Below are 133,151 nucleotides of genomic sequence, written 5' to 3' on the forward strand. Positions count from 1 at the left end.
AGAAGGTGACACTTTAAACAGTGAAATCTTGTACACGGTGTGGATAGTTTTTTTTGAAGGAAAAATTTCAATTTTCTTGAGTGATAGCAAATTACGGCCAATTGAGCCAATTTTGGAGTGCAATTCAGCTGCTATTGGAGCATTTATTGAAAAATTCAAAAATTTCTACATAGGATTCTCCACAAGTCAAGAGAATTATAAAATTTACAATTGGAAATTCGAAACATCTGATTTGAATAATCATTACCGTGAAGTTCACATCCCAGCCTTGGAGGATTTTTCGCAAGTTTTATTTGGAGTATTAGGGATTTTATTGATGATTGCTATATTTTTGGGTGTCATTTGCATATATGCAAGAAATAGAACTATCAATGATTTGGAAGAAGATGCTGAACCAAGTTATGGTTCAGTGGATGTGCCACCAACATCCTTCATCGAACTAATGAAGAATGAACCACCAGAGCAGGGAGAGGTAGTGACTTTGTCTGAATTTTTTGTTTTTCCTATTGTTAGCTCATATTTGTGTCAATTTGATTTTTTTAATTGGACAGGTGTTGGGACTGCCACTGCCAATGGAAGATATGTGGAGGAAGGACGTGCCACCAACATCCTACATCGAACTAATGAAGAATGTGCCACCAGAGCAGGGAGAGGTAGTGACTTTGTCTGAATTTTTTGTTTTTCCCGTTGTTAGCTCATATTTGAGTCAATTTGATGTTTTCAATTGGACAGGTGTTGGGACTGCCACTGCCAATGGAAGATATGTGGAAGAAGAAAGGGGATGATTTTAGGCACTGATTTCAGTTGCATAGTTACAAATATAATCTACTGGCAAGAGAAAGTAAACATCCAAATTCAACCACTTACAAACCACATATATACAGACCAAATAAAATAAATAAGATAATGGTGTTGGTTTTTGTGATTGAAATGAATGACTACAAGAGTCATATTTAATACATGCAAAATGTGAGAGAGAGAGAGAGAGAGAGAGAGAGAGAGAGAGAGAGAGAGAGAGAGAGAGAGATGGTTTGTGCATGTAGTTCAACGTGTGTTTGTGATTTTTGTATATGATTGAAATGCATGACTCAAAGGAGTCATGTTTAATTCATAAGAACGGGAGAAAATCAAATGTGTATGCTTTCTCAAATATTTTAAAAATAAAAAAGTAATGATATATTAATTATTTTTTTTTTAAGGATATTAATTATGTTTTCATTTTTGTTTAATTAATAAAGTTTGCATTTAACAAGATTCAATAGATTTCTAAAATATTATTCCTTGTTAATTGATTCAAGCAATTTGTGAACCATTTCACAATAACATCAAAATTTGTAATGCCTAATTTTTTTAGATGGCTTGAAGTTGTTTGTTTTTTAGGTTATTTCATATCAACAAAGAGAACAAATATAGTTATTTATTAGGATATCGGTTTTGAGAAAAATAGTTTTTTCCCAAATGGAGGGACCTACGATACAATAGTAGGACATAACATCAAACACCATATTTTCAAATGAGAAACTAGGGATCTTGCATTTCAATAAAAGGGTTTCTGGTCAGCTCTGTTTACCACCACCATTACCGGAAGGTTTGTATTTTTGGAAATAGGTTTTTGGAGTTTTAGGATTTTGGTGGGGTTGAAGATCTTAGTTGTGTAAAGGTAATGTTGAACGATGGGTAGTGGATTTTTCCGGAGTGCTTCGCTGGTTCTAGAGAGTGAAAATCATTTATACTAGTATTAGATATAAAGAGAATACAAGGTTTTGAGATGGATTTTCACTTGAAATTATACTCTTAAACAAATTTGCCTATAAGAATACTATATTGATGGTGTCATTCAACAATATAAGAATTTATATTATTTGTTATATTATTGATGTAATAGAATAAGATAGGTATACTTTGTTATAATATCATAGTGCAAAATATTTATACATATACTTCTAATCAAAATCAAAATAATTTTAATTAAAATTGAAGTTTCATTTTTTTAAAGGAAAAACAACTTTTCATAAAAACGAACGCAATAAAAAGAGCAGACTAACAACACCATGCCTGCCTGAATGCTGGTTTAGATAATCAGAGTACTGTTAAAGAGGTTTTGTTGTTGAAATGAAATAAAAGAAAAAGAGGAAAAAGGAATGTGTGAAAGAGATGCATAGAGATAAAATTTATGTGACAAAGTTCGTGAAATGTTGTAGAACTCGAGGAAAAGTGGAAAAGAGGAGAGAGTATTCTTTACTTCAGGGGTTTTGCGGAAGAAAACGATAAAGAAAGTGAAAGCATGTAGTAGATACTACAATGAGGTAGAGCTGTCAAAACGGGCTAATCTGTATAGGCTGGCCTATTAAGCATGATTATTTATAGAGCTCGAGTCTTAAATATTGAGCCCAAAGAAAAAATTCATTTTTTTCATCTTTATTCTTAAAAATATTTACTATTTTCATCTAAAAACATCAAACTTCTTCATCTCACTCATTCAACATGTGATCTTCATCTCATTCGTTCCAAAATCGAATCATACTTATCATTGGGGGTAATTTACCCTCAATTCATCAAGAGATAACATAGGCCTCATCGATAGGTTTTTTCGTACAATCAATTCCCAAATTTATATCAAGAACATCCAACTTCTTCATCTTCTTTACTCAACATGTGATCTCCATCTCATTCGTTCTATAATCAAATTCAATTTGTCGCTAGGAGTAAATAACCTCCAATTTATCAAAGGGTAACGTAGGTCTCACCCATTTTTTCTATTTTCTCACAAGTTTCACTACTAAAAAAACAAAAATTAGTGAGGGAAAACGTAAAATCCCTCTCTAATTCCGTCACTAAATTTTGCGACCAAGGAATTTATAAGAAATTTCATTATTTCCGTCACTAATTTCCCTCGCTAATTTTTCTTTTTCTAGTAGTGTTTCATCTACCGACTATGACGCCCTAAACCGACGTTTCTTTTAGTTTTGATTCAAATTTTGATTCGTCATGTTCCAAAAGCTAGGGGTGTACCTGGGCGGGTTTGGGCTGGGTTTGACTAAACCCAAGACTCGAACCATATAGGGTACTCCGGTTTGGGTGAGGTAAAATGTCCACCCATTAATTAATGGGTGGGTTTGGGCAAACCAACTAGTTTTCGGTTTGGTTTGGGTTGGGTAGTGGGTTACCCAAATTATTTTTCTGTTTTTTTTGGTAATATTAAATGACTAGAGTCCTCATATTTTTTCTTAAAAAAATTTGTGTGATCTATTTCACTATGTTTATAAAATAATAAGTTATAATATTAAATAACAAATTTCATCATAAAATACTTGCAACAAATTAAAGTTGGATGATGTAAAATTGCGTTAACATCAAAATAATTAAAAAGTGCAACATCATAATTTGTAACTCTAAGATGTTTTGATTTTCAATATAGAGGATGTGTTATGTCAATTTTAGAAATTAGACTTGATTTATAACCAAAACTTTTTTTTTTTAAAGAAAGATTATAACCAAAACCTTTGTTCTTCTCCTTCCTTCCTATGAAAATGAAAATAAAAATAAAAATAAAAATATGAATATTATTGGGTAAGTAGGTTTATTGGGTTTGAGTCTAGTTTTACCCAAAACCCGTTATTTTTTATGGGTTTTTCATTTTTTAAAACCATATCCACCCAATCACCCAACCCAACCCAACCCACTTTTCTGACCTTTTTTGGGTGGGTTTGACGGGTTTTTTGGGTTGACCCAACCCATGTACACCCCTACCAAAAGCTAGTAGTCCCTCCATCCCAAATTATAAACCGTTTTACAATATCAATGAAACATTATTGTTATTTTTTATATTATAGCCTTAACTATTTTTTTAGTTACATACCCTAACCTATTTATTACTATCTCTTTTTTCAATTATTTAATTTAACTTTCCTTTAAAAAAATTAATTGCTGTGTGAATTGACTAAAACAATTTACTATAATTTAGGACGGAGAGGGTAGCATCTTTTATTAATAGAGACCAAATGCATCTTCTTGTATTATAATAGTCTAGTAGATATATATGCATATATTGAACTTGTATGGATATTATAATAGTCTAATATATATATATATATATATATATATATATATATATGCATATTTTGAAACTGATAATACACAACAGGATTTGCCCATAAAATAATGTCAAAAACCTTTACATTTCTGTTTGTTTCTTAATGCACTTTTCAGCAAGGTAAACTTTCTTAATCATCATTTGCTGTAGAGGAAATTATCTATTACAATTTAGACCCTCAATTATGATTTCAAGATAATTTCTTTATTCACAATTTTAATTCAATATACATCCTCAATTATGATTTCATAACAGCCTTTTGAGAAATTGAACCCATCAAGAGGAGTGATTCTGTGAGAAGGTTCATACAATTTTTAGAATTACTAATGTTCACAATTTCTGCTAATTTCTGAAAAGACATTTTGTCTTTTATTTTTTGGTTTGTAAGTAGCCAAGACAAATACTTTACAACAAAATTACACATAATAGATGACAGTATACAACTCTAATTCATGGCTATGCCCATTTTCAAGCTCAAATACAGTGTCGTATTGATCCTTGAGGATAAATTCACTTTGTTTTATCAACAATTAACCATAGCACCGAATTGGGTCATTGCATCCTTTAGCAGCAGATTGCTTGAAACCGAATCGACCCCCTTTCTCAAGGTACTGTTGATGGTACTCCTCAGCCCTGTAGAACTTCTTGGCAGGAAGAATCTCAGTAGCAATCTTCCTGCCCAATTGCTTCTCTTGTTGTTCCAAAGACTCTTTAGCTATTTTCTCTTGTTCAGGAGTGTAAAAGTATATTCCAGATCTGTACTGTGTTCCCACATCATTCCCCTGTTACATACAAAGATCCAGATGTCATATTACTAAGTTCTTACCATTCATGGAAAGCAAAAATCAGCACTCAAGCATCACACAACTCACAATTTTATATTCAAAAGTTCATGCATTCATATAGATTGAATTGAACAAAAGAGAGAAGAGAATACAGAAACAAAAGCATGCATAAGAAAATGGAAGAACAAAAGAAACCACGGTCTTGAACAAAAAAGAAACAAAGGGACCAGACAAAATGTTAGGTAAGGAAAATAGATTACTCCAGATAAAAATGGTTTTTTACTTCTCTAGATACTCATGAGTTGTTCTTTCTGAGCTATCCATCACAAACTCAGTGCAACACGGTCATTTTTCCTAGGAATTTGATTTGGCCCAAATTCACTATAAGAACATGTTTGAAACATAATTTACATGATACAATTAAATATAGAAACATAAATGCAGCTACTAGATACTGCAACAGAGAGAACCAATATTGCTTCCGACAAATTAATCATGGAGTCTGGAAATTGTTAGCAAAATGATCAACTCCAGAAGCACTTCACTGTTAAAAGTGAAGTTAGAGAAACACAGTAATATAAATTGAAAACCATTAACATTGACAATCCAGAAGTCTAGACATATTATTCAGACCAGCAAAGTCCGGACATGCCACTTGAGACAAAAAAGAACTTAAAATTTACAAACAAGAGGAACTCAAAATTATTAAGTTTATAAACAAACCAACAGCTCGGTATATACCTGTCGATTTGGCGTAGTAGGATCGTGTTTCGACCAGAATGTATCAAGCAGATTTTCGAAGGTGCCTTGTTTGGGATCATATTGGACCCTTACAACCTCGTTATGGTTTGTGGTCCCTGAACACACATCCTCATAAGTAGGATTGTGCAAAAGCCCCTGGGTGTAACCAACCTCTGTCTTACTCACTCCAGGAACCCTCTGGAAGACCAATTCAACACCCCAAAAGCAGCCAGCCCCAAATTGAGCAAACTGCTGGCCTGGTGCTGGTATATCGTCATCTGGTCCCTGAGGAATGGTTGAATCCATGCTCTCTGATGACCTTCCACTGCCAAATCCAAGTTTGTTCAGAAGGTTCATGGAGGGCTTGGTTACAGTAAAATGGGGACGGGTTGGTGAAAACAAGCAAGAATGCTTGACAGAAAATCTAGAAAGTGAGGGTAGGAACTTTGTTTTGGCAGGAGTGGAGAAGGAAGAAGAACCAAACACTAGCAGGGAGCTGGACGTGGTGCTATAGGCGCTGCTGGCTGCTGCTAAGAGTTTGAGTAAGATGAGAACCCTTATCTAGAAATTATAATCATTTTCAAAACACCCTTCAAAAACATAAGAGCCATTTTCAAAATATCGTTAAAAAACGTAAGGGTTACCAAGTTGGGATGCCAAGAAAACTGAATGAAAAATATGAAACAAATAACAGACATTTTAAAAATGAATATTTAAGGATATTACTACGTACATGACACTGGTTTATTGATAATGTAAAATTTAACACTAATCAAGGATTTTATAAGAGAATGATAAAAATCAAACCATGAGCAGCAATTCTTACCTAGATGTTTAGGTGTGAAAATAACTTAAAGTTTCATTGTTTTATGTTATAAACTTCAAATCAAACCACTAATCATGCATGTTCGTTCCTCTGATCCTCATATTGGAAATTTACCCTCCTAAATATGGACTATGAGTTGCAAAATCACATACTATTATCAATAAACACTAATTTAAAGCTTGATGATGCTACAACTTTTTTTTTTTTTGATAAAAGATATTGCTGATGCCTTTTCTTCTATACTTGTATACAATCAGCCAGACAAAAAAATGAGCCTCTGTTTTTTGAACGGAGCAAATTTATATTTTAATATTAATGATATTCATGGTCATTGATATTTAAATAAATATACTGAAAATTGAAAAGAAATCACTAAAAACAAGGTTACATGATACTGAATTGTTCATAAAACATTGCAGAAACATAAAAGGGAAATACAAAGAAATTAAATATGAACACCATACCTGCTCCACAAATTCTCATCTTCAACAACCCTTCAATAAATTACATGAATCAATGTCCAGAAAACAAATTATAAATAATAAAGATAAAATTGAACTGAACTTAACATAACATAACCCACAAAACATTATTTTTTATAGATTTTTTGAAAGGAAAAGGTGAAATTGAGTTTGGAAATAAGAAAGAAAGTGTAATTGGAAAAGGGATCGAAGAAGAAGATACGTACCCAAGGGAGAGTGTGAGTGAAAGAACAAAAGAGAGAGAGAAATGGGAAAGGCTTCAATGGTTGTTATAGAAATGGGATTCGTTCACGGCAAAAAGATGACGTTTTTTCTATCTAACTTTGTTTGGTTGAAGCGTGAAAGACTGAATAGTCCAACATAAACGTATCACAACAACACTTTTAAAAGGATAGGAACGTCAATTACAAATAATTTATTTTACTAAAACTCGAATATACCATCAATCAACTATCTCTCATTCTGCTTAAAAAAATAAAAAACTATCTCATTCATGTTTTAAAAATCATAGATAAATTTGCTAGTTATTTAATGAAAAAGGTTATCCGGTATCTTTTGGAGGTTAACATGACCCTTATTTAATCAAATATTTAGGGTTGATCCAATCACTTTTTGATGTTACATTCACATTAAAAGTTTCATAAGTTTGAACGAGAATTTGATTCAACATTGGAGGTCTCACTAGTTTGATCCTCCGATACAATAATTTTTAACATTACATTCACATTTAATGAAAATGATGTTCAAGAGGTTAAACTAAAAATCGATCAATTGTTAAGTCATAATTCTTATTTGCTTTTTGATTTATTTATTATTAGTTATCCTTTTTTTTGAAGAATTTATTATTAGTTATTAGTTATCTATATCTTTTAAATGGTAAATATTATTATTGTTAGTATTTAGTTAGGACACGAGCAAATTTTTTTACCACTCTCATGTATAGTTGAATCATCAAACCAGTAGCACACTAAACTCACTCGTATTACGTTGCTAGCAAAATGGCACATCCTAAAACATATTGTTGTGACTATTAGGGTGTGTTAAGTATTGGACAGAATAGTACAAGATTGAACAGTACAACATAAAGCAGAACAATGCATGACAAATTTTTTATGGCATTGAGTAATTTTTTGTTTTATACAATTTTTGAGGGACAAAATGTTATTTTGGTATTTTAGACAACTTGTATGTGGGACAAAAAGTTGTGCTGTGATTTGGTGAGGGACAAAAATATGAGTTTTTGTCCCGTCCCTTGCCTCCAGTTTGTCTTCTACCTGAAACAGTTTTACAAATCAAACACTGAACAATTAGAGTTATTCTGTCCTGTCCTTATTTTTTAGCAAATCAAACGCACCCATAATTAATGTCGTTATCCCTACAGATATGGAAAATGTCATCATACAAAACATGTTGCATTAAAAGGGACACGTCGTCAAATTTCGTCCATACTAATATCCATAATATGGGTCTTTTATATGGGCAGGGAGGGAGTTACTTTCATGAGTATTTATTATTCAACCGTTGGATCTGAAGGTTAAGTTCCATCATTCCATCAATACAATAGAAATTCTTGCATGGTCACGGACATAACAATTGGTCCCAGCAAATAAAAACATGACACGCAATTGTGTTGATTGTTGCAGAAAAAATACTTCTATGATACACAGTTAACCTGTCATATTTGCACACACTCAATCAAAAGATTACAACGCATTTTTTCTAGAAATGGCGACCAACATATTCTCTAGGCTCTACTTAAAAAAAATAATTCTCTAGACTACAATCCTGATGAACCTAAAAAAGGTTTCTTGCTTACCTATAAGACTGAAGGTAGTATCGTGTATTGTGTTTTTTCTTTTCCGATATAAATTATGTTTTAATGTGTACTTTCAAACGCACCGAAACTAACTTCGAATATACATATTTCGACAATTCGTGAAATCAAATCACCATGTATGGATGTACACTTCCAACGTGTATTTGAACATTTAACATTACAAGTCTGGATGTGTACATCTAACATGTTACATAATTTAATCTGATGTTGTTTTTAGTTTGCATTGTGTTAAGAGATTGAGTAAGGATATGGTGTCGGTCATGGGATGCATGGTAGGCTTGCTATTGCATTTGCACACGAAGAGGTAGATAGTTTACAAGCACATTCATTTCCTCAAGAGTCTCAGCCTTGCCTGTTAGGGTGCCAATGGGAATTGCATGGGGTGCATTGTAAAGGCCAAAAGGCATCAAAGGCGCATGATTTTATTAATGAATTCAACGCCATTGAGCGTGTGAGAGAGGCAGGTAGCTCACCCACAAGATGCTCGGTCAACATCTCTCTTTCTCTCTCTTTGTTGACTGCTTTACTCATAGTTTGTGTGCTTAATGCATATGTTGGGTAGGTTTCTGTTTTGTTCACACAAAACCACCTCACCTTACTTAAGAGGTGCGAGTGGAATACTTGTACCGAGCGGGCACTGACTTTCGGAATGGAAGAAGGGGTGAGCAGACAGAACGGACAAGAACGACTCGACTTTTACATCCTCAAGCTAGAAAGAGGATAGGCTATTGGGGCTTCTTGCGAATTCTGTGGAAGGTAACAAGACTGTAGAATATTCGAGGGACCACAAAAAGGGGAAGTCAACTGTTGCCTCTAAAAGGGCCCCGACTTATTTTATTTCCAGAATTAGAGTTCGACCTGCCCCTTTTTTGTTTTGGGGGGATCAAGTTCCTTGCCAACTATCGACCCCGATCTCTTTTCATTTCTTTTGGGTATTATATTACTAGCCTAGCCTTCGTCAATCACACTAAAGCAAAGCCCGCCCCCTACCTCTCCACCTTCGCTTAACAACAAGGATCGCATGACCGTACCGTTATTAGATTGCTTTTTTTTCTGATGAGGATAGTAAAATAGATAGAATATAATAGGTAAGAGTTCAATGACAAATGCAATCCCTACTGTGATAAAGCCTTAACTTAGAGATCAAGTTTTCTTTCTTTGAAGCTTATAGTGTGAAAGCTGGCTTAGGATAGTGTCCCTATAAAGCAAGTGTAATCTGTAATAGATTCAAACTAGACCATCTCCATTATGAACAATGAATGTCTCTAGTCACTATACGCATGCATATCCTTCCGCAAAGTTATGTGTCAATGTCTAGTGCTTATCCCAAATAACATGAGCATTTGCCTTATTGATGGGTTCTTCTAACTCATGGTCTAAAGACATGGTAAAGAGTCTAAAAGTAGAAATTTTACTTTGAAAAATAAATAATATTCTAAGCATATGTTAAGAAACTCTAAATAAAAATATTCTTAAAAGTAGTGAATTCTATATAGGATTAAATCTTTAGTTGTAGTTCGTAAGTTTGCATATCAAAATGGCACCAACTAAGCCAAACAGCCTGGATATTCCCTGGACCACATTCTGAAGCCACATTTCAAATTGTAACTGGGCCAAAATATCAGCCATGCTAACATGAATGACCATTACATTTCCCACCCTATTAGTTTCTCTTGTGCCTATTTGGATTCTAAAATCCAAAATGTTTCAACGTGTTTTTGGAGGTTTTTATGAGGTGTTTATGCCGTTTAGATTCTATAATCCAAACTATGTAGGGCACGCGAGAAACTCAAGGTGGGTAAAAAAGCAGTCAACATGAATACATCATTACGTTCAGATCTAGATAATTCATCCAGTTCAGCCAGGGCCACAACCTTTGTGCATGTGGCCCTAAAACTAAAATCAAACTATCACCTCCGTAAAGATGAAGACAGAACAAAACTCTCACCATTGTACTTGTGGTTATGAATTATTAGTTTAGAGATTTCATTAAGATGCCAATTTTTGGGTTTAAAAGCATACAACGAAGTGAGCACCAAAAGTAACCCCAAAATTATAAAAAAACAAGCACATAAAAGAACAATCATGTCCTCATAGATGGACGAGTATAGAGCTTCCTTTCATGTCTTTAGGAGGTTCAGAAGCAATTGTTAAACATTTACCAAGAACTAGAAAGTGACCAAGTCTGAACAGGCTAATTTCTTGAGATCGAATGTGCATTCTACCTTACTAATTACCACCCCTCAATGCAAGCACCAAGTGAAGCACAGAACCACCCTCAATGTTGTACTCTTTAGCTGTTTTGTCATCAGCAAGCTGCTTACCAGCATAGATGAGCCTGCAGCAAGTGACAGCAGGTGTAAGATTCTACTGTTTCCATTCACAATGCTTTATTTAGTGAAGAAAGCAAAACGTATTTCTAAGACAAACTAAATTAAGCATTGTTCAATAGATCTACAAATTAATATGCAATCCAACTTGATGATACCTGTATAAGATATATCAATGACAAGTAGAAAATTATGATAGAAACTGGTTTAGATTGAGTGTACAAACATGTATTTATTCTTACTATCTCATCCAAACTAGCTAAATAAAATCTAAAAACAGACCTACATTAACCTTATCATGAAGGTGCATAGAACAAAAGTTATCAACTATTTATTTATTTATAAGTTAAAATAGTATGAAAACAACCTTTGCTGCACAGGTGGAATACCCTCTTTTTCTTCAACACGTTCCTTGATACGATCAATAGTATCAGTAGGCTCAATGTCAATTTCAATCTCTTTACCGGTCAAAGTCTTGACTTTAATCATGGTTCCTCCTCTGAGCCTGAGTACCAAGTGAAGTGTTGATTCCTTTTGTATGTTGTAATCAGCAAGAGTACGTCCATCTTCCAGTTGCTTACCCGCAAAAATCAACCTTTGCTGGTCAGGAGGGATACCTTCTTTGTCCTAAAACCACATATTCCACAACCACCACTCAGAATCACTAAATCAATTCAATTCAATTCAATTTTAAAACCCTAATTAAGTCATTTCAAAGGGGATAAACTAACCTGGATCTTGGCCTTGACGTTGTCGATTGTGTCGCTGCTCTCAACCTCGAGGGTGATAGTCTTTCCGGTCAAAGTCTTCACGAAGATCTGCATCTTCTCTTCTTCTTCTTCTCCGATAGGGTTTTTTTAATTCTGATTCTGATTCTGTGAGAGCGAGCGTGATAGTGTGTTTAGTTTGAGTAATTATAAGAAGAAAAATATATTTTTTGGTTAAAGATCTATTTAATATATTGTTCCAAAAATAATCTTATACAATATTTATCGAGCTTATGGTTTTCAAAACACTGATAATTACTTTTTAAAATTCCGAAAATGACTTTTCCAAGCATAACTTGTAATCTTTTTGAGAAACTGTTTGAAAACATAGTTAGTTTTCAAAAATCTTTTATTTTAAATTCCAAAAAATAATTAAATATTTTATATTCAAGATGCATTCCAGAAAATATATATTACTTTCACTCATGTAACCAACTAATTATAGTTTCATCTGATCATATTATAAGATTATGGCTAGTGCATTATAAAAGCAATTATATTTATACTATGCAGAATGAAAACTATCTTTTCAGCACTTTTGGGCTGAATTTTTCTTTCAAAAAATATCCTTAATTTTCAATACAAATAACACATGTAACAAATAGGTAAGAATAAATTTAAATATTAAAACAAATGTAAAAAACACGATATAAATGTATATATTTTTTTTCCTTTATCATTTAAAAAGTGTAACAAACTAGATAAATATATCTATACTTACTTTTTCATCATTTCAATTATACTCTTAAACAACTTTTTCTATAATAAAATTGTTGTTGGTGTCATTAAAAAAAGTATTTAGATTTTTTTTTGTTATATTATTGGTGTCATTAAAATAAGATAATCATAGTTAGTTTAGTTTGTTATAACTTGAAAGCAAGAAACATTTATATTTTTAGTCTTAATCAAAATTTCGTAAAAAAACACCATTCATAATTTTCAAATTTTCCCTAGTACCAATAATAACGCGCTTAAAATTTCAATTCAATGAAGATGATCTACTAATAGAGCTTGGCGTTGGCATTCTACTTGACATGGTTCAATTTCGAGGAGCCTCAGTTTATATACTTTACAAAAAAAAAAATAACAATAAAAAATCATGGACAAAATTATAAGTTAACCTTATGTTGTTTTTTGTTTGTCGTCAAGATAAGTGATGATTGCATGGACGTGTAGTGTACATTGAGCAAGGACAAGGTGTTGGCCATGGAAGGCGTGGTAGGTTTGCTATTGCATTTTCACACAAAGAGGTAGATAGTTTACAATATAAACGATGATTGCATGAGTAAGATAGGGTTAGATGTTTGAGATTGGTGACTTTTTAGGAAGTTTTTCAGAAAACGTATGAGTAAAGACAAAAACACGTTGAAAAGATTTGTGTTGATTTATGTGATCATTTTGCAAAATTTAAAACCGTTTAAGATGTTACAATTATGAATTACATTGAGCAATTAATTCATTTTGTTAATTTTTATCTAAATTTACTAACAAAGTATTTAGTATATATAATGTATGATCACCAACATATATATCTCAAATATTCTCATCACTCAATTACAAAATCATATAATTAAATGGGTAATTGTCTAAGGTACCAATCATCTATGGAGGAGGCTGGTTCATTTGTAGCACCAAGCAATGGTAATGAGAAAACAACAACCGAAGTGAAGATAAAGATCACAAAAAAACAATTAGAGGAGTTGATTGGGAAAATGGAGGTGAAGGAAATAGGGATAGAACATATTTTGTCTCATTTGGTGAAACATAGTCACCAATATCACTCTTTCCATCGTCCTTGGAGACCTGCTCTTTATAGCATAGTATAAGATACTTAGATTAATGTATCTTTCTATTGTACTAATCTGTTGCTGCTTGAGAGTTTAGCCTTAATTCCATTTGCATGCTCTTTTAGATTATGTAACTTCAAAAAGAATATAAAATGTGTACTCTTTTTGGGCGTTTATCTTAATCTTCGGTTATTTATTTACTTTTCCTTTTATAAAATGTCTACAATGTTGAAAAAAGAACGGAATTTCTAACATACTCTCATCTATTGATTGAAATTGACATGTGCCTCATCAAATTTCTATGCAATCCACATAATCTGGTAAGATTCATGAATTTCAATCCATAGAAGAAAGGACTAAAGAACGTATTCAAACGTGTGTTATACAAAGTATCTTCCTAGTGTGTGTTTGGTATGGCGGCGGGAAGAATTGATTTTGATAGAATTGAGTTTGATATAATTGATTTTGGTTAAAAGTGAGTTTGATGTAAATTGATTTATGTTTGGATACACTTTTTTAAAAGTGATTTTTATGAGTTGATTTGTTTGAATAGTTTAAATCAAAATTGATTTGGAATGTACAATGATCAAATTATCCTTTTAATTAAAACCAAATTATCAAATACTCTAACACAGCCCAAAACCCAATAGTAAAAAAAATATTTAAAAAAGTCCAATTTGTGTTACTCTTGAGATCATCACGTCTCCCTTTCTATTTCTCGAGAAGCTTCAATACTCTTCTACCCATTTCCATCTTCTTCTCCAACTCTTGTTGCCTTTCTCCTTCCTCATCTCACTATTTGTCTCTCATTCTACCATTTCTCCATCACTCACCAATTAAGAACAAATCTGAAGAAAAAAAATAGGATAGATATGCAAAAAAGAAAGAAGAAGAGTCTACTACTTCAAGTGATGTGCAGTAATAAAGAAGAAGAAATATGTTTTTTTATGGAAGAAGAAGAAAGATGTTGTTTATTCATGGGAAATTGGAGAAGAAAACATGGGTATATTGGTAACTATACTTGTCATTGAAAAGTTAAAACTGTGAATCACTTTTCACTGCCGCTGAAGCTTTGAATTCCAACTTTAGCAGAACCGACGTTTTGGATCTAAAACGTGGTTTCATAGATCTGCTTTTCCTTCATCCAGACAACACAGGAAATTGGAAAACGGCGTTTGGCAAAAGCAACCCACGTTTTGAGCTTAAAAAAGTCATGCCAAACACATACCTACTATCATTCTTTTCTCAATGAAAGGGAAGTAGTACCTAACTAGGACCATATACATTTTTAGGCCGAGGTTTCAACATCGTAGGAAACTAAATAAACTCAAGATTGGTTTTGCTGTCCTTAAATAAACTCAAACTTGATAAAAAGCCTTGAGTAGGTATGGATAATTTATATTTCTATTGAGAAAACGTTCCAAAATTACGTGGATATAACTAAACCACTCCTTAGTCTGATCTAAAATAACATCACAAATTTATGTAATGAAAAAAATGGCTATCACCTCCTTGAGGAATAGTTTAATAACATACTCATTCTATTGTTAAAATAAACACCACTCACCATTTGTATTTGTTGAAGAAACATCCCAATATGATTATGCTAGTAAATGACTAATGTATGAATTGTTGACATGATATATCAACATCTTATAATTGCTCATAATATATAATAAGGATGTTAAAAGCATGTTGTAGACTTGTAGTATTTGTCTCCTTGCATTGTAAAAAAAAAAAGTATTGTCTCATTGTAGCTGTTTACAATAATAAACAAGGAATCTATTCAAATGAATTCAATTATAATTACCAAGTGAAACTGAGAAAATCAAGAAACTTCAAAGAAAAAAAAGTGCATTGACTATATAATTACGTGCTTTGACTATATATGGCTTAAAAAAAAAAGTGCATTGACTATATAATAAAAATTTCAACACCAAGTGAAACTGAGAAAATCAAGAAACTTCAAAGAACCAACGGTATGAATATAAACCAACAAGAATATGATGATAATCCTGTAGTGAAGGAAATTTTCTAATTGTCTATTGATTGAGATTTGAGACCAAGGAAAGGAACTATGATTACAATTACAACACAATTTGCCACAACAATTCCAAGGCATGCAGATTATTCAGTTTAAATGTTTAATAAAATAAAAAAATGACACTCATACTCATTCAAATCAACTGAGATTACACATGCAAGTTATTGCCTCACAATGTATCATTTATATTCTTGAAAGTTTACATGACCAGTTGCTTGGGCGTGCTCCGCTGCCTCCTGAATATATTCACAGAAAAATTTGTTCTCAAAGTCAGAATAATAAGAATTACAGGTAAGTAGGACATATAACGAGAGAACACCAATTTAGTTACTGAAATAGGAATGTGGCCGAAGAATTTTCTGTTGTAGAGGTCATTCTCAGTTTTTCGCTAATGTCATTTTTAAGTAAATAGGCCTACACGCACAATTTCAGGACTGAATTAATGATTCACCACACATATATCACATAAAGCAAAGAATCAGAATCAGGTACTTAGGAATGACCTTCTGACCAATGACTCCAATTTGGCATACCCCACATCGTAGAGTGAAGTTGGCAGTGTCGGTGAATCTTCGTTTCCTGAGAATGAGGGTCCATAATATTAGCATTGGAGAGGGATACTGGAAGCAGAATTAATCCGGAGATGCAACTCAACAAGATGATAACCAAACTAAGTTGAGTAGAAAATTTCAAAAACACAACACCATGCAAGACAACTAAACACTTTCACTAGCACAATGGACATAATTGCACCTTCAAGCTGACAACATACTTAGAAAACTTTATGTTTTGCAAATGCTGTATTTTTCAGGTTACCAAAATCTAAATCAATAGTTCAACTGCTTAGCAGCATGTTTACAGCTTCGTTTTGATTCAAAACTGAAGAAGTAATGTACCTAAAACCTTAAATATGCACACCCGAAAAATAAGTGAAACCTTTTATATTGAAATACACAACAAAACTGCTATAAAACTAAATTCATATAAAGATTCAATAAGAATTGAGGACTACCTATGTTGGTCTTTAATAAAATTTAAAGCAAGCCCCTCAACAGGTCCAATGCTTCTGTTTTTTTGTATGACAAATATGGTCTGGTCAAAATCCTCGGGAGCTCCTTCAACAGGAGACACCTGACCCATACAAGGAGTAATCATTAGGAAACATAAAAAAGGAAAATACATATGAACCTTAATTTTGTACAAGTCAGACGTAAAAGTATTTCCCTTCTCAAGGCAGGAAAAAATGCCTGAAGTGTGAGAGAAAATCAATAGATGATTAGTAATTTCTAGTATATGAAATTACATACAGCTAAAGCATCGTAGTGGAGACCATCATAAATCAGCATCACCCTTTCAGAATAATTACCTTCCTGTCAAAAGTAATCAGCAAAAACAAGAACGGAAAGGTTCAGTTACAAGGGATTGACAAAACGACAAAACTTGAGAACAAATAGAACATCATCAAATATCTAACCTGACCGTACAAATCACATCGTGTTGTCTGGATATCATAGGCTGCGATTTCACGTCCATAATAATCTGCTAATATTGAGAGTTCAATTGCACCTTCACAACGGAATATAGCTTCATTAGAACATCAAAGTCCAAACTAATGAAAAACTATTAGTGTTTTACTGCTAAACTAATGAAAAACTATTAGTGTTTTATTGAGAGTTCAACTTACCAACAGAAGAGTATAAAACGCCCTTTGAAACTCATTTTTATGTTCATCAACCACAAAATCAGGACCAACAAAACTTATAGTACTTGATTCCAAGAACCACAACAACTGATTGTTGCAGAACTTTGTCTCTAGTTACCTCCTAGATGTTCAAATATGACTTTCTTAATTTAATCTTTATACATCTTAAAATTTCATTAAAAATAATCTAATGTACTCCTATGTACTTGGTATATATTTATGTTGGCAAAGTTTATCAAAAGCCAAAGTGTAAGGATTCTCAAAGATTCTAAATCAACCTAAAATTTAGTAAGTTTTAGCCCGTATTATGGTAGAAGACCAAAAGTAGCAGTTCTAACTTGCGAAACAAAAATTAATAACTATTACCTATAAACAATTTTATAATATAAAACAGCCATGATTCGGAAGACATAAGTCAACTAACCTCCCCACTTCTCTGGGTCAAGAATCCAGTTACAATACGCTGAATTTGGCTTCCCAAGAAATGCTTCAGAATATTTCTCAGGATCACTGGCTACTGTTGCAGCTATAACCTTTAGCATGTAAAATATAATAAAATGTTAAAGTCAAAATATGTGAATAAATGACGCTGATAACACCAAAGCGAACAGACATTAGGTCAAACAAGGGTGTTAAAGTTCCGCTTCACATTAGTGTTAAATGATAGACAATCTAATTTCAAATACCAAAAAGAAATACCCCTTCCGGATTTAAATATACGTAAAAATTTATATGTATTTGGTACTAGAACAACATGGGGATTGATTGATGATAGTTAGGAATTTATGAAAAAAAATACAATCTACCTATGTGTGACTGTGTAATACCTCAAGAACTGAAAATAATCAGAGAAGGTGATAAACATACAAGCAAATCCTAATATGATAATTCGAAGTTTAAAACCGAGTTTTTGCAAAAAAGAAAAACAATCAAATGTGTATTCAATATTTAAGGATGCTTCTTGAAATTCTACATGTACTACAATACACAACAAAAAAATTAACTACGTTCAGGGCCTGTTTAAACTGGCTTATCTATCTGTTTAGGAGAGCTTATGGAAACAACTTATGACATGTCCATAAGCTCTCCAAGATAGTTTACGAAAATGACTTGACTTTATCATTTGTTATAGAAATAACTTGTACATAAGCACTTATATGATAAGCTTTTAATTAAGTTGTTTATCCAAACTAATGATTTTTGAGTCCAGCCAAACATACATATCAATGTATTTCTGTACTGAACTTATTATTTCGGAAATTAGTTCAAATTGAAACAAGCAAAGTGACATGCAAGCCCAAGTACATTTAACCAAGTTGGATACAACATCTGAATTGTTTAGTGTAGCACATTAGCACTGTAAATAATGACCAGAATTTTAAAAATATGGAGAGACAAAACTTAACAAACCATAAATGAAGTTTACATAATGAACACCTTGCATCTAGTTTTCTACCACAAAAAAAAATAAAAAAAAATTGACAATTTGACATAACATGGATTGAAATGAAGCAATCAGATAAACTTGTATCATCCTTTCACTTTGCATATCCATAGCAAATTAAATACAAAAAACAAAGAAATATTACCTGTCTCAACTCAGCAGCTTTAGTTTGGTCACGATCCATAACATATCTGAATTGAGCAAACACAAGAAAATTGAGAAAAGAATATCATAAGTGGAATCATTTGTACCAAGCTAGGTATAAAGAAAAAGATACTTACCCAACTGCATTAAATAGACAACTATTATCAGAAGGAATGACCCTTCTCACAACAACACCTTCCATGATTTAGATTGTATATAGCTACTAGCCTGAAAATCAATCAAAAACTCAATCATTGTTCAAAATTCAATTGAGGTATTAATCTATTAAAAAATTTGAACTTTATGTAACATCTTAATCCAATAATTCGATATGAAGCAAGCCCGTGATTTTAAACTTGGTAATTAACAACAGAAAGAAGAAAAACCTAGAATTCAATAGAAAAAATAAGGTTTGAATTCTTACAGGAACCCAACTTCAAACTAAGGGTAAAATATGCAAATATATTTTTGGTTGAGCAAAAAGGATGCAGATCTATAGGAAGAGGAATTGGGTTGGAAATTGGAATAATAAGGAAGCAGAAGAAGCAAAGAGATATTCTTGACGTTGGAGAAAAGATTAAGATTAATACGAGAATTAGAATCTAATCCAAAATATTATGTAACAACATTAGAATCTTAAAAAAAATATTTCGAAAAATAAAAAGAATTTTAAAATTTTGGATTTTGAAAGGTTTTGCGTGTGACAGAACATAGTTAATGAATGAATTTTAAGGTTACTTACCCTTTTGAGATCCCACGTTGTTCCTAGGAAGACAAATCCCATGTCTTTCGGTTCTTATAATCATATTCTGGATCTATGCACTTCGTTATTTAGTTTAATAATTCCGCCGCTCAAGTAATTTTTGTTTTTACTGAAGAAAAAAAAATACTGTTTTTCTTTTCTTTTTGGTAGTATGACAAAAAAAAAACACTAGTAGCTTGTGCACCAAATCTCAACATCTAACACTATTCCATAACAACTGCTTAATTTGATTCTATATAATTATACTTCGATAAATCAAAATATTATCAAAGTATTTTCGTATAAATTTTTCAATCATTTTGTGTTGCTTAGGTTATATGATTTTACTCAAAAACATCTTAAATAAAAAGTGATAAATACCATTTTTTAATTAATTGAAAGTTAATATTATTAACGTTATACTTTTGCCACAATACTATTAAAGTTATCAATCATTACATTGTTATTAAAATATTTTAATATTATAAAACAACCAGTAAAATACTCGTGCTTTCGCAGAAAATCTGAACCAAAAACCGTCAATAAAACTTTTTAAAATTGAACCAAAAGACGATTCTAAATCTCCATTTATTTTTTGAGTTGTTCAAATGCATGCTAACATGTGCACATGTTCTATAAAAATTATGTATTGAAATTATGTCAACTTATTTTTCAAAATAACATTTTCTCAATAAAGGTTTATTATTTGTAGTAAAAGAATTTAAAGGAGTGAGCACAATATCATTGCAAGAGCATTGCTGCAGCTGGACAAAGCAAATTTGATAATTTTGATTTTCGGAAACAAACAATGGAAGAAACAAGTGGCGTGAAAAGTTGAAGACATGGACCCCAATCCTCTCATGGAATTTGTTCATGAAATCAATCCTCAAAAGAATGTAGGAAATAATGTTGTTACTTCCAATTTGATGGATGTTGCGAAAGCTAACGACCAAAGTGAAATACTCTCATAGCTGCAAAAAAAATCCACATGTGTCGATGAATTTTCTCACCGGTAAGGATTTATGGAGGCAGTACGAAACTTCTTTAAAGAACGTACGTTGGAAACTCATGCTAGTGGTCATTTGGTCGAGAGGTGAGAACTCAGCAAAGAACAAAGGTCTCTGGGTCGTTTCTTGTTGATTCTACAACACAATCGGGTGGCATTCGATGTCTTTGGGATTATTTGAGTTGGCATGTGGAAGTTTTAGAGTGTTAGCTGGAAAGGGTAAACTTCTTGGCTTTTAACAAAGAAGACGGTCTTTCAAATTTCAAAATAAGTTGGAAGGGCAACAAATGATTTGCCAAAAAATTCATTCATCAAACCTTGGTGATCACTGAGAGTCTTCTTGTGCAACGACGATGTTGTGGTACTCGGAGTTGTTGCTCACAATGATCTAATCTTGTACATCAAATCAAACTGTGATAGTGCTGTTTGCAACTTGGGAAATGATGCTGCTATTGGTAGTCTTGTGAGGAATGGTGATGGCCAGTTTAATGCGTTCATTGGAGCTTGTTCATTTTTGGAGTCTAAATTACAGACTATCCTAACATGGCTTAACTTAATCATTGAAAATGGGTATTCCAAGGTGATGATAGAATTTGATTCTCTCATTGCAACCAAGTTAATTCAATTGAGATGTGTGTCAAATCATCCCCATTTCAAAATAGTTGTTGGTATCAAGAGTATGTTAGATCACATAGAGAATATCTCTATTTCCCATGTCATGTGAGAAGGCAACATTGCAGCTAACAAGATTGCAAAACCTGGTTTAGAGACATCTTGTTTTACTTATAGTATTCCAGTATTCCTTCATTTCATTTGGATGTTCTAACTTCTGGTTATGATGGTTTAATTAGGCCGTCTTCTAGTTTAGGTTTTTATCTTTCCGTTTCTACTTTCTTGAGGCGTTAGCCCATGAAACCACCCGAAAAAACATAATCAGACGCTCTTCTACTCATGCATATGGCATACATACACAGCAGCAACAACAACAAATTTGCAACATCCTCAAGCAAGACAGCGTTTTTTAAACAAAATGATACAAGTACATTAATCAAACGTAAAGAAGAGTCAGATATGAAGCTAAACTATGCTCTCGATGGATGTCCAAAAGATACGCTGAAGTCTGAAACAAATTCTAAATTGAAATGAACTATGCTACTTTTAAGTTTTAACCTTTTTTTTTTGTTTAGGTTTTTCAGAAGTCTGGATTTGGATCCTCCAAAAAAAACCGTGCAACGGCCATAGATGTGATGTACAAAAATTAATCTAAAATAAAAACACGGATACATAGTTCTGATCTTATTTCAAACAAGAATGATAACTTTATTCATAGCTGGTCTTATGTAAAACAAAATTATCAAAACTACAAAGAACAGATTTCCCCCACTCACTTTTTAATAGGAACATAATCTTGAGAGAGAATAGGAAGATTAGAGACATAACTGGGATACCAAAGTAAATGTAATGACAATAGCACTATGATCCAAGGGGATCAAACCAAAGTAAAACTTCAAACTTAAAATGGTAACACTGCTTAAATTGACATGTGTTTGCTGAAGGAGCTAGAGATATACTACTGAATTTGGTGGTTATAGTGTTGCAATGCACTCAATTTCAATCTTGGCATCCAATGGTAATGCAGCTACTTGATAAGTTGAACGAGCAGGAAAAGGTGCAGGGAAATCTGAAACCATTGGAACAGCAGGTAAATTGAAGAAAATTAGAAATTCTAAAGGCATTAGTGAAAAATATAGAATAAGAACTCAAGGGGGAAAAGTATCATTTCCACATAGCACTACTAGATTCTCTTGCCCCAATTTAGTGTTCTTGGTATATGATAAATATTACTACAACATAACCGATTTACCTACAACAACCTAAGATATGAATCTTCAAAACTCAAACCACATAAAAAGCATAAAGTGGCCAGCCAATGTAAATTCATATTCTCAGTCCGTAAACGGAGTATACTCAAATTTTAAAGCACAGCACACATTATTATTGGAATTTGAGACTCATTGGTAACACACAATTCAGCAGTTAATTTTAATCAGAATATACTAATAAAAAACGTGCAGAAGTTTAGGATGGCTAATAATCTTTTCACCCTAAACAGGCTGTTGTCAGCTTCATATTCGATAAAGAATGTAAATTGTGTCAAGAAAACATTAAGATCGCAGCTACAGAAACTTACATTTAGCATATATCTCATTGACTTTCTTAAAATCCTTCAAGTCAGCCAACCTGCATGAAAAAAATGTTCAAAAAATAGTTATCTTGCATTCTCGCAAGGACTTAGTAAAAACCAACTATAGAAGGTAGAGGAGTCCATACATAATTGTTGTCTTAACAACTGATGAGTAGCTGGCACCACCAGCTTTAAGAATTTCCCCCATGTTTTTGAGAAGCTACAGCACCAAAAAATTAATAAGTGTAGAGTAACGTCAATAAATAAATAAAATGCACGAGTTCATCACACTAGGTATTGGGATAAAAAATATTCAAGTTCAATAGTGTTGGACATGAGGAGATATATTGCAAAGAATCCAAATATCCAAATTGAAAAGAGATAAGGTTTGAAACCAGTATATAAAGAAGGATATTCTCACTTCACAAATCGGATTTGTAATGATGAGTTAGACTCAATTCAAAACCTATGATCAGGTGCCATCATGGCATTGAAAATTGCCAAAGTTAATTCCTAATACAGTTAAGTTTTGAATACCCATCCCAATCACAGAACATGTTCGAAGGATAATGATTTCCAATTAGTTAAGGTTCACTAATATCTCCTGACCATTCAAGATTTTCTTTTATTTTTCCATGAAAGTTTAGAAGCAGATTATTTTTCCTAACAATATATGTAAGTACTAACCCTGTTTCACAAATATTCAGTCGATGAGCTTCCCATTCTTAAGAGATTATTAAACCATTAAGAAGTAAGAACTTTCATATAAGGGTAGGGTGCAAACTTCCCACTTTAAGATTGTCAACACCTAAATTTCCCAAAAACAAGTCAAAGTCCCCGTAAACAATGACTGAAGACCAAGTTACAAAACTAATCGAATTGTCAGCCCTTCCTAATTGTTGATACCGAGAAAAATGGACGTTCAGCATCATCGACGAGTATAGGAAGCAAGAGATAATCAAGCAATCAAAAGGTCAAAATGCACCACCAAGCCATGTGAAAGACAACAAATTACACTTACAATGAATACAATGAATTAAGTAAAAAGTCAGGCTCTTATTTTTTGCAAGCTCTTACATATCATAAAAAGAAATATTGCAATGCAAGGACAAAGCTTTGGTTTTGTTGTACCTGTTCAGTTTGATCTTCAACATTATCAGAAACGAACTTCCCTGTCTGCATTAAAGAACAAAACACATTAATATCATCACAACACAACCAGATGAAGCTGGCATTTGAATTTGTTGCAGTAAACAATTCCACACATTCCCGCATCAACACATCAATAGTCGTTAGATTGAGATCGCACTGTCCAAATTTTAAGCTCGGTAGTTTAGTTTTTTTAAATCAAAATATGCATTGAAATTTGGATCGTCCAATCTCAATCTTGCAACCATCCATGTGTTGACTACGTGAATGTGTGGATTGCTCACCATAGCAAATCTAAATCCGACGAATAAGATACCAATTACACACACACACAGACAAACACATTGTATGTATTTACTAAAACTGTAATGCTGGATAACAAACCTCAGGGACAAGACCAAGTACACCAGAGACAAAAAGAATGTTGTTGACTTTGTTTGCTTGAGAATATGGTCCCAAAGCAGCAGGTGCTTTTTCTGTTTCAACAGCTTCCTTAATTCCTATTCCTACAATCAATCAAACCCAACAAGCACTAAATCATAGATTTATACATTCCTCAATCCATGATCAGAATTAACGTTAACATTAGGAAAAACAATTACCCGTATTGTAAAAAATGTAACTTTATTGATTTTGGTGGAAAATGCAATGAAGAAGAAATGGTGGGTACTTACGGGAATCAGAAGAAATGCTCAAGCATGTGAATGACAAAGAGCGCTTTGATGAAGGAGAGGTGTGGAAGAAGGAGGTTCCGCCGGAAACTGACAAACACCCTCTTCTGGTGGTCAGTGAAGTGCGGTGGCGAAGTAAGCCGCCATTCGTCGCCGGAATCGTGAAGCAGGTGGGGCCACACAACGACGCCATTTCTCAGTCTCACGGTGCAGTCTTTTCTGGTAGTGTGCAGTCTCACCGTGCAGTCTGATACTCTCTTATTATATTTTACTTAAAAAATAAAAAATAAGTTTTTAGTTCACATCAATATCAATATTATATATACAAAGTAATGATTTTTTCTCTACGTGTCACTTTCATGTTTATTCGCAATATTTTTATTATTTTTAAAATTAATATTTGAATTGATATAAATATCTCAACAAATTTTTGATCTTATCTATTCAATATTTTACTAGATTTTTTTATTGAATTTCTAATATTTTATGTAACAGAAATATCTCAACAAATTACATACGATACCCTTCAATCAATGAATAGTATATATATAAAGTAAAGTTTTTTATATCACGTTTCACTTTCACGTTTATTCGCAATATTTTTATTATTTTTCTATTTTTTAAAACTAATATTTGATTTGGCATAAATATCTCAACAAACTTTTGATATTATCTATTAAATATTTTAATTAACTTTCCTAGGTACCGTTTGGCCAGGTTGGTCTAAAAGCTATTTTAAAACAAAGTTAAAATAAAACTCTTTATGGAAAAAGTTAAAGTTGTTTGGTTTCTTTATTTTTTTTAATTCTTAAGTTATTTTTAAGTTAAAAGTTGTTTGACAAAATATTGTACAAAACTTTGAATTTATTATTTTTTTGGTGGTGTCCGGGGTTCGAACCCGCGACTTTGCATATATTTATACATTGTCTATATCAACTGAGCTAAGCTATAGAATAGTTTGTTTTTTCTTTTCCAATTATACTGTATAGCAAATTTTGTTATAAGAATATCATATTTTTTGTGTCATTTAAAAAGATAAGAATTTATATTATATGATATTATTTTGTTACATTGTTGGTGTCATTGAAAAAAATATATTTAATTTTTTTAATGAGAAAAATATATGCATGGTTTGTTACAATATAAATGTGTTTAATGAGAAATAAACACATTATACCAAGTATTCCACTTTGGAATACTAGTTGAAATAGTTCATCTCTTCTATGATGTTTCATTCTAATTGTTGTCAAAAAACCACGAAGTTAAATGGTTAAATTTCAATTATATGTGTGCAAAAAAAGAGTTTTAAACACCACGAAGTTATTTATATATGTTTACTGCTTTGTTATATGTATGTTGTTAAAACTCTTTTATACTAGTCAACAATGGATTAATCCAAGTGGTAAAAGATTTAGACCTCTAAGTATACGATCAATGATTCGATTTCTGTTACATGGTTATGAAAAAAATTGAGTTAGGAAAGAAGAATCCACCTTATATATCCTGTAGGTTGCCTCACAAAGATTAATAACTACTTGACGGTGGTGAAAACTTCGTACAAATATAATGAAAACCCAAAAAAGTTACTTAACACTACTTCTCAAATATCCATTGACGTTTACCTTCGACATGATAGTCATTTAAATATGTTAGATTATCATTTATGAAGTCTAAAACTTTAGGAGTGAAATCAATACTAAGAGATTTTAAAACAAATGATCGATAAATACATACTAAAACCGTAATTAAGCCAAAAAGTTATTTCAAAGTTTTTTCTTCTTATATATACAAAGTTAATGCTCAATGTCAAAAAAGGTTTTAATATATTCTGATGATCTCCATAATATACGAGTGTTAATCTAAATATATAGACATATTTTTTTTTTTTTTGTGGTGGTCGGAATTCAAAGCTCGGACTTTACATATTTTAAGCATTGTCTTTGTCAACTGAGTTAAGCTCACGAGGACATATGGACAATTTCTAAATCTATCTAATGAGCCGAAGTAATAGACTAATGACCAAAATATAAATTACTACTGAAATTATATTATTTATGACCCTCAACAATTGATTGGCGCATGTTTGTTTCACAACTAATTCAACGCCATGGTGCAACAAAGTAGAAGCTTGCGATTATACCTTCTATCCTACCACGTCTTTGAACACAACAAAAAAAAAAAAAATTGAAATTCTACCACAAAACAAAGCATAGACTAACCATATTTTATAACAAAAAAAAACGAAACTACTTTTTTTTACAAAGAGGGACGAAGCTCAAAACAAAACTATTATACATCAACAAAAAAACCAAACTATCACGAATTAATGTGATCAACAACATAAGTTCTACAAATGGGACATGATCCTTGTTGGATTAGCCACTTGTCAATGCATTCTAAATGAAAAATATGGCTACATTTTGGAAGTATTCTGACCAATTCTTCATTCTCAAAATCCTGCAAATTATAATGTAAAGATAATAGAGTTAATTTAATTGTATAAGATAAATTTATGTTCCTATAAAAGAAAATTTAAGGCTTGTTTGATTTACTTTTCAAAAACAGTTTTTAAGTTTTTAAAAATTGAAAAATAAAAAACCTGTTTGGTAATACAGTTTTAGAAAAGTGTTTTTGGAAATTGTTTTCCATTTATCAATTTTTAAAACTAAAAAACTAAAACAGCTAAAGGTTGTTTTGCTTTTCAATTTTGTTTTTCTCTTGCCAAAAACAGAAAATACGGAGAAAATGCACAGTTTTCATTAATGGCAAACCTGTAATTAATGGTAAAATCTTTTGTTTCTATCTCATTTCTCAACACTTATTGCTCTATTTCTATTGGTAGTGTGCACCGCTCGTTCTACCGTAAGCGCCTAAGGGGTATTTTCCTTTTTTTTTTTTTAGCAAATTGTGTCTTTTATTTTATTTAATAAATAAATTGTTATTTTTTTAGAGAATAAATAAATAAATAATTTGTTATGTTTTTAATTCTTTTTGAAACAACTATTTTCAATTCATAGTGATATGAAATTAATTTCTATGTAAAATATTTTTATACATGCATCCATCCACAACATGAAAATAGGTATGGTATTTTACTAAATATTTTAGTATATTTTAGTAACTAACTTATAAAAGTGATATCATAAAATGATTTGATTGAATGTATGTATAAAAATGTTTTACATTGTCGGTGCTTACTAATTAAATTCTTAACTAAAATGAGCACATTATGACGTATTGTTCGAGAGAATCTGAATTTGATTCATGTTTAGAATAATTATTGATCAGATTTTATTTATCTCCCTGCTAAACTACGAGTTACTAGTATCCCCTTTCTCTAGGAGCCGGAAAGTTAACACAAAAAATACTAATTAAATCCTTATAATATATGAAAAAAAATTATTTATTTTTTGACAAAAAAATATTTTTATTTGTTAATTAAATTTATAAGGTTAGAAAGCATTGGTAATTAATTTAGGGTTAAATATGTTTTTGGTCTCCATAAATATACAAACTTTTCGTTTTAGTCCCTCTAAAATTTTCCTTCAACTTTTAGTCCCTTAAAAATTTTTCATCTTCACTTTTGGTCCCTCTTTTAAAGTTAACTCATATGTAGAATTCATATTTTTGAATCAAATTTTCTAGAAAAATTCATAATATTATATGAATCTCTCCCAAAAAAAATTAGAATTTTTTAACAAAACATAAATTTAATATGAATTTTTATATTTTTTATGGTTAAAAATTCATATTTAATTTATGTTTACTTAAAAAATTCTAATTTTTTTGGGAAATGTTTTTACAATATTCTACACATTTATGTACAATTTCGTTAAAAAAAATACTAAAATTTACTTTAAAATAGGGACCAAAAGTAGTGATTCAAAATTATATAGGGACTAAAAGTTGAAGGAAAATTATAGAGGGACTAAAACGAAAAGTTGATATATTTATAGTGACCAAAAACATATTTAACCCATTCATTTATTTCTGTTCTACACTGTTTAATGGCAAAATTCGTACACTCTAAAGGCATAGAAGTATATAACTTTATATTTGAATTCGCGCTCCAACATATATATCAAATATCCCTTTAACTTAAATTATATTTAATTTAATTATTTTGTGAATAACAATTTTTAATTAAATTATATTTAATTAAATAAACATAAATTGTGATTTATTCAATCATAACTTTTGACCTAACAAAAAAGTTTATTGTTTGGACGGTATATTAAGAAGAAAAGAGAATTTTTATTTTGAAATGAGATTAAAAGAGAATAGTTAAAAAAAAAGTAAAATTTATCTTTGTATATCAAACAAATTTCCAGTTTTTATGTTTTTAAAATATATTTCGAAAATTCATTTGCCAAACAAGTTTTTTCCTTCAGACTTCACCAAAACAGTTTTCAAAATTGAGATTACCAAACAAATTTTTTTGTTGATTTCTTTTTCAAAACAGTTTCCTAAAACTGATTTATAAAATAGAATTTAAAAACTAAAAACCAAAACTCTTTCATACAGGCCCTTAGTTTTGCCTATTTGACATGACATCCAATATCCAATACACTTATCTACCCGATGGTCACATCAACAATTTAATGTGACAATTATTTCCCATGGTCTCATCGACAATTTTGGTACGTCACATTCACACTTTTATGTAATTTAACACATTAACATTGTGAGGAGTGAATACTATGTATTGAGTTTTAACAATTCAGAGGCTATTAAATGAAGAAAAAAAGTTGAAAGCTTGTAGAGCTTAAAATATAAATGATTAATATGAATTATGAAGATTTTGGAGAAGAAATCTTTGACCCTACAATTTATAGGTGAAAAATCATTAGTAACTTTCATATGACTCTAATCTCTTTTGTTTTCTGACCTGTAAGCAAATTGAGCAGCATGACTCATTGTATAATTTCATCATTTTGTTGGAGCAGAATTGCTGGAATGGAAGCTTCATAATACAACTATGTGGCATCCCTTTAACTCCCATGTTGTCATACATATCTGAAAGCACTCCTTCATAACCTGTTTCTAGTGAATTTATCTGAAGATGACAAACAATTTTAACAAAATGTAAGCTGATTTTGATTTCAATAAGTTTTTTTTAAGGAGATTTTAATAAATTAATTTCACATTAAGTTTGGTTTTTATTTATTTATTAATACTTACATAAAACAAATAAGCTTCTGCAACAGTTGGACATATCCATTCCGTAAATACTTTTCCATTTAGTAAACTTCTCAACAAAGCAACCTACAATTCCACACCAAAAAAAAAAAAAAAAAATAGTTGAGAAGAACACCATCTCAATTGGATTAAAGTAAGGGGATAAAGCAATAAAAATGTAAAATAGTTGTAAGTTTTAGTCACCCACTATGTTTTGCCATGGGCATAGACACATGACACAATATTGACACCAACACCTCGACGCCAATAAAAATATACAAAAATTGAAAAAGATTGAATGTAACCATATATATCAGGGTCGTGTCATGTTAGTATCAAATACGGTACTTATTCGATCAGGAGAGTCGGTGCTACATAAATGGCCGCCATGATTGTTACCTTGGAAAATGGCTCACCCACGGCCACATAAGCAAAACTCATAAATTCTATGGCTGCAATGGCTCCTGCAATCGCTCCTTTGCCAGCTCCATCAAGAAAACCAACTTCTGTGGTTTGTCCTTTGATAGCTCCTGTTATAGTTCCTATTATCGACCCTCCTAAGGTCCATACACTATTTTTAGTGATTTTATATGCTTAAATAATGACATGTATAATATTATGTAGCAAAAACAAATCATATATACTAATCATAAACAAAATGGAACGTACCTAGTGCTAAAATGCAGGTGAATGTAGCAAAAAGAACCTTCTCCAGAACGTTCATGAATTGCTCAAATACAGAACATCCAATGGCATTCAATGCCTTCAAAGAAAGAACTTCCTTACACTTAGTTATTGCTTCTATTGTTCCAGAAAAATATCTTGTCATAGTTAGTGAAGTGATGGTAATAGCCATTTTTAAATTTGGAGGATAAGAATGATGTAGATGTAGTGTTAGACAAGTATTTATAGATATAAATTTGTACAAACACATATTTATAACTATTGAATCTAAGTGCTATATATAGTATTTGAGTTATGATTTTTGCATATAAAATTAATATCGCCGCCCTTAGACCCTCTTTTTTTAATTTATGATAAAAATACAAATTTCAACGCATTTTTTAAACTTTTTTTTGTCTCAATAATTAGTGATGTCAACATTTTAAATTCTAAAGATATTTTTTAGATAACTAACATTTTAGTGATGAGTAATTGAATACGTGTATCCCTTTCCTTACTTCTGAGAACATTGACATTTTGAAAGATAAAAAATTCTCCTTAGCTCCAAAATCTCATAAACTGAAGCAGCATTTAGGTGTTACATAGAATAGGCAAAAATATTGGAACCGCCCTGTAATATTGACATGAAAAATAAAAGCTCTGAAGTACAGTACGTGACATAGACTTATAGACAAATATTTGTAGCACAAACAAAAATGTTCTGGATAAAAAAAACAGAACACATCCCAAGAAAAATGTTGAAAGAAACCACATGGTAGTTCAATCGCCACTATTGATTTTGGTTTATTTTCCAATTTGTCTGCTAGGGATTAGGGGTTACTCTCTCCGTCCCTTAATAAATGACTCAGTTGACAATATACATTATTGATTTGACATACTTTGACTATACTTTTCTACTAATTCACAAAGATAAATAATATCATGTAAGATGTTGTTGGATTCGTCTCGATGAGTATTTTTAAAATATTAAATTTTTATAATTTTTTTTAGTAGAGAATTGAAGATATCAAAGATAAAACATATGCATTGGTATGTGTGTCAGAGTCAACTAGGTCACTTATTTAGGGACGGAGGGAGTACTTTTTTTTGGTTTGTCTAACATGTGCAATATTGCACATGTTAAGGTAACTAGAAGTAGTAAGTTTTTATTGAAATCAACAATTATTTAACAAAAAGTTATATATTTGATACAAAATATTCAAATTCCAATGCAAAGTTACTATTTTAAATTTTTTAACATGTGCAAATTTGTACATGATAGAAATTTTTTTTTTTAAGGGAAGGGACTAGGGGGTTACTTTGTTGCTTACCTAAATAAAAGGAAATGTAGTGTACTAATAATTTTTTTTTGCTGTTGTCATAAAGTTTGTGTGAGTATGAGTAGATAAATCAAGACGGGGTAAGAGAGCGCAGTTCATTCTTATATGGACATACTGAAGGTGAAAAACACAAGAAGGGGGGGGGTTGAATTGTGTTTTCTTTTTCTCTTAAATAATACTTCTTCTGATAAAACTTCAGAAGCAGTTTGATTGCTTCTGATGAAATGATCAGAGTCAGATATGCAGCGGAAAGAACAGAGCAGAGAAAAGAAAGACAAAGACACAAGCAGTTATCCTGGTTCCTTCCACAACACGGAAGTAGTCCAGTCCCCCTTGCACTTCCAAGGAGATTTCACTATAATCACAAAGATTACAACTGCTCAATACTTTCTAAGTATGAGACTTCACAAAACTATGCTCAAGCACACACGCAAGAGTCTTCCAATGCTCAAGCACTAAGCAAGAGACTTCTAATGCTCAAGCACGCAGGCGAGAGACTTCTAATCAAACAAAAATACAGAGAATTGAGTTTGAATTGAACACTTGATATACAATCAGTGGTGTTCACAATACAATACAGAAAAGACTCTAGACTTTGAATTTCTAAGATGTATCAAATCAGTGCAGAAATTCAGTGTGCTTTGTAGAATCAAATTGACAGAGTTTTGGCGCTTTTGAACTTATGTATCTCTCTGTTTTATCTTCAAGTCTTCACTCCTTTATATAGAGGCGTGAAAGAGACGTTGAGATAATCAGCACGTCTAAAGAGTCGTTTGAAATCCTTTGATTATCCACCAGTGATCCTTTGCCTGATTTGGGTGTAGTCCTTTGAAGAATAAACTTCAAATTCATTCCCATCTTGAGTTGTACAAATTCTGCAGGCATGGCTGTTGTTTTGTCTTGTAGCGTAGACAGAAAACAGAGTAGTGGAGGTAGTGGTTGTACACTTGTACTTTGTCAACTCTATTAATGAGAGACAAGTGCTCAGTGTTATCCATATATCCGTTGATACCTCCCTTTCAGTTCTTCGTTCTTCTTTGATAAGACTGAATTGAGAATCAGCAACTTTGAATCTTCAGTTTGATTAAAGGATCAAAAGTAGCTTCTGGTGAAGATATTGCTTCTGATGAAAACTTTTGCTTCTGATGAAAATATTGCTTCTGATGACTTTCTGCTTCTGATGACGTCATCTCTTCAGGAGCAGTTTAGCTTCAGGAGCAGTTTTCTTCAGATGCTCAGAATTTCTTTTTCTTTCCATTGTTCTTCCAAGACCTATTGAAATAACTTGAGTAGCCTTTGGTCCTGTACACTTGAACAATTATTAGTAATAACCAATTGACAATTTTTAATACCTTGTTATCATCAAAACTTAATAAGGTTCATTGTGAAACACATTTTGTTCCAACACATACTCCCTCTGGTTAGGGAGTCGAGTTAGACTTTGCAAGGTCTGAGTCTAGTCTGTCAAATTTTTTGAAGGCCTAAACCTGATCTACGGCTTGTCATATACTTACATTTTAGGTCTGAGCCTGACCTTCTGAAAGTCTGATATGGTCTGCTAGTCTGTTTAAAAGCCATTTCATATGAACATCTTTAAATAAACAATGTGATATTTAAGTTTAAATATACTAGCGAAGTAATATATCAATTAGATTAAACTCTCTTATGATAATCAACATCAGTTTTTAGGGAAGTTGACTATATATTGTACCATATTTCAATTCTAGTTTATAATAATACATTTAAATATGCAAAAAATTAATGTACACTAACAAGCTTAAATTTCTAAAACAAGTTAACAAATTTTTATTTTAATTCAAAGTGAAAAATATAATATAATAATAAATAATATTATTCATATTTACTTAAATAGGCCGGCCTAATAGGCTAAGAGGCTTTTTGAATGGTCTGTGGCCTGACCTTTTAAGCTAAATAGACTTCTAGAAAAGCCCAGGCCTTCTCTATTTAAGAAAAAAGCTTGACCTGACCTGTCGTAGGCTAGGCCATAGACCTCTGTAGGCCGGCCTGACCTATTCCCATCCCTACCTCCGGTCACTATTATAAGTAAAAGTTGACTTTTTAGATTCATTCAATAAATGAATCTAAAAAGTGAACTTTTGCTTATAATAGTGACCGGAGGAAGTAAGAATTCAAATATTTATATTATGAGAAATACTTGTCTGGGATCGAACATAACAGGTAGACTTTAAAAACAACAGATAAGAACATGACACATCATTATTATTATTTTTAGAAAAATTAATTAATATGAGAAATGGAAACGGTCATCGTTCTTCTCCATATTGTTACATATCGTGTATTTCAAGTTCCCATTATGCGGTTGAAGTCATCTTCTTGTTTCAACAATTTATCTCCAATTTGATTCTAAATAATATGAAAATAAACATGTGTTATTTATTTAACACCCTTGTGGACGGTGATTTCGATTATGCAATCTGCATTATTTTATAAGGTTGTCGACATTCAATTTCAAGCGTGGCTGAACCACGATTCTAGAGCGGTGGTTGCTCGATATTCATTGGGCAGCATCACGGAGGCTCTGACGTAGGGACCATGGTGGTCGTGTTCTTCTAAGAGAGAAGGAAAAATTTCCATGAAAAAGAAGAAAGACGAAATGACTTTTTTCAAATTTTAATCACTTTTTATTTATTGTTTTTTAAATTTTAATTAAATTTTATTTATTTAGTGTGCTAGAATCTTTTTATTGGATGTGTGCAAAAATGAGGTGTTAGGTGCGCTTTTATGCAAGTATTTTTAATACTACTAATTTATGTTAGAAGTTGAAAAGTCTAACTCTAAATTGAATAAACATACGCATAGAAGGGATTTTATTAACATGTATTTACAAAAACACATTTTACTTTTCTTAATACAAAGAGACAAAGTAGTATCAAAATCAAAATCCCTCACTAAAACCAAATGGTGCTTCACTATAGGTGATTCATAATTGTATATAGTTCACGTTGGTCAAAAGAGACCTCAAGCCATTGGTTGAAATGATTTTGAAATTCTTATGTTCTAAGTTAATTAAACACTACACAGTTACTTGAAGAGCATTGTCACAAAAAAAAAAAAAAAATTATTGAAGTGAGGGTGGTGGGTTGGATAATTGGATTGGCTATCCATCCTGTTTTGTAGTTTGTATTTCTTGATCTTCCTTTCATTAATAAAGGGAAGTTTAGACCAAGTGGATTCTTTGATAATCACATATGTAAAGCAAATTGGAATTTCATCTCAAGTTTTGAAAACAACAATACATGTAAATGTAATCACCCCTATTAAGGTGTGAGTCATTGTATGAACTTTCACTCTTAAAAACTCTAGCAAGGTGAGAGTAACCCTAATTTTTTTTTAATCGATTCCTACTTGATGAATATCATTTTAGCTTGATTTCCAATGTGTATCATATAGAAGAAGGTTTAGGACTTCCAATTCAAGAAATAGGAGTACATAAGAGTGGCCATCATCATATGTCTCTTGAGCTGAGGACTTTCACTCATCAAAATTATTGTGCAACAAGCAATTCACTCATCAAAATTATTGTTCAACATGTGTGTCAGAATCAAGGTGGCCCACCATGATTTTTCAAAAGCTACACTTTGTAGCTTCTATAAAATCATAGTAGGTTGTCGTGATTCAAACACACGCACAGTGATACCAAATATATACTTAATGCTCTGCAAGTAGATAGATTTTCACTACTCTATTTGATTGAATTAAAACAGTAAATTTGAGGTTTATAACGAAACATTTGAGCATAGTACTGGTCCCATGCATGATACTCTACATTGCATCATCCACATTTTCATCACGTAATGATGGTTAAGACTCCACATAATAAACAATATATAAACTGCACAAGGCAAGCAGGTAATAAACTGCGCCGTCAGGCCTTTTTGGATGGCATAGTACTTGCATTCGGGTTATCCAAATCTCAACAATTCCAACTAATGATACTCAATACTCTTGGCAGAAGACCGGGAAACAATGACTTGCGCATAAAAAATGCTGAAACTGTGGGCATGAGCTTACATTTGCAGTGTTATTTTTTCCCACTTGCATGGCTACACATTAATTGTCATTCCGATCCTAATCTTCCTCTCTTTTTTTTCTTCTTCCAAGTTTTAACAACGTGCACTCCATCATGGGTGTAATTGCGAGATCATATATTTAATTAATTCCGAGAGCATATCATAAACGTTGACACCATATATAATTGCCTTTAGGCATGGCAATGGGGCGGGGTGGGGATGGGTTTTACCTTCCCCGTCCCCATACCCGATTCTCATATACTTACCTGTTACCCTACCCATACCCAACGGGGATGAGAAATTGAATCTCATCCCCGTCCCCGGCGGGTTCGGGTATCCCCGCCCCATCCCTGTCCCCGCATTGAATATTTTTTTAATAAAAAATAGAAGTTTTTTTGCATCTCCAAGAGCAACGTTGTAATATATTATCCAACAATAAGCTCACTTTCACATTTGTTAGACAAAATGATTTAGTTGATCCTTTAAATATCAATGGTAGTTTTTATTAACATGACAATTATCAAACAAAATAACATAACATATCAACATAAAATAATTTTTTACCTTTGGGACGGGTTTGAGTATGGGTTCGGGGTGGGTAACTATATACCCGTTACCCATCCCATACCCGTGTTTTGGGATCGGGGAAAACCCATACCCATACCCAAACCCAGTCAAAACGGGAAAAATCCGTCAAATTGAATTTGGTTCAGGCGGGTAACCACGGGTATGGGTTTTGTTGCCATGCCTAATTGCCTTGCCTTTATCATCCGCAGCCAATGAATTAATTCCTCCTTAATACTATAATTTACGAAATAGGATATGCTCTCTTGCATCTATAAATACTAATATCTCGAGTTGGATAGAGTTATAATATACGATGAAAAATTCCTCTCACGACTAGTAGTTAAATCTGGTTCCATAACTAGTTAAAATAGATGAGACCCGAACTATCTTATACAATTGAAAATTAAATAATCTAATGTGCGCATATATATTGATGATAATATGCCAGGATCATCCCATGTCCGTAATTTTTCCCTTGCTAGTTTGACGGTGTCCTCTCATGCAAGGTTTGGAATCATGATTTGGCTCATCAAATTTTCAGCCTAGCTATTGCTTATATTATTATGCGACTCCTCTGTTTGAACAGAGGTACTTGATGACAAACTGATTCGGAAAGTCGAAAAGGATGTGAAGTATTCCGTAAAAAGTGTGTACATGCTCTGTATGGAGGGTTTGGTGGACATATCTCATCTTCAAAGGCCATGCTTCTGGTCCGACATTTGGCATTTAAACATCCCTCCGAAATTAAAAAATTTAGTTTGGCAAATGTGTCGTCGTTGTTTGCCCACACGAGTTTGCTTGTAGGATAAATGTATTCAATACCCTACAAATTGCGTTAGTTGTGATTCTTCTGTTGATGATTTGGATCATGTGTTTTTTTACTTAGTTCTTTTGCAATGCAAGGTTGGTTTACAATTGGTTTATAGAACAACATTCAACATATTGTCAACAAAACCGGTACGACCTCATAATTAATTTTTTTGTAGTTAGAACGTCTCACGCCGGACTTTGCAACTCATATCGTTAGTTTGTTTGGATTTTATGGAAGGACCGCAATCTCAAAGTGTGGGATGATGTTACATAGACGGTTGCTCAAATAGTTGACATAGCTCATTATATTGTTGGAGGATTGGACTCATAAGTAAACGCAGCCACTAACGTTGCAATATTACAATTTTTTTAGGTCCATATGTACTAACTTGCAGATACCATTAGCAAGTTGGAAACATTTTTTTTAGTAATAGACGGAAATGTTTTTCTTTTTTACTAACAAATGTTAGCAAGTCATATACGAAGTTATAGTAAAAAGAAATTTATATACGAGCTTAATGTTCGATAATTGCTTAGAGCATTGCTATTTATCTAGAGAGTTTTTATCAAGAATTTATTAAGAATAAGTCTCAACCAATTAAATTTGTTATTTGATGGAAATCAGGGAGGTAATGATGTGTAATTAAGAAAAAATATTGGCAAATACACTGTCTTAAAATTTTCTTGATAATTTTTGTCACTGTATTTATCATTTCCCAATTTGCTTAACCTATCTATTTTACAACAAATACGAAACTATTCACGAATTAATATGGTCAGGAACGTAAGTTCTACAAATAGGACATGATCCTTGTTGTACTAGCCACTTGTCAATGCACTCTAAATGAAAAATGTGGCTACATTTTGGAAGTAATCTCACCAATTCTTCATTCTCAAAATCCTGCAAATCAAAATGACACCCTATTACATTTATATACCAGATGGTCACATCAACAATTTAATGTGACAATTATTCTCCATGGTCTCATGAACAACTTCAACATGTCACATTCACACTTTTATGTAAATTAACATATTAATTAACATTGTGATGACTTTGTATTGGGATTTTTTTTTTTGTTATATTATCCTCTGCATTGTTAGTTTTAACAATTAAGAGGCTAGAAAAAAGTTAAAATTTTTAGAGCTCAAAACTAATATCAATAACTGATATGAATTTTTTGGTGAAATGTCTTTAACCAAAATCAACATGTGTTTGCTTTATATTACCAAAAAAAATATTCACATGGTTTTGAGATGTTTGTTTCTCACCTGGATGCAAATTGAGCAACATGATTCATTGTATAATTTCATCATTTTGTTGGAGCTGAATTGCTGACATGGAAGCTTCATAATACAACTTTGTTGCATCCCCTTAACTCCCAAGTCGTCATAAATATCTGAAAGCACTGCTCCATAAGCTGTTTCTAGTGAATTTATCTGAAAATATGTGTTATACAAAATGTAAACTAAAATTTTGATTCTAATAAATTAATTTCACATTTAGTAAGCTTTTTATTGATTAATACTTACATAAAACAAATAAGCTTGTGCAACAGTTGGACATATCCATTCCATAAACACTTTCCCATTTAATAAACTTCTCAACAACGCAACCTGCAATTCCACACCAAAATTTATCGAATGTAATCACATGTGTCAGTGTCGAAGCAATATACATTCAGTCAAATGTGTGAAAGCTACATAAATAATCAGTAGTGAGATAATTGTTACCTTGGAAAATGGCTCAGCCACAGAAGCAAAACTCATCAGTTCTATGGCTGCAATGGCTCCTGCAATTGCTCCTTTTCCAGCTCCATCAAGAAAACCAGTTTCTGTGGTCTGACCTTTGATAGCTCCTGCTATTGTTCCTATTATTGACCCTCCTAAGGTTCATAACAAACAATTTTCAAAGACTTTACAAAACATGCATAAATAATAAGATATGTATAATATTCTGTATATAACAATAACATAGTATAATATATAATATACATAAGAGAAACAAAATGTAACATACCTAGTGCTAAAATGCAAGTGAATGCAGCAAAAAGAAATCTCTCCATGGCTTTCATGAATTTCTCAAATGCAGAACTATTAAAAAGAACTTCTTGACACTTTGTTATTGCCTCTATTGTTCTAGAAAACCATTTGTTCATAGTTAGTGAAGTGATGGTAATAGTCATTTTCAATTTGATAGGATAATTAAGAATGATGTTGATGTGTTGCCTCAAAATGAATCAGTTAGACAAACATTTATAGATATAAGTTTGTATATAAGCACATACATACAACGATTGAATAAGGATCATTTATAGTATTTGAGTTATGGTTTTTGAATATAAAAATAATTTGGAAGCCTTCACACCTCATATTTTATTTTTATGATAAAATAGATATTTCAAAACAATTTTTTAAAGTTTTTTTTTTGTCTGTCTCTATAAATAAGTAGTGTAAAAAGTGATGTCAAGTTTTTTATATTTTAAGATATTTTTGAAATAACTATGGTGAGTAATTGATTACGTGTATCAATTTTGTTGCTTCTGAGCTCACTGAAATTTTGAAAGTTAAACAAGTCCCTTAGCTACAAAATTTCATAAACTGTTGCAGCATTTAGTTGTTACATAGAATAGGCAAAAATATTTGAACCGCCCTGTAATATGGACATGAAAAATAAAAGCTCTGAAGTACAGTACTACTGTGACTTAGATTTAAAGTAATATACTTGTAGCACTACACATAAATGTTGTATATAAAAAACAGAACATAAGAAAAAAGGTAGAAACAAAAAACACACATGGTAGTTCAATTACCACCAAATTATGTATTAATTTTAATTTATTTCTTCCAATTTGACTGCTAGGGTCTAGGGGTCACTTTGTTGGTTACCCAAATAAAAGGAACTATAACCAATAATTATTTTTCACTGTTGTCATGAAGTGAAAAATAGTAGTTATGCACAAAGTATTAAATGGTACAATTGAAAATTATCAATTAAAACCATATTGAAAATTGAAAGTGATACTTTTTTTGAGATAATATTTTTACAAATGTGACTATTGTTCTGAAAAAAGAGAGTAATGTAGTTTTTATTGGTCAAAGGAGGCCCTCAAACCATTGGTTGAAATGATTTTGTTGATGTAAATTAAACACTATATGGTTTTTTTTTCCCTCAAAAAAAAAAAAGTTACTTGAAGAGCATTATTAAATAAAGGTTAATTGAGGGTTGGTTGAATTGGCCATCCATCCTATTTTGTAGTTGTTATTTCTTTGATCTTCCTTACAAAAAAGGAAAGTTTAGATATACAAGTCTTTGGATACGGTTCCCTTACATGTGAGCAATTCATTTAATAGGGGAAAATAATTAATTTCTTCCATTCTTTTTCTTTTGGACTGGAATATTTCTTTGATTCATATAAAATAAATATTATTATCGTATTTTAAACATAACTCAGTTGACAAAGATATTGTATTGTATATGCAAGGGTTATAGTTCAAACTCTGGACTCCTCACGTATTTATCTTAAAAGGGTGGATTTTAACCACTACGTTACTTGAATTTTTTTTTTACCAACATTATATTTGTTTTTAGTAAAAGAAAATTATATTTGTCTCCAATGGAATGGATTGAGATCTTTAAACAACAAGATCTCTTGAGCCTTAACCTTTATTATTACAAAAACTATAAAAATTAAATAATTATTTTTTGGTGTAAAAATACATTCTCTACATGCAACCGTAGAGTTTGGTCTCTCGAGTCAGATACAACCATAATAGATGGTCAATATCTCCTTTAAAAGTTTTAACATTGTTGTATTCTTATAATTGAATTTAAATTTAAAATTTCTAATTAAATTGAAAGACACCCGACCCTCTCGATCCAATGATTTTGAATTGAAAATTAATGTATAATATTAATAGTTAATTTTGTTTAAACCACTCAAGCTTATTTAGACAAATGATGACTCTATGATAACACTTAAAACAAACTAATAGGACCACAAAAAAACTAATGACCAAGACCACACAAAAATTCAAGGAATTACAACTACATTCAAAATCTTAATTAATTTTAGGTGTATAAATCATTCATCTTAACTAACATGAAACAAACTAGCCATACTTGTGTTTCAATTAAGATGGTGATGAGCCAAAATCCAAATAGTTGATTGGCTCATAGTTTGTACAGATAAGGTAGAGAGAAAAAAAATGGAAAATAACTAAAACAAGGTGCTGGAATAGTGGTTCCTGGTTATATTGCATCTGTGGGCTGAAATATAATGTTAGTAATTGCATTAACTCATTGGTAGATATAGATTTGATATTTTAGTCTTTAGAGGTTAGAGCACGTCACCTTCACTAACCTAGTTGTTATATTCATTTGATTTTTCTAAAAATTAAAACTCAAAATGGCCGACAAATGTATTTGATTTGCAAAAATATAAGCCAAAAAAAGTATTTGGTAAGATATGAATGAAAAATACAAGATTCTTTGTAAATTAATATAAGAAGGAAATTATAAGATAAGTCGAAAAGGAAAAATATTTTTGACTTCATACATATTTGTATCCTACAAGTTAAGTCATAAAATTGAATTTGCAACATCATTATGATACGATCCAAGAATATGCATGTTAGTGCAATGATAATTAATTGCGAAGTTGCATGATATGGTTATGGTTATATAAGGTAACGTGCTTAAAAACAATTTATTTTGTTTGATTAAGTACAAAATCCACCACCAAAAAAATTAAGTACAAAATCTAGCCTTAAATTATCTTTATCATTTTTCATAATATTTATTTTATCTATCCATCAATTAATTTGTTTTAGTTTTATGCAAGAATATGATCATGTTTCTCCTACGTATAAAATTGTATTCAAACACAAAATAATCGTTAAACGAATCCAAAACAAATCAGTGCTTGTTGTGCTCATATAAATAATAATGTTTGCGCAAACTTGTAGTACATAAGAGCGTGTTTGGTTTTAAGTTGCAATCATAAAGAACTCAACTCTATAGATTACAATGGGTATGGTTGTATTGACTTGAAACTTTAGATTGTGCTCTTCTCAATCTCAAAGTTTGAGATTTGATTCTTACCTGAGTCAATTTAGATAGATTAATTTGACTTCTTAAGAAAAAAAAACTCAACTCTATAGATTCATTCTATTCCAGAGGAGCATTTTATACCTGAAAAAAACCGCTATTCCAAAGGAACATTTATATCGGAAAAGAACCGCAACCACTTGCATTCTACGGCAGTTGGAACCGCCGCCACTAAACCATCTCAGTTGCCTCCATTTTTAAGTACTGTTGTAGTTTAAGCATATGCTACAAACGTTTTATACTAAGATTTTTTCTTTTCGATACAATTTTATACCAAACATATTATATATATGCTGTATTTTGTGTGTAATTTGAAATTCAAACTACGTACATTTTTTTTATTTGCTCAAAGCATTGTATAAAGGGAACTTCTACGGTACACCTCACAAATTGGGGTGTACTGGTACTTGCTTCATAAATTGATAAATTTATGATTATTTTAGGAAGTAAAGTGCTATTTGTCAAGGTTATCCTTTAGAAAACATCATTTCATAAGAAGAAAAACATAATTTCATTGTTTATAATAATTATATTAAATTTTTAACATTACTCATAAAAAATAATCAATAATCTTCATTATGAGTAATAAAAATTCAAAAAAATTAAATTTTATTTCGTCGACACTTTTGGTAAATAAGATTTAATTTTTATAATTGTAAATGATAGATTTCTTCAAAAAAAATAACTCATTTGATTAACAATTTAACAATTTGATGTATCGGTACACTCAAATATTTGAATGTACCATAGAATTTGCCTTGTATAAAACGTTCATAATACAAATATCACGTTGAAATGACAAGGAGTTTGATTTTAATTACTACAACTTATGGAAAAATACCATGAACCAAACCCGAAAGAAATATTTTACTAGAAGAAACTTGGATGCATGCATGTCCAACCACTTTCAATTTGTTTGGGAATATTAATAATAATACATGTACAGTGCACGAATGCACATATGATTTTATCTTTGACATGTTATCACAAATCACACATGTAATTAATCTGATCATATAGGTGGTTAATTCAAATTACTATACTCCATCTAGTCTTTTTTATAAGAGAAAAGTGGTCAACCAAAATTGATAAATTTAATTCATAATATATACCAAATACATAAATTTTTATTGATCCAGTTATTTCTTATAAAAAGGACTATATGAAATAGTATTATTCAAATTTAATTCAAAATACATTAATATTTCATTAGATATTACTTCTCTCTCGATCAAAATCTGGCAAGAGAGATTAATTCGATCTAAACTTTACAAAATATAAGTTTGATACATTCAAAACATCAAGGTCCAAATTTAGCATGTTACATATTTTTTGGCCGAAGTCAGATCCTTTTGAAGTGTCGTTAGAATGTTACATTTTCTTCAATTTTTTTTTAGTTTTTTAGGAGTGTTTGTGGTGTCATGGTCATTGTTGACCATTCTTATAACCCTGCAATTGCTTTGCAAAGACCTTTGACATAAAAAACACAAAAATCAAATATCGTAATATTTCGGATTTCGTAATCCGAAAATTGCTAACAATCTGGTTCAGATTATATAATCCGGTTTTTGTGTTTTTTGCAGGGCGCGCGAGAACAGAGGAGGGTAGGAAAAGTAATATTTGAAAAATTATGGTAGGCGGGTTGCATAGTAGTTGGTTTAGGCCTTTTGGGCATTTAGACAAGTACACAATTTAAAGATAAGATTATACTTCACACCCTATAAGTTGCTTTCTATACTCCACGAATCATGTGGTTTTTTTATTTTAAAAAAAGGTACCTCTTATTAAATATTTAAATAAAAAATCAAATTCATTTGTAAAAAGATCACTGAAAAATTCGAAACTTAAGAATTTATTATAAATTTTTCATTTTCGAAAAATGTGGAACAATTCAGAATCTATCATGACAAATTTTTCAAAAATAGAAATCAGAAACTATGAATTTCAAGTGTTTTTTTTTTTTTTTTTTTTTTTAAACTGCCTAAAAAAAGAAGACTAACCACTTTCAGTGATACCATTGCAACTTCATTGTCTCACTTTCAGTGAGTTATGACAACATATAAAAACTTGGATTGGTGTGTATTCAGTGGATCTCTAATATATAATGAATCATTTTATTCCGTTCGTTTATTCTTCGGGAGACTTTAAACCCCGTCGATCATTCTTGCAATTTATTTGGTTTTGTAGTGTTTGGGTGATATGGAATGAATGGAATCACAAACTGTTCTTTAACAATGCTAAAACAATTACGCAGCTTCTAGAAAAAAAATCAAAATTACTTCTCTACATTGGTTGAAAGCTAAAAATGTATGTTTTCTTTTTGGTTATCATTATGTGGTGGCATCAACCTCTTGTCTTTTTAGGCATTGGTTGATTGTCTTTTTTGTATATATTTAGGATATGTTGCTGTATTTTGCTTTGCTCTTCTTTGCACACCTTGTGCTAGAGAGTAGAGCTCTCCCTTTTTGATAATATATCTTAGTTTTGTTTGTAAAAAAATAATAATAATTCAACTTCTAATCTACCAAAGAAAGAAAAAAGAAAAAAGATAAGAGTTTTTTCTAAAAAGAAATAAAAACATTAGCACACAAAAACCTTCGCTTAGTTACCTTCTGATGCGATGAAAATTTAAAGAAGGGTGGTTTTTGATGAAAAAAATGTGTGTATATTGGTTACTTTTAAATAAATAATTTTTGTTGTAGAAAACTATAGTTTGGTAAAAAGATTTAATTGATTGAAATAAATTGTTGGTTTGATGAAGAAAAAAATTAATGCCACAAATTGATTAAGATGAGTTGATTTTGTTGTACTCATCCAATCAAATCCAGAATAAAACAAAACTAAAATAATTTTGTAAAAGAATAAATGTTGCTTTAGGAACTCAACTAACCAAGCGGACTCGAGAAGTTAAACATAACTTGATAGCAATGTTCTTTTTTGGCTTACTAAACTTGGAAATTGAATATATAATTGTAAGGTCATTGACATTGCCATTGCAAACGTGGTTTTGGTTAATTTGCTACTTTTTTTTTTTTTTTTTTTAATGGCAAATATATATATATTTATAGAAGATAACAAATACACAAAGAGAATGGAACACATAAGGTGACCAAAAAACCCAACCACAAAAAAAAAGAGCATCACTAACACCACCGGATTAAAAGGCTAACAACATCACCAAAATAACAAGAAAGAAAACCTTCACCCTCAAAGTGACCAAAACCAAATACAGGATGGACCAAGCAAAGTAGCCAACTCCATAAAAAGATTAAAAAATGGAAAATCAAGGAACATACAAAAAATTCCGTTCAAAGGCCCCCAAACAGGCCCTAGTTAAAAGTTCAATAGAGAAAATGTTTCACCACCCACTCATAGTAAGAACAAGACGAATCAGATAGTGGCACGTAAAATCAATACCACGAACTCCACATTTAGAATCCTACCGAAAGAAAACACTGAATCATTACATGCAAACTAGGGTTAACTTCACTGTTAAGTCCCTTCTTTTATTTGAGAGTTTCATATAATATAATGTGCATCTGAACTAAAAAAGTGTTGATTAGTATCGTAAGATGCAACTAATGTTGGAGATGTTAAATCCATTCATAGCCTCTTTTTAACTCTCATATTTATGTCATTCTACCAAACCCCCCAAATTATATATCACTCTTTTCATGAATTTACGATTTCGTTTAATTATTCACTATATGTTTTCTTAGGTCAAATATTTTTTTTATACAATGAATTAATAAACGAACAACTCTATGTAGTCTCAAACAGCTATTATTTAAAACTAGTATTCATTATTTAATTTAATTCTACAAGAAATGTGTGATTAAATCAATGTTCTTGCCATTTAGCAAAGTTGGTCTTGGTCGTCGTGGTACGTTTTCTTCATGAGTTTGAGTTGAGTTGCTGGTACGTACACACGTTTTCCTGATTTACGTGTCACATGGGTCCTAGTACTTCACATGACATCATCACAATCACCGGCGAAGCTAGCATAAAATTTATGCAGGGGTCAAATATAAAGGAACAATAAAATACTTTTAAAACGAATATATTAAATTTAAGGATAAAAATGTTTTTAGTCTCATAAATTATATTTTTTTAAGTTTAGTCCTTACAAAAAATTTATTCAATTTTTGTCTCGATTTTTTAAAATTTTACAAAAAAAAAAGTGTTTTTATTCTTGTTTTTAATCTCTAACAAAAGACTAAAATCGAACAAAATCTTAGAAACATAACTCAAAAATCGCAAGTGTTGTAAAGACTAAAAACAAATTTAATCTGAAAATTAATCAATACATGAAAAAAAAATGACAATAATTTTTACTTATATGAAATGTAAACTAAAGCAACAACAAAGGATAAAAATTGACAATAGCTATTTAATTTTTTTTTGGGTAAAATGCATTTCAAGAAGCCAATTTTATCTATATTTGATCGTTTACTAAATTGATTAATAATGTCTTTTTCAATGTAAACAAATAGGTTATTTGTAAGAAACTCAATATCCACTTAATTTGTTTATGCTAGTTTTCGGCAACTGAATTTGCTTGGGGTAGCTCAATGTTTATTATTTAGGATAGTCGAATATAAATTTATACCAACCAATTAAAGATTAATATATTTTTTAAGGTAGCCAAGACTATCCCTTGCCAATGAAGGGCTACGCCACTGATCACAATCATTAACCAAATGATCAGTATTTTATTGGCTTAATTATTTTATCTACAAATATGTCATGTGATTGGAGGAGTCTTTATCTAGTTGTAAATTTTAATTTCTTTTGTGAAACTTGTGGTTAAGGCTATGAATCCTTTCAAAATGCTACAGGTTGTAGCTTCACCGAGTCCTTTATTTTAAAAAAATAAATTTAAAATTTAAGCAACTTAAATTATAGGCAAAATTTTACTAGTTAGGAGTTCTTCAAAATTTGAAGGAGAAAGGAAATTGTCATCACCAGGAGTTGGAAGAATTTAATTATACAAGACATAACTTACAAAGTGTATATTGTTATAGAAAAAATTAGAAAGACACAAATAAAAAAATTGAGATTTTTTTTATTTTATTTTAAGAAATCAAAATGAAATATATTAAAAATAAACCGCATTCTTCTCGGCACAAAGTGTACCGAGAAAAGAGGCTTAAATCCGAATTTTTTTTTGAGCATTATATGAGACTAAAACTAAGATAAATAATTAAGAACTAAAAGATGATGAGCTCTTTTAATTTTATTTTATTTTTATACCAATAGATTATAGTTTCATATGTGTAGTGTGGTTGATGCATCTCTGAATCGGTCAGCAGAGTAGATCATGGATTCACACCTTCTTAATTTACATGCTATTTCTCCCGTTATATAAGGTGGTGAGAAAGATACAAAAACAATTATAATGACAAAAAAACACAATTACTAAAATATAATAATTACACTCTTGAACAAAAAAAAAATATAATTACACTAATCACAAATAGAAGTTTTGGTTTGAAAAAAAAAATTAAATCAAAATCCTTATTAAAATATTTAAGAAATTGATACACAACTTTATTTAATATGTTAACAAATGACTATACAAAGTTTCTATATTTACTAAAACTATTTTTTTTTTTTTTTTAATAGATGAAATGACAAAGCCATTATAAACTCACACACACAACTATATTTAGAATATTTGATTCTTCCCAATAATCAATAATGCATTAGTTTAAGTGGTAGGAGATTTGAGGCTTTTAAACAAGTGACGGTGAGTTTTGATCTTTGACTCATAACCTAACATAATAATAAAAAAATTAGTTTTATTTATTTTCTTATGTATTTAGCAGACAACTTTTTTTTTTTTTTTGAGTAAATATTTAGTAGACAACTTAAAGTACATACTATATTTTCCACACCGTATTAGACAATATTTCATATTGGCAACTCTAGAAAACGAATCAAACCATTTTCCTTGAATAATATTATAAACTCTACCAACCTTACGTTCATAATGTATTTCCTTAAATAAGTGAATATGAAAATAATTGGAAGAGACAAATTAGTTGCACAAATAAAAAAACAATTTAATTTAAAGTTTTTTTTTAAAGAAATTTAATTTAAAGCTAAAACATAAATTAAATTGTTTTTGTTCAAGTCAACAAAGCTTTTTTGTTCAAGTCTATATAGTGCACAAGTGATCAATTGAGATAATAATTTATTTGAAGAATACTGGTAACACACATTTTAACATACACTTTTTAAGAAATTCTATTTGATTGTTTAAAATTAACATGAGTCCCATCAAATAAATTTACATGAGTCACACCAAATCATGTGGGTCTAATATAAATTTAGTGGATCTCCTGTGAATTTTAACAAATTAAAGAGTGTGTTAAAAAATGTGTTGCTAGCATTTCTTAATGGGAAATGTTAACGAGTGCCCTTGAGACACTTTTTAAGCACTTTAAATAGTACTCCCTCCGTCTCACAATATTTGTCGTTTAAGGTCTGTGCACGATTATTAAGAAAATGATTAATTGTGTTGATTTCAATGGTAAAATTAGTAGCATTTACTAAAACACCCTTATTAATTGTAGTTAGTGGAGTGGTTAAGTTGGATGAAATTAAATAAATAAGGGTATAATAGTGGGAAATAAATAATAAATGCTGCATTGGTATTGTAAAGTGACAATTATTTTGAAATAAAGAAGAATTGTTAAAGAGACAATAATTGTGAGACAGATAGTAAGTTTTTAATGAATAGTTGTGTATTGAATGAATTAGAAATTGTGATAGTTAACTTTTTAAAATAATAATTACTAAATATGAGATGTTTAAAGAGTGTCTCGAGGGCCCTCGTTAATAAAAGTCTTTCTTAATTTATTATAATAAGTGTGGACTAAAACAAAATTGGATATATAGTCTTTTGGTTAAATTATGAGACATTTAGTGGCTTATCCTTTGACGACCCTTTCATCATTGGATTAATAAGTTTTATTAATGGAACAAATGAGATGTGATGAAATTTAATCATACAAGCTTCACTATAAGGTATAAACTCATTTTTATATGCATATCAGACAATTTTTTTATATGTATCAAATCAAGGGTGAGAGCAGAGGCCGACCATCTTTATAAGTGATCGAACATAGACAATATTTTTAGATAAGCCAACAACTAGTTAGATGTAGGTTCAATACGATTTTCATATTTATTTTCCATTATTTTAATCAAATTGATATAAATAGTAAGTCACTATTTTTTAACTACTAGTCTATCTGGTCATTTATCAAGATGATTCATATAGAATTTCTATCTCAAATGGTTAGTGTCCACGTAAGAAATGAGAATGAAACTTCTGTCGGATTCTCTGGCAAGGACATTAATGTCAATGTCCTTCCACAACATTGTTTTCAACAAAACATCAAACATTTTAAAAACATATTCTGACACATGAATCCAAATCTAACATATTTGACTCAGTTCAAGGTTTGCTTGTTCTTCCTTTTTTGTTAATAATTTCATACTTCAGACTTTTTCTCTTAGCCACCTTAAATTATTCACAATTTTTGATCCTTTCCTCACAAACCCTTCTATATCAAGTTTCAAACTTCGGTTTCTTCATATCCAGAAAACCAAAAAACCTTCTTCACACTCTGCATATTTTTGTTCAATTTTTAATCTAAAGCTTTGATTTTTAGCTATAAATTTGCATAATTTTTTGAATTCTGATCTGGGTTTTTTCCTTTTTCATACCTTTACTAAATAACTTTGAAGATTTGTTCTTGTATCTTATAAAAATCTCATTTTTTTGGTTTTTGATTTTGAGCTATAATCATGGGTGGTTGTTTGAGTAAAAAGGAATCAAAGCCAGATCATAGACACGTTGGTGTTTCTGGTATTCACAATCATAATCATAATCATAATCACAATCACAATCATAATCACAATCACAAGAATCATGAACCTTATGTGAATCAATCAAAAACCCCTTCTCAACAACCTTACCAATCACCAAACAAACATGCCCCCCGAAGTCCAAAACCAATTGTTCAAAGACCAAATACAAACGCAATTCTTGGTAAACAATTTGAAGATGTGAAACAAATTTACACACTTGGGAAAGAATTAGGAAGAGGACAATTTGGTGTGACTTATCTTTGTACTGAGAATTCAACTGGATTGAAATATGCTTGCAAATCAATTTCCAAGAGGAAACTTGTTAGTAAATCTGATAAAGAAGATATAAAGAGGGAGATTCAAATCATGCAACATATGAGTGGACAACCAAATATTGTTGAGTTTAAAGGTGCTTATGAGGATAAAAATTCAGTTCATGTTGTAATGGAACTTTGTGCTGGTGGTGAACTTTTTGACAGGATTATTGCTAAGGGAAAGTATAGTGAAAGAGCTGCAGCTTCAATTTGTAGACAAATTGTTAATGTTGTTCATATTTGTCATTTTATGGGTGTGATGCATAGAGATTTGAAACCAGAAAATTTCTTGTTGTCTAGTAAGGATGATAAGGCAACTATCAAGGCCACTGATTTCGGTTTGTCGGTTTTCATCGAAGAAGGTATAATTTTTTATTCATTCATTCATTTGGGAATTATAGAATGTGAAGTATGTGAACTGTAGCATAATCTTGAAATTTTAATTTAGCTGCAATGCATTGCCAATAATTGTCATCAGTATACCCTGTTTGTCAACAGTTACGGTTAAACAAATTACAGTATTTATGCTTTTTTTTTTTTCCTTCTTTTTCGCTTCGTAAACAATTTTTATCATCCACTTTGTTCCATGATCTTTAGTACAATGGTTATGCTGTGTTATGAACATGGAAAGTAATTTACTATAATTTATCCTCCGTTGCACCTAATGCATTGTAGTGTTGCAATGTGGATTCTCCGGTTGTCACAGAAACACGGAAATTGCAGCGCTGTAATTGCGGATCGCAATATTGCAGCTGCATCATGTGATGTAGTAGGGGCATGCACATTGAATTAATGAAAAATTACGCATCAATCTTAGGGAGATAAAGAAAATGAATGACATCGAACTTAGGGAAATAAAGAAAGTCAATGCTGCCATCATTTTCCATTCATTTTCACTGTCAGAAATGATATGAAGATGGGAATGAAGTTGATAGATTAAATGGATTTGTATGGCCATCCTAATTAAGAACTTAGGAAGACTAACATGACATGATTGATCAAATAAACCAGACGGCAGAAACTGTCATTCCATTTATTTGTATTATCTGGTTTCATAAAATTCTTGAACTTTAAAGTGATTTGCAATTTGCTTGTTTTAGTTCCATGACAATCCATGTAGAAATTCTCATATGTGATTTTTCTGCAACCATATGACACACATAACATATGTAGTATGTTGGCAACTACTTGTCTTTTGATCAGAGGATTTATCATAATAAAGAGCAGGATTGTCTTCCTTTTAGAATATGTACACTTAAACTTTTCTGATTATTTATTCGCAGGAAAGGTATATCGGGATATAGTCGGCAGTGCTTATTATGTTGCGCCAGAAGTTCTACGCCGTAAATATGGGAAGGAAACAGATATATGGAGTGCAGGAGTTATATTGTACATCTTACTTTGTGGTGTGCCTCCATTTTGGGCAGGTAAAATCAACTGGTTCATTAGTCGTTTCATTATGAAATGATAATTACTTGTCTAGGCTTGACTGACTTTTACCTAAAATACTTGTTCTAGAGACGGAAAAGGGAATATTTGATGCCATATTGCAAGGTCATATTGACTTTGAAAGTCGTCCATGGCCAAGTATATCAAACAGTGCTAAGGATCTTGTTAGTAGGATGCTTATGCAAGATCCAAAGAAACGTATCACAGCTTCTCAGGTTCTAGGTAGGTAACTTTTAGTCTGTTCTCGCCTCATCAAATACTTGAAAATTTTAAAGCAGTGTATGGAACTATGTATAATATTTTCAATTGCAATTACTATTGATTTTTTTATTTATTTATAATCGCAAACGTTTGTGTTACTATCGACTGACAACATCGTTGCATTATCCTTATGAATTTTCATTGGCTAATGTTTTGTAAGTTTTTTACTAATTGACTCATATGTATTGTATGGATTATTAGATCATCCTTGGCTTAAAGAAGGTGGAAATGCTTCTGACAAACCAATAGACAGTGCAGTCCTTTCCAGAATGAAGCAATTCAGAGCGATGAATAAACTAAAAAAACTCGCCCTCAAGGTTAGTCCAGTCACTATCTAAATGAAGAGGAGAGTGTTGTTTTATACTTATTTTATTAAATGACATATTGTTACTGCTTTCTATGTGGATCAACAGCTAAAAATTATTAAAAGCTAATTTTAAGACAAACTATGTTTAGATAAACAACTTATTAAACACTTATAGCATAAGCGCTTATCATATAAGGACTTATGTATAAGCTATTTCTATACACGAAAAGATGAAATAAAATCACATTATTTTCATATAAGCTAGTATAAGTTGTTTTCATAAGCTATCCCAGAGAGCTTATGGAAGTAAGATGAAAACTAATTATGAACATGTCATAAGCTACTTCCATAAGCTCTCCTAAACAGTATCACAAGTGTTTATGTCAGTAAATAAACTCAAATAAGCCTCTAAACAGGCCTAATGACTGTTTCAGTCAATAAATTTACACTGAGATATAAAAATATTCACCTATTGTTTCTTTTAGGTTATTGCTGAGAATCTTTCTTCAGAAGAGATCCAAGGTTTGAAGGCAATGTTTACGAACATGGACACTGACAAAAGTGGTACAATCACATATGAGGAATTAAGGGCAGGATTGCAAAGACTCGGCTCAAAGCTTACTGAAGCGGAAGTGCGGCAGCTTATGGAAGCTGTAAGCCATTACTGATTAACAAGATTTGTTGTGTAATCTGTGTGTTAATTCCTCTAAAACCATAATCCTTTGCTTAAATATAGGCTGATGTAGATGGAAATGGAACAATTGACTACATAGAATTCATCACCGCAACAATGCATAGACACAGGTTAGAAAGAGATGAGCATCTTTACAAGGCCTTCCAATATTTTGATAAAGACAATAGTGGGTAAGCATTTCTATCTTCAATTACTATTTCTTCAATCTGTTATATTTTCAACTTTTAACTTAGAATTTGTTCTATAGTTTATTGCCATGTCTGTCAACTATGTTTCATGTTTGTTTTTTTTAAAAAGTTTTAATAATAAAACAAGGATCAATTACAAGAAACCTTTTTCTCCCTAGATAAACAAGTACATTAATTACAGACTCATCATCAATTTAATGAACATATATCCTTGTTTTTGTTTGATTCCATCACAGTTTTATTACAAGAGATGAACTGGAAACAGCCATGAAAGAATATGGTATGGGCGACGAAGAAACAATCAGGGAAATTATATCGGAAGTTGATACGGATAATGTAAGTCTATGTTTCTTTTACCTGTATTTGCTTTAGTATAAAATTGGTGCAATCTGTAAACCTCAAATCAGAGATGTTGGATAAAGATTGGACGTCTCACATTCTTACCTCGCAAATCAGATTCAAAGCACTAATTTGAAATATGAGCCGTCTAATCTTTCATCCATTAGCTCCGATTGCTAGCTGCACAATTTTTTAGCTACATCAAATCCAAGATCGGTTTTTAATGACTTGCTATGATGTTGTGGTATCTCAGGATGGTAGAATTAACTATGAAGAATTTTGTACAATGATGAGGAGTGGAGTCCAACAACAAGGCAAGCTATTCTAAATAAAGCACAAAATTATGTCACTAGTTTGGGTACCTACAACCAAGACCAGCAAGTGAAAAATATTAAACTTCTTTAGTTTGTGAGAAAGGGCTTCCAAATTTTTTTTTAAATCATATGATAAGCATGTAAAGATTCTAATATACATTTGTGGTAGTGAAAAATTAAAATGCTCTGCTTGAGTGGTTGTCTTATATGCTAAGAGCACATGTTAGCATTTGCCTAATATCCATATGTAACTTTTTTTAAAAAAGAGTATTCGTATATGCAATATTTATACACCATTCTATGTTGGTAAACAATTTAAAGTGTTTTATTGTGCTAATGGTAATAATTAAACAATATTTATCCGACTCAAAAGAATTAGTTTTGTGGTTGTACACAGAGGATATCCGATTCAAAAAAAAAAAATAATGTTAAAACATGAATGAAGTTTTTTTCTTTTTGACTGAAACATTAATAAAGTTGTTAGGTTAAATGATTTTTGTTCTTTTTCTACACATGGATCAAATGGGCTAGTGTAGGAGTAGTGGATCTACCTGAGAAAAAAATGAAGCTTCTCTTGGATTCTCCTGTAATGATATTAATGTCCTACCACAGCATTGTTTTATACAACCTCAAACATTTTAAAAACATATTCTGACATATGAATCCAAATCTAACATTTCACTCGGTTCAAGGTTGCCTATTCTTTCCTTTTTTGTTAATTCCATTCATACTTCAAACTTTTTCTCTTGGCCACCTTAAATTAATCACAAATTTTGATCCCTTCCTCAGAAACCCTTCTATAGCAAGTTTCATTCTTTGGTTTCTTCACACCCAAGAAAAAAATAAAAAACTTTCTTCACACTGCATATTTTTGTTCATTTTTTGATCCAAAGCTTTGATTTTTAGTTATAAATCTGCATAATTTTGTTGAATTTTATCTGTTTTTTTTCTTTCCCTTTTCACACTTTTACTTGATCTTTTTGAAGCTTTGATCTTGCATCTGATAAAAATCCCATCCTTCTGATTTTGTGCTATAATCATGGGTGTTTGTCTGAGCAGAAAAGAATTAGAACCAAAACATAGACATGTTGGTGTTTCTGGTAAGCACAATCAAAATAAAAATCCCAATCACAATCACTGCTACGATCATAATAACAAGAATCATGAACCATTTGTGAAGCAATCAAAACCCCCTTTTCAACAACCTTACCAATTACCAGATAAACATGCACCAAGTCCAAAACCAACTGTTAAAAGGTCAGATACAAACACAATTCCAGGTAAACAATTTGAAGATGTGAAACAAATTTACACACTTGGGAAAGAATTAGGAAGAGGACAATTTGGCGTGACTTACCTTTGTACTGAGAATTCAACTGGATTGAAATATGCTTGCAAATCAATTTCTAAGAGGAATCTTGTTAGTGAACCTGATAAGGAAGAAATAAAGAGGGAGATTCAAATCATGCAGCATATGAGTGGACAACCAAATATTGTTGAGTTTAAAGGTGCTTATGAGGATGAAAATTCAGTTCATGTTGTTATGGAACTTTGTGCTGGTGGTGAACTTTATGATACGATTATTGCCAAAGGGAAATATAGTGAAAGAGATGCAGCTTCAATTTTTAGACAAATTGTTAATGTTGTTCATATTTGTCATTTTATGGGTGTGATGCATAGAGATTTGAAGCCAGAAAATTTCTTGTTGTCTAGTAAGGATGATAAGGCAACTATCAAGGCCGCTGATTTCGGTTTGTCGGTTTTCATTGAAGAAGGTAAGATTTTTATCCATTCATCGGTCTTTCTTTATTGATAGATTAAATGTATTCGTAAGGCCATCCTAATTAAATGAACCAGAATGGCAGAATCTATCATTTCATTTATTCCATAGATTACAAGATTTGTATTATCCGGTTTCATAAAACTCTTGAACTTCAAAGTGGTTTGCTAGTGTTGGTATCATTGCAATTTCCTTATATTAGTTCCATGACAATCCATGTATAGATTCTCATATGTATTTCTCTGCAACTATATGGCACACATGATAATGTCATTGAAATGCATATGTAGTATGTTGTGTGCAACTACTTGTCTTTTGATCAGAGGATTTATCGTATTAAAGAGAAGGATTGTCTTCCTTTTAGAATATACACACTTAAACTTTTCTGATTATTTATTCAAAGGAAAGGTATATCAGGATATAGTTGGAAGTGCTTATTATGTTGCGCCAGAAGTTCTACGTCGTAAATATGGGAAGGAAATAGATATATGGAGTGCAGGAGTTATATTGTATGTCTTACTTTCTGGTGTGCCTCCATTTTGGGCAGGTAAAATCAACTGGTTCATCGGTGTATTCATTATGGAATAATAATTACCGTGTACTAAGCTTGATAGTTTTCCCTAAAATACTTGTTTTAGAGACGGAAAAAGGAATATTTGATGCCATATTGCAAGGTCGTATTGACTTTGAAAGTCTTCCATGGCCAATCATATCAAACTGTGCTAAGGACCTTGTTAGCAAGATGCTTATACAAGATCCAAACAAACGTATCACAGCTTCTCAGGTTCTAGGTAGGTAAATTTTATTGTTTTCGCCTCACCAAGTACTTGAAACTTAAAACATTGTCTGTATAATATTTTCCAATGCAATAACTATTGACTTTATTTTTAATCGCAAATGTTAGTATACTTAGTATTACTGTTGACTGGCAACATCGGTTCGTTATCCTTATGAATTTTCTTTCGCTAATGTTTTGTAATTTTTTTACTAATTGATTCCTATGTATTGTATCTATTATTAGAGCATCCTTGGCTTAAAGAAGGTAGAGATGCTTCTGATAAACCAATAGAAAGTGCAGTTCTTTCCAGAAGAGATTCGGCTCAATATTTCTATCTTCAATCACATATGAGGAATTGTTGGCAGGATTACAAAGACTCAGCTCAATATTCGGATAATTAATAACAATAGTAAGCAAGTATTTCTATCTTCAATTACCCTTCTTCAATATATTATATTCTCAACTTTTGACTTAGAAGTTACATTATAGTTTATTGTCATGTCAGAGCTGTCGGATGAAGATTGGACGACTTGCTTTCTGACCTTGCAAATCAATTTAAAAAACATGAATTTGAAATATGAGTCGCTCAATCTTTCATCCATCGGCTCTGATTGCTAACTTTTCCGTTTTCAGCTACTTAAAATCCATAATTAATTTGTATTGACTTGTAGCAAGATAATATTCTGTGAGATGAAGATTGGACGTCTCACATTCTAACCTCACGAATATGATTCAAAACACGAATTTGAAATATGAGCCGTCTAATCTTTCGTCCATTAGCTCCGATTGCTAGCTGCCTGTTTTTTAGCTACATCAAATTTATTGACTTGCTATGATATTGTGGTATCTCAGGATGGTAGAATTAACTATGAAGAATTTTGTACAATGATGAGGAGTGAAGTGGAGTGGAGTCCAACAACAAGACAAGATATCTAATCTAAATAAACCACACAATTATGTCACTAGTTTTATACATCATGTGATAGACATGTAAAGATTTTAATATAGATTTGTAGTAGTGAAAAGTTAAAATGCTCTGCTTGAGTGGTTATCTTATCTACTCTCTTATTTCTCTTTTTGGTTTCTTTAAAGTCTAGTTTTGAGTGATCTTGTAATTTATTTTGTATGGACTCACCTAGGAAAGGTGATTTTCCTAGTTAAGATTAAGTGAGAGTAGTTGTTAATGTGAGAGATGAGAGGAATAAACTAGGCTTAATTACACTTTAATCCCCTATTTTATCAAACTCGCGAAAACAGCCCACTTTTTTAAAATCGAACTTCTAGTCCCTCTATTGTCACATTCTCTGTTGTCAAAGCGGAAATGCGGCGTGGCCACCCCAAAAATTGGTGCGGTGCGGGAGCGGGTCGTGTAGCGGACGCTATTTTGTGGCGCAGACACTGATATATTTAATACTAAAAGACCATATTGTTCAAAAAGATATACTAAAATACCTTAAACATTACTTAAAATTCATGAAGTATTCATAATTCATGAAGTTAACATTGCGAAAAGTACACAATTACCCTTAAAATGGTTTAAAGTAATGGGCAAGCCCGTCTTTCTGCGTGGTGTGTGTGTAGAGGCCGCTTTGGCAGCATTGACTCCACCCCACACTGCTGAATAGCGGGCCGCTTTGACTCCGTCGCGGCCAGGAGCGGTGGGCTGATTTTTTTTCCTGCTACGCTCCGCTATAGCGGGTGGCGCGGCCGCTATTGACACATTTGTGGCAATTTTGGTCTCGAACCATGTTTTTTTCCCCAAAAATCGTGACTTTTGGCGCCAAAAAAGGCGAAAATAAAGGGAAGGTGTCTTGCATTCATTAATTCAAGCATAATCACGATATTCTAATCCAATCTATAAATAAAAATATTCCAATTAATCCAAATCTTTGTTTACTTATTTAATAAATATCACTCTCGTCTTAAATCAAACTTGAGCAACTTTTATTATTACAAGCATGCATATAGAAATCACAAACATGAATAAATCTTGATTAAAAACCATGAATCTTGATGTTGTCCTTTCTAACAAGACCAGCATGAATGAGGAAGTGAGAAACATTCTTGCGTTGATCACCTTGAAGTTGGATAATCTTGCCAAGATCCTTGCAATTCACAACATTTCCATTGCAACAAAACTCTTTCTTGAGATCTTTAAGGATCTTCTCATAGCTGAACTCTTTCTTCAGTCCTTGCACTGTTGTTAGGCTCTTTTTTCCATTCCTTTGTTGTATCCTAATATGCACATACTCTTTTGCACCTGGTGCATCTGATTCTTTAGCCTCAGCAAATGGATCAAATGTGCTTGGGATCTGAATATCAACCATGTACACTTTCTTTGTGATTAGCTCTTAAGAAACTGCAACAAAACAACACCAAAATTAAGGTACATGCATGCATGGGGATACATGTATATTAAAATCAGATTAAAACCAAATAAAAATTCTCCTTAGTTTTAAAGATGATGTTTATCAAACGTCAAACTAACCACTCATTTCAAATCTCGGTTGTTAAATGAAGATCGATCCACTCATATTCCTAGTTGTATTTTAAAACTAATTTGGTGAAGTTAGAATATAAGTTGTTTGATTTTCATCTAACGATTGTGTATTTCTCCTGATTGCAAGGATTTAGGTTATTAGAATTAATGGATTATGTTCATGTAGTAAAATAAGATGTGCAAGTTAGAAGATAAATTGATTAAAAACAAACTATTGATGAGATTGTGATCAAATACATAGACAGATAATAAATAAATGATTTTTTTCTTTTTTTGAAAGAAAAATGATTTTTTATTTATTATCTAAGATATACTTCTTAATCATTAGAGCAAATATTTAAGAAAAAATTATGAAGAAGGGTAAATTATTATTAATAACGGTGACTAATAATTATATCTACAATTGTTCTATATGGAATTCAGACACAGTTCCTTAAGGTTACAAACTCAAACTTGTTTTCAACCTATTGTCGAAAACCATGATTAACCATATATATGAAATAAAAATAATATAATTTTTTTTAAGATATTATATTCACCATATCAAATTTGGAGTATATTTTTCCTTGTGAGCTTAGCTCAGTTGGTAAGGAACAATGCATAATATATGCAAAGTCCGGGGTTCCAACCTCAGACACCAAAAAAGAAAAAAACTTGGAGTATAACAATATATTCAGACAAAGTAGAAATATAATCACCATATCAAACTTGGAGTATATTTAAGTTTTAATTAGTAAATAATAAATTTTCAAACAACAATATTTTCAGACAAAGTAGAAATAGAGACAAACCTGAAGTCTGCAGATAGAGATAGAAAAGCTAGAAGACAAATAGAGGAGAGTTGAAGAGATTGGGAATGTTGTGGTGGGTATATATAGGGAGTGAGGCAATATGAACAAGTAATTTAGGCAATGTTAGATATTACTACTATATCCTAATAATAATATTTTTTGAGGGGATATCCTAATAAAATATCGATGCTAAATAATAATTTACATGCATGAAATTCAAAGTTTTTATTCTAAGAACTTTTCATCAATTGCAATGGGTGCATATATAGTTAATTAATTCAGGAGTTGACGTGTGCAGAATGTATATAAGGTGCTTTTGGATGAATTAATGGAGTATCCTATTCTTGATGGGATTGACAACTAGTGGTAGGGCACCAAGGAGGACCAAACATTTGTGAGGCAATAGTGGAAGAGAATCAAGACTCAAAATTGATTTGCAGATTCTATTATTATTATTTTTTTTTTTAAGGGTGATCCAATTCATGTTATATATTGCCTTTTTTTGAAGGATGTTATATATGGTTTTATCCTTTGCTAAAATTTTATTTGTCTAATTAGTAGTATTTATTTTTCATTTGTATATTATCTGAAATGCTGCAATTAACTAGGGGCAGAATCCTTGTGAAATTGCATGAATCTCTGGAAAAAAGCAATTTGCTGGTGCTTTTGTGTGGAACAGAATCAATGGCAAATGCAGTACTAGCAAATTGCAATGTCAGGGCTTTAGCTCCTGACACATTTGTGTGGGACACTCATGTCAGAACCCCTCTAATAACTCTTGGCAACAACCCTGATAGAGTTCCTGCAAATTGTCTGACTCAACAGTTTGCTTTTCTGATGCACTGTCACATGTCAAATCATTTGCAGTCTGACCCATGACAGGAGCCATGCGAGGGGTATACCCCTGGGAATTGCGTAATAATTAAAAAAAGATTTTTAATTTTTTATAAAAAAGTTAATTTAAACAATTATTTTAAAAAACAATAATTAATTGTATTAAAAATAATTTTAATAATTAAAATTAATTATTAAAATAAATTCAAATAAGATTTTTAAATGTTTTTTTAATTTCATTATTTTAAAATCATTCAAAATAATTTAAGTCTAACAGTAATGAAATTAAAATTGTACGGAATAATATTACAGACCATAAGTAGCAAATAAGTAGCAATTGTACCGGGAAGAATAAGACACTTCCACAAATATTACACACTATGAAAAGAGATAATAAAAGCAAAAGACAATAACATGCAAGAACACATCATCAAGGGTCCAACTTCAATCTTCATCGTCGCTCTCCACCTCCTCGTCGTCTTCGCCCATAAATTGGAAAAGGGTCTACATTGACATCCGAAATTGGTGGTTGCTGACTTGAACTCCCAACCTCACGTGCTTGCCTAAACTGAGTCAGTTGCTCCTCATATTTTCGTTGTCGGCTAAGCAAATCTTGCACAACGGCCTCGTGACTCGCCATTTGTTGTGTGAGCTGCTCTTGAGTCAATCTTTGAATAAGGTCACACATTTCAGAGGTCAGTGCAGGCTGTTGGAAGGATCCTTCACCATGATTAAGGGTAAGTCTGAGAGTTGCTGCAACACCCTTCCGGCAGTTAGCAACCAAGTTACCGGCACCATATAGATTTCCTTTGGTTTTATCGCCAACAACTTTGGTCCAAGTTTAGAGGGCCAAACTATGATCAATAGATAACCCTTGAGAAAGAGCCTCAACAAACTATCAATCATACTCCTCCTATTCAAATGATAACAAAATAGTTAATGACAAATAACAATCACTTTTTAAAATGTGTAGTGACAAATACTTCTCCTAAATTTAGAATGAAAAACATTCACATCATATAATTATAGAAAAATATACATATTATTTAATTATGATTTTTCTTCTTCTTTGTGTATGTGATAAAAAAATGTGTTTTAGAATTTGTCTAAATATACATAATTCTCTTTTTTATAGTTTGAATCTAATCTTAGTTGATATATATAATTTCTATCTACCAAAAACATATCCTCTAAAAAAAATTTGCGAAATATATCTATACTATATATAAAGAAAATAGGCTTAAAATACATGAGTTTGTGTTGATTTTTTCATTACCTATTTTACCTTTTATTTACTATTTTTTCATTAAATAATATTATTTTAAATTTTAATTCAAAAATTAAATCCCATTAAAATAGAAAATATCCTAAGATAAGAATTTATATCATATTTTAAGCTGTGGAAGATATCCCCTTCATATAAATCCAAAGATAAAAAATTAAAATTATAAATTATCCTAAAAAGAAATATTAAAATTATAAGTACTAGTGAAAAGATTGGTCCGCTTCCGTTCTTTTTACTGCGTTAAAATTTGAATATTATGAACTATGTTTTTTTATAAAATTTTGATTTTGATTAAAACTAAAAATATAAATGTTTGTTGTTTTCTAGTTACAGCAAATCAAATTAAACATGATTAATCTATTTCAATAACACTAACAACAATCATTATACAAAAAGTTGTTTAAAGGTATAACTGGGATAATAAAAAAGTAACAATAAATATACTCATTTAGTATGTTACGCTTTTTAAAATGATAAAGAAAAAAAAATCATACTTATATATATTCATATCGTGTTTGTTATATTTTAATATTTAAATTTATTCTTATATATTTGTTACATATGTTATTTATATTAAAATGTTTATATAAAATATTGTTTTTAATTTACACTCAAAATTTCTATAAAATTCTTAACCACAGAGTGTATATAATAGTTTCTCTCGCTCTCCCCAACCCTATACAAAACAATATCGCGGTTCTTCAACAAACTTTGGTAATCTAATCTGAGCTCCTGTATTCATTCGATGACTTCCAATTCCTGTAGCAGTGACATTGTAAGTGGATGTTATATTCACGATGATGTTGCCTTCTCTATTCTATCAAAACTCCCTATTAAATCTTTGAAACGATTTGAATGCGTAAGAAAATCATGGTCTCGCCTTACTGAAGACTCTAGTTTCATGACTATGTATAGCAAAAATCTTATTATATCTCAACCTTATGAGGGTGGTACAGCTTTACTCATATATATTAACTCTGAACCTGAAAGGTTCCATTTTCTATCAGGTGAAAGGTTTGAGAATAGCGTCAGTTTCATTTCTCCAGTTAATTCTGCAGTTGAAATCAATGGCTTTGCGAGTGTTAATGGTATACTTTGTTTCCATTACGGTCTTTTTGAAAAAAGTATCTCACTGTGGAATCCAATTACCGAAGAATCTAAGCTTATTCCTTCTTCTAGGACACTTCTTCCACCTATTGTTCATAAATTTAAGGCGGCGGATAGCTTTCTCCATCACACTATGATTCATGGATTTGGTTATGACTCTATTGCTGATGACTATAAGGTGATTTGTCTTGAAACATTTGAACCACTCTTTCGTAATGATGAGCTAAGCAAGAAACATTCATTCTTGTTGCAACATAAATCCCTGCAACCCTTTTGGCAGATTTATAGCCTAACAAGTAACTCGTGGAAGAAACTCCATGTCAATATGCCTCGTGCTTCAATTTCGGATGGAAATTTTCAAGTGTATATGGATGGAGTTTGTCATTGGTTGTCTATGCCTCATTGGTTTTGTTATCCTCTTAAACTTTATGTAGGAACATGTATGGTATCATTTGACTTGAACAATGAGACATTCTTAGTCACACCCGTACCCTCATACGTTATATTGACGCGGACACAATTGTTGGTGTTGAATGACTCCATTGCCTTGATCTCCTTCCCTGACCACACACAAACTTTTCACATATCAATTTTGGGTGAAGTTGGTGTGAAGGAATCATGGATCAAACTTTTTACGGTTAAGAAACCTTGCGCTTGTGTTGGGATTCCTATGGGAGTCGGTATGAATGGTGAAATAGTCTTTGCAAATAAAGACAACGAACTACTTTTGTTTGATTTAAATACCAAGAAGATCGTCGAGCTTGGTATTAAAAGAAGAGGTGAATGGTGTCTTGATCAGATTAAAGTTTACAAGAAAAGCCTTATTCCAATCAAAAGAAATTTATTATTCTCCTATAGATAGTTTTACTCATGATTGTGGTTATTGACATTTTACCTTTTATAGAAAGTGGTGATCAATTGCTAATATCAAAACTATTATCAAGTATTTGAAAGACACTTTCTAGTTGACTAGGCCATTTGCTTTCCTTTCCTTTTTTTATGCATGCATATTCTTCATTGTAGTTTCAGAATCCTGATATGTTATCATTTGGATGGATAAGTGTCAGAAGTTCAATATTAATACAAAGTTCTTTCTTTTACGTCTTTATATATTGATTGTGCCTATTAAATTCTTTAAACTCGTGACCTTGATCCATGTAGTTTGGTCAAATGAGTCGCACTTATGTGATTTGGTTTCAGTACCTTGCTCTTGATTAGAACCTGTGACCAGATTGAAAATTTTGTTGCTATTAGATTTCTGTTTAGTTCTCTTCACTCATAGCTCTGATTGCACCATAATTTTGTTGCTTTTGCATTTGGATTGAACCTTCATGTTTCCTTGTCTGAGCTGTAGTAATTTATTTTCAGAATTTATGATTTGATAAAATTTATACGTTTGATTCAAAGAGAAATTATTTATACGGATTAATTTTAGTAATCGTGAAAGAAAGTAATGCATCTGATTGAAACACTTGTTTGAAATGACTGCAGTTTACATTTATTATGACGCCACTTTACATCTATGCTGAATTGCCTATATTTCCAAATATTGAGATGATAGAGATATTTGAAGTTTTATCATTTTTACTTTGTAAAACTCTCATTTACCAGGTTCAAATTTTCCTTACAAAACAGTGTGGTCTCCTTGATTTTCAAACAGAAACACAGTAATATTTGGCTGACTTATTTGAATGATATAGTTCTCAAATTTTCCATGATATATATATAGATTCATATACTAATCTGTCTTGGTAGGTTGAAGATGGTTTTTATGCAACCTTTTTTGCACCGGCTCAAACTGTTATTCTGCACAATAACTTGGTTGGCAGTAACTTATATTTGTCTTAAAAGCAATTTTTGTGACTTTGTTGGTTGTAACTTATCTGCTTCCTTACTAGCAGATGCATATTCTTATCCAACCCTATTCAAGCCTATTTTAACCCGTTGTCGCTATTTTATCTCCCTTTAGTATTTTCACTCAAGTTTTTTCTTCCCTGCATCTCTACTTTGCTTCCGCCACAAGGTAATTATTTCTGCAGAGATAATATGGTAATCAACAAATGCAAATTGAAGATATATATGAAGTATTAAATAAAAATTTTGAGCCTATTGGTGTTGCTGTTATATTGATGTGCTTAATTGAGCAATACTAAAATCTAGTATGTAGTGAAAATTTCTATTTGGGTGTGGGTGCAGACATATTCACACCAAATCTACTATTCAGGCTTTCAAATTTCTACTAGTATTTGTGATCTTATGTTGCAGGCTGATAATATATTTCTTTATCCTTGATAGAGGTTTTGTTGGATTAGGGATAGATGATCACCAATAGTGTAAGATTAGGGACTTGAGTATGCCTAGTATTTAAATTTTCTTCATATGCTCCATTTCAAATGACATATATGATGCTGCAGTAGGCTTCTATGCAAAAGTAATACCATCTTTATCTGCTGCCATTTCAATTGAAAATAAATCTTTTGACATGTACAAATGTTTGTGTTTGTGTATATTCATTTTCATACATTTTCACACGTTGACTATGCACTAGCTGATCGATTTCAAACTATCGAAGACATGAAGAAACTCAAATACACAACTTGAGTGATGACAATGTATAAAGATGACAACTCCAGTCATGTTTGAATTCATTATTTTATGAAGCTATATATGCTGTTTCCTTTTATATATGTCTATATATTCTTGTGCCTATTAGAATCTTTAGAGCTCACAAGGTTTTTCCTTTTTACTAGAGTCTAAATTTTATGAACAGAGACAGGTTCAATTGTTTTCCATATGTGATAATGTTTTTGTTAACCATGTTATGGATGTATGATAGTCAGATCATGAATGTGAATATGGCTTATGATATAAGAGGGTTGGTATAACATTGTAATTGTATGAAAAGAAATTTAGTTAAACTAAACGATTACTGTTTGTATTTTCATTTGGTTTAAATTTTGTATGCTGTGAAGGAAATTCATTTGTCCATATAACAATGTTAATGCTACTTCTCTCAATACCTTTTTTGTTTAGTTCCTCATTAAAGGATTTTAGTCCAATAAAGAAAAATAAACAATTAATGGAGAATATCAATAAACATCAATAGAGGTCATATTTGATGGTGTTAAATGACTCAATTGCCTTGATCTCCTTACCTCAACAAACACAATTTTTTTCATATATCAATCAATTTTGGGCGGCGAAAGAATCATGGATCAAACTCTTTGTTGTTTAGTGGTCTTTCGTTGGACCTCAAATCGGAATAGGTATGAAGGGTGAAATATTCTTTAAAAAAATGGCAAAGACTGGTTTAGTTTGATTAAAAAAAATTATGTTGGTTGACCTAAAATGAAGATTTTATTAGCCTTACTCTTAAATTGGCCCGCAAAATTCTCTATTTCTCCACATTTAACATGTGAAATTCTCGCCTCTAAACTATTAGACCAAAGAAAAATATGAACTTATCATATAAGTTTAGTAAAAAAATGAATATACAAGCTAATTTCTCCTCTAAAAACAAAAGTTAACTTTTTTTAAGGAGAATATATAAGTTAATATCAACGCAAAGATGAGTAAAAAGTTCTCCCTCAAAAATGAGTAAAAAGTTCTATAAAAAAATTAAGTTGGAAAAAATAAATAAAGTTATACATCGCCTTTTGTCAAAAGAAAAAAAAAAAACTAATCATTGCCGCAACGCAACAGAGCCTTCTCCTTGTTCCTTCCAAGTATTGCTGCTTCTGGAATCTCTTCTTCAATGGCTTCCAATACTGCTTCCCCTTGCACCGACAAATCTGTGGCTGCCACAAATAAAAAGGTAACCACGATGATATTGCCTTTTCCATTCTATAAAAACTTCCTGTTAAATCTTTGAAGCGATTTGAATGCATAAGTAAATCATGGTCTCACCTATCTGAAGACTCTCAGTTCATGACCATGTATGGCAACAATTTCTTGTCCAACACTCCTTCTTACGACGGTGATACATATCTCCTCGTAGATCTACATCAAGGAGAGTTGTTTTCTCTATATGGTGATAGGTTTGAAAACAAAGTCAAAATCAATTGGCCAAATCAATTTTCAGATGAAAACACGGATTTTGATATTTGTGTTCTTGGTGGCAGTGCTAATGGTATACTTTGTCTGAGTCTCTTTGACTTACATGTTCAAACAATCATTTTGTAGAATCCAACTACCGAGAAATTTAAGGCCATTCCTACGACCACCATTGAGTCGTTTCTCCCGCCTATTGCAAATAGTTTTGAGACTAAGGTTGATTTTCTTCCTTGTTTTAATCTTAATGAATTTGGTTATGACCATATAGCAGATGACTATAAGGTGATTTGCCATGCAACATTTCGCATAGACTACTTTGATCCCCACAACGATGAGCTATCTGATCAAGATTCGTTGTTGCTGCGAGATAAATCTTTTTGCCCCATTTGGGAGATTTATAGCCTAAGAAGTAACTCGTGGAGGAAACTTGATGTCAATATATCTGATGCTGAATTGGCGACTTCTCATCATAGCATTCTTCGAGTGTATATGGATGGAGTGTGTCATTGGGTTTGTGGATATTGTGAAGGAGAAAAATCTATAAGTAGTTTGGTATCATTTGATTTAAACAATGAGATGTTCTTTATCACACCCTTACCTTCAGACCATAAATTGCACTCAACACAATCAATGGTGTTAAATGGCTTCGTTGCTTTGATCTCTTTACATGAAAAGACGAAAACTATTCACATATCAATTTTGGGTGAAGTCGGTGTGAAGGAATCATGGATCAAACTCTTTGTTGTTGAACAACCATATGTTGGATTTCCTACCGGAGTGGGTATGAAGGGGGAAATATTCTTTGAGAAAGAAGATAATGAAATAGTTTGGTTTGATTTAACTACAAACATGATTAAGGAGCTTGGTCTTAATGAAATAGTCAGAACCAGAATTACCAAGAATTTGAAAGGCACTTTCTAATTGCTTAGGCCATTCGGTTTCCTTTTTATTTTCCAGCATTTTCTTCATTGTAGTTTCAGAACCAGAATATGTTATCATCTTGATACATGTTTTGAAGTTCAAAATATTAATACGAAGATCTTTCGTTTTATGTCTTTATATATTCCTGTACCTATTAATTTCTCTACTGCTCACAAGTTTTCTTGTTCAAATAGTCGAGTGGCGGAAATACTAATAAGTGCAGAGAAGTAGAGAATTGCAGGTTCGAACTTGCATCCCAACACATCAAACGTCTCTACAACAATCAACCGAATTGTACTTGTGTAACTTTTTTCTTTCTTTCTTTTAACTAGAGTCCGAAAGCTTTTTCTATTTTATTTATAAAGCCATATCCAACTCTTTCAACAGTTGCGATTATAATCATGTAAACTATAAAGGCAAAGTAGCAGGATCATAAATGTGAATATCATCAAGAGTGAGAAGATGAATAGCATGATAAAAGATTATTATGGTATAGTCATCAAGCATTACAGTACATTACAGTAACATGCAGAAGAAAATCATTATATATTCGAATACTGGTACTAATTCAAATCATATTTGTGATCAAAACTTAATCTTTTGATACTTTTAAGCTCATTGCTACCCTTTTCATCACATTCAAAATTTCCTACTGCCTTCAAAGAGCCTTCCATTTGACCAAGACATAGGATGTCCCATTAATCTTTTGTCTTCTCAAACTTGGATCCCTTTTTGCATTTACAACCAATGCATTCAGAAATGACTAAGTGAAGAATACCAAGATAAAAAGGAAAATGAACAGGGCCAGCAAACCACATATCATCATCATCTGCCCCTTTGCACTGGCCTTCTTCATCACCATTGCCACTCTTTTCTGAAATCATAAACAAAGAGACGCACATCAACTAACACACATCAACATTCAAATCATTTCCATTCATATCTTTATTACCAGCAATATTAAAATCAGATAGCGGAAACTCACTTGGACAAAATCTAAACGATTGGATGTACTGTCCATCTCATTTCCCAGTTCATCTAGAATCTTTTCCTGAAGCATCAAGATTTTGACAATTTAGAAAGAGAAAAAAATCTCTCAGCAATAAAATCAGGCATGAGAACCCGTCTTCTGTTGAAAACACTTAAAGGAAACATATTACATTAATGTTGCCTAGTTTACTACTTTTCAAAGCAATAAAGAAAGAAATCATAAAACATAAATATATCAAATCTACCTGCCCAAGGAGCTCTTCATGTATTGTAAGTCCAACACCTCCGATTCTCTGTACACTTAAACTAAGCTCGTCTAACTCCTCGTCCTGCTGCCTATCAATACCAGTAAATATCACATTATAAAAATGACAACTTGTGGGTTCTAGAAAGAATATCCATCCCTAGAAGGTTCCCTAAGGCCTCGTTCGGGTGGTTTTCTGTTTTATGTTTTGAAATTTTCAAAATAAAAAACTAGTTTCAGTTTTGAATTTCAATTTTGAGGAATTTCGGTTTTTATTTTTGAATTAAGCCACTCTATTTACTTCACTTCACTATGAATTAACCCAATATAAAAATAAAAAAAATGACAAAAACTTGACACAAAATATTGACAACAACGATGTATATTAAAAAACTAAAAAAATCGGAATCAAACAAAGTAAAAAGAATATAGAACAAAGGATATATACAAAGGATGCATAATCTTCCAAAACAAACCCAACCCCACAAACAAGGTAAAACCATTAAGCCCAATTTTCTATCATTAATCAAAAAACAACTTACGAAAGTTCATCTTGTATATAATCAAAAAGCAACTAGGATCATACTGTTGAAAATCAACTGGCAGGTGATCACTATGACAATATCCATTCAACAGTGTAGTATAAAGAGCTAAACTCAAATTCAATCATCAGATAACTAAATCATGCAGAGATAATTGGAAAAGTTTGAAAGAAAGAGGAACGTAATAGTTCACACTTTAATATTATAATTTTATTATGTTACTAAATTCTGTAACCAGTCACACTGTTGAGCAAAATTTCAAAAGATTTAGAAGTTTGAAGCATGAGTCATGTTTTAGAATTTCAAAAGTTTGAGGTGCACTGGACAGACACTAATACTGAGAAACTACCCTCCCTACTGCCAACTCAGAAGTTAGTACCATAATGTAATAACCCTCCTGGCTTAAACACGGGATGCAGCCCCCAACCCAGCAGCACCTGATTCACATTACAACAAGGTCCCACACACAACAAAAATATGCAAAAGGCATAAAAGACAAGCCACCCCCAAAAGCTGTATCTCGACAAAAGAAGCCACGGGATAACAATGCCAAGTAAGAAAAAATCAACGCAAACAGGGTAACATAGAGCGCAGGAAGGAAATGGTGCGGCAGACTGAGAAACTGTATCGAAAGGACTTAAAGTGTCGCACACAGGGAAGGCTACAGGGTTGATACAGTGAAGATTGCGGTGTCGCGAGCAGGGAAGGCTGTGCCCACAGGAACATTGCTCACAGGAATGGCATTACCGACAGGAACGATGTTGCGCATGAACAATGTCGCACAGGAACAATGGTGGAGGAACCAAAATTGGGGGGGGGGGGGGGGGGGGAGGGATGCATTCAAGAGAGAAGACGCACGAAGCGTCAAAAGAGAATACGCACAATGGATATAAAGAGAACGTTTTTGGTGTTAAAATAAAAACAACAATCAGAAAACGCATTTATGTGGTTTATGGTTTCCCTTAAAACTTTTTCAAAATTGGGTACAAAATCATTTCAACCGTATTTTACCCAAACATATTTTGTTTCCAAATTTAACTTTTAAAACCAAAAACCACCTAAATACTTAAACATTATATTTTGTGCCTATATTTATGTTAAAGTTACTTGCCACAGTTTATACTATTCTTCCCTGATTTTCTTTATCTTCTATAGGAATGAAGAACTGAATCCACTATTTCAGTTATATTGTTTATCTAACAGTAACAGTAGATTCAAACAACAATAAAAACAATTAGCAAGGATGACAAGGAACAACAAAATTAATTAACAGAATTAACTGGGGAGTAGCACAAAAAACATATTCACATATTTTCACAATTTATTGCAAGTACAAAGGATCTTACATCTGGTCAGAAAGCAAAATATAAAGCACTCAGCTTAGGAGGACAAACTAATAATAACCATGAGAATATTTTCCATCTCATACAAAAAAGTGTCCATAATTGGAGTTTGATATCATGAACATGTACACAATTTCAATTTAAGGTGGGAAAAAGACAAATACTTAATTCAAAGACACATGCAAGAGAGATGAAGAAAGGGAAGAAAACGCACTTTATAAGAAGCATTTGCCTATCTGATTCTGATTCTATGAAATCATCATTATCCCCAGAGGCATATTGGTTAGACTTAGACGTACTTTGATGAGAATCTGGAAGCCTCATTAATTCCCTGTGCATCCCACTTATACTAGCATGAGTTGTTGGATTTGATCCCTTTCCAGCTTCCACTGTTCTCTTAATTGTGCGCACCTATTAATGAAGAACATTCGTTCATGTGCATCATGCAGCAGATAAATAAAAGGAAAGGAAATCTTTATTTTTTGGTTATGAAAGGAAAGGAAATCTAATATCTGTGGTTTATATAATAAATGAACAGCTGTAGGTTTAGAAAATTTTGACATGTATTCCTCAGCCTTGTTAAAGTTTGACATAGGTTATTTTACCTGGGTGCGAGCATTGCTGGTCCACCTCCTCCGGTTTTCAATCTCCACTTCATCAATGCCATACCAAGAAGGATCTCTAGATGCTACAGAAATTGCTTTGTCCAATTCATCCACCTTTCTATCAAAAAAATTAACACATTTCAGCAGTTTGAACAGGTTATATTGCGGCAGAAAAGGATCCACCTCAAATATTAGCAATGCTTAACATGTGTGATAAAAAGAGGCTACATATTCTCAGTAGACTAAGTGTGTGGTTGTGGAGTTGGAAGATACTTTCTATCTTCCAACATTTTCACCAGACTCCATTTTTACCACCCTTCTTATTTTGAATAAACCATCAATCAGAAACCATTAATTCAGTCCCTGATATTAAGATGTTAGGGACTAAACTGACGAAGTTTCAAATACTAAAGGGACTAAATTGATAGATTATTCCCTTATTTTTCACCTTTCCTACCACAGGGAAGGGATACAGTCAAAGAAAAACAAGGCTGGGGAGGCGGGGAAAGGAAATAAATGAGTTTAATAAAGTTAGAATCCAATAATGATATTTACAAATTTTTTGCATCCAATGTTAATAAAGTAAACTATTCTTTTGCTTTAAAATTTCTTACTAAAGAATATCATCTACTCAGCAAAATAACTTCTGAACATAGGAAGATCACTTCCTCCGGCTGATCTAGATTAAACTCCAAACCCAGACATACCTTAAGTGCATGTCTAATAACTAACAAATCCCAGTTCATGCAAATGATGATAATTAATTTATATACCAATGTTGAAGGAATATCTAAAATTCATTTAAAACAAAAACACATTGGCCAAACTGTGGAAGGCTTCACTACAAGTGCAACAGAAACAAACCTGCCACTCAATACTTCCACAAGCAGCAAGAACTTCCTTTGAAAGGTTCAAATGCTCACCAGTATCAGAAGTGTTCTCCCATTGGTGAAAATTAGATTGCAACCTATCAATCTGGTCACATGAAAAAACAATAAAATAAAATTGATAAAATAAATGTTCATAGTTACAGATCAGAACAGGGTTTTCTTCAAAAATCAAATCTTTACATTGCATCAACAAAAATGGGAACTGGTTTTCTTCAAATTCAAAACTTTGCATTGCATCAACAAAAATGGGAACTGGGTTTTCTTCAAAATCAAATCTTTACATTGCATCAATAAAAATAGGAATTGGGTTTTCTTCAAAATAAAAAATTTGCATAAAAAACAACACAATTAGATCAATTATCAAATAAATTATTTCAATTACTGAAATTCAATGCACAATCAGATTGGATCAAGTAATAAAGTCACGGATCAACATAATCTATGAAAAAAATTGCAAATTTGATTCTAACAATTGCGAAATGAAGGTGAAAAGAAGAACTTACAGAATCTTGAATATCTTCTTTGACAACGTAAAATGGATCTTGAGCTGAGGGCATTTTTTTCCTCAGAATCTGGAATTGGGATTTGAATGGTAAAGACACGAAATTGATGAAGAAATGGAGGAAGGAACGAACACTAAGCTTTGTTTGGTTGAGAAGAAAGTTAGCAAGCAAGTGAAAAGAAAAGAAAGTATGGGAGTTTTTTGGTGTTTGGCAAGAGAAAGTTATATTTTTATAAAAAAAATAAAATAAAAGACATTAAAAAACTTCTTAAAAGTGTATAAATTAATTATTGGATTTTGGAAAGAAAAAAAAAAGATTTCAGATTTTTCTAGAGATTTTAAAGCAAAATCTGAAAATATTTATCTTTGAAAAAAAATTATTTTTAAATTGTTAATTTGTTTTTACCTTGTTTATGAAAAAAAAATAACACCTAATACTCCCTCCATCCCAAATTGTATGTCGTTTTTGGAAAAAAATTTGTCCCAAATTATATGTCGCTTTACAATACCAATGAAATATTAATGTTATTTTTTCTATTATATCCTTAACTATTAATTACTCTCTCTTTTTTCAATTATTTCATTTATCTTTTCCATACCATTTATTAAGGATAATTTTGTAAAACAACTCATAATTTCTCTTCCTCACACAATATTAATTACATTTCTTAATACGTGTGAAATGGCCAAAACGTCATACAATTTGGGACGGAGGAAGTAGCATTTTATTTTAGAGTCAATATGATTTTTTTAAAATTCTAAACAAATACTTAAAAACAAGAAAAGTGTTTATTTTTATCATTAAAAAAAATTAATAAGAAAAACATTTTTTTCTAGAAATATCAAAAACAAACGCCTCCTTAATAAAAAATAATGGGTCATTTTGTCAAAAAATAATAATAATGGGTCATATTAACTAGTGCCCCGGGCCACTAGTTAAGAAAGTAAAAAATAGAAACTTCTACTTGAAAATAACAAATTTTTGACTTTTAAAAAGTTGAACATACAATTTTTTAACAATTCTCAATGCAAAATTTCTAAATTAGTCTACTTATCTAGTGCCCGGGACACTAGTTAACATTACCCAAAAATAATAAGAATCTATTTTTGTTTTTTTATGTAATTAAAATAATTTTCATTTTTACTTTTAAGGATTAAAAAAAACTTTATAATTTTTTTGGTACAATAGGAGAAAAGAAACGAAAAAAGGAGAACAGATGTGATACTCTTAGAAGTTTATATAATTTATTTATTTATTTATTTTTAGATTCTGATTTTTTTTAAGAAAAAATAAAATCAACTGATGTGATACTCTTAGAAGTGGTATTTTTTTTTAAGTGATTTTTTCTCAAAAAAAATATAGCAAATAACCTCATAAACTATTATGTCAAATGTCCAAACAAGCGCTGTATTATGTATATAGATTGAGAAAAACAAATTAAATAACATTTTTTATTAAATCAAATTTGTTACCAAAAAGAAGAGATTTCAAATCAAATTTGTTACCAAAAAGAAAGGATTTCAAATCAAATTTGTTATCAAAAGTAAAAGATTTGAAATCAATTGCAAAACCCTACCTTACTTAGCAAGGCACAGAAGCTTCTGCAAAACAAAACCCTACCTCAACTCAAGGGGCAATAGTATCAGTTTATCACCACAAACAAAATACAAAACTGATCGAGGAGAATAAGGAAGAAAAGTCACTGGAGCTTCAACATCGAAAATGGAGGAAAGTGTTTTTGTTTCTAGAATATTGAATGAATATGGTGGTGATGATTATCGGATGATGGAAAATTTACTAAGTTTGCGATCTAAGTTCTTAGCTAATCAATTCAAAAATGATGTTTCTTATATTCTTCGGTCAAATAACCGGGAGTACTATGCTGCTGATTCGGAATGCAACGATGATTTTAAGAAAGTTACAGTGAAGGAAAAAAGAAGTAACCGATCAAAGAAGAATCATGAGGATGTTGTTTGTGGATGCAATGAAGGTTTTGACAAAATAATAACCAAGAAAAAAAGAAGGAACCAATCAGCGACAAGAGATTTTAGCATTCTTAAATATGGTATGCTTGAATCAAAGAATCGCGGGGTTACTGATTGTAGACGCGATGAGGGTGTTGGGAAAAAACTTATCAAGACAAGAAGAAGTGATGGACCACGGGTGAGAATTGCTTTTGGCAATCCTGATACAAAGAATAATGAGGGAGCTCATGAGGGATCTTCATCCAATGAAGGTTCCAAAAAGGAGATCAAGAAAAGAAAAGACAAGAATGAACGATCAAGCAAACCGTCAAAGAAACGCAAGAACCAGGTGCAAGAAGAGAAACCGGAGCTTCCATTGGCGTTTAAAGAAAAGATTGAACAAATGGAAGGTTGTGAGGTGAAGTTGGTGATCCAGAAGGAACTGACAATGAGTGACGTGGACAAAGATCAAAGCCGCTTGTCCATTCCAATAGGTAAGATTGAAGAGAACTTTCTGACACCAACAGAGGAATTGTCTTTGGATTATGTGCCTCAAAATAAAAAAGGGAGGAAGAAGATTGTTGGTATGCCCGTGTTCGTGTTGGATCCCAATCTTATACTCTACAAAGACATGTGCTTCAAGAAGTGGAAAATGGTGACTGGAGAGGTCTACATTATCACAAACAAATGGAACGAACTTGTAGCAGAAAACCGTTTCAAAGCCAAGAAAAAGGTGCAACTTTGGTCTTTTAGATGCCGTGGTGAACTCTACTTCGCACTCGTCAAGCTCTAGCCAAGTTCTATCAGTCAATGATGCACATACTTTCATATAAAATCTTTAATTTTAAGTATTTAGACTTTTGACTTCGTTTGCTTCATTGATCTGCATTTCAACTTCAGTTATATATATATAATTCAGTTATTTCAAATAGTAGAAGATTTTATGGACTAGATCTTAGTTGTTATCCCATTCAATTATTGAATGGAGTTTTAATTACTGTGTCCTTATTTAATTAATGTTTTCCTAGTAAACTAAGGTATCATGGATATTTCAATCAATTAGGAGTAGCATTACAAGAATCGTAGATCAGAACAAAGTTCAATCTGCATTAAATTTTCACTGAATTGATTTTCCAGATCTATTGTACTAATTACATTATCTGGTAGTATGTTAGTGGGTGCATCAGTATCACTGATCATACATAGATAATACTATTGTCTTTTTTTAATGTGTTCATTAATGTTGAACTATTCCATGTGAGATAACATATTTGGTTATGTCACAATGTTTCACTGAAAACTTACTGCAGAATATTGAAAATTTCTGTCAAAAACAATCTCCAATTTATTTCAAAGCATTAGAAAATAACTGACAGTGTTTTGTGATGAGTTGAAGGCTATAAATCTAAATGTTAGAAAGTATATGTGTAGTTCATGTGTTGAAATGTAGATCATTAGGTTCTAAACATGCTTGAGGCAAAAACAAACAGGGCAATGTAACTTGCAGCTCAAGCAATTGCAAACTTAGTGATTTTTTTCGCAAAATCGGAGAGAAATTAAGCAGGCCATTGTTTGTCCCATAATAATTAACCTACCATAAAATTCAATGAACTTGCTAATAACCCTATGATTCCGCAACATTTGGGTCAGAGTTAAAACCGAGTCGGTAAATTTCCCAAACAACTTGTTTCCAACACCACCAGTACCAGTACCAGGCAATATCATACTCATAAGCTGTAATTCAACAAGTAAAGAATGTCAACGCCTTATGATGATCACCAAAACTAGAATAGGAAGGAAATTGCAACCATGGAGTAATTTGAAAAATCTTGGTAGATGGAAAATGTGTTCTTATCTTTTAGATCTCTATAAAACACTGACCATGTTACTGCCCTCGTTGCTTCATATAGATGATACAAATAAAAGCAAGACATGGTAATAAGAATTGGTTAACATATAAGTGTAAATATGATCTCCATTCTCGTCAATGTCGTGTTAAATGCCCGTATTAGTGAATTATAGTTCAATAGAGTGTTAGAGTTCTTATTCTTACCAATTCTAGGATCAAGTATATTGAGTAGTGGGTTTGTATACATAATGCTATAGTTTAATTGGTCAAGTCTATTGATGCACACAGGTGACATATGTCTCGCCCCATTGACAATATTGTTTCCCATTTTTAAATTAAATGAAATATGATGTGATCTAATGATCCAATGGTGAAAAATAAGAGATTATATAAAGGTTTGTTGTTCCATCCATCCATGTTTCATTCTCAATGGAGTTGCAATCTAGAGGTAAAGAGATGGACTTTGGATCATGAGATTCGAAGTTTGAGTCTCTGTTGGTAACCTTGGAGAAAGATTAACGTAAATTCTCTTGTTATTGTTTTTTGAACTCTAAAGTTTTCATTGCTTTAGACCGAGGTATCATCCCCTCACCTTAAATTTTTTACATAAAAAAAAGTAATTAATCACAGTTCCTTCATATATAACTCTAATGATATGTATATTATATGAATACATGTCTTTCATTGATTAGTTTGATCATAATATGTGTCTTTTATTAGTTAGTTTGATATGAAAATTCTCAAAGATATTTTTGTAATTTTAGAATATTTTAGAACTATAATAATCTCATCTCATGTCCTACATTTAAAGATGATTGATTCACCTTTTGATAAAGTAAAAATAAAGTTTGAGAGTTACGCCACAATATTTCATGATTTCATCTCCCCCCCTATAAATGCTTTTCCGAGTCACCTTTTATTGATTCATGATCACACTCGTTTTTGGCCATATCTAATATTTCAAACAAAAACCCAAAATAGGAGTTGTTCAACACTTTGGTGACTGAACCTACAGATAAAGATTAAGTAGGAAAACAACAAAGGACTACGTCAAGTAGAGTAGAGTACTGATGGGAACCAAGGATGTGTTGCAGTGAAATAACTAAGAAAGTATATATATAGTACATATCACTAAGAAAGTAAAAGCAAAATATCATTGCTTAACAAAGTGAAGCTAATGTATTATGTATACATTAATCTCATATATCTTCTTGTTCTGCAACACAACATAGCAATACAAAGGAACTATTTGCGCTCCTTCATATTGTCCATTTAAAAGCAAAGCACATAGCTTTAGACAAACCCCTTGATGGTCCACTTCTTCAAGAATCTGCAGTTGGTGCATTGGGGAATCTAGTTGGGTCGATTTCTGCGGAAACTTTGGTTTAATTTCTCTTGAATTTGCTTTATAGTTTAGTTCATGTGTTGAAGTGTAGATCATTAGATGCTCAACAAGCCGCCGCGTATTTTGTTGCATCCCTCTACTTATCAACATGCTTGAGTCTAAAGCAAACGGTGAAAGAAAACTTGCAGCTCAAGCAATCGCAAGCTTAATGATTTTGTCGCAGAATCGGAGAGAAATTAAGAAGGATAGTGTTCCAAATTCAGTAGAGTAGTTTGATCCAAGTCAGTTTCTTGCTTTGGATCACTTTCTTTATGAAGAAGACCATTGTTGTCTCGTATTATCAACACATGTTTGCAATCCTATCCCTGTCAGGTAACAACAGTTCATCAACGCCTTCAACTTAAGGCATATATTTAAATAGACTCACTCAAAGGTGTTATAATTGTAAATTTTGTCTAGGTTGGGTAATTTGGTCTCAAAATAATATCCGAAATTGCAAATCCTCATCATATTAGTTATTTTGAGCGGTCAATTGAGTCTCTAAAATTGTCCTAGAGGACTAATGTTATTGAAAATTTTCAGTTCAAAAGATCGATTTTTGAAATTTCATTGATTTGATTTAATGGATTTAATGGATTAAAAGGATTTTTGGAACTAAATCGATAAATAACCCAAAAATTGTAAATGCATTTATCGTAATAACATGAAGATAGAATAGAAAGAAGAAGAAAAAAAACAATATACAGCAACAAACCAAAAGGCCAATGTTTTAATGATCACCACCTAGTGGGGTGTGCAAGTCCATTAACCAAACTGAACCAAACCAGATTTTATGGTTCGGTTTGGTTCAGAGAACTACTTTTACAAAAAAAAAACCGTTTTTATCCATTAAACAGGTACGGTCCGGTTCAAAACCGGTTCATTCGGTCTGAACCGGAAGATGACGATGATGAGCAGTTCAGATGATTAGTAGGAGTGCACGGTGAAGGGAATTGAGAAGGGTAATGGGTAATGGATAATAATCGGTTAACATAAAATGGTAACCAACTCGTTTTTAATTTGTTTTAAAATTGACTGGATCAGGTTAAATGAAAGTGGTTTGAGTTTTTCTAGTTTCGTTCACCAGATTTACAGTTTTGGATCAATTGAACCAGTTTTTATACACACCCCTACCACAAAGAATCTTCGTGGAATCCCTCATAGAAGTTACATCAACAAGAACAGAAAATGCAGTAGCATCCTTGTCAGCACTACCAAATCCACTTCATCCCCCACACATACATATTTTTCTTCCATCAACGATAGATAATGTTGAAAACATAAACTAATATTCTTCTTAAAAGATTGAGACATTGACTGCCACATAAAAAAATCTGGTCAATCTAATTTTCTTTGGAAAGGAAAAAATATTTATTCAACCTTACTGTTAAAGGTAGATTGGCGGCTGGTCAAGACAAACTTTGATTTAATTTCTTTTTTGACGAATTTGCATATATCTCTTTAATTTTTAGTTATCGCATTTTGTGGAATTTGAGTTAAAAAAGCACATATGTCTATTTTGTTTCCTACATGACTTAAAATAGGTGAGACATTTTCCAGTTCATCCCTGTCTTTGGCCCCTATATTTCTCCCCTTTGGATCCCAAATCGATTCAAGAAAATTAAAAATTTCCTTGTAAAGCAATTTTTTATGCATGTGTTATCTGACAACGTTTTCACAGTACATTTATATATATATGGTTCCACCACAAACAATGTGTTATCTTCTTACTACACTTATACCACACCTACATTTTCTTGGGCACATGCAATGCAATGAATATATGGCCCAGCACAATAATGTTAAGCCACACTTTATCTATATGCTATAGTATAGAGATATATATATTAATCCACATCCTAACATGAATAATACTCCATATATAATCAAGAGATTTAAATATTCAAGAAAGTTTTAATTGCATCAACCTCTTTATCCTTAAAAAACTTTAGTTCCTGGATTGCCAAATTTCTTGCTTCAACAACTTCTTTATGATCTTCCTTGAATCCCCATTTTATCATTCCTTGAATGATTCCAACATAGTACCCAAATTTCCTCAATCTCTCAATTTCCTCTTCACACCCCCCACCCAGAACACCACCACATACAGCCCCACACGAATGCAACCTACCTTCATATTTCTCCACCACATGCCTGATTTCTTCCACGTGGCACTTCTCCTCACCGTCGGATCCACTATACAAAATCTTCCCGTACTGCGCATCTATCACTCCTCCTCCTGAACCCACAGCACGTGAAATCTCAACCATCACCTTTAAGATCCTCTCCGAATTTTCTCCACCGTCCGATCTAGCTAACAATTCAAATCCAAACGGGACAATTCCATCACCAGTTAAAAGCTCCATGTTAGGCCCATAAACATGATTGATCATAGGCCTGGGCCTGTCTGTGAGTGGAAGATGCTCGTGGGTGTAAGTGGCTGCTTCCATTAGTAACAAAGCTGAAGCAGCGGATATGGCTTGGTGGCGTTGACCTCCGACGAGCTCACATGTGGCGAGGCATAACGCCGGCACGGTTGTTTTTGGAGCTGTGAAAATGAGGTGGTGCATGGGCTCAAAAACCACGAGGGGTTCTTTGATAGTAATGGTTTGTTTGAGATGAGCTTCTATGTCAGCATGCAAGGAAGCCCAATACGGAGTTTGAGTCATACTCATTCTAAGGGTGGTGGACTTGAGCTTGGTGTTTAAGTGGGAACGGTGTTGATTTGATATGCATGAGAAATGAACGGTGGATTTAACATTTGTGACGTATGAAGTTGTAGTAACCATATTGGAAAAAAAATGAGGTGAAGGTTGAAGAAGAGAAAGGAGGGAGAAGAATGAAATAAGTCTCAAGTTGAGTTATTTTGATATTGATGGGATCCTTGATTATTATTATATCTATGGTGTTGATATTCAACTAATAGAAATTTGTCTGTTTTGCTTGACATTTTTTAATGTGTTTATTTAGATATTTTCTTATAAAGGAAATCAAATAAAAATTAGACTAAATTATAGATGAGAGAGAACGGGAAAGCGATTGGTGGACATGTCTATAATAATAGAGTGCTGTATGAAATAAATTACAAGTGGTGCAATTGATGATATTGATAGATCCTTAATTACAATTTTTATGGTTGTGTTCATTCTTCCGTCAAAATGTTCGTTCCATGATGTTGATGTTCAACTAAGGGAAATTTGGCTGCTTTGCATGGTCATCTTTTTCAATGTCTCCCTTACGTTAGGTAAGGTGAGAAACTCGTGTCAAATGTCAAAATAAAAAAAGGAACTTCTACGGTACACTCATAAAATGAGGTGTACCGATACTCTTGCTTCATAATTTTATAAATTAACGATCATTTTGTGTGAAATAAATAATTATTTGTCAACATTTATATTTTATAGAACATCATTTCATAAGAAAAAACATCATTTCATTGTTTATAAGAATTGTAGTAACTTTTTTACATATTATCGTAAAAAAATAATATCAAAGTTCTCAATTATGGATGATAAAAATTCAAAAAATTAATAATTTTATTTCGTTGATGCTTTTAATGAATAAGATTTAGTTATTATAATTATAAATTATAAATAATAAAAAAAAATTATCAAAAAAATAACTCATTTAACTATTATTCTAAAGAGTGAGTGTACCAGTGCACTCAAATATATTGAGTGTACCATAAAATTTGCCAATAAAAAATACAATGAATTATAGATGAGACAGAAAAGGAAAAGCAAGTGGAGGAGAGAGTTGATTTATTTTAGAGGAAACTTATACCAATAAGTAATTGATAATTGATAAATTAATGGATTGAATCAATGGTGTGTTTGATGTGCTACAAAATAAAGTATGGGATGAGACAATTTTAGTTTTGCGGTGTTTGATTTGTAAAATTGTTTTAATTTTAGTTTTATCTCTCATTAAACCACATCACAACTTTTTATACCACGCATAAGTTGTCTGAAATAAGAAAATCATTTTTTGTTCATTGAAAATCGTATAAGATCAAAAATTATTCAATATCATAAAAATTTGTCTTGTGTTAGTTGTTTTGCGTTATATTGTATTGTTATGTTTTGTGTTGTTATGTCATATACATATTGTTTAGCATATCAAGCACACTAATATTATTTGATAAAGAGTAACTGAAGGTTAATAAACTAGTAGATAGTGGAGCACATAATAGATAAATTCGTTTATAGTTAATAATTAATAGGTCGTGCATAGAAAAAGTAATTTAAATCAGTGTACTAGATGTCAGAGCTGAATTGTTGTTATAGTGTGTTAAACATGTATAGTTACCAGTTATTGATATGTTTGATGGTGTAATAAAAAAGGTCATGCTAACTTCTTAAGAAGACAAAAAAGAAAATAAATAAGATTTTCAAAAGCTTCTGCGTAGTCACGCGTTTGAAACCTTAAAGTTAGATTTTAGAATGACATTTAGAATGATTTTTAGAAATACAAAGAAAAACCTTTTTTTCTAAAAATAACTATTCAAATACTAGCTTTAAGTTAAAATGGTTTTTAGAATGATTATAGCAAAAAACATTACAATATAAAAAAGGGTCCTGCTAACCGGTGCCCTTGGGGTATTGGTTAAGCATACCATAAAAGAGAATTATTACCATAAAAAAAAATTGTTTTTGACTTTATTATAAATTAATTACACAATTTCAATGCATTAACTACTATATAATTTCCTTTTTCAAATCCTTAATCGATGTCCCGGACACCGGTTAGCATTTCCCTATAAAAAAACTATTTTAAAAAAGTTATAACAAACTGGGCTAACTTGAGCTTAAGATTAAAGAAGCCGAAAGAAATGAGAAGAAAGAAACACGCCACACCAAATGGTGGTATTGATGAATCCTTAATTGAAATTGATGTTGCCTTGTTTGTCCCATGACGTTGATATTCAACTAACGGAAATCTGGCTGTTTTGTTTGGGTATATATCAATGACTTTTTTTTTTTTTTTTACACAAAACAAAGGACACATTCATTCATTCAAATTGATAGAGTACATCGATGCAATACAAATTTGCTAAAAACAAAAAAGATGAATTTGTGAACAAACTCACAACATCTATGTTAATAGCATAAAACGACAAAGTACATAAGCCTACAAATATGACTATATTAAAATCTCCGGAATAGCCATGTCTCCGGATCTGCAACGTTGATGACGCCAAAGTCATTGGTTGGATTTGCACTGGATCGAAACTGATCTGACAATATGAATCAAACAAACACCTGAACTAGGGAAAAGACAAACAACGTCGCACAAAGACGACAAACAAAACATGGTCGCACTAAGACGACGAAATCACAAAAGGAAAACCTAATTCAATGTGAAAATCACTTATTTAAATAGAAAGGAAGGAGAAAAACGATTTAGAGAGGTGATTTGGGGTCAAAAATCAACCCTAAACCACCCCTCTTTGGTGGATGAAAGAGGTATATATCAATGTCTTTGTTATATTAAACACATACTTCGTTCATCCAAAAATATAAGTAAGAATTAGTCAGTTTATATTGATGCAATTTTGTTTATATTTTAAAATGGAAGAAGTATGTAAAAAAAATAAAATAAAGAGTTACAGTGGTTGGATTTAAATAAACTCATACTTGATTTTTTTAGTCTAAGGACGAAAATTTTACCTTTAATATAGAATAAATGTGAGGTTTAAGATTCGAACACTAATTACCACATACATAAAGTAATGTTCATACTAAATAAATGATATTTATAGGAACACTTGTATTTGAATCTAACATACTGGCTTCATTTTTATTTTGTTCCATCCATTGGAATTTGTAGTCACTTACTTCAGTTTGGTAATTTGGTTAGGTTACCGCGCTCATTTCTTCCTTCGAATAATCTGGTTGTCTTATGTTTGGGTTATTTAGAAGGAGCGGAATAAACGCATTTTTCATCAATAGGTTGCAGATTCCTACAACTTAGTAAACTTTGTAAAATTGATTTCCTTTCAATGGCTTAAGGCTAATATATCCACCTTCGTTTATAGTTATCACGATTAGTGGAACCACCATTTGTATTGTATGGGTGTAATGATGTAATCTTCAGGTTTTTGTTTCTTTTGTTGGAGTGCGTTGTTGATACACCTGTAGCTTGACATTGTAACTTTGTTGGTGGCTCGCTTTGCACGTCTTGTGCGAGTTGAGTCACTATTGGTTTCAATTTAATTCCATTTTGCCTTGTTTTAAAAAAAAGTTTTGCTGGGTCTTTAGTTGTTGCGAATAGAGTAGTGATATTTGAACATCCATTTGAGACAACTTTTTTAACAACTTTTTATTTTCTCTCTTTTCATTGGTCAAAAACAATGGAGAGAGAAAAATGAAGAGAGAGAATAAGAATATAATGTGAATATGAGAGTGAAAGTTGTCAACTCATGATTATACAAATATCATTTCTCTTGGGAATAATGTTCATCATCTAACCATTAAAATTTGTTGGCTTTAATTTTTTTTTTTATGGGTCTTAGTTTTTTTTTTTTTTTTTGTCTTATTTAAGTTGTTGACGAGGTATCATCCATGATTTCATCGTTTTAAATATATAGAGTAACTCACAACACACGAGACTATCTAAAAAAAAGCACACGAGACCATCTAAATTTTTTGGAGGTCCTATTTCAATTTTGAAAATATTATATGCTTTGTTGGTTTACTTTGCACAGCCTGACCACATTTACTTAAACATAAAATAAATATAAATCAAATTAATATATATTTTGTCAATATACAATTATTTTATACATGGCATTATGCCTATAAAATATGTTGTCAAGTTAATTAATACTAAGTGTTAGGAGAAAAAAAATTAACATAAGCTGTCATTTCTTTCGTTACAAAAAAAATTCATCTTAAAATAAAAAAAAAAAAAAGAAGCCAAATCCATAAGGATAATTGCATTCTTTATCCAAATTTAAATAACAATTGGATCATTTATCTTTCATTCATTTTAATTTTCTCTTTTTGATCCACTTGTATACGAACTTTTAAATTTGAAATTGATGATTTTAGTTTTTTTATGACTTTTCAATCTTTGAATATATAATTTTAACTTTTAAACTTGAAATTGATGATTTTAGTTTTATTATGACTTTTCAATCTTTGAATATATAATTTTTCATCAATGTTTATATATAATATTAGATTTAAAACATAAAAATCTATATGCAAATAGATTAAATGATAAAATTGAAATGAAAAATAGATAAAAACAAACCTATTACCGAAATTAAGATAGAGAGTAGAAGTATAATTTTGCCTGATGGCTTAAATATGCAATTCGTCTCTGTAATTTGGATGCGTTTTGATTTTCGTTCTTGTAAAAAGAAAATTAAAAACATCCCTGTAAAAAAAAAAATTGTTTTAAAAAAATCTCTGGCCCTACTATTCAGTTGAAGTGGCATGGTTTTGGCCACGTGGCAGTTGCTGACTGTGCAACTTTTGCCACGTGGCGATGACGTAGCATGCCACATAATTAATTTAAGTAAAAAAGTATAGTAAGAAATATTTGCAATCAAATACTTAAAAATGTAGAAAATGTTGTTTTCAAAGCAAAATTTACTTTCATTATCTAACTCGCACTAGTTAGTATGATCAATATTTGGAACACTGGAGGATTCAAAGCAAATATAGTTGACAATTGCTCTTATTTTCATTGTAAACCTACAACTTTTAGTAAAAGAGTATTGGAACATTGATCTGGAGTTGGAAGTAAATTGAAAGGTTGGAAAATTAAACGCGAAGTAATAAAAGTTAATGTGGTGTGAATTAAAAAAATATAATGTGGGGGTACCATATAAAATAAAACACACACGTTAGTAGTGATTAAATTGTGGTATTTAATTTTAAATATCTTATAATGATAAAAATAATAGTAATTACTTATACTTTTTTGTACATGAATATCACATTTTATAATTTTAGTTTATGTTGGTTGTGATAAAATTTAGATTCCAACTGAGTGCTAAAAAAAAGTTTCTGATTAATTAAGTTGATTAAAACAATTTACAATGTATGTATTGTCCACTTTTTCCTTGGTTTCAAGAGGAAAAATGGTCAAGTTCTTTGGCCAATATGCTAAAGGTTGGATCATCTATTGATATGCAAAGAGATTCGTGCATTGGAGTACAAATTTCATGTATAGCCATTATAGTCTCTAGTATGTTTTAAGAGTAGGTGTTGTTTTTAAAAACTGCATGTTAGTAGGATTCACATTTCTGATATATATTAATGACTCTAGATGTGCAAAATTTACTTTGACATGATATATATTGAGTCTTCGGGAGAAAAATCATTTTTGCAGCAGTGAATTCTGAATTGAGAATTTGATTTACTCTGATATATTGTCTTATCGCTTGAACCTTGTAACGGATATATTTTTTCTTGTAGTAAAAATCATTCTTGTTTCTTAACTTAAAAACTTTTTAGATTATTATGATTTACGATTAGAAAACCAAAAGCTCTGCTAGGGTTCTGCTAATGGGACGGAGAACGACATCAAGATACTACGATGCTATTCTCTTCCCTACCTCCAAAACCACACGACATAGGGGGAGGGGAGGGAACACATACTTAATTTGATGATAAGGTTATATCAGAATTGTGCAAACCTTGCAATGATGCTATGATCATAATATTTCTAGGTAAATTCATTGGTTATGTTACGACGGGAGCATGTCAAGGCGTTATGGAAACTAACTGGTGGTTTTGAGATTGTAGATATTGGCCATGGATTTTTCATGGTACAGTTCGATATAGAGGCTGATAAAGAAAAAGTGCTTGAAGGGGGGACTTATTTTCAAGCTGGCACCAATAATAACACGGCACAAAAAATATGGACAAGAAACATCCAAGGAGTGATATTAACGGTACAAATTATAAGCCACAAGTAGAGACATACACTAACATGGGACATGTGATAACTAGCCAAAAATGTTAAGTAGCCATGGCATCAGAAGAATGACGAGAGTTTGGATGAGGAGAGTGTTAAGATGGTCGTGGAAACACCTCTTCATAATGTATGTAGTCTTATTTAGTTCAAGAATTGTGATTGTAATTCAATATTGAAAACATTGTCAATTTCGAATTCAATATTAAAATTGATGAATGCAATTAATGTTATATTTAATTAGGGCGTGAAAGGTAGACAAATTGTTAGCCGTTAAGGGTTGTTGTATCAATATGACTTCTCCACACTTTTTAGTGGGTTAAATATATTTTTAGTCCATGTTGAAAACTTACCCATTACTCCTGCGGAAATTTATTTCGGAAGCGAAAGTGTCATTGCTGGTTGAGATTGTTTTGTATATGAACCTTGAACTTTATTCCTGAAGAGGCAGGAACGGGTTGGAGAATCTTTCTTGAAGGTGCTTTTAGTATATTTATGATGTTTCTGAGAAATTAATTAACGATTTCTTTTTCAGAATTTTACAAATGTCCTCCAGCTTATGAAAGAGGCATTTTTTAAGCATGGTGACGAGGACCTTCTGAGAGCTTGTGTTAAGGCAATTAATTTCTGTTGCATAGAAAGTCGAGGGTGTACTTGCAGAAAAAGTACGGTAAAGATTCTAGGGTTAAGAATCGCAGATTAGGGTTCTAATCTAGGGGTTTTTAGACTGAATAATGGATCCTTTTAGAATGACCCTAAGGGGGTTATTTATAGCCTGCTAATGGGCTTTTTCCTGCGTGACTTAAGCTCTAAGAAAGCAGGGTTTTTAGTCTTTTTGGCTTATTTAGGCGGTTTAAGGCGACTTCTAGAGGTTTCTAGAAGCCGAGGTGGGCGGCGTCCTGAGGAGGACGCGCCTAGACCTCCAAAGTCCCTTCTATAGGGCGCCTAAGCCCTTCTGGAGGGCTTTTAACCCTTAGGAATATTTATGACGGTCCACAGCCCCCCAAGCACGAGGCTTGGAACAAGGCGAAGTGATGAATAATGTGGATTTGGTCCTGCTGGAGGGCTTTTAAACCCTTAGGAATATTATGACGGTCCACAGCCCCCCAAGCACGAGGCTTGGTACAAGGCGTGGTGCTTTTGATTTTTTATGCGGTCGGGACGCTTTAATATGTTTGGGCTGGATGGTTCTGTTTATGAGAAGACTATCGTTTGTTCCTCGATTGGGCGTCCTTAACTTATAAGGGTTGATGAAGTTTAATCTTTATGGGTGATTTGTTCATACCATAGACGTTCGTTGGCTTCTTTTTATGAATTATCTTCTTTTCTCCCTTTCACGGATTTGCCGAATTAGAGCTCTTTATAAAGTTTTAAAACTTTCATAGGCGCTCTGTTGATGTTTAAATATCAGTCGCCTTTAAAAAGGTCGGACTTGTTGTTCGAATATCAGTAGCTTTTAAGAAGGTCGTACTAATCAGTCGCCTTTAAAAAGGTCGGACCTGTTGCTTGGAATCTTAGTAGCCTTTAAGAAGGTCGTACTGGCTTTGAATCTCAGTCGCCTTTAAGAAGGTCGTACTGGCGTTGAATCCTTTGAGTCTCAGTCGCCTTTAAGAAGGTCGTACTGGCTTTGAATCCTTTGAGTCTCAGTCGCCTTTAAGAAGGTCGTACTGGCTTTGAATCCTTTGAGTCTCAGTCGCCTTTAAGAAGGTCGTACTGGCTTTGAATCCTTTGAGTCTCAGTCGCCTTTAAGAAGGTCGTACTGGCTTTGAATCCTTTGAGTCTCAGTCGCCTTTAAGAAGGTCGTACTGGCTTTGAATCCTTTGAGTCTCAGTCGCCTTTAAGAAGGTCGTACTGGCTTTGATACTTCCTTTTATAAAAAAAACCTGCAAAACAAATCTCAAAGGTCGAAAAGGTTTTTTTAGAATATAACTCCGCGTTTCATTTTTATGTTTTCCATGGCAGGACTATTGCTTCCATGCTCGTTTAATCATGGCGTGTTGATTGACGAGTTCTCTTCTTTTATTCATCTAGCCCTTGGCGAGCTTGTTAGTATCCCAACCTTGATTTATCTGAAATATAACAATTTCTCCAAACTTCCAAAGTAATCAGTATCATAAATAAACGAGTCCTTTAATCATATGCGATCATACTTCACCAAAACTAACTATTCTTTGTCTTCTTTTATTTAGCTCGTATTTGATAATAAATTTTCTTCAAATCTAAACAGTATATTTTCTCAAAATATATTTGATGATAAATTTTCTTCAAATCAAACAGTATTATTTTCTCAAAATATATTTGACCATAAATTTTCTTCAAATCAAACAGTATTATTTTCTCAAAATATATTCGACGATAAATTTTCTTCAAATCAAATAGTATATTTTCTCAAAATATATTCTTCAAATCAAAAGTGTAAATACTCACCTTATTTCTTCTACCTATTTTTCTTATTTGTTGCATAATAAGAAATTGGAACTAACTCGCCCATTATCCTATCTATTCGCCAATCCGAGTAAAGACAAAAATATAATAGGCTATCGAAGAATAAGTCAGTTCTCAATATACAATTGTCCTACACGTAAAAATCGGAAAGATAAAACCTGGACGTTATATTTTTCTCTCTGAGTCTCGAGTGACGTTGTTACGGTTGTGCAGTGTTCCCTTGGTTCGTTGAAGTTCTTGCCCCTCTTGTTAATTCGTAAAATTCTCTTTACAAATATATTACATACATACTCGAACAAATCATGTTAGTTACTTTCAAATCAATCGTCGAAACTCATAATATCACAAATAATAAATAAATAATATTATTATTGAATTCCAGTGGCCATGAATGACTTACAGATTTATTATTTTCTATATTCTTCCAATTAACTACAGTTATGTCGGTTCTTAAATATACAATTTCTTAATTCTTGCCTAGCATTACTTACCCAACAAGCGGAAACAAAGAGTGACAAAGGCTGCTGCTCAAGTACCAAACAATTATTGAGAAATTTATTAAAACTATTAATAGAGGCTTATAGATTTTTAGAAAATTTAGTTTACTTTGATAATAAATTGAGAAAGCAAGAAAACAAAATTGATCATGATGGATAATTCTAAACAACAGTTTTTGCCTAGATTGAACGAACAAAATAATCAAAATTACCGCAGCCGTAACAAACAAAAAATAATTGTTTCATTCTGGAGTCAATAAATCAAGTGCAACCATGTTAATTGGTGAAGCAATCTAACACGCAGCATGATCTCAAGGTTAAACCTGCATTTTCCTCGGCATATACACGAGCTTCCTGGAGTATCAATAGCCTCGTGATTGGACAAATTGATCGTCGAAGCTGGATTGGTATTCGCCAGAATTGTTCGCCAAAGCTGGTTTGGTTTCGCCGGCTACTTTCTTTTGAGATCGCCGGGAAGGTTTTTTTTTAGGTTTGTGAGTGTGGTCTAGGTTAGTTTTACCGTTTCCCACAGACGGCGCCAACTGTACTTGCAGAAAAAGTACGGTAAAGATTTTAGGGTTAAGAATCGCAGATTAGGGTTCTAATCTAGGGGTTTTTAGACTGAATAATGGATCCTTTTAGAATGACCCTAAGGGGGTTATTTATAGCCTGCTAATGGGCTTTTTCCTGCGTGACTTAAGCTCTAAGAAAGCAGGGTTTTTAGTCTTTTTGGCTTATTTAGGCGGTTTAAGGCGACTTCTAGAGGTTCCTAGAAGCCGAGGTGGGCGGCGTCCTGAGGAGGACGCGCCTAGACCTCCAAAGTCCCTTCTATAGGGCGCCTAAGCCCTTCTGGAGGGCTTGTAACCCTTAGGAATATTTATGACGGTCCACAGCCCCCAAGCACGAGGCTTGGAACAAGGCGAAGTGATGAATAATGTGGATTTGGTCCTGCTGGAGGGCTTTTAAACCCTTAGGAATATTATGACGGTCCACAGCCCCCCAAGCACGAGGCTTGGAACAAGGCGAAGTGATGAATAATGTGGATTTGGTCCTGCTGGAGGGCTTTTAAACCCTTAGGAATATTAATGACGGTCCACAGCCCCCCAAGCACGAGGCTTGGAACAAGGCGAAGTGATGAATAATGTGGATTTGGTCCTGCTGGAGGGCTTTTAAACCCTTAGGAATATTATGACGGTCCACAGCCCCCCAAGCACGAGGCTTGGAACAAGGCGAAGTGATGAATAATGTGGATTTGGTCCTGCTGGAGGGCTTTTAAACCCTTAGGAATATTATGACGGTCCACAGCCCCCAAGCACGAGGCTTGGAACAAGGCGAAGTGATGAATAATGTGGATTTGGTCCTGCTGGAGGGCTTTTAAACCCTTAGGAATATTATGACGGTCCAGAGGGGAATTGCAAGATTTTGCTCGAAATAAGTTGAAGGGATTCGAGGATGAAATTATCGATAACTTGAAGTCTGCAATTAGAGAAGTAGTGGTATGCTCATCATAACTCACATTTCATATTTTCTGTTACTTTTGGATCCTGTTGGAGAAACCTAACAGTTAACATATAGAGTTGACACTGCAGGATGGTGGTGATGAATATTGTCTTCTTGCAAATTTGAGAAGGTTGCGTGAACTTCAATTGTCTAGATATGTGAATTAACTGGAAAAGTAAGGGAACTCTTACTCATTTTCCTTTTTCTTTCTCCAGCGTAAATATATTATGTCTTGAGGTCTGAAAAAATGTGTCATTTGCCAAAGGTATGCACTGTGCTTGCCGAAACATGGTACTTAGTATGACAAATTCAAGCACGACAGAGCACGAACTATTGGGATATCAGCCTAATTCATATGTGCTTCAGAAGTTCTGGGAACATTGTCAACAACAGCTTGATGTTTCATGTAACCCCGACAAATATGCTAAAGAAGTTGGACTATTCATCTTATGTTTCTTAATTTTTACTTGAAACTAATTATTACACTTGAGACTGAAAATATAGTCTATTCACTGAGTATATTTTACCTGAAACTAATTATTACACTTGAGCCTGAAAATGTTGTATATTCACTGTGTGTAGAATGAGGGTAAAGTACAATATATACATTAATCTGACCTAACCAATCCCTCAAGATAAGGGAAAAGAATCAATAACAAAGGAAAGATTCTTGTAAAATACAATTGCGATAATATCTCGTCTCAAGGATATAATAATATTCTCAGTTTTTAATATCTCAACCATTACAAAATGACTAAATACTCATTGGTGCATCTTTGATCCTTCGTATTTCTTTTGTGTGCTCATCTTGTTTATAATGCTGGAAGTCTATTCATTTGCCTATACATTTTTAGATGAGGTAGAAGATGACGATGTAACAAAAGAATACTCAGAGGGGACAAATAGATGTGATGTTTTAATTGCTGCTTGCAAGCTGATTACTAATGATGTTGTCCCAAAGGTAAATTATTATTTGTTTGAGTTATGAAAATTGCCAATTTCTTGGCGTTAATCTTTTTCTTACCAGTGAAATTTATTTTGATGCCAAAATTTTGGGGCTATTACCAATGCAGGATTATCTTGCTCCTGAGATTATTTCTCATTTTGTAAGGCATGGAACAGATGTGGCTGAGATTGTAAAACTTCTGATCACATTTTAAAAAAAAGAGAGGATGATTTGGCTCCCATTTTTCTTGAAGCACTTAAAAAGGTAATTGTATTTCTGGATGTTGGCTGATATATTGGATCCCCTCTGCTTTTCTAAGTGCTCACCTATTTATTTTGATACGCATACCATTGTCATACTGTCGATAACTCTGGAGATGACACTATTTCATCAGAAAACTATTTTTCGGAATGTAAAAATTTGGCTGTTCAGCTTTCTGGAACTTTTATTGTTGCTGCCGGGAACAAGCATAAGTCAAACATTTTAAAACTTGTCAATCAAAACATTTGTCTTTTCTGGAAGCGGCAGTGATCCATTTTGTGTCCAAACTCCTTGCATCAGATGTGTTGGAAATGTGAGTTTGCTTCTTATTGTTAGTGCTATTCAGAAATATTTGCTTCTGTGCACATTCTAACCAGCTTCTTTATAAATAGTAAGAAGGGTGTTGAGAAGCGAACCATACCACATAGTTCCAGCAACAACAAAAGCTGCAAAAAATACAGCAGCGATACTACTGGAAAGGACGGTTTCAATATTTCCCATACGCAATCCTTTGTATAAACGTTGAGGTGGACGCACACTAAGATAAAAATGTAAATAAAGAAGAAAATCCCAGTGGCTGGCACCCCTATTGCTGCACATTTGTTGAGGTCTTACGTGAAAAATGTGCAAATAATGAAGTCTTTCAAGGTAGTTTATGCAATTTTTTCTCTATTTTAATTATTGTACTGGAATGCCAGACACTTGTCATTTTAAAGCAGCGATAGATTTCTACCAAAACCAAAATATATAATTTATGGCTTTGAAAAGTTAAATGATACTCGTTAAAGGATACACGATACTCAATTGTTTATGAACAATACATTGTTTGATGTATCATTTTCCTTTTTAACTGTGGCAAATAATGAATGAGTTCATATGGTTGCCTTTGTTCTTGCTGTTTTGTTTGCTTTTGCTAATGAGCCTCATAGTTCAAGAGCTTTCTGCAGTTGTAATTCTCTATGTTTCCATGTTGAACCTCTCTGGTCATGTAGTTGTCTCTCTTGCTTCTTTTGAATTTCAAGTTCTATTAAGGAGATAATATTCAAAGTTGATTATCTCATGAGATAAGTAATGCAACTTGATCACTGCTTATGGATACAACTGTATAACCTTTGGATTATCAAGACAATTCAGTATCGATTTGGCTCCTCTAAAGTGTGAATAAGGAGTTGACTTGTTCTCCTTATTATATTTATTAGATAAATCAGAAATTGCTATTCTTCCCAATTTTTCTATTATGCCTCAATCTATTGAACGTTACAAGCCAGGATTTACATATGTCAGAAAACGCATAAAACAGGTTCCCACTGCCCCTCCCGACACTGAGCCGCCACCTGATCCTGAACCAGTCGAACCAAAACGTTCTAGTCGAACATCTCGAGCACCAGATAGATTTTCACCAGACAGGTATGATTCCAAACATACGTCTTTGACTGCCTCACTCTCTAGCATATCCATTCCTACTTGTTACTCACAGGCTGTTAAACATGAAATTGTTAGAAAATTAATGTTGGTACTTTGTTTCTGCTTTTTGCCAATTTTGGAATTGAATTATTGAAGTCAATCTGGTGTATATCAACACTTGAGCTGAAGCATGAGCTAGGTTGATCGGCAATACCCTTCTTATATCAACTTTTTCACGAATATTGAAAAGTCTTCCTCTAAATGCTGTATCATCTCATTCCTTGGTGCATGAAGAAAAGTAAGAAAATTCAAGTGAAAGTTACCTTGAAAGTCATATTTAATTAGTCTGTGAAAGGTAGACAAATTGTCAGCCATTAAGGGTTGTTATATCAATGTCTTCTCCGCACTTTTTAGTGGGTTAAATATATTTTTAGTCCATATAAAATCTCAAAATATCGTTTATTATCTACCATTCCTGGTATGATTACGTGCAAATGTTAAGTAGATCAATCGATCTTATTAACCATGTTAAACACGACATAAGAAGTTCCAATGAGAAAAAAAAAAAAAAAACAATTACATTAATAACTTTCTCCTTAAGCACGAAGTTGATTAGCAATAACGTTCTAATGCCAACCTTTTCACTAAGATTAAAGTCATCCTCTAATTGCTCCAAATGTGGATATATGTGTTCGGTTTGAAACCACTCACCTCTATCTCGATCAATTGCGAAAAGATTTTTGTAGAATATTTTCACCAAATTACGAATCTGCTCATTGTTTTCTATCCATTGACCTTGTTTATTCCAAACCATTAGAACATTGTTCTTGCTGCGTCTATTCACTGTCTTCAAGACCGGGAGTCTCTCCAACCTCTTCCAAACCCCCTTTACCAGCGGACACGTTCCAACATTGTTTGGTCGGAGGTGTATCTATCAAATTTGGTGTTCTAGGCACATTTGGTCGGAGGTGTATCTATTAAAGTCCGAAAATTTGGGTTGTTACAGTTGCAGTGAAGCAACTTGACAGAAATGGAATTCAAGGGAACATGGTATTTTGATTTTGAGTCTTTTGCACCACCTTAACTTGTCAACTTAGTAGAATTATAGATAGCAAGTTTGGTGATAGTTAAAAACACAATTGTACTAGTTATGCTATATGACAAGAATGTTAAAAATGAAGCATTAACTTTTATAATCCTATTGTTGGAAAAAAGATGTAACATTAAGCTACATTGAGACAAAAATCTCTCCTTTGCCCGGTGGCCGTTGGCCACAGTTTTTGGATTAATTGTCATCTCTCTGTTCTTTTTATATAATGCTTCCTTGGTTTGTGCTTTGAAATTTAGATAAGTTCCCAAGTTGAAGATTCTTATACTGAATTTGGCTACCGGATGGTGGCATTTGATTCCAGGCTGCTTATCAACATTACATTTTATTATTATAGTGCTTCTTTTTTGTATTTCTGAAATGATTAACCTATGGTTTTAAATGGAGGCACACGGCCGCAATTGCATCACACTGCAATTGCGGTCTGATCTTCAATCACGTGTACGAACTTTCGCAACGGCACTAGCTACCGCATCAGACAATTGAACTTGTTGCTATTTTGTAGATCATGGAATATGAGAGTTAATGAAGCTACTTATTTTGTTATGTTTATCACTTTTATCTGTTGTTAATTAAAATATTTTATAAGAAACAAATTATGGATTGGTATTAGTGAAGAATTTGTGCATCAGAGAGTATTCCAATGTCTTATTAGTGGACTAGCAGAAAGTATTCCTACATATGACTATGACTTATCAAGTTTGGGAAAATACCATACATATAGCATTTAAAAGTAGGGAGAACAGTTTACTTTTGGGGTTCCGGGAGATATTTCCCCTGGCAAATACACGTGTTTCTTGTAGTGTGTGTGAAGCAAACACCACGGTATACTTTGAAGAAATTCCTGAAGCAAGTCATTGGAAAAATCGTGCCACAATGGAATCGTAACAGAAACGTTTTTTTTTTCAGTAGCTTTTAGTTTTACGTTTTCAGAATAGAGCTTATTTTCGCTTTTAGCTTAAGTTGTGATTTCTTAGTAATTCAATTCCGATTCAAACAATAATCGTTCCTGCAGAATTGTATGAGATTTTCGAACCACTTTGTGAAGAAATAAATTTCAGATTCATCTTTACATTTTCGTGCAATTTGGTCCCTGAAAGTTTCTGTTTGCAATTTCTGCATCTCTGTTCTTATTTATTTATTTGCTTTTGTTTCTTTCATTCTTATTTATTCATCCAATTTCCATTGAGTCTCTTTACTATTATTCATAGTTGTTTGATTGCTAGCTACTTTAATCCCTATTATTCATGTGCTATTGCTGGTGCCGTAAGACATATTGCTTTTGATTCCATAGCTTTTTGATTTAGTGTTCATTGCCGTGTAAATTCATTGCCTTTAGAAACTACTTATTCATGTCCAGTTGCTGTGATGTTTTACTCTAGTGATATTATTAGTTAGCCGCTTACTTCCTTGTTCCATAATTTCGTTGTTATTGAATTCAGTTAATTCTGCTGATTGTGTTCTTTCAACCGGTGCTGCTTGTTTGCCTGGCTGGTCCTATTCTTGTTTTTATTATCATGTTGATGCTTGTTTAAGTTTTGCAGTACGGTTCCTTACATAGCAGTCTGCGGCAAAGATTGTTCGAGGGAAATTTATACTCAATTAAAGCTTCAGATTGTTGCAGTGGTCATTGTCGCACCTGCTCTTTTACTTCTTTTTAAGTTGCCATCTGATAACAGGTTCCGTTCTTACGTTATTATTTGCTTTCTATTTAGTATGAATTCAGCAGAAGTAAATTTAGTGTCTAATTTAATTATGTCTGAGTAGTCTAAATTGAGTCCAAAACGAGGTTCCGTCCGACGCAGCTCATGTAAATTACGCGTTTCTTGTAGTGTAACGAGGATTTAAACAATTGTTTGAAAAATTCTGTTTTGTAATTGTTAAAAATCTACTACGAAAGTAGAGATACCGAGATATCTTTTACACATCGAAAGAGCGAAAACGATATCCAACTTAAAAAAATATCAAGTTTTTAATAGAAAAGGTTAAAGCAAAAGCATTTATTTTCTTTTAATTAAGAGTTTATTGAATTTAGAAAAAGGAATTTTTAGGCCTGTAATTATACGCTACGAAAGTAGGTTGTTACGCGTCTAAAAATTCCGACAATGTGTTGCGAAAGCAAACATTGTCTCTTGTTCGATAAATCCTACAAGCAGCTTTAATTCTCTCGTTACCATTTAATTAGCGCAATAATTTACGTGAGTGATGGAAGTCGACGGAAACCGTCGTTTTGGTCTCTACTAGTCCATTAATTAATTAAAAACCTTTTTATTCCGCACAAATTCCAAAATATTTTGATTTCGCCTTAGATAAACATAGAAACAACAGAAAGCGGTACTTCTTAGTTTGGTCTCTGTAGATACGATACTTTTTATACTAAAACTGACATAGCCGTGCACTTGCGGCCCTGTCAAGTTTTTTGCGCCAAATATGAAGAGTATAATTTAGTGTGTCAGTTGTTCTCAATACTATACTAGTAATCCTTACAAAATGAAAGTTGCTAGAAAGAAACTATGTGAACTTCTTCAATTATTGAAAATCACGTTGCTCTCTCAGAACAAAATCTTACAATATTGAAGGATAGGAATTAAAATTCTTCTTACAATATTGAATTATTCTGGATAGATACAATATTGAGAAATTTAGAAGCAAGTGAACGTGAGTTAAAATATTTTAATTAATTTTTTTTTCTTGAGGGGATTAAATATATATTGTTTGTTACTATCCCATCATTTGTCTTACAAATATAACATAGCAAGACAGTTTGGCCGAGTGGTCTAAGGCGCCAGATTTAGGCTCTGGTCCGAAAGGGCGTGGGTTCAAATCCCACAGCTGTCAATATTTTTGTTTTTTCATCATTTTTCACCAAAACTGTTTGTGTCCATTACTATGAATACTCATTAAGGTTCATATTGATTAATGGATAAAATATAGCAAGTACCTTAGTGGTGTACATGATTGTCCTATTTATAGAGACAATCACACCAATTGAGAAATAAACTAATTAGGTAGCTCATCCCTTTATTAGTGTTCTATTTAATGATTTGGAAATGGACAAATTGGATTACCTGCACTCAAATTTTTGTAGAAACTTTCAGTAATGAGTTTGTATCTCAGGCATGTGATTTCTTCTCAGATTCAACTGTGGAGATCAACTCATTTATTCAGGGAGCCAGAATTGATGGGATCATTCACAAAAATAAATTTGAAACCTATGTGAACTAATTTAACAACAAATATTCGTTTCTAAGAACTGATTTGAAATATAACTGGGTCTATATGGCTGGCTTCACTTACAATGTCATTAGACTATTTTAAGGATGATGTATGGAACAAAAGTTTTTGGGGTGATATTGAATATGCTATGAGTGATAATAAAAATGGTAGTAAGATATTTATTACCTCAGGTGAGATTGAATATGCTATGAGTGATAATAAAAATGGTAGTAAGATATTTATTACCTCAAGAAGTATGGATGTTGCAGTGTATTGTAAGAAATTTTCTTTTATTGAAGTGCATGAACTACAACCTTTAACAGAAGAAAAATCATTTGATTTGTTCAACAAGAAGGCATTTCAATTTGACTTTGCAAGGGCTTACCACTAGCAATTGTTACTATTGGTGGTCTTTTATCTACAAAGGAGAGAAATGCATTTGAATGGCAGAGATTTAGTGAAAATATGACTTTAGAGCTAAGGAATGATTCCGATTTGATCGGGATAAAAAAGATTTTAGGATTTAGCTACGATAATTTGCTTTTTTTATCTTAAATCCTGTTTGTTATATTTTGGAATGTATCCAGAAGATTATGAAGTTAAATCAAAGAGAGTGATTCTACAGTGGATAGCTGAAGGGTTTGTGAAGGAGGAAAGTGGAAAGACTTTGGAAGAAGTTGCTGAAGTATATTTAACTGAGTTGATTCGTCGTAGTTTGGTGCAAGTATCCTCAATTAGAATTGATGGAAAAACTAAAAGTTGTTTTGTTCACGATTTGATACGTATGATGATCCATGAAAAGTGTGAGGAATTAAGTTTTTGCAAGCATTTCAATGAAGATGGTCATTCATCTTTAAGTGGAACTCTTAGACGCCTATCAGTAACAACCAATTCCAGTGATTTCATAGCACGTATTGAAAACTCACATATTCGGTCACTACAACTTTTCACAAATAAAAATTTAGATGAATCCATGGTGAATAGAATCTTGAAAAAGCACAGGACACTGAAGGTGCTTGATTTTCAAGATGACTCATTGATTATTGATTTTAAACATTTTAGAAGTCTGGTCCACTTGAAATATTTAAGCTTCAAGATTAGATCCGAACAACACCAAAATGTACTTCCCAAATGGATTGGTCTTCTCCTAAATCTGGAGACCTTGGATCTAAGGGCTTCTTATTATTGTAGCGTTATACCAAAGGACATTAGCAAACTTAGAAAGCTACGCCATCTTATGGGCTACAAGATGTGTTTGTCTAAATGGAAGGATGTTATAGGATGCATGGAATCTCTACAAACATTGAGTGCAGTGAAAATTGGTAAGGGTGGAATAGAGTTAATTAAAGAGTTGAGAAAGCTAAGGCAGTTAAGGAAGTTGAACTTGTTTTATGCGAGGGCAGAACATTTTAGCGCTTTATCTTCCTCATTGAATGAGATGCGACACTTGAAAAAATTAAGCATTGTATCAGGATGGGGACAAGATTTTGTTTATGATGTCATTGATTTACATTTGGTTTCGCCTCCACCTATGCTTCGAAAGCTTAAACTATGTGGCAAGTTGAAGAAGTTTCCAGAGTGGGTTCCTCAACTTAAAAATCTTGTTAAGTTTGATTTAGCAAATTCCTTCTTAAATGATGATCCAATTAAGTATCTAGAAAACATGCTAAACATGTTGTCCCTCTCAATCATCTACAATGCTTATGAAGGCGAAAGCTTACATTTTCATGACGGAGGTTGTCAAAATCTAAAGGAACTGTACATTGGAGGCTTGCTCAACGTGAATTCAATTGTTATCGATAAAGGAGCATTGCATTCTCTAAAATTGTTTGAGTTATTCCATATCCCCAACCTCAAGACGGTTCCTTCTGGGATCCAACACCTAGAGAAGCTTGAAGTTCTACATGTTCCGTATGAACTCCTTGCATAATTTAATCTTAGTGTGGCAAATCAATCCAAAACTTTAATGACTAAGGAGATAGAAATCAAATTCCATATAATTGTAAAAATATATTGGCAATATTTCTGGTTCTGTCATCAAAGCAAAACATTTTTTATTTTTCCTAAATTTATTTATTTATTTTGCCTCACTTTACATTTCTTCTGCCACATGCTTTGTATTTTTTTTTGTTATTCTACGTCAATAATTATAAGGTTTCTATTGTGTTGTACCCTCAAGAGGTTTTTGGTTGGAATCATTTCATTCTAAGCAGTCTAATCTCCACAATAGTAATAATTTGTTGTTAAATCTGTAGGTCGTTGGCTTCTATGCAGGCATGGATGCAGGTAGTGGGGTTTGGGGTCAGCTGACCCCACTCTTAGTGATGACATATTGTCATTACGTAATTTTATATTCATTTTGATCATAATTTGGAGTTCACAAGGCAACTTATGCAGCAAAAAGAGCAGAAAACTGAAGAAAATACAAAGAAAGAAAACGTGTCTAGATTTGGTAAAAACGTGACACGATTTTGGAAGACCAAAACATGCTTTCGACATTGAGGAAAACGTGTCACGATGGCAAAAACGTGACATGATTTGAGGAAATCCTAATTCAGCTGTTTACGATTCAAAGGAAAACGTGTCACGATTCACTTAAAACGTGACACGATTTTAGGCAAATTTTTGTGCCTATTTAAGCTGAAGACTATTCCAAAGACAAGGGTTACGATTTGGAGAGAGCAAAGTGCGATTTTGAGACTACAAGACGGCTAGGAGGGCGATTTCTTCACTCTTTTACCAGTTCATGTATGTATTGATTCCTCTAATGATTATGTTATTTGTAAACACCATTATGAGTAGCTAAATCCATTAGAGGTTAGGTCTGAGATGATTCTTTGTAACCCTAATTGAACCATGTTGCTGTGAAACTCTATTTATTGTGAATGACAATCTAGTTTTTATTCAATTCAATTGTTCTTAATGCTTTTTATATCCTGATCAAATATAAATATGATTTAGTGAGAACGAATGACTACTGACCATAGCTTTCGACTTAGACCTAATTAAATTGTTCTAATAAAGATGGTTAGTCTAGGAATAGATAATCGTTTCTTAGTGATATTAGGTTAACGTGCTTAAACCTTCGAAGATTATTAGACCACCTAAGGAATTAGGGGTTGTAGTTTAAGAAGAGGGTCATAACTCAAGGGATTGATTAGGACTATTTTGTTAACTATCGTGGAATTATAGAATCATTCATAAGAATAGGTGCAGTATACCAATTAGGAGAACATCGAGGATTCGAAAGACCTAAACTCATCTCTCTTTTATTCTTAACACAAACTTTATTTTCCGTTAGTTAATTTTATGCAATCAATTGGCTCAAGTCTGATAATATTTTAGGCCCTTTTTACGAGATTTGCTATATATATCCTCAAATAACACAAAATTTCTATTTATACCCTCCCTATAAAAAATTTGATTTTTCTTGATAATGTGGAAAAAATTTATTATCGAAGAAATTGAATATATCTTTATGGGCCCGTTGTTCCTAATAATGTGTGTCACTAATATTAAAGATATTGGTGATATTTACCATGATGATTTCACCTTACGATTAAAAACGAGCTATTGGACTAAAATTAGCTGCATTGGTAGGATTGGTTGGTTTTTATTTTTCGGTAAGTATTCAATTTTAATTATAAAAGTGCTACCATTTATTTGAGTTTTGTTAAAAATTATGCTACAATATTAAAATTATTTTCAATGTTTCTAAACAAAATTTTAAAACTAAATCTTAAGAAGTACTTGGAATGCCCAAACTTAAGATGTAATTGGAATCCCCAAATTTAATCACATGTTCTTGAACATAATTGTATCATAAGAAAATATTGTTACGCAATTATAATATTGTAGATTTAAACCGTATGATTGTGATCTACTTATTAGCATTTCAATTTGTGTTTTAAACCTTATTATGTAGAGTCAAAATACAAGTCATCAATTAAGATAGAGGTATGTTATTTGAACAATCACTTTTTGTACAATTTATGGGACAACCAAGAATATAGAAAGAAATGTATGTCTAGACACGAAAATCAAAGCAATAGAGAGAGAGAGAAAAAAAACAAGGGCATAATGAGTGTATGAGAGAGAGAGTTGTCCCAAAAGTTGTAAAAAAATAGTTGTAGAAATATCATTTCTCATTAAGATAAGACACCTAAGATAAAAGATTTTATTGATGCGTGGACATCGTAAGTCACGAAATAGGAAATTCAGGTCCACATTTTCATTGCTGTTTTTTTTAGTAAACTAGGGATTTATCTTGTAGTTTTATGAGATCTAAATAACGGCAAACTTTCTCTAAAAGTTTTGACATTTTTACATGTCCAAATTTGAGTTTGAACCCAAAACCTTAATTAAGTTAAAATTGACTCGAGTCATCTCATCCTAATGTTCTTGAGCATATTCGTTGATGTCTATAATAAAATAACTATCGTATTTGTTATGAAAAATATCAGAATTGAGAATCATTTTTATGCAGCAAAAGATCAAGCATAGATAAAAGGGGTGGGCATAGGGTCGGTTCGGTTCGGGTCCAAACCCTCGAACCGAACAAACCCACTAGTTACATATGTATACACAACATAACCATTATAAAATTCGTCGTTTTTTGGGTTATCGGGTTCGTCTGTTCGATTTTTTGGTTAAACATTACTCCTCATTCAATTTTTTTCCCCAATTCACGTAAAAGAATTAAACATAGATTAATTTAGACAGATATAGTTTTGGGGTACACTCGTAAATTATAGTGTACCGATACTCTTATTTTCTAAATTTATAAATTGACGATCAATTTTATGAGATAAATAGTTATTTGTCGGCATTTATATTTTAGAAAATATCATTTCATAAGAAAAACACATCATTCATTTTTTGTAAGAATCATAGTAAATTTTTAAAATATTATCGTATAAAATAATCAAAGTTGTCTATTATGAACGATAAAAATTCAATTTTATTTCATTGACGCTTTTAGTGAATAACATTTAATCATTATAATTATACATTATAAAAAATAATATTTTTTCTTAAAAAAATAAAAAACTCATTTAAGTATAAATTTTAGAGGTTGAGTACCTATACACTCAAATATATTGGGCTAGATATTTATAGTTTAAGCTTACACTCCCCGGACATTGGAAGAAGGAGGCGATGGATACTCCGATGGCGGAGGCGGCAGAGTCAATCTCCGATGATGACGGCATTGACAGAATAAACCAACTACCAAACTCCTTACTACATCACATCCTCTCCTTCCTCCCTACCAAAACCTGCGTTCAGACCACACCCCTCGTTTCTCGCAAATGGCGCAATCTATGGAAGAATCTCGAAGCCTTGGATTTCTGCGACAGTTCCAGCCCCCAAATTTATGAATTCGATAACGACGAACAGTTCTTGATCTTCTCCGTTTTCGTCAACACTGTCCTCACTCTCCGCAAATCTCGCGTTGTTCGGAAGTTCTGTCTCTCATGCTATCACGTTCAACTCGATCCCTTCTATAACCACTCGATTGATACGTGGATCAATGCCACCATTGGCCCAAACCTTGAGGAGTTTCATCTTACTCTGCTTACCGCCGCCGGCTTCAACAGGGTGCCTCTCTCCCTCTTCTCTTGCCCTAACCTTGTCTCTCTCAGGTAACAATTCCTTTTTGTTTTTTATCGTCAAATTCTCTAAAAATGTCATTATATAAGTTTGTTAGTCTGTGCTTCATGGAACTGGATAATTAAGTTCACATGACAGTCAAGTTAACAGGTTATAGTAGTAGGGACTACAAATATATTTAATTTTATATTTGCACAGTTCAGCTGTTCTCTGATTTAGTTTAAATGAGATATGATATGTTGACATAACATTCATGTAATGTACTTTCAGTTTCAATGACTATATCATTCTGCAATTGCAAGACAATTCGAAAATTTGCTTACCGTCACTGAAGTTGCTGCAACTACTAGACATGTATAATTTGGATTTAAATTCTGTGAATGCCCTTCTCTCTGGCTGTCCTGTTCTCGAAAATCTGGAAATTTCTTTTGCTCCTGAATCTTTGGCCACACTTCGGCTGTCATCTTCAACCTTGAAGAGGTTAAAAATCGATGTTGAGAATGAGGTTGGGGCTTACCTTGAAATAGACGCTCCTGATCTCAAGTACCTTAGCCTCACCAATATCATGTTTCTTAATGCTGCTTCTGTTGGGAACTTGCACAATGTGGAAGAAGCACATCTTGATGTATTTTCCACTCATAGAGCTCCGTCTTCTCCGAGCACAAGTGAATCTGTTGAACCTGTACTCCGTCTTCTCCAAGCTCTCTCTGGAATTAAACATCTAAAGCTGCTTAGTTCAACAACAAAGGTGACTGAAGTTTTCATAATTTGTATTATATGCTGCTTTGTATTAATTATTATTTAATAAACAGTTAATCACTTGATTTTGTTTTGTACAAGCAGTGGCTATTTGCCGCCCCTGTTTTAGATTTTCCAGAATTTTGCCACTTGCTTTATCTAGAGCTCTGGCTTCTCTCTTTCAACTCAAGTTTTCTGATTGACATGCTTCAAAAATGTCCTGTGCTACAAACTCTCATAACATTCAACGACAAGGTTTGTCTAGAGCTTTGTTGTGTGCATGTGTTTTTTGTTTGGATCTTATATGTGAGTTGTCCATTGTTGCCAGATGCATCCATCATATGATTCATCACCTTCATATGGATGGGAGGTGAAGCCAAAAAGTGTTCCTAAATGTCTCGTATCCCATTTGACCTTTATTGACCTTCAAAGATATCTAGGAAATTCAAATGAGCTGGAGTTTACAAGCTATGTTTTGCAAAATGGACTTGTTTTGAAGACAATGCTTATTAGTGGTTTTTCGCTAGAACAACGGGGGGAATGGTTGAAAAAAATCTCCAATCTACCAAGGGCATCTGCCATGTGTCAAGTTACATTTCACTGAGCGGCATCATCTTAAGGTGTGAGTGAGCTCTGACCATCTTTATTTTATGAGTCTGCACAATTAGCTTTCCCAACAAATTTATCGACACCATTCTACCGATATCCTAGCAGCAGTGTCTTGTTTCCTATTTCTTGTCTTTCCCATTTTTCATATCGGAAGGAAGTGGTGGAATACTCTATTCCTGCCTGAACACATTTTCAGGATCCACTCTAGACTTTATCTTAATCAACTTGTTGAAATTATCCTTAAAATACCTATATCCCCAAGCACATGCTTCAATATAGCATTATGAAGCACAGTAGATTGAAATCACGTGAACTACTAACGGTAGATTTATGAAGTAAAGCCCTATAGATTTGGCATTTGCAAAGTATGGCTAGTTATTTGTAGTCTTTCTTGTCGGGAACATACCTAATGAAATTTGAATAGCATTTCTCATATGATGACATTTGCAGTGTGCTTTGAGGCTTCACTAAGAAGAAGATGTTGGGAGCAAAACGGAAGATTATGCATTTTTTAATTTCAGCACGTTCACAAGGCTCTGGCCGTGGCAGCTATTATGTTTGTTTCTTCCTGTTAGTCTCATGGATGATTCCTTTTATTGTTGGTCTGGAAAAATCAGTCAAGACATTGTCTCGTTATCTTCTCATTCTCTTTTTTTATATGCTCTATAGTCTGTCTATATACTCTTTAAATTTCTTGATCATGAGAAAAGACAGAACATCTTATATTTGAACTGTTATACCCATCTATCTGATTATTTGTTAACCACTTTATTGGAAACACAGGTTTCATGTTGATTGATACCAAGTCCCCATTCAGTTATTTCACAGTTAAAAATTGGTTTCTAATCCCATTGTTGATAAATATACAAAATTTCCTTTTCCCATACCTTTGGAATGCCCTCTTTATTTTACAATTTCAAATGTTTTATATTATTCTCTTGTGATGAGGATTGTCAACAATACATTTAACAAAAAAGAGTGAATTTGGAAAACATTTTCAAAGTTGAGACTAAATTGAAATATTTATATTTTCAAGACTAAATCAGAAGAACTACAATGCCAACAACCATTTTGATTCATTTCGGTTGCCAATATACTTAATAAGAGAAATGTTCGGAACATTTTATTTTCAACACTCTTTTATCAAGTTTTACATAAAGTGATGAGACCTATATGAATTTCATCCACTAAAAAAATTGAATGTTGTTAACATTCTCTACTTAAGAAACACTTTGCAATGTTTAGTATATGGCATTAATAATAGAAGAGTTAAACTGTGAAAAGCGTTTTACAGGAGTCCTCGAAGTATGAAATTGAAATATTCATCTTCTTATGTGGAGCTTTTAAGGAGTATAAATCTTCATTTTATTTTACAAGAGTTCAATTACGAGGAATGTTATTTGAGCAACTAAAAATTGTTTCAATAAAAACACCACTTTGTTATAACTATTGATTTAATATTAAAAGAGACAAAAACTACTATAAAAAACAAAATCGTATCGATATCGTATTTTTTTTTTTGAGCAAAGGCAAAGTTAACTATCGATACGATATCGTATCGATATCGTATTTATATACGTTGTTGTTGAACAATTTAATAGTTGTTCAGAAAAATTTAACATTCTCATGCATAAAACTACATAATCCGCTTTTAAGGTGCATTCACAAAATTGAACTTTTTTTGGGTATATTTGTTTCAACCTTTTTTTTTCGTTGTAATACGTAGAATATTTTATTTTAGTCCCTCAAAATGAGGACTAAAGTGAATATTATAGAGACCAATTTTAATATGAAATGATTTTACAAGAATTAAAACAAAATACCAAGGATCAAACCAAATATTTTATATTTGCAGGGACTAAAAACAAAAAATTTTTTTTATAGGGATTAAAAGCAAAACTCCAGATATTTGCAGGGACCATTTCCATATTTAAGCCAATGTTATATTAAATTTTTGGCTAAATTGCATTTTTGGTCCCTTAACTATTTAGGTAGTTTCACTTTGGTCTCCAAATTAAAATTCGATTTATTTTGGTCCCTTGACTTCTCTTTGTTACACATTTTGGTCATTTCTGTTAGTTTTAATTCAAAAACGTTAGATTTTCTTCATTATCTTCTCCTCTTTTTCATCTTTATATCATCTCCATCAACCTTCAACAACAAGAATCCCATAAAAATTTCAAAAGAAAATGAAGAAAATCTAACATTTTTGAATTAAAACTAATGGAAAGGACCAGAATATGTAACGGAGAGAAGTTAAAGGACCAAAATAAATCGAATTTTAATTAAGGGACCAAAACGATACTACCTAAATAGTTAAGGAACCAAAAATGCAATTTAGCCTAAATTTTTCTATATCCTTAAAAAAAAAAATGTTATACTAAATTTTAATATGAAATGATTTTACAAGAATTAAAACAAAATACCAAGGATCAAACCAAATATTTTATATTTGCAGGGACTAAAAACAAATTTTTTTTTTTATAGGGATTAAAAGCAAAACGCCAGATATTTGCAGGGACCATTTCCATATTTAAGCCAATGTTATATTAAATTTTTGGCTAAATTGCATTTTTGGTCCCTTAACTATTTAGGTAGTTTCACTTTGGTCTCCAAATTAAAATTCGATTTATTTTGGTCCCTTGACTTCTCTTTGTTACACATTTTGGTCATTTCTGTTAGTTTTAATTCAAAAACGTTAGATTTTCTTCATCATCTTCTCCTCTTTTTCATCTTTATATCATCTCCATCAACCTTCAACAACAAGAATCCCATAAAAATTTCAAAAGAAAATGAAGAAAATCTAACATTTTTGAATTAAAACTAATGGAAAGGACCAGAATATGTAACGGAGAGAAGTTAAAGGACCAAAATAAATCGAATTTTAATTAAGGGACCAAAACGATACTACCTAAATAGTTAAGGAACCAAAAATGCAATTTAGCCTAAATTTTTCTATATCCTTCAAAAAAAAAATGTTATATTAAATTAAAATTGAACAGTGTTGGGTAATGTCGGTTTGGTTTATTTGAGAACAACAATAAACTAGTCCTCCAGTTTTTTTGGTTCCTCTGAATTTTTTTCCTAGGTCATTGCACATTCATCGTAGGATTTTTCAATTTTGATGGATAATAAAGGTAAAGGTGCAAAAGCATTATCAACCTCTTTGCAAAACCTTAATTTGAATCTGAATTCCCAATCCAACTTCAAATCCAACAAGTCTTCCATTACAACAACAATCACCCGTCCTCAATTTCCCGGTAATTCTTTCTTTCTTTTAACCCCCCCGCCCCCCCCCCCCCCCTTCTATTGTGTTTCATTTCATGTTTTTATAGCACAAGCGCTTCTTGCTTATCACGAGATAAGCGCTTATGTATAAGCTACTTCTATAGAAAAAGATAAAATAAAGTTATACTGTTTTCGTTAGATAAGCTCGAGTAAGTCAATTCAAACAGGTACTATGTATTATAATGACAAGCTTATAACAAAAGTTTGGAGCTTGAATAGGAATATAGGATGGTTGAAGTTTAATCGTTAGTTCTGAGTTCTGACTTATGAGGAGTTTGTGATTGTAGGTCATTGGTTTAAACAACTTTATTAAGCGCTTATGCTATAAGCACTCGTCAATATAAGTTTTGTGAGACTGTTGGGAGGGAGTATGTATAAGCTATTTTCACAAGCTAACTTGGAGAGCTTATGGAAATAAGCTCAAAACAACTTATAAAGCACTCCCAAACAATCTGTCAACTCAAGTGCTTATGCCAGTAAATGCTCAAATATGTCAATCCAAACAGGCCTTGGTGGTAAACATGCACAAATGCTTTTTTACCCCAAACATATGCAACAGAAGATGGTATTACATAATTATGAGGGGTTTGTGTGATTTACATCAGGTCATTCGTTTAAATCTTGGGTCATGTTTGAATAAACAACTTAATTAAGCGTTTATGTCATAATCGCTTATCATAAAGTGTATGTATAAGCTATTTTTATAACTGATAAAATGAAGTCTCATATAATCTATAAGCTGTTTTCACTAACTATCTTGTAGAGCTCTCTGAAATAAGCTGAAAACAACTTATAGGCCTGTTTGTTACGGATTAAAATAAAAGTGATTTTGACATAAATTAATTTAGAGATTATATTTTAGAGATTTTATGAAAAATCAGAATTTATTTTGCGTTTGTTTGTTTAACGTAATAAAAATCACTTTTATTAAACAAATCATTTAGTTTGTTTGGATACAACTATTAAAAGGGATTTTTTTGTTACAAAATTAGTACAATTTTTTAAACCATATTTTCTCTCTCTAAAAAAAATCAATTTTTTGAGAAGCTGCTCTTAACAGCTTCTCATTTGAAGCTGCTTTTATATTTTTTTTTAGATTCTGATTTTTTGAAAAAGCTGTACCAAATGGATGTAACACTCTTAAAAGTGATTATTTTTTTTTAAAAAGTGATTTTTTTCTTAAAAAAGCTATAACAAACGGGATCATAATCTGTTTCCATGAGCTCTTTATAACCAATATACTGAAGTCAAACTAGTTACATATAATCTATAAGTTATTTTCACAAACTATCTTAGAGAGTTTACGGACATAAGCTGAAAACACAGTATTAGCTTCCATAAGCTCTCCCGAATGATCTCTCTACTCAAAAGCTTATGACAGTGAATACTCAAATACGCCAATCGAAACAGTCCCTCGGAGGTGCTTTTTTCCCCAATTATATGCCACAGAAGATGACATTAACTAAATTCCTTGAGAAATTTGTTGCGCAGGATTCCTTACTAAGACAAAACCTCCAAGTCTAGTCAACCTCTGCATTGGACTTATTGGAAGACATTTGGAGGATATTATTGAAGATTTAGATGAGATTGCTATCGGCTTGCCGGCTGAAATTAAGGTAACTTAGTTGAGAATGATTTTATCTCTCCTCAAATCTTGTCATATGTCATTTATCCCGATGCACATACTTGTCTAAAACGAGAATCGTTAATGATGTAATTGACAAAGTAAACTTACATGACAGTTAGCAGTAGCAGCTATTGCTAGACGAAGAAAGTTTCTGAATGATGATGTCCTAATTGCATTAGCTGATGCTTCTTGGGAAATCCTTGACGTCTCTGGCTCAGATGTTTCAGATCTTGGCTTGGTAAAAGCAGCTGAAGTATGTAGATCCGTTAAAGCTCTAGACATAAGGTATATAATTATAACTTTTGTTTTTAAAAAATGACTGAGCTAGGAGCCTTTGACTATGTCGTCATTTTAATGCAAAAAAATATTCTTCATGTTTGAGAATAATAGAAATTGTCATTATTTTTCCAGCATTATTTAGTCTTGAGTTTTGATGTATATTCAAATTTCATAAACATTTCTTACAATATGCTTCAGTTTTAGTCTTAAGCTTATGTGATGTTACAAGCACTTCCTGCAAATATTGTTCTGTTTGGAGTTGGACTATACTCGAGTATATTGGAAGTAGTTGATCAACACAGATTTTGGTTTCTACTTTGGTATTCCATTATATTTTGTAGGTTTGCTTATATTAGATGCGATGATTATTAATTTTCTTCACTTTGAATCTGATCTGTCAACAACTTTACATGGGGTTAACATATTGTGATTCGTGTCTTGCTTTCTAGAAACATCTTTATAGTGTCTAGTATGTTTTTTATATTATATTTCTTTCTTTCAGAATCACTTGATATATTGAGCCTATTTGCAGCCGGTGCACCAAAATTACTGCAACTGGTATATCTGAACTTGTGAAGCACTGCCATTCATTGGAGACACTGAGATGCGGGTACGTCTATTGCATCTAACCATTTTCAGTTATAATTCTATGTTAGTACATTTTACCCACTATGTTGCTTTTGAAGTGTATTTCATTTGTCATTTAATAGAAGTTAATTTTGGAATTCAAAGTTTTGCTTCAATGGGCTATTTTGATACCATATTCACATTACAGTTGCATCTGTCATTCTTTTGTAGTTAGGATATATAATTGAAGTTCACGTATAAATATCATCAAAACATGTCCACTCTTAATTATCTATGATGTCAAAAAATGTATTTAGATCACATAAGCTACTTTCCTACTATATCATCATGTTTTTCTTTTCACTCACTGTAACCACGCCGGCTAAAAAAATGTTTTAACTTAGGATTACAAACCCCATAACAGGTAATGAACCATAATTAATATTGCAGAGGGTGTCCAAGGAGTGACAACACTGCACGGAGATGCTTGAGTATATTTAAACCAAAGCTAGAGTATGTGGCGGAGGATTCTTGGGAGGAGCTTGATACTAAAGAAATGGCTAATGGTGCACAATCACTCCGGTGGCTAGTATGGGTATGAAGTTAAAATCGTTCTGTCTGGATTATGATAACTTGTAAATTCGTAATTGAATGCAGATTCTGCCCTTTCACAAATTGAAAAGAAATTATTTTTCTTGCATATTATGATGTTGTTTTACCGTATAATTGGTTGACAGAGAGACATATATATGTTGAAGGTATATACTTATTGTTAATTTAATCTTAAACTATTTCGTTTTTGCAGCCAAACATTGATAATAATTCTTTAGAGGACTTTTCCACCGAGTGCCCGCGTATCGTAGTAAATCCCAAGCCATCTCCATTTGGGTTTATGGGAACTCAAGTTCCTTTTGAAGCATTTCAAAATATCATATTAGATGATGCAGTTGTGAAAGATATTGATCCCAAGACATGGACAATGCATGGGATTGCAAAGAGGCCCATTTCTTCACCTTCAAGCTCTACTGAATTATCAGTAGCTGAAAAATTCAGACTTGCCTTTGAGGAAAGGGATAATCGATTAGCTCCGAAGCGAGCTAAAAATGCTCGGCAACATCAGCGTCGGGCAGCACGGGACATGTTGTTGATGAGCACAAGTGCCAAGGCAGTGGTCTTAGCATCACAAGCAAGCAAATCTCTCCATAGTCGAAACTTGTAGTCTCGGAGAATTCTGAAATGATGAGTTTTTTTTGGGTGGAATGTACTATTAACTTCTGTATATATGTAAGTTGTTTCTTGGTTATTTTATGCTAACAAGTTGGAATTGGGAAAGATTGTACCTTTGAATTTTTGTCCTGTTTGTTGTTTTACAAAGTGAAAATATATTTTAAATTAAAATGTTACAAAAGAAACATGATGGCTTGGTGCTCAATTTATTTTTCAAATGTCACCTGACGATAATGGTGCTTAGAAAGACTCTGTAGTGGAATATTGAGAAGTTAGAATTATGTTGATGGTGGAGATCAAATCCTTGACATCCTTGTCACTCCCTAATATTATATAAGTTATAATGGATTGATATATGGACTCATATTTTTGGTACAAATAATTGATTGGTTATGATTGATGAGAACGAAGGCATTGTTTGGCATTAATGTACAGGTGTAATATTTCGAACAATAGGCTCGCAAATTCACTTTATCAATTTTTTTCCTCCATAAACTAAAAATGGAGTTTCTTGATTTTGCCTTCAAAATTGATTCGAATTTGAAGCTTTTGATCATTGAATTGACTTTTAGAATCGAATTTATTGTTCAACTTAATTTTACATAAATGTATTCAAAGTTTCAAACATAAATTACTCAACATTCAACTTACTTTAGTTTTTAGATAATCAATTGATTAATTTGTAGTACATTTTTGTCATCAGAGAATCAAGCGCACACTAACCATGACTCTCAACCGAATCATTCACGGAATTTGGATGAGACTTGTCAAGTTGTCCCATACAAATCTACTAATTTATATTGTTAAATGTTGTCATTTCAAAAAAGAAAATGTTGAAGTGCAGGATACAACAACTTGACAGCTCTTGTACCAATCCTGCATCATGATTTGCCATCTTGATGCGGCCATTCTCTTAAGCTCTACTCTAATACAAAATACACAATTTGATCCTAGATTTTTTGTCGCGCTACAACTCTGAACTTGAAATATGGGCAGCAAAAGATCTCGTGTCGCAGCAAAAAGCATTCATGTTAAGTGTTGTCGGTGCAACACACTCACTGAAATCCCTCACAACGCTCTAACACACTATCACTAAACACCATTTCACCAATTCACTCTCCACATACTTTGAATAATCTATCAAGTCTTAAACATCTCACTATAGAATTCATAAAATATTAATTCTTAAATATCACATTGGAAAAACCATCAAGTCTTATACTTGTGTTTGGGAGAGTGCTTTGACAAACACTATGGAATGGTATCTGGTGTATACTTGTGTAATGTGATGCTATCTCAATTACCAAACTTGAACTCTATAGTTGGGGTTTATTAGTGGCTTTTAGGCTTATGGCCAATTGGATTATATCCATTTTAATGGAGAATAACTTATTGCAAATTGGTTGTTGTATATTGTCGATTAAAATTCCCTCTAATGGTGATGGTTAATCATTTCTTATGGATAAATAATTAAACCACATGCTGGTGGAAATGAGATGGGTGTAGTCTTGTGAAGTTGAATTAAGGTAATTGATCTAGAGTAAGGAATATTACACAGTCCTTGCTTGCAGTAACTTCTAGATTTGGAGTGTGTCGCTCATAGATATAGTAGACTTATATATATAGTGTAGTTACTTTACTGCTAGAATAAGATTATGCACACAAATTCCAGACTTAAACTTGGACATAAGGGTAAAATATTTTGTGACTAAGTCAAAGCTGAGAAGGAGGTTTGTTCTTGATGGAGGATCCCAAGTGGCGTGCTGTAGGCAACATGTTTCTCATATGCCTATTTTCCATTTGGAGCAGCAGGTCATCATAATGAACCATCCTGGTTACGTTATTATTGTTTGTAGAATAGAACACAAATAATCTGCAAGTCCTAGCTCAACTGGCAAAATGCCGAAATTGTTAGGCCGATGCCATGACTGGGGTTCGAACCCCGGTACCTCCACTTGTGTGTGTGAGTTTATAATGACTTTGTCATTTCGTCTATCTACCAAAAAAAGAATAGAACACAAATATCAAGGCTTCTCTTTCTATTTCTATATACTATTACTATAAGATCCTCAAAATCTTGTGCAACTTATGGACGGCATAGTTTCTTCAAGAACTCGTCAGGCTAAGTTTCTTTTTAATCATGACATCTATTCTGATAGATACACTTTTTCTGTTGAAATCGTCCCCATTTGCTACGGGGATTTGATTTTTCTGCCTCCTAAGGTTGCATCCAGTTGGGAAATATTAGTCCTATTATCATTTGTAGGTTGCTAAAAGAATTACTTTGCTTGATTTTCACCTTGAGGTACTGTATCTTAAATGTTGATCAGTACTGGAATGCACTTTTCACGCCTTCACTCACTAGGAGTCAGTTAGTGGAATATTCTGTGCTCGATATTGTTGAGAGATATTCTGTGGTTCCATATTATGCAAAATATGTAGACATAAGCAACAAAGATAGTGAAACTGTAACAGCCAATAGACAAATAAATTCACAGTGAAGAATGCAACTTGCTCCACAAATTAGATACAGGTAATTATTGTTTGTATTTTTCACATTTCAAGAAATTTTCAACTACTAGTACTACTATATATCCACAGCTCTAAGCCTAAATAGAGGAGGTGTTTGCTATAATAACATGGACATTTAGTATGATCCACACTCCACTCATAATAGAGAAAGGTTGACGATTTAGATCGTTCCAAAAACCTTTGCCATGCAAAACAACTTTTAATATGATTCGCATCTTTCTAATCCATATCTATGTGCTTCGTATTTGCAAACGACTTTTTTTACGATTGGCATCTTCCAAAATCTTTTGAATAAATTCATGTTCGTACCTGCAAAAGTTAAAACTTTCAATTCATTTATGCATATAGTTTTGAACTTATTTAGTCAAAAAAACATATAAAGTGCAATCTGACTATCAGTTTTTCACAAGAACAAGTTGTCGCATAGAATACAAAAACTGCACTGAAACTTAAAACAAAACTTAAACAACAAAATATTTCATGTCTAAATTTCTTGATGGTAAATTATACTTCAATTGATAGCAGCTATAAAGAAGAGCAGATTTCTTTTCTTTTCTGTTTTTACCAATTCACATACCTTCCGAGACTATGGAATTATATTATATCATATTCTTAACTGCTATCGCTAGTAAAGTAAAAATTGGTTATTATAGAATAATGCAAATAGAAGTCTTTTGAAGGATATTACATACCCGGTTGTATAAGCCTTTCCGGACAAATTCGACACTTCAAACAAAGCTGACTTCCATTTCTGTACTCTCTCTGAGTCAATTCCAAAATTATTTTCATGTTGAGCCATGTCTTCGCCATAACAATTTCTCAAATGCCTTATGTCTGACGGTTTCACTTTGTAAAAGATTGGCCAAACTAATTGATTCTTCAATTTCATACACTCCATAATTTTGACAAGTTCTTCAAGACACCATGAGGAATTCGCATAGTTTTCAGACAAAATGATAATCGACAGCCTTGATTCTTCAATTGCATTTAGAAGAGTGGGTGAAATTTTGTCTCCAGTGTGCAGTCCTCCATCATCCATGAAGGTCTTGAATCCCCCTTGACATAAAGCTTTATACAGATTACCTGTAAAAGAGTAGCGTGTATCTTCTCCTCTAAAACTTAAGAAAATTTGCCATTTGGCCATTGAATGTCTCAGACTATCTAGTGATGCTTTCCATTCCTCAATTGGTTTACCTCTTAAGGAAGATCCCACATCTTTAATTGTTCTCGGTAACCCTTCGCATTCAAAGGAAACTTCACGTGCCACATTCAATAAGTCAAATGAAGACGAGTGCCCTTCATCATGAATACCAGAATGTTTTTGGAACAAAGTCCAAGATTCCTCTATAGATAAGGGACCAAGTTGAATATTCCTTTTGGAGTGCATCAATTCACAATCTTGTTGGGCAAGTGCGGTCAAAAGGATCTTGCATCGATTACTATTACAAGGAATGCCTACATCTTCTGGATCAAATTTTACCCGAACATCATCGAAAATCACTAGAATTGGACGACTCATACTTTCTATTCTTGAGAATATTCTTCTTGCTCTTACAGTTTCACTTTTTTTATCGAATGTCATGTCTAACAAGTCAGCAATTTCTTCTTGCATAGTTCTGATATTCAGGTTTTGCGTCACCGTGGCAAATAAAACCTCATGAAAAATCTTTAGATGCTTAACTTTCTCACCCATTGCTTTTGCCAACGCTGTCTTACCAGAGCCCTTGCTACCATACAATCCAATCATAGAGCAATTATCATCTCGCAGTGCCTCTAAAATTTGATCTGAAGTCTTATCTCTAGACTTAAAACACAAAATATTTCCTGAAGAGAAGTGCTCTAAACTTGGAATTGGAGTTGAAAATGGATCAAATTCGCATTTTACATTCAACGCAGTTATTTTTCTCAGCAATTTCCTAAATTCATTCCATTGTCGTTTTCTTGATTGTAGTGTCAGATTTTCAACCTCTTGCATGAGTATATCTGTTTCTTTTAGCCACTCAAACACAGCATCGTTGACCTTTTCAGTTTTGTGATCAGTTGCTTCAACTTTTACGCGCACAAGATCTCGATTTGAAATCAGCCTATTCTTTTCTGTTTCGACTTCTTCAAAGACTTTGCCGAACCAATCAGATAGATATTTCTTTCCTTCATCGTCCTCTAACACCATCTTTACCGCCTTACCAACAAAAAACATGGCATATCGAAGATTTGCTGCTGCTGCAAAGTTTTATTGATGTAAACATTTAAATCAGCATACGTTTCACAATGAATTTCATTTTCACTTTTCAATGTAAAATGAATATTATTTTTTTCAATTGTGTCTTCTAATATATACAATATTCCCAAAGTACTATATTCTATTAACGACGGTGGAAAACACATCAATAGTTAACAAGATTAATGTAATAAAAAGTGTCATGTTGTTTTACATACAATTTTATTGCATTTCTTACTCTGTGTGTACAGACTTTGAACGACGTATGCAATTTAAAACGGAGAGAGTAACTGAAACAAAAATTTAAATGAAAGGAATTGGAACTCACACATGTTGCAGCATGCATAAAGGATGTATCAATGAATTTTGAATAAATGAATGTCTCTTAGCTTCAACTCTTAGCTTCAAAGTAGAAGGTTAGTCAACAAATAAATGGTTGGAGGGTGAGTGGTAGATGTATATATTGTGAAGTGTGATGTGATCAGCTTCCAACTAGACTCTATATATGAGATATCATCAAGTCAAGTCCACACTTTTGTGTAGTAACAATAATGATGGCTATGTGATTATTTCATAGGAAGCTTCATTTATAAATAAGAAGCTGATTCAAACTTGAACTCACCAAAACTTACAAGAAAGAAACAAGTAGTCAACCTGGTTTGTTTCTTCAACGAAAATACAGAGAAGATAGAATGGGGTCCTACTTCAATTATTAATCTTGGTTCGGAAAATCTGTGGGCATATAAAAAGAGTTTTTTTTATTTCTTCTCTCAATTGAATTTTTTTATAAACAACGTAAAAAATCAAACATTCACCAAAAAAAAAAAAAGTAAAAAATCAAACTAATAAAAACAAATAATATTTTTTTTTTGAGTCAACGATGATGTGGGTGGTTATTAGTGTTGGTTACATAAGGTTTTTGCACTTGGGTTGGTAGTTGGAATGTAATGGTGTCTTTTTTGCATGGTGGTGATATTTTGGTGTTGATGTTGAGAAGCTTGTGAGTTGGTTTTATTTTTGGAGATTTTTTTTCTACGTTTGTGGTGCTTCGTGGTGGTTTTCACGGTGGTGTTGATACTAGGTCTTTTGTGGTGGTGCTCGTGGTGGTGATGCTTGTGGTGGCTGGTGTTGGTTTTCGTGGTGGCTGGTGTTGATTTTTGGTGAGGATTAATGGTGGTTTTTGTGGTGGTTAATGGTAGTTTTGTGTGGTGATGGTTATGTTTATTGTGGGTTTTCTTCTATGAGTTTGTTGTTAATGGGGTTTTCAAATACTTAGGTGGTGATTTTACCAGTGCTTAACTGCGCTCAACTGCAGAAGAGAAGCAAAGTGCAGTTATACGAGTTTTTGGTAGGTTTGATGGTTATTTTGGACGGGTTTTGCAACGGTTTGGCACAAGACTTGTTTTTGCTATTGCTTAGGCGTTCATACTTTGATTTTTGGAGATGACTTTTTGGTTCTGGTGTTTAGTTTTTATTGGTTTCAGGGGCCCTCGGTGGAGGGTGTTTTTGGTTTGTTTGTTGAAGTTTGTATTTGATGCATGAGTGTTTGTTTGGGTGTTCCACATATACACACCACACTTTTCCTTTGTATATTCCTACTTAAGTCTCCTAACCAAACATTCCTTATGTTTGCTAGGATTCTTTGCGTTTTGAATAAACTTTATTTTAGCTTCTTAAAAAAAAAAAAAAAACTTATACCCAAAAAATATTTATTTAGTAATTTTTTGAAAAATCAATAGTATTTTAGTAATTTTCCCTTTAAAGAAATATAATTGTGGGGTGGGACATGGCCCACCTAGGTCCTAATGTGGTTTTTTTTTTTTTTACACATCCTAATGTGGTGTTTGGATGTTGAAGTTTAATACAAATTTTTCTAGAAGTATTTTGTAGAAGAAAAATACTAGGATCACACCCACTAACACTCTCTTTTAACACATCCAATAAAAATTAGCCATGTATCCCATTTTTTTAATTCAATTTACTTGTAACCTGCTCATCCAGTTTTTAAAAGTTTGATTTTATTTGTTTGGAGAGAGAAGAGAAAAAAGAAAAAGAAAAAGAAGGCTTTTGTCTCTATCACATGCAATTTGAATGATTTTGATTTTGGTAAATCAAATTTTCACCTGAACATATAATTATTGGAGGATTATTATAATTAGGGCTAATTTTCTCACCAAAGATATTTAATTTGAAAATAGACGTTCACACAGCAGATTTGGGTTTTTCAAATTGATAGATTCCAATTTGTTGCCCTGAGAAAGAAAACAGATGTTTGACAGTGGGAGTAGAAGTGTCGTAAATTCTGAGAAGAAGGCAGAGAGATTAATGCAATTTTGGAGAATGGGAGAAGAGGGTGAATAGATTCACACTTTGTTTCATAAGCAAGGAAATTCCATCTTATTGAAGACTTGATTTAGATCCAAACTCATCTATGTTGTTTCTCAACACTTTCTCTTTCCTCTTTTTCTTTTTTCTCGTTCTCTCTTCAAAATAAAAAATAAATAAACGTTTAGAAGCAGGGTGAGCAGGTTACAAGGAATTTAAATTAAAAAAATGGGACACATAGCTAATTTTTATTGGGTGTGTTAAAAGAGAGTGTTAGTGGGTGTGACCCTAACATTTTTCTTTTTAGAATATCTCTAGAGTATAATTACACATATATGACCGTATCTTATCTTAATCTAAGAATACATTACTTTTTATATTACATTAACGAACCTCCTAAAATGTAGAGAGAAAAACAAAAACAAACACAAACACATTTCACATGGTTATGTCAGATACATTACTTTTCATTTTACATATACACATCTTCTGATCATTATTATAAACAAGGTTCATTTAATAAATGATCTATGTGATCATTTCTTCATAGATACATAGTACTATCCAAAAACTATAAGCAAGAATCTAAGTGTTTTTAAAATTTTAAAAAAATAATTTAAAATTAACATAAGCAATTGCAAACACATAAAATATGTTATTATAAATCAAAAATTATTTTTGGTCTAACCAAAAATTGATATATTTTTTAAAATATTTGTGTTTAACAAAAATTGAATTTGTTAAATGTAGAATATGCATGTGTGTTACACTTAGGGAGGTTCAAACAGAAGAAACATAACGCGAAATAGAAATGTGGAAGAGAGGTTTATTCACCGCCGTCGGCGCACTCCGCCACCGCACAACTCCGTCAGGAGTTCGCGGCGCCGCCACTATGTCATCCGCCGTAGACACCATGGTTCTCCGTTCCCTCAAAGAACACTACATGGAAGTCGCCAAAATGAACATGCCACCTGTACTCTCTCTCTCTCTCTCTAAAAATCTCGTTCTCTCTCTAGGGTTTAGGGTTTAACCTTTTTCATGCATTTCAATTTCAGAAAGTGAGTCCTCCATCAAACTTCACAATCGTGAAAGGAGCGCTTGATTCCGAAGGTCCTGTTCTGAAGCGAAACTACGGCGAAGAAGAAATCAGCATCTACGTGATGCGATTGAACAATATCGGTGAAGAACAAGACGGTGCTATTGATCAATTGTTCATTCATGTTGATGTATCTAAACCTGAACAGAAGGAATCGTTGAATTTTCTTTGTGGTTTGTATGAAGATGCTCTTGGGATTCACTCTGTTTCTATGAGACCTAAGCTTCTTGATTCTAGTGGATACATTCTGACTCCTACACATTATACCGGTCCTGTTTTTGCGTATGTTTCTTCAATCTCAATCTCTTTCTATACATATGGATTCTTGATATATGGAGCATTGGCGCAGACAAGAGAAACACTAACACCGACTGTTGACATCGATAATTATTTGGAAGAAAAAAAATGACATAATTGATTGAATTCACATGTATCGGTGTTGTATCCGTGTCAGACACTGACATAACAAACACACCTTTAATCATAGTGTCGGTGTTACAAAAAAATGATACACTAGGCTTTTACTCTGCTAATTTTCATTTTTTGTTTTGTTCTGTTTTGAGTATTTTTGTTTGATAGTGACATATATGATTCTGATAAGTTGAAAATTTATGGTTTCTGTTGTAGTTTAGGTTAATTGAAATAGTTGAAGTATGTAACAATATAAGCTGAAATAAGATAGATTATAGTGCAGAATGGTTGGAAAGAGATTTTGTTAGAAGTATATTCACCTCCTAAATCACAACGGTTTTGCTCTGTCCACATTCGTGTTTTGTTTCAAACTTTTTTGTTTTATAGGGAAGTCTATGATTCTGATGTGTTTAGAGTTTATGGTTTTTGTTTGTGTAGTTTAGGTAATTGAAATAGTTGGAGTTTGTAACATTATAAACTGAGAAAAGATAGATGAAAGTGGAGAATTAGATGGGGAGAATGGTTTTGGATATGTTTAATGAGTATAGAGGATTTTCTATATGGTTAAAACTAGCTGAATTCATGATACTGTAGGGTTTTAATCTGTTAATATCCATTTTTGTTTTGTTTTGTTATGTTTGAATCATGTTTTTTATAGTGAAATCGATGATCCTGTTATATGAGTTCAGGGTTTTTGTTTGTGTAGTTTCGGGTTTTGATGGGTAGAGAAGATTTGCTATATGCTAAAGAAATTTCTCAAGTGTAGTTTTGGGTTTTGATGTGTATAGAAGATTTGCTATATGCTAAAGAAATTTCTGAGTTTAGTGATTTGAAGAATGGAGCTGAAGTAGAATTCCCCTCCATTATTAAGCACTCTTCGTGTTTCTAAGTGGAGCATAGGCTTATGTTGATTCTTGGGGAAATTGCACATACCACCGTTAGATATTCTGAATTGAAGTGTTGTCCATTATTGGTCATATGGCGCTGCCATGGTGGATTGCGGTGGCGGATTCTTTGATAACCACCATGGCCAACTTATGAAAGATGGCGGCGCCATAGCGTATTTTTGGCTTTCCACAGTTGATAACTCTGGAAATTACACCCCTCTGTTTTGAAAAAGACATTTATCTCCCTTCAATCACACACATCCTCTACAAGGGATGTCATTTAAGCATATCTTAGGAGACTTAAGTGCAATTTCCCCTTTATCCTAAAATAGTTTTCTATTGCAACAACGTAACGAAAATGACAAGGGTGTACCACACATGATAATATAGTGCCTACTGGATTCAAAATGGATCCAATCCTTTCATGCATCCTATCACAGTGATAGTTTTACAGTATCAGATTATCCTTCAGTGGTATTAGAAGTATAAAAGATAGTTACACTTTGTTAGTAGGTGTTTTGTTTGTTAATCCTCCATAAGCTCTATATATAAAACATCTTGTACTCATTTTATGCATCTTTTACTCAATTCAATATGTTGCCTTCGGAGTATACTCTCTACCTATACCATGCCTATGACCTTTACCCCACACCCTTGGATTTCTCACAACTGTTCCTAAACTAACAATGACAACTGATAGCTGTTATCAGAAAATATTGAGATTGTGTGTTCTTTCATTTTTTGTATGGAACTTAATGTGGGTGCTTAATTGCTGTCAATGTGAATGCTTCACATATATGCTCTTTTCTGGATGACATAAGATAGGAAGGGTTAAGCAAGGTAGAACTGCTGAATCCTGTTTTGCATAAAACCAGAAGTTCTTTTGTGGTCACATTCTTATTCCTACTTAATACACTGGTCCACTTTTTGCGCATGTCTCCTCAATCTCTTCTCTACTATGAATTGATGATACACTAGAGTTTTACTCTGTTAATATTCCTCTTTTGTTTTGTTGTTTCACGTATTTTTGTTTAATAGTGATATCTATGATCCTGTGGGGTTTAGAGTTTAGGGATTATGTTGTGTAGTTTAGGGTAATTGAAACAGTTGGTGTGTGTAGCAATATAAGCTGAAAAAAGATAGATGAACATGGAGAATTGATTTGGGGGGGGGGTCCCGATATGTTTATGAGTACACTACCTTTAAGATATGCTTCAATGAAGTTTTGTCAACCGCCATGGCCAATTTGTGAAGGACGGAGTGACCAGGATGTCTTGTGGTGGATATGACAGGGCCATATGGTTGATTTTTGGCTTTCAGCCATGGTCCGCCATCAATAACTCTGGAAATGACACCCCTCTATTCTGCAAAAGACAGTAATCTCCCTTTAATTAGACAAACCCTCTACAAGGGATGCATGCATGATTTAAGCGCATCTCAGACGAGATGAATGCAATTTCCTTTCATTCTAATAATCTTCTATTAACACAATGAAAAGACAAGGCTGTACCACATGCAACATTATAGTGCATACAGTAGATTCACCATGGATCCAATCCTTTGCTGCACCCTATCACAGTGATAGTTTTACAGCATCAGATTGTTCTTTAATGGATATTGGCCACAAGCTCTATATATAAAACATCTTGCACTCATTTTCTGTCTGTTAATCAGTTCAATTTGCTGCCTTCAGAGTATGCTCTCTATCTGGCCTATGCCCTTTACCCCTCACCCTTGGATTTCTTTCAAATAATCACAAACTAACAATGACAACTGTTATCAGAAAATATCTGTGTTCCTTCATTATTATTATTTTTAAACTGGAACTTATTGTTAGTCTTAATTACTGTCAATGTGAATGCTTCATTTATATGCTAGATGAATGTGGTAAACTAGGAAGTGTATTGACACTTTTTGACTGACTTGCGTGTAAATTGACAGGGAACTAGATGAAAAGATGAGAGATGCATTTCACAGTTACATAGAGGAACGAGGTGTAAATGATAGCCTCTTCAAATTTCTTCAAGCATGGCTATATGTGAAGGAACATCGAAATTTAATGCGTTGGTTCAAAACGATGGGCTTGTTCATTGATGGAAAGAAGCAAGCCGTAGATGCATAATTTTCTCATCTTGCAGAGGGCATGTATTTTTCCTATGAGATCCAACAGTCAGCAATTAATTTATTCAAAACTCTTAGAATTCTGACTACTTTTAAAGGAATGAGCAAGAAGAGCAATTTTCATTTTTCATCTACTAGAGGATGGGCATAATATTATAGTAAATCCGTTTTATTTTTCTTTATCCTTACTATTACATAGGGGAAAAGAAAAGTTGCATTCAAATGTGTGTAAACAACAACTTTAAAAGGTGGACATCCAATTATTTCCATACCAACTTTTTCTATAACTCCTCTAAAAAAACTTGTTATTGCTATTTCGTTCAAACTTGTTTTTGTCACATGAGAAAAGGAAAGCAAAATAAAGGAGACACTAAGGCCAAGTCAAATCACTAAAGCCAGTAGCAGGATCATCAAGAGCAAACCAAAGAAGAGCCTTGAGAAACTTCCAACTAAGGTAGTCTATGCAAAAATTGTCTTCTCTGATTGAAAGAATAAGGCAACCTTGAGAAGAAAGATCTTTAGTATCACGAATTACAAACACATAGATGAAAACTCAAATCACTTGAGAGGATCAAGGCTAGGACAAAGAGACAATATGAGTAAAGATCACACCTCTATAACCAAGAGACCAAGTAATATACAATCCATGAAAAATGTCAAGAAACTCAACAATCTTGCTTGAAATCCCAGAGTAACCAACCAACTCCTGAGTTCTACTAATTCCACCAAAACCTTATATACCAGATTTCTAGTAATTATACCATAAACATTTAAGGTAATTGCAATTGCAATTTCCCTTTGATGGATGCCACTGAATTTCTCAAGATATTAAATTTAATCAATTAAACTGTTGAATACTGTCATATTATCTTATTGATTGATCACAGCTTTATCTTTATTTTTTATATAAATTTACATTCATATTCATGTATTCTTATGGTTAATGATTAGCTATTAGTTCCTCTCAAAAAAATATTAGCTATTATTAGTTATATTTAAAACCAGGTCAGTAGTATTGAAAATCACTGTACTGAACCCAATATAAAATATCGTTGAAAAGATCAATTTTCTCAAACTCTGTTTTTTTAAATCAATTTTTCATAATCAATCTCAATCAAAAATAAGTTACATAGTTAAGATAACGCCAACAGTGCATACCTACTTCTGACTTGTGGCACAAGTCATTGTCAGCCTTCTCATGTTTTTATAAGTACATTCTTGTTGTTTTACATGCTATACACGTTTCATGTATTATTTCTAGTTTTATAATCAATTAATTTTTACAATAGTTTTATAATTGATGCTTTATTTTAAAAAAATATATTGCTAGGTGAAGTTTTTTCTTATATCAGTTTTATAAGAATTCAAACAATATGTCATGCTCAATATATGTTTGGGAAAATTTAAAGGTCTTGACTCATCTAACAAATGTCAAGATTGTTAAATTGAGTATTTTTCGTAGTTACTCGAATTTGAATTTATAGAGGATTTTATAATTTGTAATTTTTCAAACGATATTTGTCACTTTGTCTATAAAAGACTTCATTTGTAAAATGTAATTTTCTTGAGTGATTTATAAAACGTTCTTAAAGGGAGTCAATAATGTAACAAAAAAACGGGAGTAAATGTATGTACTGCAATTGTACCCGAAAATAAAATGTGCTGCAAAAATATTAATTTACCAAAAAAAAATATATTTTATAAATATAACTTGACGAACCTTCCATCAATAATATTTTGAATTGCAAATAAAAATGGTAATAAATTAACAAACTAATCATCAAATTTTTAGTACCACAGATACCAATTATTAAACTTATTCAAACATTCCTCAAAATTTGCCAAATCTAGTAGCAAAAAATAAAATCTCCAAATCAATTGAATTTTTGAATATTATCCAAAAATAAGATCAAGCTATTGCTTAATTGAACCAATTAGGAGTTTGATTAGGCCATTGAAACTGCTCCATGCTGCTACTTTGTGGAGGCAAAAGGTTGAAGTTTGATCCAGCTTCATATTGTTGATTTTGGAGCTTATGACAAGCAATCTGAGTTTGGATTTTGGCCAGCTCAGCTTCTGTATCATGAATTTGTTGATACAATTTAGAGATAATCCCAACACATCCATAAACTGGATTTTGAATCCTACATTGTGCTTCTAAATATAGAGTATTTGCAGCTTGTTCTCTTACATAGTGAGGTAATTGCTGCACCAATAAAAATACTATATAAGAAAAAACATATATTTTTTTACAACTTTGATATTCTTTCCATATGTTATAATTATATTACATAATATAGATACTAGATACTATATATCAATACATTATTAAAAGTATACCTGAAGCATTTTTCCAACATTGCCACCACCATAGATTTTGTGGACAGAAGCAAATCTTTGAGGATTATTGGCTGGAAAATATGGAGAGAAAATGCAATCAGAAGGGCACCTTCTTCTTTGACTCTTGCAAGCAGCACACCTACCATAAATCATGATGTCAAAATCAAATCCAAATACAAAATCTGACAACAAAGAAAGAATTTTTGTTTTCTAAATTTGTGCTCTTGGTAATCTTGCACAAAATCTGATGAATAATGTGCCAAGAGAATAGTATTTGTATTGTAGATACTAGGTTTATTAAGGAAATCCTAACGGCTATATTGCAATGCTAAGAAGGAAAGTTTTGTACATTAAAATTGTGAAATTCATAGAGGGCATGGATCAAGGCAATATGCATGATTTCGGTATTAGAAATTAGAACTAGAAAAGGAAGTAAATAAATACCTGCGTTGACATCATATTTTGTTCTCCTTCTAACAATTATAAATTTAAGAAAAGAGATGTAGTTAAAAGAGAAGGGTCATGTTAAACGGTGCCCTCATGACACTGGTTAAACATACAAAAAAAAGGAAATTCTTACCATAAAAGGAAGTTTTGTTGATTTATTATGGATTAATTAAACAATTTTCAATGCAATAATTAACATATAATTTCCCTTTTTATTATCCTTAACCAGTGTCCCGGGAGCACCGGTTAGCATTTCCCAAAAGGGAAATATGATTGTATGAAAAATTGGAAATAAAAAAGAGATAAAAATATTGAGTGTCCATTTATAGTTAAAAGATGGAAGTGCTTTTTTAAAATTTTGATTATGTTACTCCGGTAGATAACTATTGGAAGTGTATTTTTAAAAGGTTTTTATACGTGTTTAATCTCTGCAAATATGAGTCATTTAAAAAATGGTCCATGTATTCCTTAATCCTGGCATTTTACTCCGGTAGATATATGAACACTTTCCTGACATTTGTCTGAGGGATCGTGATATGAGTTATACAGAGGACCGCCCACGTGCTACTCAGTACATGTTAAGACAGGGTCATGCTATACAACAATCTTACATGGTGGCGTTGGATCGTCTTGAGGTTGATGACATCAATTTATGTACATACGATAGTCATCGAGAGAGTCTTCTGGTGGAGGACATCATTTGGTTTTCAGACTAAATAATGTGTGGCATGTCATGTTATTGTCCACACTTGCCAGAGCGCGTGTTGAGGCAATTTGGATATGTTCATAACATTCCTAGACATCCTGCTATTGGCGCACCATACACATTGAGTTATCTACCAGAGTAACAAAAGTGGAATTTTAAAAATACATTTCCAGTAGTTATCTACCGGAGTAAAAAAAATCGAAATTTAAAAAAAAACACTTTCGGGAGTTATCTAGCGGAAGCACAAAATCGAAATGTTTAAAAATGAACCTCCGGAAGTGTTATTCAGGACAGTTTTGTAATTTGGGGGGGGGGGCATGAAGAGATATGGGGGCCTAAAAAGAAACCTCCGACAATAAAGGCTAATTTTTTTTTTTTAACCTGTGTTTGGGCTGAAGTAAACTTCCGTAAAAGTCGGTTGATGGGTATTAACGTGAATCCATCTTGGTTGCATGAAACGACAAGTATCAATTGCAAATCTAAGTGCCTTGGTGTAAGATTTGAGTTCAAATTCACAACAAAGGCTTTATTGTTTTTATGGGGATTATTGAATATAAGGTTAACGTTCAAGGTTAATCTATTTAAAGGTGGCATTGTGAACAAGGACTCTCAACCTTGTGTTATGAATCGCGGTGTTGAGGAAACCGTTCAGCACTTGTTTCCAAATGCTATTTTTTCATATCAATCAGTGGCGGAGGCCCATTAGAGCCAAGGTGGGCCATGGCCCACCCCACCAAAAAAAGATCATTTTTTTTATAAAGAAAATTATTAAAATATTATTGATTTTTAATTAAAATTACATTGCCACCCACCCTCTTCTCCATCTCAATATGTTTCATCGTCACACTTTTAAGTCAATTAAAGTGTGTAAATATTTATTTGGAATTTGTAAGGCATACAATTTAATTTTGTTTTATGATCCACTTTGTGCTTAATGCTAATTAAAAAATAAATTTTGTCTAAATATATAAGTTTATTTTTGTGGTCCAACAAAAAAAATTGGCTCCGCCCCTGCTCTCAATTATGGTATGGTATTTTGACATGATTAGGAAGCTCTTGTGCTCTAATAAAGCAATTTTGCACTATAATTTGGTGGCTTGTTTGCTTGGTAAAGTTTTATCTTCAAGCTTTCTTCTTATTTGGTTGACATGGGATATGTGGAAATTAAGAATAACGTCGTTTGTGGTAACCTTGATGTGAAACTCAGTCTTTAATTGAGAGCTTAAGTTGCTTTCTTGGGGTACTTAGGTTTGATGATGGTATTTGATTTTCTTGTATTAGATTTATTATCCCTGTTTCGGTTGGGTTTGAGGGTAATTTTTATTTTAGTGGCAGGTTGTATAATTTTCCCCTTCTACAAGGCACACCCTTTTGGCCACGTTTATTTTTTTCTCAACTCTCTAATTTTCCCCTTCGACAAGTCACATGTGTTTCGCGACATTTATTTATTTAAATAACAAAATATAATAGTTCCTCTAAGCCCTAAAACCCTCCCTCGAACCCTAAAACCCTTTCTTGAGAATGGTAAGCAGCCAAGCAAAAGCATCCAACCTCTTCAAGAAAGCACGCTTTGTCTCGGGTTTCGGCGCTGCCGTAACTATCGGGCACTCCTCATTCTACATTGTGAAGAGTGGCGAACGCGCCGTCCTCGTCGACCGATTCCACGGCACTCTTCCCAGATCCGTCGGCAAAGGAATTCATTTCAAGATCCCATGGGTTCAAAAGCCCTACATCTTCGACCTCCGCCCTCGTACTCACAGGCTCTCAGCCATCTCCGCTACCGATGATCATGAGCCGGTGAATCTCACTCTCCGTGTTATCTCTCGTCCCGAGGTTCAACGTCTTCCTACTATTGTTCAGAATCTTGGTCTTGAATATGACAAGATTCTTAATTTTATTGCTAATGAGGTTCTCGAATCTATTGTTGCTAAATCGAGTCTTTTAATGCTTTTTAGAAGTCATTCTTGGTTTTCTGAACGTGTTAAGGATGCTTTTGTTGGACGTGCTAAGGATTTAAATATTCTTATTGACGAGATTGATATTACTCATTTCTCTAACCCTAGGTAAATATTTATTTATTTGTCTATTATCATTCTAGTCAAGAGTTTAATTTAGAGCAAATAGTCACTTTGGTCCTCACTCTGCACCTCGCGTCCCTGACTCAGGATTAAATACAAACTTCCCTTATCACTTTAGTCTCTGACGTTAAAAAAATATGTTAGGTGATGATGTGGCGCATATGAGGTGTCACAGGGACCAAAGTGAAAGTAGAAAATGGTCACTTGGGTCCCTGAACCAAAAATCAATATTCCCAAATTGAATATCAAATTCCTAAATCCTTAAATCTCAAATCCCTAAATGTCATATAATTCTCTCTTTTGTTCAAAATTAATCTTTCATTAAACACAACTTAGTGTTAGGTCCCTGACTGTACATACTTACTATCAGTTAGGTCCCAGACAATGAATTGGCAAATCCATTAACATCTATTACTCTTGATTATTGTTATATTCACATGATAATTCATATCTCTACCCCGTAGGTCTGAGTATACGGTAATCAAGAGCTCGATATATATTCAAATGATAATTCATTTTTGTTGAATTTCTTTTAACATAATTTCTAACTTAAAATTTGTTCTACTTTGTAGGTACTAGTGCTACATCTAACATAAGTTGTTTATGTTTCCAAGTTTATTATCAAATTTCTCACTTTAATTTTTTTCTTTCATGAGAAGTTAAAGCAACTAAAGCATAAGTCCTTTCATGTAACTTAATAGCATGAATATGATATTTGATATTATTGAATCAACGCCTTTTTGTACAAATCTGAATGTCATATTGTCTATGCACAATGTCTTAAATTATGGTAATAATAATCACAACAGGCAACTTCAAGCCTGTATATTTTAGTAAGTGAAGTTATGCATTAGTTATTCAAATCTCTCCACCAAAAATTGGATATTGTTGTTGAAAGACACATCAAAAATCAAGCTATGACTTTAAAATACTTACATGGATTATAATATTAAACACACCATTCATAATTCATTTCTCTATATATGTAATCTTGATGCCATTATATACTAAAGGGAGAAATAGGTAACATAACCACAACATCATGGCACTACTATAAAACTCCAAACCTTAACCCAACGTACCATTGCTTCAAGATCAACTTTCAAGCCAAAAAGGTTCCTAATAGTCAGGGACTTTAGTGAAATTTCGTGTTTACTGTCAGGGACCTAACTGATAGTAAGTATGCACAGTCAGGGACCTAACAGTAGGTTGGTGTTTAATGGAAGATTGATTTTGAACAAAAGAGATAATTAGATGATATTTAGGGATTTAAGATTTAGGGATTTAGGGATTTGTTATTCAATTTGGGCATATTGATTTTTGGTTCAGGGACCAAAGTAACCATTTTCTACTTTCACTTTGGTCCTTGTGACACCTCATATGCGCCATATCATCACTTAACAGATTTTTTTAACGTCAGGAATTAAAGTGATAACGGAAGTGCAGAGTCAGGAAAATATCTGTATTTAATCCTGAGTCAGGGACCTACGTGACAGTGAGCTGCAAAATCAGGGACTAAAGTGACTATTTGCTCGTTTAATTTATTGACTTCTCTATGCATCTATTTTATAAAAATCATTTTTTGAAATATATTGATAATCTATATGACTAACTTGATGTTGCTCTATACATTTCAGAGACTGAATTGGGTGGGTATTTATTTACTCATTCGTAAATTGTTTGTTTTAGCAATTTGAGATTGAAACAACAAATATAAGGATGAATTTGATCTTCATAGGTAGCTTACTGCAACAAACTAATTAATTTACTAACTTGTATTCTTAAAATAACCGTAACAAGACTGTCAAAATAAAAACCGTAACAAGCTAATTAATTTACTAATAGGTTCTAGATCATTAACTCTAACCAATCATGAAGTGGCATTTTCATGTACTCATTCTCTGTATGATCCAATATCAGGTTTTTTGACCAGAAGCTGGTGGCACCAACGGAGGAGGAAAAACTATTTTATGATAACTTTGATGACGGAATGCCGAAAGCGTCCGGAAAAATATGAAGCTCTCAAGATGTTTCTTCGTCTTGAGCATAGCCCTGGGACTGACCATAATCCTGCTGCTCATCTGGACATTGGATACCTCTTGATTTTATGAATATGTACATGGGTCGTAATCCTTCGTGTTGATGGAACGTGATCTGATAGTGATAAATTTTTGGTTGAATCATCTAACTCAACCATAGATGATAGAACTCTTAACAATTATGTTTATGAACTCTTACCGGCAAAGTCTCTTAAGAAGTCACATCTAAGGGAGTCATGATCCTTATTTTTTTTCTTATTTTTTGAGGAAGTTTCGGAGCAATCTGATCAAGTAGCTCAAAAACTGGATTTTTAACTAAGAACAGTTAGCAATGACCTAATACATAAGGATGAAAGTTAGGAAGATTAATAATGTCCTTAAAATAATTATCCATGTTACAAACATGTTCATAATTTTTGCTCATACAGTTCGGATTATATAATCCGAACTGTTTTTCCCTTAAAAAATGGTGTTTATGGGATGTTCGAATTCTATAATCTGAAAAATTCAAGTAACACGCCCAATTTTTTGAGGTGAAAAACTCATTTCTTCACCCTATAACAAAGGAAAAACTCAGTTCGGATTTTAAAATCTGAAAACCTCAAGGCATTTTTGGAGAAAAAAATATGGTGCGTGAGAAATGGATAGGGTGGAAAAATTAATAGTTTAATGTTAAGTGTCTTTCTTTTTGGTGGTTAAAGGCAAAATTTAAAATTATTGTTCTTGATTATCATAGGTGGTGGCTTAATCCTTTAATGTATGTGGGCATATGCTGATTTTGTTTCGTTCCTTGGTTTTGCTCTTGCGGTTTTTGTAACAAAATTATATAATTTTTTTATCCTCTTTCTCGATACACCTTGTGCGGTAGAGAGTGAGATTTAGCATTAATATATTTCATTTTACCCTTAAAAAAATTATTTCTTGCATGATTGATGCTGGAAATATTGATAAGAGGAGTCGCATTCTAACTTCTAATTAGGTTGAGGTGATGAACCCAATTTTTAGTTACATCAGGTCCAAAATAAATGCATCTCCATGTGCTCAGTCTTTAATTGAGAGCATACGTTGCTTTCTTGGGGTACTTAGGTTTGATGGTATTTGATTTGCTTGTACTATTAAATTAGATTTATTATCCC

General features: G+C 32.5%; 19 protein-coding genes, 2 non-coding genes and 1 pseudogene across 27 annotated transcripts; 11 read left to right on the forward strand and 11 right to left on the reverse strand.

Moving 5' to 3' along the window:
* Nucleotides 1-4,337: 4,337 nt before the first annotated feature.
* LOC11433534 (peptide methionine sulfoxide reductase) lies at nt 4,338-7,270 on the reverse strand. Of its 4 annotated transcripts, none has more exons than XM_003617486.4 (4): nt 7,134-7,270; nt 6,910-6,939; nt 5,620-6,146; nt 4,338-4,875 (listed from the first exon to the last, which is right to left on the reverse strand). In XM_003617486.4, exons 2-4 carry the CDS (start codon nt 6,926-6,928, stop codon nt 4,624-4,626), a joined length of 798 nt encoding a protein of 265 aa, XP_003617534.2. In that variant the 5' UTR covers nt 6,929-6,939; nt 7,134-7,270; the 3' UTR covers nt 4,338-4,623. The 4 variants fall into 4 exon arrangements, with proteins under 4 accessions (XP_003617534.2, XP_024640185.1, XP_003617535.1 ...); XM_024784417.2 differs by having other exon boundaries at nt 6,910-6,928; nt 7,134-7,260; XM_003617487.4 differs by having other exon boundaries at nt 5,620-6,209; nt 6,910-6,928; nt 7,134-7,253.
* Nucleotides 7,271-10,720: 3,450 nt separating this feature from the next.
* LOC11426787 (ubiquitin-NEDD8-like protein RUB2) lies at nt 10,721-12,021 on the reverse strand. Its single transcript, XM_003617489.4, has 3 exons — nt 11,826-12,021; nt 11,462-11,721; nt 10,721-11,102 (listed from the first exon to the last, which is right to left on the reverse strand). The coding sequence occupies exons 1-3, from the start codon at nt 11,916-11,918 to the stop codon at nt 10,994-10,996; spliced, it is 462 nt and encodes a 153-aa protein (XP_003617537.1). The 5' UTR covers nt 11,919-12,021; the 3' UTR covers nt 10,721-10,993.
* A 3,631-nt stretch (nt 12,022-15,652) lies between these two features.
* On the reverse strand, nt 15,653-19,858 carry LOC11425861 (OVARIAN TUMOR DOMAIN-containing deubiquitinating enzyme 2). 2 transcript variants are annotated; one of them, XM_024784266.2, is made up of 9 exons: nt 19,725-19,858; nt 19,120-19,210; nt 18,984-19,029; nt 17,819-17,927; nt 17,167-17,258; nt 17,000-17,062; nt 16,705-16,823; nt 16,196-16,271; nt 15,653-15,928 (listed from the first exon to the last, which is right to left on the reverse strand). In XM_024784266.2, the coding sequence occupies exons 2-9, from the start codon at nt 19,182-19,184 to the stop codon at nt 15,872-15,874; spliced, it is 627 nt and encodes a 208-aa protein (XP_024640034.1). In that variant the 5' UTR covers nt 19,185-19,210; nt 19,725-19,858; the 3' UTR covers nt 15,653-15,871. The 2 variants fall into 2 exon arrangements, with proteins under 2 accessions (XP_024640034.1, XP_039690397.1); XM_039834463.1 differs by lacking the exon at nt 19,725-19,858 and adding an exon at nt 19,407-19,567.
* Nucleotides 19,859-22,015: 2,157 nt separating this feature from the next.
* On the reverse strand, nt 22,016-24,998 carry LOC11425862 (reactive Intermediate Deaminase A, chloroplastic). Its single transcript, XM_003617493.4, has 6 exons — nt 24,739-24,998; nt 24,449-24,570; nt 24,047-24,091; nt 23,062-23,135; nt 22,922-22,971; nt 22,016-22,411 (listed from the first exon to the last, which is right to left on the reverse strand). Exons 1-6 carry the CDS (start codon nt 24,926-24,928, stop codon nt 22,317-22,319), a joined length of 576 nt encoding a protein of 191 aa, XP_003617541.1. The 5' UTR covers nt 24,929-24,998; the 3' UTR covers nt 22,016-22,316.
* Nucleotides 24,999-26,799: 1,801 nt separating this feature from the next.
* On the reverse strand, nt 26,800-30,830 carry LOC11435458 (NEP1-interacting protein 1). Its single transcript, XM_003617494.4, has 5 exons — nt 30,583-30,830; nt 30,313-30,470; nt 29,917-30,000; nt 29,624-29,791; nt 26,800-27,192 (listed from the first exon to the last, which is right to left on the reverse strand). The coding sequence occupies exons 1-5, from the start codon at nt 30,767-30,769 to the stop codon at nt 27,052-27,054; spliced, it is 738 nt and encodes a 245-aa protein (XP_003617542.3). The 5' UTR covers nt 30,770-30,830; the 3' UTR covers nt 26,800-27,051.
* A 7,193-nt stretch (nt 30,831-38,023) lies between these two features.
* Nucleotides 38,024-39,611, reverse strand: LOC11431530 (NEP1-interacting protein-like 2). The gene is made up of 5 exons (XM_003617497.3): nt 39,366-39,611; nt 39,080-39,231; nt 38,879-38,962; nt 38,618-38,785; nt 38,024-38,246 (listed from the first exon to the last, which is right to left on the reverse strand). The coding sequence occupies exons 1-5, from the start codon at nt 39,529-39,531 to the stop codon at nt 38,106-38,108; spliced, it is 711 nt and encodes a 236-aa protein (XP_003617545.1). The 5' UTR covers nt 39,532-39,611; the 3' UTR covers nt 38,024-38,105.
* Nucleotides 39,612-49,868: 10,257 nt separating this feature from the next.
* LOC11428849 (calcium-dependent protein kinase 2) lies at nt 49,869-54,440 on the forward strand. The gene is made up of 8 exons (XM_003617499.4): nt 49,869-51,012; nt 51,934-52,077; nt 52,169-52,321; nt 52,562-52,677; nt 53,153-53,320; nt 53,404-53,531; nt 53,786-53,885; nt 54,142-54,440. Exons 1-8 carry the CDS (start codon nt 50,274-50,276, stop codon nt 54,214-54,216), a joined length of 1,623 nt encoding a protein of 540 aa, XP_003617547.2. The 5' UTR covers nt 49,869-50,273; the 3' UTR covers nt 54,217-54,440.
* A 194-nt stretch (nt 54,441-54,634) lies between these two features.
* Nucleotides 54,635-57,812, forward strand: LOC25494954 (calcium-dependent protein kinase). The gene is made up of 5 exons (XM_013598939.3): nt 54,635-55,977; nt 56,386-56,529; nt 56,621-56,773; nt 57,004-57,169; nt 57,613-57,812. Exons 1-4 carry the CDS (start codon nt 55,242-55,244, stop codon nt 57,159-57,161), a joined length of 1,191 nt encoding a protein of 396 aa, XP_013454393.1. The 5' UTR covers nt 54,635-55,241; the 3' UTR covers nt 57,162-57,169; nt 57,613-57,812.
* An 804-nt stretch (nt 57,813-58,616) lies between these two features.
* LOC11436635 (protein translation factor SUI1 homolog) lies at nt 58,617-60,247 on the reverse strand. The gene is made up of 2 exons (XM_003617500.4): nt 60,052-60,247; nt 58,617-59,119 (listed from the first exon to the last, which is right to left on the reverse strand). Exon 2 carries the CDS (start codon nt 59,085-59,087, stop codon nt 58,755-58,757), a length of 333 nt encoding a protein of 110 aa, XP_003617548.1. The 5' UTR covers nt 59,088-59,119; nt 60,052-60,247; the 3' UTR covers nt 58,617-58,754.
* Nucleotides 60,248-62,915: 2,668 nt separating this feature from the next.
* On the forward strand, nt 62,916-64,139 carry LOC11432490 (F-box protein At2g40925). The gene has a single exon (XM_003617502.1). The coding sequence runs from the start codon at nt 62,916-62,918 to the stop codon at nt 64,137-64,139; it is 1,224 nt and encodes a 407-aa protein (XP_003617550.1).
* A 2,774-nt stretch (nt 64,140-66,913) lies between these two features.
* On the forward strand, nt 66,914-68,207 carry LOC11433535 (uncharacterized). The gene is made up of 2 exons (XR_005646379.1): nt 66,914-67,091; nt 67,602-68,207. It is a non-coding gene; the product is annotated as an uncharacterized protein (transcript).
* Nucleotides 68,208-68,694: 487 nt separating this feature from the next.
* LOC11429985 (syntaxin-61) lies at nt 68,695-73,561 on the reverse strand. The gene is made up of 7 exons (XM_024785237.2): nt 73,369-73,561; nt 72,840-72,950; nt 71,976-72,089; nt 71,585-71,781; nt 69,487-69,577; nt 69,237-69,302; nt 68,695-69,125 (listed from the first exon to the last, which is right to left on the reverse strand). Exons 1-7 carry the CDS (start codon nt 73,420-73,422, stop codon nt 69,015-69,017), a joined length of 744 nt encoding a protein of 247 aa, XP_024641005.1. The 5' UTR covers nt 73,423-73,561; the 3' UTR covers nt 68,695-69,014.
* Nucleotides 73,562-80,193: 6,632 nt separating this feature from the next.
* On the reverse strand, nt 80,194-81,475 carry LOC11423374 (heterodimeric geranylgeranyl pyrophosphate synthase small subunit, chloroplastic). Its single transcript, XM_003617508.4, has one exon. It carries the CDS (start codon nt 81,352-81,354, stop codon nt 80,461-80,463), a length of 894 nt encoding a protein of 297 aa, XP_003617556.1. The 5' UTR covers nt 81,355-81,475; the 3' UTR covers nt 80,194-80,460.
* A 10,707-nt stretch (nt 81,476-92,182) lies between these two features.
* On the forward strand, nt 92,183-93,459 carry LOC11428850 (sister-chromatid cohesion protein 3-like; annotated as a pseudogene).
* Nucleotides 93,460-98,412: 4,953 nt separating this feature from the next.
* Nucleotides 98,413-98,492, forward strand: TRNAL-UAG (transfer RNA leucine (anticodon UAG)). Its single transcript has one exon. It is a non-coding gene; the product is annotated as a tRNA-Leu (tRNA).
* Nucleotides 98,493-99,447: 955 nt separating this feature from the next.
* Nucleotides 99,448-100,800, forward strand: LOC11435460 (disease resistance protein RPM1). Its single transcript, XM_003617512.2, has one exon. It carries the CDS (start codon nt 99,448-99,450, stop codon nt 100,798-100,800), a length of 1,353 nt encoding a protein of 450 aa, XP_003617560.2.
* A 3,174-nt stretch (nt 100,801-103,974) lies between these two features.
* Nucleotides 103,975-106,626, forward strand: LOC11423762 (F-box/FBD/LRR-repeat protein At4g26340). Of its 3 annotated transcripts, XM_003617513.4 has the most exons (5): nt 103,975-104,512; nt 104,751-105,228; nt 105,324-105,473; nt 105,547-105,838; nt 106,278-106,626. In XM_003617513.4, the coding sequence occupies exons 1-4, from the start codon at nt 104,028-104,030 to the stop codon at nt 105,820-105,822; spliced, it is 1,389 nt and encodes a 462-aa protein (XP_003617561.1). In that variant the 5' UTR covers nt 103,975-104,027; the 3' UTR covers nt 105,823-105,838; nt 106,278-106,626. The 3 variants fall into 3 exon arrangements, with proteins under 3 accessions (XP_003617561.1, XP_024641042.1, XP_024641043.1); XM_024785274.2 differs by lacking the exon at nt 105,547-105,838; XM_024785275.2 differs by lacking the exons at nt 105,324-105,473; nt 105,547-105,838.
* A 2,207-nt stretch (nt 106,627-108,833) lies between these two features.
* LOC11442274 (uncharacterized) lies at nt 108,834-113,002 on the forward strand. Its single transcript, XM_003617514.4, has 6 exons — nt 108,834-109,087; nt 110,607-110,731; nt 110,858-111,027; nt 111,554-111,631; nt 112,039-112,183; nt 112,394-113,002. The coding sequence occupies exons 1-6, from the start codon at nt 108,952-108,954 to the stop codon at nt 112,805-112,807; spliced, it is 1,068 nt and encodes a 355-aa protein (XP_003617562.1). The 5' UTR covers nt 108,834-108,951; the 3' UTR covers nt 112,808-113,002.
* Nucleotides 113,003-115,273: 2,271 nt separating this feature from the next.
* On the reverse strand, nt 115,274-118,262 carry LOC11436636 (probable disease resistance protein At1g61310). The gene is made up of 3 exons (XM_003617516.4): nt 117,894-118,262; nt 116,040-117,567; nt 115,274-115,656 (listed from the first exon to the last, which is right to left on the reverse strand). Exons 1-3 carry the CDS (start codon nt 117,895-117,897, stop codon nt 115,578-115,580), a joined length of 1,611 nt encoding a protein of 536 aa, XP_003617564.2. The 5' UTR covers nt 117,898-118,262; the 3' UTR covers nt 115,274-115,577.
* A 2,381-nt stretch (nt 118,263-120,643) lies between these two features.
* LOC11437079 (mitochondrial acidic protein MAM33) lies at nt 120,644-124,689 on the forward strand. The gene is made up of 3 exons (XM_003617517.4): nt 120,644-120,863; nt 120,946-121,268; nt 124,226-124,689. Exons 1-3 carry the CDS (start codon nt 120,702-120,704, stop codon nt 124,404-124,406), a joined length of 666 nt encoding a protein of 221 aa, XP_003617565.1. The 5' UTR covers nt 120,644-120,701; the 3' UTR covers nt 124,407-124,689.
* Nucleotides 124,690-126,326: 1,637 nt separating this feature from the next.
* LOC11432491 (LOB domain-containing protein 24) lies at nt 126,327-126,898 on the reverse strand. The gene is made up of 2 exons (XM_003617518.3): nt 126,746-126,898; nt 126,327-126,611 (listed from the first exon to the last, which is right to left on the reverse strand). Exons 1-2 carry the CDS (start codon nt 126,896-126,898, stop codon nt 126,327-126,329), a joined length of 438 nt encoding a protein of 145 aa, XP_003617566.1.
* A 2,521-nt stretch (nt 126,899-129,419) lies between these two features.
* LOC11429986 (prohibitin-3, mitochondrial) lies at nt 129,420-129,965 on the forward strand. The gene has a single exon (XM_024785039.1). The coding sequence runs from the start codon at nt 129,420-129,422 to the stop codon at nt 129,963-129,965; it is 546 nt and encodes a 181-aa protein (XP_024640807.1).
* The last annotated feature ends 3,186 nt before the right edge of the window (nt 129,966-133,151 follow it).

The sequence above is a fragment of the Medicago truncatula genome, chromosome 5 (genome assembly GCF_003473485.1).
Source record: "Medicago truncatula cultivar Jemalong A17 chromosome 5, MtrunA17r5.0-ANR, whole genome shotgun sequence".
Taxonomy (NCBI): Eukaryota; Viridiplantae; Streptophyta; class Magnoliopsida; order Fabales; family Fabaceae; genus Medicago; species Medicago truncatula.

Excerpts from the sequence above, each read along its gene's own strand:
- LOC11433534 (XM_003617486.4), bottom strand. Across the intron at positions 4,876-5,619 it reads CTACTACGCCAAATCGACAG|GGGAATGATGTGGGAACACA; the intron begins GTATATACCGAG and ends TGTATGTAACAG.
- LOC11426787 (XM_003617489.4), bottom strand. The coding sequence starts at position 11,918 with ATGCAGATCTTCGTGAAGACTTTGACCGGAAAGACTATCACCCTCGAG. Across the intron at positions 11,722-11,825 it reads ACGTCAAGGCCAAGATCCAG|GACAAAGAAGGTATCCCTCC; the intron begins GTTAGTTTATCC and ends ATGTGGTTTTAG. Across the intron at positions 11,103-11,461 it reads ATTCCACCTGTGCAGCAAAG|GCTCATCTATGCTGGTAAGC; the intron begins GTTGTTTTCATA and ends CACTTGCTGCAG.
- LOC11425861 (XM_024784266.2), bottom strand. The coding sequence starts at position 19,184 with ATGGAAGGTGTTGTTGTGAGAAGGGTCATTCCTTCTGATAATAGTTGT. Across the intron at positions 16,824-16,999 it reads TCCACTACGATGCTTTAGCT|GTGTCTCCTGTTGAAGGAGC; the intron begins GTATGTAATTTC and ends TGTATGGGTCAG. Across the intron at positions 15,929-16,195 it reads TTGGAGTCATTGGTCAGAAG|GAGGCAGCGGAGCACGCCCA; the intron begins GTCATTCCTAAG and ends GAATATATTCAG.
- LOC11425862 (XM_003617493.4), bottom strand. The coding sequence starts at position 24,928 with ATGGCGTCGTTGTGTGGCCCCACCTGCTTCACGATTCCGGCGACGAAT. Across the intron at positions 24,092-24,448 it reads TACTTGGTCTTGTCCCTGAG|ACAGGGAAGTTCGTTTCTGA; the intron begins GTTTGTTATCCA and ends TCTTTAATGCAG. Across the intron at positions 22,412-22,921 it reads CAATGAGATATATGCTAAAT|ATTTCCCTGCACCTTTTCCT; the intron begins GTAAGTTTCTGT and ends CAATGGTTTCAG.
- LOC11435458 (XM_003617494.4), bottom strand. The coding sequence starts at position 30,769 with ATGGCTATTACCATCACTTCACTAACTATGACAAGATATTTTTCTGGA. Across the intron at positions 30,471-30,582 it reads CACCTGCATTTTAGCACTAG|GAGGGTCGATAATAGGAACT; the intron begins GTACGTTCCATT and ends TATGGACCTTAG. Across the intron at positions 27,193-29,623 it reads GCTGCTCAATTTGCTTACAG|GATTTTGAGAATGAAGAATT; the intron begins GTCAGAAAACAA and ends TATAATTTGCAG.
- LOC11431530 (XM_003617497.3), bottom strand. The coding sequence starts at position 39,531 with ATGACTATTACCATCACTTCACTAACTATGAACAAATGGTTTTCTAGA. Across the intron at positions 39,232-39,365 it reads CACTTGCATTTTAGCACTAG|GAGGGTCAATAATAGGAACA; the intron begins GTATGTTACATT and ends TATGAACCTTAG. Across the intron at positions 38,247-38,617 it reads GTTGCTCAATTTGCATCCAG|GATTTTGAGAATGAAGAATT; the intron begins GTGAGAAACAAA and ends TTTGATTTGCAG.
- LOC11428849 (XM_003617499.4), top strand. The coding sequence starts at position 50,274 with ATGGGTGGTTGTTTGAGTAAAAAGGAATCAAAGCCAGATCATAGACAC. Across the intron at positions 52,322-52,561 it reads CACAGCTTCTCAGGTTCTAG|ATCATCCTTGGCTTAAAGAA; the intron begins GTAGGTAACTTT and ends ATGGATTATTAG. Across the intron at positions 53,321-53,403 it reads TGCGGCAGCTTATGGAAGCT|GCTGATGTAGATGGAAATGG; the intron begins GTAAGCCATTAC and ends GCTTAAATATAG.
- LOC25494954 (XM_013598939.3), top strand. The coding sequence starts at position 55,242 with ATGGGTGTTTGTCTGAGCAGAAAAGAATTAGAACCAAAACATAGACAT. Across the intron at positions 55,978-56,385 it reads GTCGGTTTTCATTGAAGAAG|GAAAGGTATATCAGGATATA; the intron begins GTAAGATTTTTA and ends ATTTATTCAAAG. Across the intron at positions 56,530-56,620 it reads TGTGCCTCCATTTTGGGCAG|AGACGGAAAAAGGAATATTT; the intron begins GTAAAATCAACT and ends TACTTGTTTTAG.
- LOC11436635 (XM_003617500.4), bottom strand. The coding sequence starts at position 59,087 with ATGGTTGATATTCAGATCCCAAGCACATTTGATCCATTTGCTGAGGCT.
- LOC11432490 (XM_003617502.1), top strand. The coding sequence starts at position 62,916 with ATGACTTCCAATTCCTGTAGCAGTGACATTGTAAGTGGATGTTATATT.
- LOC11429985 (XM_024785237.2), bottom strand. The coding sequence starts at position 73,422 with ATGCCCTCAGCTCAAGATCCATTTTACGTTGTCAAAGAAGATATTCAA. Across the intron at positions 72,951-73,368 it reads AAGAAGATATTCAAGATTCT|ATTGATAGGTTGCAATCTAA; the intron begins GTAAGTTCTTCT and ends TCATGTGACCAG. Across the intron at positions 71,782-71,975 it reads CCAGCAATGCTCGCACCCAG|GTGCGCACAATTAAGAGAAC; the intron begins GTAAAATAACCT and ends CTTCATTAATAG.
- LOC11423374 (XM_003617508.4), bottom strand. The coding sequence starts at position 81,354 with ATGGTTACTACAACTTCATACGTCACAAATGTTAAATCCACCGTTCAT.
- LOC11435460 (XM_003617512.2), top strand. The coding sequence starts at position 99,448 with ATGTATCCAGAAGATTATGAAGTTAAATCAAAGAGAGTGATTCTACAG.
- LOC11423762 (XM_003617513.4), top strand. The coding sequence starts at position 104,028 with ATGGATACTCCGATGGCGGAGGCGGCAGAGTCAATCTCCGATGATGAC. Across the intron at positions 104,513-104,750 it reads CCTAACCTTGTCTCTCTCAG|TTTCAATGACTATATCATTC; the intron begins GTAACAATTCCT and ends ATGTACTTTCAG. Across the intron at positions 105,229-105,323 it reads TGCTTAGTTCAACAACAAAG|TGGCTATTTGCCGCCCCTGT; the intron begins GTGACTGAAGTT and ends TTGTACAAGCAG.
- LOC11442274 (XM_003617514.4), top strand. The coding sequence starts at position 108,952 with ATGGATAATAAAGGTAAAGGTGCAAAAGCATTATCAACCTCTTTGCAA. Across the intron at positions 109,088-110,606 it reads CACCCGTCCTCAATTTCCCG|GATTCCTTACTAAGACAAAA; the intron begins GTAATTCTTTCT and ends TTTGTTGCGCAG. Across the intron at positions 111,632-112,038 it reads TTGGAGACACTGAGATGCGG|AGGGTGTCCAAGGAGTGACA; the intron begins GTACGTCTATTG and ends TTAATATTGCAG.
- LOC11436636 (XM_003617516.4), bottom strand. Across the intron at positions 115,657-116,039 it reads GGAAAGGCTTATACAACCGG|GTACGAACATGAATTTATTC; the intron begins GTATGTAATATC and ends TAACTTTTGCAG.
- LOC11437079 (XM_003617517.4), top strand. The coding sequence starts at position 120,702 with ATGTGGAAGAGAGGTTTATTCACCGCCGTCGGCGCACTCCGCCACCGC. Across the intron at positions 120,864-120,945 it reads CCAAAATGAACATGCCACCT|AAAGTGAGTCCTCCATCAAA; the intron begins GTACTCTCTCTC and ends TTTCAATTTCAG. Across the intron at positions 121,269-124,225 it reads TATACCGGTCCTGTTTTTGC|GGAACTAGATGAAAAGATGA; the intron begins GTATGTTTCTTC and ends GTAAATTGACAG.
- LOC11432491 (XM_003617518.3), bottom strand. The coding sequence starts at position 126,898 with ATGATTTATGGTAGGTGTGCTGCTTGCAAGAGTCAAAGAAGAAGGTGC. Across the intron at positions 126,612-126,745 it reads ATGTTGGAAAAATGCTTCAG|CAATTACCTCACTATGTAAG; the intron begins GTATACTTTTAA and ends TTATTGGTGCAG.
- LOC11429986 (XM_024785039.1), top strand. The coding sequence starts at position 129,420 with ATGGTAAGCAGCCAAGCAAAAGCATCCAACCTCTTCAAGAAAGCACGC.